This window comes from Phalacrocorax aristotelis, chromosome Z (assembly GCF_949628215.1).
Source record: "Phalacrocorax aristotelis chromosome Z, bGulAri2.1, whole genome shotgun sequence".
Classification (NCBI taxonomy): domain Eukaryota; kingdom Metazoa; phylum Chordata; class Aves; order Suliformes; family Phalacrocoracidae; genus Phalacrocorax; species Phalacrocorax aristotelis.
Genome location: NC_134311.1, coordinates 24,753,238 through 24,897,416, shown reverse-complemented (window position 1 = coordinate 24,897,416; position 144,179 = coordinate 24,753,238). Strand labels below are relative to the sequence as shown.

Here is a 144,179-nt window from a genome sequence, read left to right as displayed (position 1 = left end):
ATATTTTCCTCCTAATACTACCAACTACAGTTGTTCAGTATGTACATGTGTACTTCATATGTATGAATCATTCAAGTATGTACTTCATAAAGAACAGAAGCTTGAAGGCATATATGTGAGGTTCATCAGGATGGAATAGAGTGTCTTGTGGAAAACTTAGACAAGAGCTGAGATGTCAGACTGTAAGCGCAGGAATTGTTTCTGCTTTCAGCCATGCTGAGGAACAACAGGATGCATATCTCTGGCAAAAAACAAAAAAGGAGAATTGCACTAAGAAACCTGCTCTATTACAAATATTTGCATGCTGAAATGTTAAAGGTACAAAAAAGGTTCAAAACAGGATAAAAGAATTTACAATATTTGACAAACCTAGACAATTATAGAGGATAACCTAAATGTGTTTTTTCCTCTAAAATGGGGGAGGGTGGAGTGTACTGTCTTGTGAATGCCTCGTGTCTTAGACAGCAAATCCTCTTTCTATAATCCATCTCTTCTATTCACCACCTCATGTAAACAGGTGTCTCTTCTTTGCAGTTTTAATCGGGATGGTTAACTGGTTGCCCGTCTCAGCCCCAGCTTTGAGGTGATTTAAAAGGAATTTAGGCTGTGCAGGGCCTTACCCTTGCTTTTGTTGAATTTCATCAAGTTCCTCTCAGCCCAGCTCTCCAGTTTATCCAGGCTTCATTGGATGGCTGCACAACCTTCTGGTGTAGCAGACACTCCTCCGAGCTTCGTATCATCAGCAAACTTGCTGAGGGTACATTCTATCCTTTCGTCCAGGTCATTGATGAATATACTGAACAGGACTGGACCCAGCACTGACCCCTGCGGAACACCACTAGCGACAGGCCTCCATCCAGACTCTGCTCCATTGATCATGACCCTCAGTTCTGTTGTTGAGCCAGTTCTCTATCCATCTCACTGTCCTCTCATCCAACCCAGATTTCCATAGCTTGTCTATGAGGATGTTATGGGAGATGGTGTCAAAAGCCTTGTTGAAGTCGAGGTAAACAATATCTGCTGCTCTCCCTTCATTGACCCAACCAGTCATGCCCTCATAGAAGGCTATCAGGTTGGTCAAGCATGATTTGCCCTTGGTGAATCCATGTTGACTGTTTCTGATAACCTTCTTGTCCTCTGCATGCCTGGAGATGACCTCCAGGATGAACTGCTCCATCACCTTTCTGGGAATGGAGCTGAGGCTGACTGGCCTGTCATTTCCTGACTCCTCGCTCTTGTCCTTTCTGAAGACTGGAGTGACATTTGCTTTCCTCCAGTCCTCGGGCACATCTCCTGTCCTCCATGACCTTTCAGAAATGATGAGGAATGGCTTAACAACAGCATCCACCAGCTCCCTCAGCACTCGTGGGTGCATCCCATCAGGGCCCATGGAGTTGTGAGGATCCACTTTGCCTAAATGATCTCTAACCCAGTCCTCCTCAACTAAGGGGAAGCCTTCCTTTCTTGAGATTTTCTCTCTCACCTCTGCGGGCTGAGACGCCTGAGGGCCAGCCTTAGCAGTAGAGACCAAAGCAAAGAAGGCATTTGGTATCTCCACCTTCTCTGCTGCATCCTGCTTCACCAGGGCACCCACCTCGTTCGGCAGCAGGCCCATGGTTTCCTCAGTCTTTCTTTCACTACCTATCTCTTTGAAGAAACCCTTCTTGTTATCTTTGACATCCCTTGCCAAACAGAGTTCCAAGGGGGCCTTGGCCTTCCTTGTTGCATCTCTGCGCACCCTGACAATGTTCCTATATTCCTCCCAAGTGGCCAGTCCCTTTCTTTGCATACTGTAAACCTCTTTCTTCCATTTGAATTTTTCTAGAAGCTCTTTGCTTATCCATGCAGGTCTCCTGGCTCCTTTGCTTGACTTCTTCCTCCTAGCCATGCACTGATCTTGAGCTTGGAGCAAGTGGTACTTCACTACTGACCAACTCTCTTGGACTGCAGACCTTCAAGAGCCCTAACCCAAGGCATTCCTCTAAACAGGTCTTTGAAGAGGCCAAAGTTAACTTTCCTGAACTCCAAGGTTGTAATCCTTATTGTCATCCTGCTTCTACCACTCCGGATCCTGCACTCCACCATCTTATGATCACTGCAGCCAAGCCTACCCCCAACCCTCATATCCTCAATCAAACCTTCTTTCCTGGTTAGCAGAAGATCCAGCAGCACATCACACTTTTTTGGCTCCTCCACCACCTCTATCTAAAAGTTATCCTTGATGTTCTGCAAGAACGTCCTGGATGGTGTGCGCCTTGCCATGTTGCTCTTCCAGCAAATATCAGGGTGGTTGAAATCCCCCATGAGAAGCAGGGCCTGTGATTGTGCGGCTACTTCCAGCTGTCTGTAGATGGCCTTGTCAAATTCCTCTTCCTGATCAGGTGGCCTGTAGCAAATGCCCACAATGGTGTCACCCATGTTTGCCTCCCCGTTAATTTTTACCCATAAGCTCTTGACTCGTTCTTCCTCCACCCTTAGGCAGAGCTTGATACATTCCAGTTGCTCCCTCACATAAAGAGCAACTCCCACACCTCGCCGTGTTGGCTTGTACTTCCTAAGAAGTATGTAGCCGTCCATGACTACATTCCAGTCATGCGAGCTATCCCACCATGTCTCTGTAATTGCAATGAGGTCGTGGTCCTGCGACCGCACACAGATCTCTAGTTCCTCCTGTTATTCCCCATGCTGTGCGCATGCATGTGTGGTGCACAGGCATTTCAGAGAGGTGCACAAGGATCCTCTATAGCCATACACACTCCTGAGGTGGTTGTTCTTCTGACTGTCATGTCGTGAGGCAGCTACGGCACCTTTGTCACTGCTCTGCTTGGCCTGGCTTATTCCCCTGTTGGATGTGATAGCACTAGCGTTGCCACTTTGGACCTTGCCCTCTGAGGCCTTCAGTGTAAAGCCTGCCTCACCAAGTTGGCCAGCCTGCTGCCAAAGATTCCCTTGCCCCTTTTAGACAGGTGGATTCCGTTCCTCCCTAACAGGCTATGGTTCCTGGGGAAACTCCCATTGTCATAAAAGCCAAAACCCTCATGACAGCACCAGCCCTGTAGCCAAGAGGTTATCTGGATTATTTGTCTGTTACTGGGTGCCCATTTTTCTCCAAGTGGTAAAATGGAGAAGATGGCTTGGACACCAATATTGTTCATTTGCTTCCCCAGGGCTTTATAGTCTTCCTTGGTTCTACCCGTGGTCTGGCTTATGGCATCATTTGTGCCTACATGGAAGACTAACAGTGGATAGTAATCTGTGCTCTTGTCAAGTCTGGCACCCTCTTAGCGGTGTCTTGGATTGTAGTGCCCAGAAGGGAGCAAACCTCTCATCACTGAAAAACTCCTTGCCCGAGCAATAAGCAGGGATCAAAATCTCCCAGCCTCTACAATGAGCAAGAATCAAAGTTTTAATTTCAGATACCGCATGGCATCAATTCTAGTTAGTATCTCCAACCATAGTTTTCCTTTGGACTCTTGGCTCTGAGGTTGGTACAGTAGGAAGAACTTCTCACTTCTTACTCTCTTTTAGACTGACAGTCTTCCATTATGATATGGATGCTGAAGGAAGACACATCTTTTTGGTATCTAGGAATACCTAACTTCAAAGCTGAGTTATCAGGTTTTTCCTCCTCGGGCACTTCCACAGAATTCTTTGAATCAAAATAGTTGTTCATTTGTTTTGCTCTGATAGCATGAATAGGGTAACAGTGTCATCTTAAATCATATAAGCATAGCCCAAAGATCACTTCTTTCCAGTGTTTGTTCTGATTGTCTCTTTCAGCAAAAACTGTGTTTCAAAGATGCTACGAACAACACCTGGAAAGCACATGTTCTTAGAGGCACAGCATTAATGTCATCATCCCTCTCCTCTTCCTGATGCTTAACTTGCCTAATTTCCTTTCTTGTTCTTTGTACTTTCAGTGACCAAATGACTAATATTTTTTTTCCCTTTAAACTTCTCATATTTTCACTTACATTTCAATTGCCCAAACAAATTTAAAAGTAATCATGACCCCTGTTGATTACGTTGAGGAAGCAGAAATAATATTCTTTATTCAGTCAGATAAAAGTAGTTCTTGACAACACATCTTTCACTCATATTAATACACATTTCTTAGGTATCAGTTAAATAATAGTTAAGAAACAGTTTACATGGTTTAATTTTACACACAGAAAGCTCTGTTCATGTAAACCAGCATATAGTAACACAGCTTGTAAAGTAAGATCCAAAGCATCTTCTTTAGCCAAGGTATATTTGATTTTGCAACGCTGAGTATATGTGAAAACAACAATAGAAGCTATTTTAGGATATTTTTCTTTAACAAGTTGTTATAGTGCTTCTATACCACTTTTCATCCCAGTAACAGTTTTATTTCATAGTTTTAATCAATATTTTGCAGTATAAAATGTGTATTCTACCTCTGCCAAGACTAGATCATAAACTGTAGGAAGTTTTTTTCATTCTTATTATTCTTTAGTCAGCACAAAATATACATTTTATTTCATGAGGAAAGACAGAGTCTTCTTTGCTGGACCTACAGTTACTGATCTGATTAAGGATTTACCCTGAAAGATACACTGTTTTAAAACAACATTTCATCTTCTTTTCAAAGTAAGGCCATCAGTCCTTCATTTTTACCTTCTAAATTTAGGAAGCAACATCAAGATCTATGGGAAAAACATCAAAAACTGTGGAATTATTTTTGTAAAATATGCTGAAGAATTCTCAATTAGTCAATTTTTTGAGACCAATCTTAGAGTTTGACCTAAGATGACTCCTACTGAGAAGCCAAATTTACAGGACCTTTGGGCTTCTTTACACATGCTAATATGAGCCCTGCAGAAGTTCTACTGCTGCTACAGCACTGCACATTTTGAAAGTTTTCTGAAGAGCCACAGACTTAAATAAGAAAAATTTTTGTGAGCTCAAGACAAAAAAAAAGCCAGTGATCTCATGCTATGGTGTGTTTTCAATATCAGATGAAATTTCCAAATGCAAACTCCTGCATTGCATGAAACCACTCTTCTCTCACACTGGTGTTTCCACATCATCTGACAAGCACTGGTCCAGGAAGTGAAAGAAGGAGCAAGACTTTCATTTCTCCTATATATCAGTGTGGGAAGTCTTTTGCAGTCTGATCTGAAACTGTTGACTTCTCCATTTAATTATGTCTTTGTCTTCTGTTGGAGGAGAGACAAAGAGGACAAAAATGAAATGAGGTGAAGTGTGTTCGTTGGAGAGTACAGCATTAACCTCAGCTGGGGTAAATCGCCCTTTTTTTCAGCAAAGCTCACAGAGTTCTGGGAATATACCCAGGCGGAAGGACTGCTCTTTGTTGAGTAAAAATGCCAGAGAAGTGGCCAGTTAATTAACAAGGGACATGCTTGCTAAAATTAGCATAATTGCCCTAGTAATGATTAACAGTGCTGTAGACAATGCACAGCTAGTGAAGTATCTGCTGTCTAACAGCCAATATCATAAAAAGCTTCCTTCTTCATCTCAGTCTACACATTAGGGGCTTCTACACCCTTGAGGAAGAAAGGGTGCCAGGGGATTATAGAATAATATGCTTCCTGCCTAGACAGCTATTTGTCCTTATCACATTCAATATTTAAAGCTGTGTTATTTCTATATTTTGAGGGTCTGTAAACTTACAGAAATGGGACAGTCTCACTTTAAAAGTTAACATCTTTATTTACAAGTCCTTGTACAAGTCTCTGTTACAGTACTAAGTTCATGCGTGTACAAGCAAACACTGAGCTGACAAATTATAAATAGGAAAGCTTGTCACTGGTGAGCCACTCTCACATCTTTATCGTCTGTGTACGTCTTTGTGATGTTCAAACCAGAACATATATATGTATGCATATATATACAAAAAACAATGTAAAGGATCATTTTGACAAGATCATCAGCTTTTGAATCAACTAGATTTCTATTCTCAATATTATTCCAACTACTTCTCCCTGTTTGAGAATTTCTCAGTCATCTACCTTACTGTAGTTGAAGTGGCCTTAATTTATGTAATCAGATACAGAAAACAGGAGTATCCTTGGAGTGAAAAGTAAATGCTACTGATTTTAAGTTTTTGTTTGTACTGTCTGCTTTTGAACATAGGCATTCTCTGCCTATGCATGTGTGAATGCAATGGAACAGCTTGTGAACAAGTAAGGATTACATGCAATTTGTTAAAAGGTTTCTGAAGCTTTGTTTCATTCTTTTTAGATAAAAGGTGAGGTCAAGGTCATAAAAACCTCTTTCTGTTTTGCTGCAGATGTGTTAAAAGGCTTTGGAGGCTTCAGAGAGTGTCTGTAGCAAGATCTTTAGCACTGCGAGGGTGAACATATTTCCTTTTTCATATATGCAGTTTGGAATGTTGCTGTTCATCTGAAGAAAGGTCCTCTTTTTCTCCCTCCATCTGTTTTGGTTTATGCACACAGAAAATTCACAGTAAGTCTGAAGAAAAGGGAAGAGTTTCCATTACATACTGCTACTTCTTCATTCTGTTGTGTAATAGAGTCCCTGATATATTTTTTTACCTTCCCTTGGTGTCTTTGAAACCCTATTTCTTCTGACAATACAATCAACTTTGTTCAGTCTTAGTCCAGAAATACACATTTCCCACAGGCAAAGATTTTTAAGGTTTCTGGAACTGCATATTACCAATCTCCAGACAAGCCATGGTAGGAGACTGCGATTAGACAGTGATCATTTAAAACATTTTCTTAGATGTGTGACAAGTCTGCTTGTGATGTGACAAGTGTTCCTGATTGCACACGTAAAGTGCTCAACAGAATCCCAGTTACACACTGTTTTAGAATATAGCAATGCAATATGGATTAATATACACTAGCTACCGAGGTGTGCAGTCTGATCTGCCTAGACATGCTTGATACCTGCCTTATTCTTAACAGTGGTCAGTGAGTTGGATCATATAAATAATTTGTGCTGGGAGTGTTTCTCAAGCCAGCTCCTAAGGGCCCCTTTCCACTTCTGCTATCAATGTCCTGATAGCCACTTGCCTAATGCTTTGACTGGTGGTCACTTTCTGTTTGGACTGCCTAGTGTGAGATGCAGGATCCCTCTTCTTCCCAAACAGCTTGTTGCCTTTAATCATACTTGTTCCTTAGATCCCAATGTACATTACAGCTCCTCAGCAGAAGTTAAATGATCCCAAGTCAGATTTGTGTAATCCAGCTGAAATCAGATCATCAGGAGGAGCAAACATCAAGATTAGCTGGTATTCCCACAGAGCAATTTCAGCTGAATACACAGCTAAGAAAGCAATATACTTGGTTGCAAGGCTAAAGTAGTCATTAAAGAGTGAAGGAGATTAATGATAACTTTACATTCCAGACACAACTGAAGCTTCAATATATCATCATCTGCTAGAAATGACTGTTCAAAACTTACTTACATTTTAATGTTACTATAACTTCTCTATCATTGTAACCACTGAGTAAATTTGGGCTGCAGAATGATTTACTCATGTTTATATACTCCTTAGTAAAGAAAGAAAAAGATAGAACCTGAACACTTTAAATTTTCCCTCTAACCCACAACAAGGAAGGAAGGAAGGAAGGAAGGGAGGAAGGGAGGAAGGGAGGAAGGGAGGAAGGGAGGAAGGGAGGAAGGGAGGAAGGAAGGAAGGAAGGAAGGAAGGAAGGAAGGAAGGAAGGAAGGAAGGAAGGAAGGAAGGAAGGAAGGAAGGAAGGAAGGAAGGAAGGAAGGAAGGGAAAGACCAGTATGGCAAAGAAGCAGAAGAATTTTCATTAACAATTAGGAAATACAAAAATAAATACACAATCACCCACTGTGCTTGCACGACATCACCTACATATCTAACTAAACAAGAATCAATTATAGCATCTTTAAATGAGTCACCAGTTAAACAAGGACCTTGGAGAGTAGAAAATAATTTTCTATGTATATTGGCAGAATACAGTTTTTCATTTTATGGCATTCTCTGATTAACAATAATAGCAAGACTCAGAACTGTCATTTTTAGAAAATATGCAGTTTTTCTTTGCTTTTTAGAGCTCACACTATCACTTAAATACAGTCTTGTCTGCTGTTATCCCATTGAAAGAGATTAGTTTGTTCTAACAAAGAGGCAGGCTAAGTCCAAACTGTTTACTTGGCAAATATAATTTACCTTTAAACTAAGGGGTAAAAAAGCAGCTTTATTAGGTGAATTTTCAATTTTTCTTTTCACACTTTCATTTCCTTTGAAATGAAATTAATTTCATTCACTTTTTCATGAGCTATGTAAAATACCTTCCATTGACAATGGGTTGATCTGAAAACACAACAAATGGAAGTGTCATTTTCAAAATAAAAGATGCTTTTCCAGGTATTGTAAGTAAATACTAGGATTTTGTTCTTAAATCTCATGTACATATATTTAAAAGATTCTTATCAAATAAGATTTAGTCAATGTCATGAGCTCAGGGACACAGCAAGGAGATCCAAGAGAGGGTTTTCTACATTCCTAATTGACTAAACTTCAAGAAGCAGAAATCAAATGATCAGATGTCAAGGACTGAACAACCAAATTAGCTACTATTCATATATCCCAGCCTCAGCTGAGATATTCAGCTGCAAAGCACCATACTTGTCTGCAGATACAAACTCGTTGTAGAAAGTAAAAGAATAATGAATAGTGGAGGAGAAAAATCAGAGACCAGAGTGTCATACATTTAAAAATTTTAATGCATTCCTTTTTTAATATCCCAGGATTTTTGGTTTGCTTGTTTTACCGTGGCTAACTCTGTATGTTTACTGTGCTTATGATTTCCCTAACAAAATTCATACATCAAGTTTCTGAGGGGCTGGGAGACAGGAAGGATTTATAAAAAATAAGTTTTCGTATTGTAAGTTTGGACGGTGGAGGGAAGGGAGAGCTATTGATCCCTATGATCAGGAATTTGGAACTAGGGGGAGAAAAGCATCCACAGAAAATCTATTTCCAAGGCAGGGAGGGATAAAGAGGACAGGGTGATGGTGGTGGGGAGAGAGGCAGACAATGTGGGAGACAGGGGTCAGAGACCGTAACGCAAAGGGAGTAAGAGATAGAGTGAGAGAGACAAAGTGAAAGAGAAAAAAAGGCGGAAAGAAAGAGGGAGAAGGGAGAGAGAAAAGGAAGAATGGGTGTAGGTAGGGAGAAAGTGTGTGTGAGAGAGAAGACAAGAGATAACTCATCTTCACTGTATCTTAGTATGACTGAAAATGTTTTGTGACATCTGATGAAACATAACTTCCCAAAGAGGAATAAACTTTGTTTTCCTGCCATAACTTTTCCTATTTCACTAAATAGGATTTAATCTTCATTTTTAATAACTCTCTTAGAACCAAAATTTTTCCCTTTTTGCCATCAGTGCCAGCCAGCTGTAATCACAACCCTTATACCAACTGCAAGGGAACTGGTCTGCCCTGTCAGAAGCTAGTAGATTTGGACTAGAGTATTGTGGAGCTGTGATATCAGATTACTTCCAAAAATGGATTTCTACCAGTAAGCAGGTCAATGAGTCCAAATGCAACAGACATAGAGCTTAATCTTTCTGCCACACCTGCTGCTGTGAAACGGTGTTTGGATTCTGCTCCTTCATGCACTGTGATGTACTTAGCACAAAAGCAATATTTCTGTAAAACAAATGCATCTGAGGGTCATTCAATATTAAGATGGGATGAGAAGAATCAGCAGTTTTATTATAATTTGAACTGGAGTACAGAAGCAAGTAACAAGCAAGCAAGAAAAAAAAATCCCCGCAGACAAACTCCCGGCCCACCCCCCATTTGTCACCTCCCAAAGATTCAGTCTGAAAGACTTCATTTTATGCACTGTGTGCACTAAATAAAATAATCTCTTCTAGCCACTGATTAAAATGAAGACAGTGTTTTAACAGGGTGACATCAGCTGCAGCAATTCAGCTGGGCTATGGCTGGTGCCTTTGAAAGACTTTGATTTGGCTAATCACAGACGTTTTTCTGGGATGCTAACTACAGACTCCAAGTAGAACAAATTCATTCCTGATGGTGCCTTGCAGCACACAATGTGGAATAACATGAATGGAGACCATCAAAATGTGATCAACATGAAATTAAAAGCTTCTGCCAGAATAACTGGACAACTTACAGATGGGCAACAGAGATGTGAAGGGTTATTGAGCTGTCACTATCTCTGAGCAAGTAACCCTGAATTAAATGCCCTTTCAATAATTTTTGTTAATGTGATTTGTATCCCCTTTTCTAAAGGATTTCTATGATCTCATCTTACAATATTTACTAGGCTGTAAGAAAAAAGACATGCAAAGCACCCTGAAAATTATAAAGGGATCATAGTCTGCTTTAATCCATACCCATGTCAGAACATGGTTAGAAAAGAATGAAAATGGGACAGCTTCTCTACCAATATTCATTCATTATCATCTTTGTCAGCTGGTGCACAGGCTACTCTGGGAAGAAGTCTTCCCAAATACAACTGTGCTACTGCTCTCCATGTCCATCCATCACAGTAGCCTCTGAAGCAGCCAGGATGCAAGAGACATGTTGCTCAGGCAGTAAAGGTCAGTTTGCTGGCTGTAGCTTATCAGCTCTGCATTGCTTTAACTTCCTCCTCTCTGTGTTACTGGCAGGGGAAAGGAAAAGGGTGTGGTGGTACAATAGGGCCTATGACAGCATCCAATCATTTGGATCTTGCATCATGCTCACCAGAACAACTTAGAGCAAAAAATAAACCCTGCGTAAGATTGACCTTTCTTCTTCTTTTCTGTATATTATGTCAGCTAAATTTCCCATCAGGAGGAAAGTAGATTTTTGAAAAACATTGCTAGGAATAAAGTATTTTCACTCAAGCAATAAGAAATATCAAGTCATGATGCATTCCAATGATTCTTACTAGAAAATTTGGTTATTTTGAAAGCTACATGAATGCTGCAGTGTATAAATCGAATACACAATCATCTACCAAGCACCATGTTAGCCTAAGGGTATTTAATGCTACCAATGTTTAGTCCTGCAGTCCTCATCCAGGCACTTTCCAGGAGATATTAGCCCTCTCAGATTATCAGTGCCAAGCCCCGCCCCTGTAAGTTCGTCCGTGTCTGAAGTAATTCACACTGTGCATAGAGGGATCAAGGATTTTGCTAGGATTTCCCTAGGTGTCTGCATGCAGACCTCTACAAAAAGTTTGAGCTCAACTGAGCTCAAAGACTACCTTAATATTGCTCCGGGGCCAGTCCATGGATCATGCAACACAGAGATGGACAAATCCAACTTCGCAGTTTGTCTGTTTTATTGAGCAAACTAAAGATTGCAGAGCTGCAGCTGTTCCATTAAATTATATATATTTGAAAGCTATTGCCTTCTGAAAATTTACATAAATATTCCATACGTATTTTATAGAAAAACTAACAAAACACATTTATGGAAAAGTGGTTGATATAGCTGAATAATTTTGGGGGGGGGGAAATATATGCACGCCAATTATTATCACATTCACTAAGTGATATAAGATAATGAGTTAGAAACATGACGATAGGAATGTTATCTGCTTTTCAACAACAAAGCCTGAGGAACTACAAACACAAAATATCATTTTAGATGACAGACCAATTAAGTAGATTTTTTCTTTTTTTTAACATCTTCAGAAAAATAGGAGAAGTAATAATTTCCTCAGCAATAAATGTTAAAAAATGTAAGTAACATGTAAGGACTATATTTTTGCCTTTTGCTTTTGCATTTGCATTGGTTTTGAAAAAATCAAACATGTACTTCTTTCCTCCCCCATCTTTCCTTACTTACTCATGTATAAATTGAGGTTTTACAATCGCATTTTTAATAAGACAGACCAACACCACCCCCCACCCCGCCCTACCCCTCCTTTTTGGTACTCAGTTAATCACTAAGTACTGGTTTGTTACTTTGTTCTTTAAATACTCAGATAAATGAGAAGCATGCTGGGGAAGCTGATATTTTACAGTTCTTTAAAACCAAGTTTTATTTTAAGCAGCACTTCAGTAAGGAGCTCCCTTTCCATTGGATTTGAAACATTTAAGTATATGAGTCAATTCGGTTTTTAACATAGCTTGTGCTAAAATTAATTTCTATCCTAAAATCTGAAAGAAACCCATATATATTGAAAAGTACATAGATTTTACTTAAAATATGCATAAACGGCCATAATGTGTGCTTACAATCCAGAAGTGAGGCAGCTGTGCTGCCCCAGGAATGAACTACTACAACAGGAGGAAGAGTGTTACATTCAACTGCCTGAAGATATTTTACTCTAAATATTGCTGCCATGAGCACTTCTCTTTCAGGATGCTGATACATATCTCTATTGACAGGGTCTCTGTTACATCTCTCCCAGAAGATGGACAGGAATGCAGGACTTGAATTTTATTGTCTGAAGCTAAAAATCAAAATACTCTCCAGCCAAAACCAGCTCATTGCACCTTACTGGGTACAGACCCATACTGCTTAACAAATAGAATACATACTGCTTAGACAGCTCTGGAGCTGAGCACACACTGGGGAAAACACGTTAATGATAGCTTAAATAAATCTGCTTGGCCATTTTTGTCTGCAGGAAGTAGGACTTGGGTCAGAGAAAGATATCTAAACAATGGAAAAGCTGAGGGGTAAAGGACTAGGGCAAATGAGATCTTAAAGAGAGCCTCATTCAGTATTGTAACTTGAGCTACTACAAGTTACTTACCCAGTTACTACTTAAGTAACCAGGTGGCTTGCCCGTCAGATGAATCTTAGGCACTCTTGCTGGCATGATACAGAGGTAGGCAGTTTATTATCATACTTTGGATCATGCTCTCAGGATCAAGCATGTCATTTTTAGGCATTTCAGTACATTGCAGAGTACATAGATTCTTAAGATTTCACCTACAATTATGTCACATTCTCACTATAAAAGGTCTCCCTTCAGCTAAGTGGAATTTGACTGCCGAAGAACTAAAGGATTTGGTGCTGCATTCTGGGTCCTACACTGTGACAATATCCTTGTTTCTTTCCCCTTGTCTATCATTGTCAAGAATAATGCCACTATCCTTGCATACACGATTTCCAAATATCAACTACCTTTATACAGAAGTTTATCTATTTTTTTGCACACAAGCAGGACAGAATATACTCTTGTCTCTACGTATATCTCTGCATTTTCACAGGGTAAAATAATGCCCTGTCAGTAATGGGATCCTCCTCAGCAGATGGTAATTTAATCTGATTGAAGACATATATAGAAATAAATGAGTAAACAGACTTTTCTGAGATCTTTTTAGTCATCCATAGTCCCTTTGAATTAAAACTTTCATCACCTTTCTTCTGTGAAACATCACCAGAGGACATGATCATATGAAAGATTGTTTTGCCCATATTTTGAGCTAAACAGAAGGAGCCTGCAGAAAATTATAATATGTTTAGTTCTGTTAAGATGTCGTGAAACTAAGTTAATGAATTCTGATAAAAGGCAGAGGATACTACTGTAGCAATGGATTTAAGCTAATGCAGTAAAATAGGTTTAGGTTCAGAGCTGACTTAGATTCAGTGTGCTCAGAAAGTGGGCTGCAATCTCCAATGAAGTAATTCCTTAAGTCTCTCTCATATTTGCTACCTGTGTATTACTGCAGTTCATTCTCCTTGTGAAGCTTCTCCACCTTACAAATTTAATTCTCTTGGTGCTGAAAGCTTTTACCCACTGCAGAAGATCTTGTAAGATGTCAATGCTCAGCACATCACAGGAGTGAAACCATAATACCCCTTGTTTCTCACAGAATTCTCAAGATGCAAGAACTAGGCAAAGCTATCTGGAAAAAATATTAACTGTCATTATTCATTCTCATTTTTAAAAATGTATAAGGTCAAAGATTTGTTAGATAACAGTGATGATTTTTCTAAACAACTAAAGATTATGGTTGTGCAATTCTAGGATGTCGAACACAAGGGATTTTCAAAATTCTGTAATTTTCATCCAGAAATGCCTCACCTTTCAAATTCTGAAAAGCACGCCTTTGAAACGGTTTCATCTTGAATATTACCACTTGAATGACCACTGTGACTGGCGAGTTTGAGAAGATTTTACTTTGAATATCTGGAGTATACAACTTCCCCGTATCTGCCTGAACACAAAAAAAATTTCTTAATATTATTTCAGCACAAACTTTCACTTTATACTATATGAGTGAAGTGGAATAGACTTTGCTAAGGCCTATGGGATCCTTCTAAACCTCATTGTTATATTGTTATATTTGTTATATTTGACATATTATTCTTGTTATATTTGACATATTATTCTGGGGAAAATAAAAATTACCATTCACTCTTCTAGGGAAGTATACATGTGAAGTGATAACACTTAAAAGAAAGGAAGAAAGAAAATAAAATATAGAACCCTAGGGATTAATGTAAAAGTGACTGCAACTTTACATCTGAATAAAGATAAATAAGTTTTACATTTTGGACAGATCTCATTCTCCATAAGTGATGAACAACTTGCCTGTTTTTCTCATCTAACTGTTTAACTCTGATAACTACGAGAGAGAATTTATTTTAAAAGCATGAGGTACACAAAAAAGGGGACTGAACCATACAATTGGAATATACAAAAAAGGTTGCACTGATTGCTTACTTCAGGCAATTAAGAGAGAGATGAGCATCTCATAATTTCTTATTTCACATATATTTGTCAGCTAAATGGCTGGGTTAATAGATTGCTCTTTGACTGAACAAATCTTTTGTGTAGGCTTATGTTATTTTGAATGTGAGGAGCCTGATAACTGAAAATCACCTTTGACCACCTAATCCTTGCCTAATATTTGGGAAAGTTAGAAGGATTTATGAAGATTTTATTGACTTTTGAGCATTAAATATTACCTTTGAAAAGATGTTCTGTCATTTCTCAGGCAACATGATAAATATCACAGTGGTACTTTGCTGACTAGAGTGAATAGCTGAGACAACTTGTAGAGCTTCTGTTGTCCCAAGTCACCAGGGCTCTTCTTTCAGGGATACAGTCACCTACACCTTCTCTGGTTTACCTCTCTGGGAGAAGCATTATCAGGTATGTACACCTGGAACTGCGTCACAGACCAGGTCAGACAACCATCTAAGCAGTGCCCTGTTAGGCAATGCAAATTATACCAAAGCTCCAAAGCAGTAATCAGATGTTTTAAAATATTAGACCTTAACTTCCTGTAACTTCTACACAAAAATAATACTCAAGTAATATCCGTGCTCTTTAGTAAATCTAGCTTGCACCCATGTACACTATCAAGGACAGACTGTTGCTGCAGGTTTTTGGGAAATTGCATTAAAAGAAAGGGCAAGAACTTGGCCACTGAAATACAACAGAATTGCCTACCCATTTCTTCTTTGTATGTCAGACATGGTTCCAAAAAAAACCAACAACAAAACCACTTTGAACTCTTATGTATACATATGCAAATTAAGAACAAATTGAATAAGTATGCTTCCTACGCACTCTATAATGATGGTCAAGCTTTTTTTTGATGTGTGGGAACAGCTTTAAAAACTAGTATGTGGTCCTAGCAGTTGTGATATCCATACTTAAGAAATGCTATATCTGCTCATTTGTGGTTCTGTTTTTTCTCTTTTACCTCTTTATCATCAACCTGCCTTTTAGCTTCAACAGTCATCTTAAAGTGGTTGTTCAATCAAAAACTACATATTTCATGATTACAAGCATTCTACTAAGTTAAGAGCATTTATTCTGTGCTCTCTTAATCAAAGATTAATGCAACATGAGAAATATTGTATTACATGTGAAAAATAATCATCAACATCATAACATCTTTGGTCCAGAATTTTTTTGTAATACAGATTTTTTGGAAATTCGCCACTAAATCAAAATGCTATACCTCCTTCCACTACCCACCCCATTTTGATTTCAACAAATAGAGCTTTGAAAGGCATTCAGATTATTTGTTTTTCCAGTTCTGAGATTAAATTTATTGGAAAAAAGGAGGAAGATAAACACTCCACAAATGTTAATTCAGTGGTACTTTAGAAGTGGGATTTCACAGGCCGCTGTTAAGCTCAGAGTCATGCTCACTACCAGTCCTGTGAGTAACCATGTAGCCCTGTAAAACTCTATTGCCATGGCCAATAGCAGGCCGTATGTTTTGTGCTGGGTGTGCAAGGCCGCAGGACTGAGGCCTGTCATGGGCTTGCTCTGTCAGAGTTTTCTTGACCTGCCTGCAGCTTTGTTTTGCCTGGTTTAACTGATACCAATTCCTCTAACTGACCAACTGTCTATGTCTAATTTGTTTAATTTGTTTTAACTACTATATTTTTTTATATATATGGCACAGCAACATTTTTTATATTGATAATAACAAGCAGTCATCCTATGTAGCATGAGTTGCTATTTTGACACATTGTGTAGAGAAGCACAGGTCTGGTACAACATCAGAATCTTTGCAAAGTGGAGGCATAGGATGTGGCATGGGCCAGTAGGTTGAGAGATGAGGCACAGGCCTGGCCCTGGAGACCCCATGGCAATAAACAACTCACTGGTAGTCAGTTAAAAAATGCAGACTCGTAGCTGAAAATAAAATCTGATTTTAGGTAACAAAGAAACGGTGTCCAACATACACACTATACACTATGTATATAGTAAATTTGGGTGTAGCAAGGAGCTGCAGACTAACTAAGAAAAACCAAGATGCAAAGATATGTTACCAAACATAGAAATGACCACAAGTGAGTCCTAGAGTGAGAAAGAAATGACCAACATGAATATCACATTCCTCCTGGCAAAATATACTGGATGCTGGCAACTCCCCATAATTCACCATGAATCACGAGAATGACCACACTGACATTAGGACCCAAAGGAGCAGAGAAAGGATGAGCGTAGCACCAGAAAAAAAACCAGAAACTAAGTGTTCATATTACAATTTAAACTGTATTGTTACTAAGATATTCCCTCCTGATTCTAACTGTATTATTATTCTTTTTCTATAATAGCTAGATCTAGACTAATAAAGATTCTTGAATTAAATTGTCCAGATTTTGGTGATACTAACAATAAATTATTGGATTTATATGTAAAATGTGTTTTACCTTTGCCCACAAACAAGATTTTGAAACTAAATTATGTATTGACCTGACATTGTGCCACCAACATTTCTCAGCTGGATGAAAATTCAGGTAATTCAGGCAGCAGTAAAAATGTCCCCAGGAGACTAGAAACCTAAAATAATGAAATGGGAACTACACAGGCAAATGAAAGCAAAAACAATTTTGTGGGAAGTCCCACCATTGCCAAGACTTAAATTTTTCATAGCATTTTCTGTTTCCAAATATAGTGTGCTATTCTGGTTTTTTATACTGCTTATCAAGAAAAAATTTGAGTTAATGTTAAAAGGGACCTTCTTAGAGCTGGTAAATCAAAGTTATGTCTATCATGTGTTCTAGTTATGAGCATTGACATTTGTTTGCTTTCTCCTGACACTCATGATCTGATCATATAGTCACTTTGAGTACTGAAATAGGAGATTTTTTTGTTCTGTGGGACTAAAAGACAGACAAGCAGAATGGAGAGCTGATCAAACTGTTAGCACAATGTAATTCAGTGCTTTTTGTACAGCACCGGCAAGTGGCCTGGCTGATAAATGGGAGATTTAACATGTTGGCATCCAGAGCAGGTTAATGTGGACTGAAATAAGCTTTAATGATCATTTCTTGGAAATGCTCCTTCTCTTTGAAGTATGTTCAACTCTCTCGTCACTGATTCAGTTATTTTTCATCTTTTTTTTTTTTTCCAACACTGCCAACAGCCAAAAATGTCATTGCCATCAGGCAAAAGCGTTTTGTCACTGAACCTATCTGTCTCAGTATTTCATAATATTCAGAATCTGTTAAAAAAGTACCTAGAGAAGAAAGACTGATTTTATGTCACATTTATTTCTTGTCAGATTGCTACAGACATCCAAACTGCCCTCAAGAAAAGTTCATTTAACACTTTCCCACCTCAAAGCTTTTGGCTCCACTGCAGTAATGTAAAACAGCTTCAGCATCATCTTTTGTCCTTCAAGTCAGTGTATGAAACTTTGTGCCATAGGCAGTGAACTGCTTCACAAAGCATGCAAGACTAGAAGTGCTTCAGGTTACCAGTTTTCTGAAATATTTCTATACTGAGGTCAATAAAACTCCATTATTTAAAAATTATATTCCAGAAAAGACCATAAGAAAGGGACAAGCCACCACTGTCTTACCTAAGCCTTTTGCTAGAGCTTTACAGAAGCAAAGAAAATGGTATTTAAATTTAAGTGATTCTTCTTCCTTAAATTTTAATTTTGCTTACAAGCTTGTCTAGAACCATGGGAAAATGAACTAAAATCACTGGTGCTGAACAAGCTAATTTTCCCCTCCCAATAAACACACATCCATTGGCTTAATACAAGACAAAAACCAACTCAGGGTAGATAAAGGGGCTATCAGGCATTTCCAGATAACACACAGTTCCATGAGCGTAAAGCAAACCTGTATTTCCTTTAGAGCCCTCTTCCTTGGTGAGGTGGCTGCTAGCTGCCCCTGCTGCACACTTTTACCCTCTTGCAGGAACACCTTCTCATTCCCAGGGAGCTGTCAGGCAAAGCTGACTGAACTGCTGTTACTCTCCGGTGCAGTCTGCAGGCGCTCCCACATAGGTCCTGCCTGCACTGGGCAAGGGTGGGTGCAGGCTTACCTGGTTCTTCTGCAAACAGGAAGCTCCCAAAGTTCATTCCAACTTCATAGCTCCTTTTTCCCCAGACTAAAGCTACCTAAGCTGTCTCTTAATCAGTTCATACAGTGCTCCAACCATAAAATTTTTACCTCCTTAAAATAAGGATGTTTTGGACTTATTTCTGTAAAACAAAAAGTAGAAAAAAGTAAAAGCAAAGGCCTTGTTTCAGGCCTTTAGACCCTTAGTTCTTCTTTTCTCTCTACTAGATTCAGGAGGGTACTTCCTCCAGAGAAGTCTTGCTCTTCCCAACCACCACATTTATTCATCCCTCGTGTACATCAGACTACTTAACCACCCTCACTGTTAAAATGGTACCACTTCTTTCCTGTTAGAATTTGGCCTTTCAAAAACTTTTTTCCACCTTTAGCTCCTGGAACTTTTCCCATGTATCTGTATATGCAAGGTGTTATCTCCTCTTGATTATTTCTGCATCCTGCTGTGTTTTCATATAGGTAGAAGAAAACACAAATACTCATTTGTTTTTTTGCTCTTTAGCAAATACAGCATCAGAAAATCATTTAGCTATCAGCTGCCTCTAACTGCTAATTCCTGGCTTACTGAAAGAAAGCTTTTAAGGTGAAAGCCTGATAGCCATCAGCAGCGACACAGAGGTGCCTGCTCCAGAACTCACCCATTATTTTTAATTCCAGCTGTTGCTTAAGTCTAAAAGGTAGGCTTTGGTTAAAAAAAAAACCCAACACACACAAAAAAAACCCAACAAACAAACAAACAAAAAACAAACACAAAAAACCCACAAACAACATGTGGTAATATATGCAATATATTAATAGGATCACTGTTGTGCTTTCTAGTGCTGTTCACTAGATAGCACTGTCAATGCTATCTAGTGCACAGAATAAAGTGTTTTTCTTGCTCTTTCATTTCAATAGATCTGTGTAAACACTGAAGAGCAAACTGAAGGTAAAACCAGAAATGATTATAAAGCTTCTGCATTAATAAACCTCATTTAAACAGCTTAAGATTCAAACAGTCTATCTTAAATAATGTGAACGGCTTTATTGTGCTGTTACTGTGAAACACACTCACCCAGACTTTAAAAACACACTCCCCTGTCTCTCCCACCCCACCCCCTCCAAGCCCCGCATACCAAAACTGACCACCAGCAGCCCCAGCCCTGTCCCTGGCCTCGCAGCTGTGAGGAGGCTCATGCAGCAGGGCTGCCCCAGCCGCTGGAAGGGGACATTTACACAGCTGACAGCACTCCTACTTACACAGCATCAGCAACAGGGTCACACCATTAACATCAGCTTTCTAAACACATGCTTCCTCTCCCTCTTTTTATGTTTAAAGTCCTCATAATTTGCCCACTACCACACTATTACTGATTGCTCTCCTGGACTAAGTTTCCTTTCATGTACTTATTATTGCCAGTGGTTTCAGTCTTTATTCCAGAATGCCTTTCCTAAGGCAACAAAATCTCTGTTCTTCAATAAAAATAATTCTTGCAAATCTTACCTGGTTACAACACGCGTCAAATATCACTGCTTGGTCGCCTTGCTCTCGCTGCATCTTCTTCCCATCCACACTCTAGGCTGGCTGCCCCAAAGCAGCCACAATGATGAACACGGTCTGATTTCACTGTCTCTAGATGATAAATTCCCACTAGAAGGAAATATTTCAATTTATCCTACATTACACCAGAAAGGGCCTGTAAATATACTGTTGGCCCAGATAAAACTTGAAATCAAAGTATGTTTTTCAAATATCCACACTAAATGTTTGGGGTGAAATGATACATTGCAAAGTACTTTGATTAAGTACTGAGGAAAATCTGGTTTCATCAAACAATGCAATTTCAAACAGCTAAAATCTAAACCACTTACCTGGATATTTATATGTTTTACTGTATAAGCCAAGTCAGTGACTCAGGTGGCCCTGAGGACTTCATCTAAGTCAAGCAACAGAAGCGTAAATGTCTTCCATATTACTTGAGCATAAGAAATCGTGGGACAGCAATCCTGCCTACAGCAATATCAGAAGTAAGCTGTCCTCACATGTAGCCTGATAGTCTAAAGTAATCACACCTACTCAATGTGTTTTTTGCTCTGCTGTCTGTCTAATACACATCTGTTTACTACATGGCCTCCTTTTCACTTTAGATTGTGTCTCCATCATAAGAGAAGGAAAAAAAAAGCATTCAAGAGAGTTCTTTGCCAGCTGCATCATCAGCCACTTCAACAGTAAGATCAGCCATAAGCAAGGGAAAAATCTATACCTTATATCTTATTAAAAAAAAATCTATACCTTAACCCTTGTTAATGAGCTCAGTATGAAGTCACATGTATTATGGCTCTTTATTAATTTAGAATGCATTCTGCATTCAAAAGTAACAGGTCTTTGCCTTCTGCAAATTAGAAGTTTGCTTCAAAATTTTATTGATTAGCCTGTTGATTCAAATTCATTTAACTAGTTTGGATGGTCAGCAATATTTTTATACTTTGTAAATTAAGTAAATAATTATTTGCATGTTTTATCTATCCTACTCTGTTAAATATTTACTATTTTTTCAAGGCAACTCTAGAGAATTAGCTTAAATTAGAACCTGTATGCTGCTCTTCAACAGCTAAGCAGAACAATGCTACTGCAAAACAGATATTTTCAGAGCCACAGTATTGCCATGCTGTGTTCTGCCAGAGGGTACTGTCATCTCCTGTGAAGTCCAAAGACTAATATAGACAGAGTCATTTTCCAGAGATCATATACTATTTCTTTCACACTGCCTGTGTGACTGACCTTGCTTTCCATGATTTTTATCTGCAAGTAGGAAACTGTCAGAAGGTTTACACTGGATATTAGGAAAAATTTCTTCACTGAAAGGGTTATCAAGCAGTGGTTGAGTCACCATCCCAGGAGGTATTTAAAAGACATGTAGACGTGGCACAAAGGGACATAGTTTAGCAGTGGACTTGGCGGTGATAGGTTTACAGTTGGACTCAATGATTTTAAAGGTCTTCTCCAATGTAAATGATTCTATGATTCTAATGGTGCATTGCTCACAGTTACTGACTTCTTGCCCTCAGGTTACAGAGTTTTCACCTGCTATGCTCCCCTGCCTAGCAAGGTGGAGCTGAGGACCTGTACAGGTGACCTGGTGAGGTTGGAGTGATTGCCCTGTGACAGAAGATTGGCTGCACACAGGTGTATTCCCAGTTTACAAGGTTTCTGCTAATTTTCCTCTTAATTTTGGTGGGTATATATTGGACATACACAGTGTATGTTCTGTTACAATTATCAAAGAAGCAAACAAAAAAGAATACTCTGAGGAAGAAAACACCTTCATTAATAGATTACAGTGTTTTCTTAGCAAAAACAACCCCACAATGAAGTCAAAGCACTAAAACTTTCCATTATATATTTTATTTAACAAGGAGTATTGTTATAGCAGATGACATCCTCTGCTTAGTGACCAAGACCCCATTTAGATGTGTACTATATAAAAACAGAAAGCCCTTTGTCTTAATTCAGCTACTTCTTTTTCTGTCTTTCTGTTGACTTTCATTATGGCAGCAACTGAACTGAAACTGAAACTTATCAACACTTGGCTGTATACTAGTTTAAAAAAGTCAAGCAATGCTGAGAAATATACTTTATACAAACTATTTCTATGCCAAATAATGACAAACACATATTATAGTGCTATGTCCTACTCAATTAAACCCACAAATAAACAGGATACAGAGATGAAAAATCTTTCCTACTTTTAGAGAAATACTAGACTTCAAACCACAAAGTTCTCTTTTTCTTACAATTGGTTTCAACAGCAAACTGGAGAAAATCCAAATCATCTTCCTTCAGCGTAAGTGTTTACTTGCAAGCCAGCTTCCAGATGTATTTGTCTATCTACCTCTAAAGACAAAGATCAAAACAAAGCCATATGTTTTTAATAGATTTTCCATTAATTGATAGCCTTTCCAAAATATGAAAGTAACCAATACACAAGTGTGTCTAGAGTCACTTGCTTCAACATAGCCACTTAAAGGTCTGCTCAAGCCAGAAGTCATGTTAAGGCTGTACAACCATAATTTGGTCTAGTGAATCACAAGAGTCTAGCAAAACAGTTCTCCAGAGCTGCATGATAACTCTCATATACTTCTTGGAAAGCAAGTTACTTTCCTTAATCAGAATTCTGCACTGTCTTTCCAAACTTCATGATACACTCCAGATAAGAAGCTACTAAAAATGAAAGGGAGAGAATATGGACTGTATTTCTACTCAGCTGCATTTGTTTCACAACTGATACCCCTGGTGAAGGTGTTTCAAACACTAGCAGTAGTGGTAGAGACTGGGAACTAGGGTTTACTTTTATTGAGAAAATAAATACCTGAATTCTCTTCAGGTATTTTTCCATCCTATCTAGAGTCACATAGCTCTATCTTTACCTACAGCTCACTTCAGCCTGGTTTGCTAAGGCACTAAGGCATATCCGATGTCATTGCTTGTCTGTCAGTTGATCCTAACAACTTAACCAATGAGTCCAGCACAGGCTCACAAAGAAGATTAAGGGACTGAGGAAAGGCTGAAAGAGCTGGGACTGTTCAGTCTTGAGAAGGCTCAGGGAGGTCTCATCAATGTGTATAAACACCTGATGCCTGGGAATTAAGAGAGAGCCAGGCTCTTCTCAGTAGTGCACACTGACAGGACAATAGGCAATGAACACATATTAAAAACTGGAAATTCCACGTGAACACAAGAAAATGTTTTGGTTTTGTTTTTTACTGTGAGGGTGGTCAAATACAAGACCAGGCTACTCAGAGAGGTTGTGGAGTCTCCATCGTTGCTGGCTTTCAAAACCCAAGTGGATGTGGTCCTGGGAAAACCGTTCTAGCTGACCCAGCTTGAGCAGCAGGATTTGGACTGGATGATCTCAAGAGACCCCTTCCAAACTAAGTGATTCTGTGGTTCTGTACTAATCCCTTGATCAAATTCAGCCACATTTGCTAGAAGAGTAGCTGTCAGACATTTTAAATTCCAAAAATTTTTTGGAGATCAGTAAGTTACGGGGCAAGGGAGAGTGAACACCACTTTTGCTGCTGCAGGAAAGACAATTAGCACTCTGCACTCCCTCACCAGCAACAGCTGACTCCCTAAATGGGATACAGGTTTATTAGCATGGGCATATTAGCCCTTGCATAGCAGCAAACAAGCATCACAGGCACCTTTCTTTGCCTGACTTGTTAGCTTCTCCTGCCTTTGCAAAACAGGTCCTCCATCCCATGCTGCAATAGTGGATATTGGAGGGATGTGGGATTATTGCAAGGGGAAGCAGCTCAGTGAGAAGGCTCTGAAAGACACTGGAAGTGGAAAGGTGGAAGGTGGAAAAGCAGTGATGGAGCTGGCATGGGAGGAGCTGAGGTTACTTCAGGACACAACTTTGTGTAAAATCCAGCTTTATACATTGTACTACTCATAGGATCACTTGTCAGATGCACAGAGTTAGAGCTATTATAGTACTGAATGCTGTTTGTGTATCACACAGCACTCTTCTATGCACTGCAAAAGCAGAGCAGAGAGCATTACCATGATGCACTGCCCAGGCTACTCCATCCTTCTTCTAAAAGAAGCAATTCATCCACATGGAGTACCATACTACAATAGCTGTTCTTCCAGGCTGGTGCATTGCTACGTAATACTGCCTCAGGCTTCAAATAGACTCTCTTCACACACAGATTTAGTAGTCAGCTTGCACTTGCAAATGGCTCGGCTGGAGTAAGAGCAGAGAGCTTGGAGATCACATGGAGAACCCCAGAGAGGGAAAGGTGAATGCCACTCCACTGGGTGTTCAGGAGAGGGACATTTGAAAGCATCTGCTCTTATTTTGTTACTGGGTTTTTTTCTTGCTATCTTCATACTCTCATAATGTCATTAATCTTCACTTTGACTCTTGCCTTCCTGCAGTCAGAGGATTATACAGGAAAACAGTGTGGGAACCAACTGCTCAGATGGTGTTCTTGAACTTACCGGAATTGAAGTTGTTTTTGTTAGTGCAACATTCTGATGCTGGAACTAATTACTTTCCCAGCTTTACATTGGTCTAAGACTTAACTCCTGGATAGCATCCCAGTGTGTTAATAGGCTTTCTTTTGGCAGGGGGATTTCCAGGAATGCCTTTGAGTGTCTGTTAGAAGATGACTGTTTGAAGGCAGGAGTTATCCGCACATTGACATAATAGTAACACTCCGAGATGTTCAATCACAGTAAACAGAAGGAAAAAAATCCATTAACAATAATGACCTACAAAATTGTCTAGTTCTGAGGAGAAATACAACAGGCCCATTTAAGCTATTCTGGAAGAAGTGGATGGAAAAATTGTTTCATGAAACACAAAAATCTGAGTTCATCACATATACACAATCAAAAATGCCATCATCTAGGCAAAAGAAACTATTTTAATGTTTATTTTTCTCTGGAGCAAATAAAGAGCCAGGAGACTGACATTGTTTACATTGTATTTGGGAATGCCAATACATGTAGTTTTGGCAATTGGAGTCCTAGCACAGCAGTTTGCCATTCCTGACTGGCAATGTTTTGCTTTGTAATGTCTTCCTGAGCTTCATGGGAGTTGTATTTGGGCAGGTGTCTGCATTTTCCACTTTGGGATAGAAGTTCAGTCTTCGCATTGCCTCTCAGAATGGGGAAGAGTCATGAGCTGCCCCCTGGCTCTTCAACAGAGGATGCTCTTTGGTGCACCACAAGAGATGCCACTCCATAGAGGAGAAACAGGGCAAAACTTCCTATCTAACTCTAGACAGTAGATGTTACAGTGTCAGAGTGAAGACTGTATTTCGTCTCTGAGTCTTTGATGTACAGCTAATATCTGACGTGTGTCTATAGACCTGTTTTTCCTCACTCTTCCAAAAGACTAACCACCATTTTATTTTAAACAGACTCTGCACTAAATAGAATCATCTTCGCTATTTCCACTCAAATTACAGCAATGTAAAATGAGTGGAAAAGGTGAGAATACCCAGAGTATGTATACAACCATCTAGAGAACGTGCAATAACTTTGAGGAGACTAAAAGGCTGACTTGTAATCAACAGACCTTTTAAGGAGAGATGTTTCCTGTTTGCTCTAAACAATCAAAGAGCACTGAGACTCAACCAATGATGTCTCCTTTAGAGAGGACACTTCTTCCATTATTGTAATTTTATGTTTCTCATTGCACTTCCCTTGGAATACATTTTAGTCTCCAGAAAAGGAGTATTCTTTTTCTTTGAGATCACAGCCTCTGTACTTTGTTGACTAGCTACCTGTGCAGTTGGCTAGCTCTGTTATTACCTGAGAGTCATAAAGGAACAATTAACCTGAAAGAGGAAATTACACTTCCTTTGGCAATACTCCTTAAATAAGGGGTCTGTTAATCAGATTTCTTAAGGCTTAGCAGCAGCACTTGAATCACACCAAATATATTTAAAGTTTTGTAATAAGAAAATGACGCAAATGCCTCCTTCATTTATATATGTATTTATTTTGGAACAAGTCAAACAGAATATAAGAAGGCATAAACTGAATACAGAAAGGTGGGGCTCAGAAGGCCACTGTTAAAGGCTGCAGAAGAAAGCACAGATGAATATTGCCAATGTAAGCAGGTCTTCATTACAGTGCAAGAATTTTTCATGGACACAGTTACTGATTATGAATTACATACCTATATTTTTGCTGTAGTAAGTTATCAAAAGACAGCACTTTCCCAATAAAAATGGATAGTCATTTAAAATAATTTAATTAATATTACATAGGTATAAGCAGGATTCAGCAAAATATGGCTTTTTGTGCTGTGCCATGAAAAAGAACACAGCTCAGCAAAAATTTGACTGTGACAGCGCTTTTGAGTACAGACAGGCTCCAACAGTGAGTGAAGGCTGAATCTGCAGTTATAGAATAAAAATATCCTATGCATTATGGAAAAGGTTGGGGTTTTTTTCCAGTTTCTATAGACAGGGTGGAGCTGTGTATCTGCTTTTGCAGCATGGCTGGTAAAGGTTTAAAAATATGATATTGATTGAAACATGATTGATTTAATAGGCTTTAAAGCTTTGTGTATGGTTTTTGCAGTATTGCATATGGTTTCTACAAACTACTTTTTTCATTTTCTTTTAAACTGTGAAGTGTATATGGAGATTAATCCTGGCCCTCATTGGGCAAGTTTTGCTCTTGTGCGAACCACTTCAAATATTTTATAATAGATTGTATTAATGGGCCATTATGAGTGGCCAACTCCTCCAGCCACCTCATGCCAGGACCTCTCCTGCACAGCTGATGGAGCCCAGCCCTTTGCCTGGTGCCCCATGGCCTCTGCCCATGCTGAGGAACTTGACTGTTGCTTTCCCATTTTCAGGCTTAACCAGATGTGAAGCTGAGCATGTGTCCCACAGACACGTGGACACACACGGACACACACACAGAGGACACCGACGCATCTGGTCACATGCACTGCCTCAGAGGGGGTGCAGCCTCCCACAGCACCCTGACAGAGGGCTCACACGAACACAAGGGCTGACAGCCCAGCCCCCTGCCTCCTCCCGGGCTGGCTGAGACAGAAGGTCACTAGTGCAGCACACACAGATGCTCTCTGGGTTCACAAGCACATGCACGTTCATGGGTTCCCTGAGTACCAGCATAGCCCCTCTGCCTACCCAGCACCCTTGTCCTGATCCAGGGCCCCCTTGCCTGCCCCATGGGTCCCCAACTCACCACTGGTCCAGCTCAGTGCTTGCCACAGACCCACAGCACTCACACACTTGCCCCACACTCATGGTCCCCCTAGGTACACCATCATAGACCCTCTGCCCGCCTGAGACCCCTGCCCTGACCCAGGGTCTCCTACTCAGTGGCTGGTCCAGCTTGAAGTTTGCTGGTGGCTGCCCATGCACACCAGGTTTGGGGAGCATACAGACACTTGCCCCCGCCCCAGCAGCCGGCACCACGCACATGGGCTGTGATCTGTGGTCCTGCTCCAGCCACCAGTGCCGAGCCCCTCACTTGCCTCACTCATGCTGGTGACCCCCAGCAGCTGTTTTTGGGAACACACACCATTCCCACCCCACAGCTGGAGGTTAAAGTCCCCCATCTGCTCCAGTTGCTGGCACTGAATCATAGAATCATTTAGGTGGGAAAAGATGTTCAACATCATAGAGTCCATCTGTAAACCTAACACTGCCAACTTCACCACTAAACCACATCCCTAAGCATCACATCTACATGTCTTTTAAATACCTCTAGGCATAATGATTCAACCACTTCCCTGGGCAACCCATTTCAATGCCTGACAACCCCTTCAGTGAAGAAATCCAACCTAAACCTCCCTTGGTGCAACTTGAGGCTGTTTCCTCTCATCCTATCAGTTGTTACGTTGGAAAAGAGATTGACACTTATCTTGCTAGAACTTCCTTTCAGGTAGTTGTAGAGAGTGACTGAGACCCCTCACTTGCTCCAGTAGCCGACACCACAGGCCAGGGGCACCCACACCCTCAATCTGACTCCAGCAGCTGGCACCCAGTCCTCTCACAATGGCACCCAGCAGCTGGCACTGAGCCCTTGGAGTACTCACATGCACAGCATAGAAAGTGAGATTACGCAGCGAGGTAGTTAAGAAAGGTTTAATGGGGAGTTAGGACAGACTGCAGCAATCAGGTGCAGGGCTCAGCCAGACAAGCGTACTGACGAGCCATGGTTTACACGCGACCGGCCCATTTTCTGTGTATTCCTCTTTTGTTCCTCTGCTGCACATTGCCTCATTAATTTGCACATTCCCACTGACTCCCCTCCAACAACCTGGGCCCTCAGGTCTGTATCCTTATCAGTTCCATTCTCCTGCAGTTTCTTGACAGCTGTTCAGTTAGTGTGACTGACGAGGTTGGCTTCTTGTCTTTGTCTCCGTTATGATTTGCCTGTCAGGCTTGTGTCTCCATATACATTATTGGTTCCCCCTTTTCCTTAGTATCCCACTTGACAAGGTCCTCTATCAGATAATCTTACTGGAATAAACATTCCTAAACTCCACATATCCTTACCAGTTAGTGTGACTCATCAGTTTTGGTTCTCATCGCTGCCTCCCTTATAATTTGTCTGTCAGGCTTGTGTCTCTCTGTGTTCTTGTTTATGGCTTCCTCCTTTTCTTAATATCCCCTTTTGTGTTGAGAAAGTCCTTGACCAGACACCTTAAAGGAGCAGACACTCTCCTTCCACATATCCTTACAATTAGCACATAATCAAAAAATATTATCACAACTGTGTTACAAAGGAATATGGAACAGAATATAGCAGAAAAAAATGAAAAAAAATTTTATTTTACAGTTATACAAATAAAAAACAATCCCCATATCTGTACTTGAAATAATATTAACAGTGTCAAACATGACAATCCTGACAGAATACATATCAATACTTTAAACTGAGAAATTCTCTTATATATGCTCAGTAGCAATAGTACTGTGCAGGAATGAAGCTCTCTGTAAAGGCTTTTCCTTTATTTTATCTACATTTAGAACAATTGTGCTTTTCCCTACACAAAGTAACAGTGCTCTTAAAAATAAATAATGTGCCATTTCAGAGTTATATCCTGAAATATGCTAATCTAGATCCCCATCTAAATCCTGGACATGTCTCTCCCAGGAAAGTCACTGTAAAGAGTGCTCAGCACTTTGCTAGATCAAACACTAAAAAAAGGTACTGAACCCACACCTGTTTTTCTTCAGATTGCATCAAATAGAGGAAAGATGCTGACCTCAAGCATATGTTGGTTATATTGTTTAACAAAAGAATGGTACACTCTTTATTACACATCAGGTTGTGTAAACCAGCCAAAGTTTGGAAGGTTCAGTAGATCTTATATCTGGAGAGTGGCTCAGAGCTGTGGGAGAGAGAACTGTCCCAAAGCTGAAAACTTAACAATCAAATATATTTATCTATTATTTTTATGAAATATGAGAGACTGCCACAGAAACATTAACATGTACATTAATAAACAATATACAATAAATTTATCTGAATGAAATCACATTGTTCAATGTAAAGCTGCCATAAGAATCAGAAAAATATACACTGTCTGCTGTCTTGATGTAGCTCCCAGTTCATAACATACATTTTAGGAACCATAGGTGGCAGTTGATATGACTGATGTGAGGATAAATCTGAGGAACACTCAGCTGATGGGCAGTCCTCAGTTGTTCCTCACCAGGGCAGATACCATAACAATATTAGGGATCCTTCTTCTTTTTATTCTATCTACTTCATATTAGTTGTTGATAGTGTTGGATGAGAAAAGTGGTGATTATAATAAAGCATGTTTACCTCTTCTGTGCTGTAGGCAGCACAGGAGGTGTGAATGTATATAAACAAGAGAAATCATCCAAGGCAGCTATGAAGGCTTGAGCTGTTGACTGCTGCCCAGTGAAGGACCACAAGATGAAATTTATTCCACTGTAAATTCCTTATACAGCAGGTAAGCCTCTGGGGCTATGCCCCAGTTACCTATAGGGACAAAGAGTCACACAGTGGAAGTAATCTGGTTTTTTTGTTCACAACCTGGGGTGCCTCAGTAGAAAAGCACAAAGATCGCCAGGGCAATAGAGCCAGGGAAAGGTAAGGGAAAGGTAAGAAAGGGTGTCTGCAATAAGTCTGTTGCTACAGCTTCCCTGCAGTCAGAGGGCTAACAACCAAGGCCACGTAACCCAAGGGAAAAAGCTCTGGACAATTTGCAGCACAACAAACCACACACCAGGGAGATCCATAAGCTTTGGGCTCCACATTTGATACAAAAGCAATAGAGTAAAATGACTCCTAGTGCTTGTGAAAATCTGCATGGTCAAAGACTGCAACTGCTACCTGCCTCAGAGGATGGTTTGAAACCTACCACTCGCTACATTATACTTCAGCTCAGGTTAAAGCTAAGGCAGGTGAGAGAGGAGAAAGGTTAGTGAGGAATCCTATGCTCTTGGTAGGGAGACACAGCTGGGTGCCAGTTTGAGGGGGTGGCTGCTATGAGAAGGATGAGTGTAGATGACAGTAGAGAGACATAAGACCATTGCTCATGGTGCCAGAAGTGTGCAGTACTGAAGGTGGAAAGCTGGCAGGAGATGAGATTAAGGCCCAGTTTTGAGAAGGTATGGACAAACTCTTTTGTCCTGGAAGTACATGCTACTGTCATGTCTTGTGCCAACCAAGTTGGAGAAACACTGCCCTTTATCACCCTGTTCTATCGGATTTAATGGTAGGGCAAAAGCTTGGACTCCATGGCTTATGTACTAAAGTTACTAAAGTTAACTTCACTCACAGAGTATCAAATGTGAAGCTTGCGCAACAAGCTCAGGCCAAATTTTTCTTCATCTGCTGACTTCTAGAGACAAACTTTCTCATCTATCTTCCTATTTACATGGTTTTCACTTATTCAGTTACACAAGTAAATTTTTTTTACTGCCATAGGAATATAGAGTGTCTCCGCATACTTTTCTCTCAGAGAAATAATCAGTTGGTGTATTAAAACCTTCCCTGAGGTGAAAAAAACCCACACCTGTCAGTTAATATTTTAGTCTACTTGAATTCCCTTTTTGTTGATGACCTGACACCAGAGAGAAGAGAAGACATTCCCAGAAGAAAAGATAAATCTGAACAGATGCTTCTCTGAGCTTCTGTGAGACTGGTACCTGTGAATTCTTTATCTCAATAGAAATTCTATCAATGTGTATGAAATATGTTTTAAGAGATCAACAGCAGAAAAAGCCTAACAGAAAGAACAGAATATGCCCACCCTTCATCAAGGAAATGATGTTGTCTTAAACTGCAATTTTACAGTGCACAAATAACAGCCTCTGGCTTATCAACAACAAATTAAACACTTTCTAGTCTGTATTGCTGTTTAGTTTCTTGTGATGTCTTGGTTTCAGGGGTGATCATGCTAGGACCACATCCCACACCTTAGCATATAGCCAAAGCACACTGTCCTCAGTAGGAGAAACCGGTGAATAAGGAAAGATTCTACTGTGTCTTAGATATAGCAGAATGACTTCCTATTTCCCATCAACTTTTGGCAAAACTGCCTGCAAGGCAGGGATTTAGCTACTAAATTTGCCTAATCACAGGCCTCTAGTCATGCATTATGAAATACACGTGAACTTAAGAGGAAAAATGGGTAATAAATGGCACTTCTACCAAGTAAATGTTTGTGAGTGTTCTGCTACCTAAGAAATTGCTCAAGCTAGATGAAAATTCAATAGATACACTGAGTGTCATATTTGGAGAAGAGGACCTAATGTAGAGGTGAAAAATAAACAAGAAAATACCCACACATTGTAAAAGCATGCCTCCTCTTTAGCCTAGCCTGACATGAAAATGGTGGAACCATGGCGTTCTTCATTTACCTGCTCCATTAGCATTAAACATACCATATAAAGAGAGGTTCTGTATCTAAGTATATAGTGTACTGACACTCCACTCTGTCCTGCCTTCCTGTAATTTCTTGTTCTCTTTTTTGAAAGAAGAGAGCGAAAGAATTCTTCGTTTCGCTGATAAACAAGACTGGTGCTCAGAAAAATCACTGTGAGATAATACAACTCTGCTATTTTAGTCAATTACATATCAGAACACCAAGCTGATATAAAAGAGGTATAATAGAGAGAGAGATATCATCCAACACCATTAGAAATTTAAGTTTTAAAACAACTGTTTGATTTACAGTTCTTTCAATTTCTATTTAATTGGCTAGATCTTTTTTTTCTTTAGACATGTCCCAATGTCACCTGAGTTCCTTTCGACTTTGAATTTTACTTTAAATCAGGAATAAAGATTGTATATATATGTATTTGAATGTATGAAATGATTTCTTTACCCCTGCAGATTTTCCTGAAGAATGAAATTCTACATGCAAAGTCAGTAAAGAGGTTTTGCTTTGAGATGCTTAATACAAAAATTTAAGTAACATAAAGAATATGTTCCCTTCAGCAGCAAAGAAACATCATACTAAATCTACACCGTGTCTTCAAGGAAAGGAAAAAATGTGTATTAGAGTAATCTTTGGTACCAAAAATAAAGGCACCTTCTCATATGTCTTCAAATTTGAACACAACAGAAAAACTTCTCTTTAAAAATGGATCAAAATGACCTCTGAGTGGTTCCACATAGTGGGTATTGACAGCAGTAACTAGAAAAACAATTGGGACATTAAGGATTGTATGACAGCAGGATACAACACAATAACAACTGATAAAATATTTGATGTTTCCCTCTACCCTCCCACCCTTATGAATTTTTTCCTAAGACAATTCCATAAGATATACACTTTTAATTATTCATAACATCTTCAAAATCCTGTAAGGGCTCCAATACTTAAAAACAACAAAACCCGACCAACAGCAATAAGAAAAATAGCAACAAAAGCTGAGGTTATAATACAAGATCAGAAACAGTCCTCTGACTGAAGGCATTTACTGACTTGTTTGATCTTATGGACTTCACTTTCTCTACTTGATTCCACCATGACATTTTCTGCCACAGCCTGGTTTATTTGCTGAATAAAGTTTTCCACCCACTGGGGATTTCTTCTGTGGGCTGTCTGACCACAGTGGCAAGTCAGCAGTAAGCAGGCTATATTCTTCTTTAATTCATGACGAATGTATCACTGGATCCTGTAAACACTACTGAGTATACATTCAAGCTTTGTTCTTAGTGAAAGTGGCACTTACTTGAACCCTTGCAGTCAAGTTAGCTTAGTTACATAGCACTTTACAGGTATAACAGCTGGTTATGTACTTCTGATAAAATTCCTTTTCCCGATGGCTTAGTGGGTATTGAAACATATCTTCACTGGAGTCTCATTGTCATTCCACAACATCCTTATGATGAAGTGTGTGTTCTGGTCTTCTTATTGTACTCTACATGTGCTTTATTGCTGTATGCATTTCCCTGTTGTTAGTTTAAGTGCTCCTCTGTTATGTAATACATACAACGTTTTAAACTCTAATGGCATCCTATGAGGACTGGCATTAGAAAAGTACCGATACTTCAGATCATCATAATAATGATACTTGACTGGTTTTCCATGTAAATCCTTTGGGAATGGCCAAAATCCATACAGGTGAATTTCATCACAAAATCTGGTGGCAAGTGTATACATGAGGAGACCAGTGCTGGGTCGTTTAATGTGGACCTTGTTTGTCAGCCAGTAGCTGCAAAGAAAGAAAAAGTACATTAAGAAACTCTCATACAACTGCATTTGAATAAATCCCATATAGACTTATTTTATAGATTATGCATTCATTTTACACTATAAAAAAGTAAGAGTTTCCTTCTTCTCTCAAACTGAGATCATAAATGATGACACTGCTTTGGCACACCTCTATTCCACTCAGAAGAAGAGTAGTAAGAACTTATTTAACTCAGTGCTGAAGAAAAGCTGGCCAAGTCAAAGGTTGGTTAGTTAAAGGTTAAAAGTTAGTTCAGGCTTTCACGCTAACAAGAAGTTATGATGCCTGCAAATACTAGAAAACCGCAGTTATTCTCCTCAGCCAGATCAGGGAACAGCCTCTTGCTATAAACTTTGACCTCTTGCAGTATCCAGTTGACCTCATCAAGCCAGCCCTACATTGAATATTTGATTGGCCTAGTGATTACTTCACAGATTACTATCTAAACAGAAAGGAAATAGAAACAATAAACATAACACCTTAAGAATGTACCTTTCCAAAGTAAACAGAAGTGAAGTGATAATTACTTTGCTTGTGAGTAAGTACATAAAGCTCCCTGTTTGCTAACAGCAGTCTCCGGAAAAGCAAAATCTTACACTAATAATTTTAAAAAGGTTTCGTTTTGTACTCAACAGTAAACATCCAACTGCAGCTATAGAACACTCTTCCTGAGCCAGTAACGTGTCTGGTTGTGGGTTTAGAAGCTGCAGAGTTTTCAGAGAGGCACATGGTGGGTAGGTGCAGAAGGAACATGGGAACTGAACTGAATTCCAGCATGTAGTTCAAACTGGTACCTTCAAGATCTGTCACCAATACTGGTTTACATTCCCCAGTCTTTAAAAATAAAACTTCATTAAAACAGTGCCAGCCTATTACTGGTAAAATGCTTCTCCCAGGCCTGATTCAATGTAAAGTTTGTTCGCACTTTATATAAATAAAAAAGGATATTTTGAAACTTAAACCTGGTCAATCTGCTGGTTCAGAGAAACAGCAGCCACACACGGAGTTGTACTGGTCAAACTGTTGAAAGAGTGGCTTCAAACAAGGGAGGTAAGCAAGTCCTTACATAGCATTACCACACAAACCTGAATCATTGCATTGTATCAGTATATTCTTTGTTAGTTGTAGGCTGTGAATTGTTTCTACCATAGCCTAGTCAGGGGGTCAAGGGAGGTAAGTGTCATCAGACCAAGGTTAGCCTTGTGCTAAACAGGATAACAATAAGGTTGGAACTCTTGAGTATACAACCAGACTGCTTTAAAGGCAGTATGAGACCAGATAGCAAAAATATGTCTTTTATCAACGCTTAAAATGTCTTAAAAGCATCAAATGCTGTGCAACATTAAAAATAACCATCTGATTGAAACCAGCCTTTTCAGTTACTTTGAATCACAGATACATATGCATATGAAAGATAATTTTTTTTTGCGTTGTTCTTATTTTCTTTTTTGAAAGCTGAAGGACTCTGTGAGCAGAAAGGCTCTAGGCTGAGTGACTGCTTCTCCAAAGCTAAGAGGGAATAACTCAGAATTTTGTTTGGCTGTAAAAAAAAAGGATGGTAAAAAGCATATTTAAGAAGCAAATGCAATGGGGAATGGTTATGTGTACAACTGAAAAATGTATGGCATATCATTTTTACATTGTTTCTGTACACCTGAGTTTTCAGACAGAGGTTTCTGAATAAGATACTAAGGAGTCTGCCTCCTACTCTGAGAAACTGCAACATTTTAAAACAAGAAAAGCCAAAAGAGAGGCTCCAATCTAGAAGATTTTTATTTTTTTGCAAATGTTTACTTATTGAAAAGTTATTGAAGAAACAAATCCAACCATTATTGGTACTTCATACAACAGATACAGCAAAAAAGAAGTGAAAGCTAATTATTTCAATTTTGTAGAAACTGGTATTTGTCTCTTCAAAAGTTAGTAACCACTCTAATCACACCCAGTCAGCCATCTACATGAGTGTCTCTAGCCAAACAGCAATCAAAACTGATGCATTTGGTACTACACAGTACAACTGCCATCATCCCAGCTGAATCTCACCCTTCCAGGAATAGGATGATCATGGCAGAGAATGAAATTAATAGCAAACAGATGGATCTAAATATTTGAAAATGACACCGCATCTTCTTGCTTAAGAGTTTCTGTACAGCAATAAGTATGTAATGAAGGAATAAGATGTAACAAAGAGCCTCTCACAATTCTAGAATATGAAAGCAAATCTTTTCTTCTGCTTGCCACAGCCAGATATCATACGAAAGGGAAGTCTAACTGGTTTCTCTTAAAGATGAGAAAGATATCCGAACTCTGTACTCAAAATATGGGACTTGCTGTACTTATTATCAAAATTTTGCAACTTGGGGTCAATTCTACTTCAGATAAAAAAAAAAAAAAAAAAAAAAAACCCCCACAGTAATGCAATGAATAAAAGAGTTAGAGGCATTCAGTGCTCCAGGCTGAAGTTTCCTGCAGATCATTTGATCTGTGCAAATCTCTGGCTCCCAATCTCTGCTTGAATTGATAAAATTGGTTGTGTAGTGTAAGTAGTCTTTGTGATTTTGGCCCTGAAATATATGTCATCTTAGTCACTCAAGTAGCTACTCTAATATGAAACTTGGTTAAGGCTGATTTTAAGAGATGTTGAAAATGCTTTAACCAATGGCATTTTTGCACCTGCTTTCATTTTCTGGAGTGTTGTTATAACTTAGTTTTAAGCCTAAAGATACCCTTCTTACCCACTCATCTGTGATGCACTCATTTTCTGTATAACTAGGATTACAATGTGCAACTTAAAACAGACCCAAAGGAGAACTTCTTGTTTCTCATAACCAATTTCTAGACCTTCACCCATGACCAATTCCTGATTTTCAGGGTGGATAGAGATATAAGTTTAATTTGCAAAGGAATAGGTGCATGTCGCCATGTAAGAAAATGGAGTCTGCTATTTAAGCATCACACTATTAAGCCCATAAGTGGAAGGCTGCAGCCACACAGTGACCCACTACAGTGCTCTAATCACTTGTTCTCTTCATAGCTGTGATAGAACAACTCCTTCGTGGGGCCATGCTGTAAAGCAGACTACTGAATTTATCAATATGGATTTCTTTTCTACAATCCTTTCTTTTTACTGGGCATATGCACTTCAAAAAGATTTCCTGCATGTTTCACTGTATCTTACATATAAAAGTGAAAATAATCAAAGACACCTTTCAGTATTTCTGTTAAGAATGTAGATAAGTATTGTCAATAACGGATTTGTATCAGCACTATTTTAATACTTTCTGATGCTTTAGGCATAAAGAAAAAATTTTCCCCCTCCTTTTTAATGCTATTATCTTACCAAAACCTTGTTCATACATGTAGTTCCACACCATGAATAAAACACTTGCATGCTTTAATATTATTTTTTAATATTCTGTATATAAAAATGTAATTTTTGGCAAAGAGTCTTCTTTATCTTAACTAAGATAATAATAAAAACTAGGCTAAAGGAGAAATTCTTATTTGTTAGACAAAATAATTTGATATTAAATTGACGTGTGGGTATAAAAACTAAACATCTCAGTAATGACTTTTACCAGAATCACAGGATCATTCAGGCTGGAAGGGCCATCAGCAGATCTCTAGTCCAACCTCCTTCTCAAAGTAGGGTCCCTCAGCCACTGCTGAGAGGGCCTGCACTCCAGCCCAACCACCTCTACACCCCCAGTTCAACTTGCCAATATCTTTCCTGTATTGCAGCAGCCAAAATAGGGCACAGTGCTCCCGATATGGTCTAACAAGTGCTAAGTAGAGGGGGCAATTACTCTCGTCACTTGACCAGCTATGCTCCTGTCAATACAGCCCCAGATGTTTTTGGCCCTTTGCTGCCAGGGAGCACTGATGGCTTGTGCTCTTCTCACTGCCTGCCAAGATGCCCAGGTTCTTTCCAGCAGAGTTGATCCTCACCGTTCAGTCAGCCCCCAGCCTGCACTGCTGCAAGGGTTACCCCTTCCCAGATACGGGACTCCACATTTGTCCTTGCTAAATTTCATGAGGCTCCTGTTGGCCTATGCACCCAGCTCAATCATCCAGCTAGACTTTGATCCATCTAGTTGTCCAGTCATCCAGATGACAATATCCTAACCTGCAAGCAAGAATATTGTGGGAGACAGTGCCAAAAGCCTTGCTACCACTGATGTTTATGATATCCACTGCTCTCCTCTCACACACAAAGTATAGGATGTTTATAAAATTCTCAGTTATTTTACCAGCTAAACTTAGTAATAAGTGCACTACTACTTCTTTGTGAAGCAAGTCCCTTTTAAAAGGGGCTTATCTTTGTCAATTAAATCGTATTCTTTTCTTTTTCACAATGACAACATACAATTTCTTATTGTTTCTGTTAGAAATGAAAAGATTTTGACATTTTCTTGTGGAAGCTTATTTTCATTCTAATATAAGCAAGCTAAAAACCATGACTTTGTAGTAAAATATTACAGTTTCCTACTATCTAGAAGAAAAACTGGCTTGAAAACTATAATCAGTAGCCATCAATAGTTCTCCATCAACAGAGAGTTGCATATACCATGGGTGGAAAGTAGAGGATAAGTCTAAAAACATAAAATAAGCCTGACTAATTTGAGGAAAAAACATAAGACACAATTTAACAAACAGGAAATGTAAGTTATGCAGAGACTTGCCCACAAAGGCTGGCAAAAACACCTAAGGTGGTACTTCTTCAGAGGTGCTTGTGGACATTAGAACTGGTCATAAACTCCATATCAGTCAATAGGGCAAACTATAGATACCTTTATTGTAACATGTTTATAATTTGAGATATTTGCATGCCAAAATCTCAAGGAGATTGCCATCCCAGGAGCTGCTAGAAGGCTTTCCACCACAAGTAAAGAAGCAGAAACCAAAAAACTTCTCTCTGCCAGGAACCACCAGTCCCACACTTCCTGTATGTCCATCAGAATGAGAAGGATCTCTTACTGGAAAGTAAGAATTTAAGAATCTGTTGATCTCAACAAATTCTCAGTCTACTTGTGCTTTGGACTTCTAAATATACATTTGAGTATACTTCTATTTTTTATAACATTTTACTGTGCCTTTCAATCCTCACAAACGTTCATCTTTTCTTAACCTCACCTGACCTCAAACTATTTAACACAACCTTGTATGAAAGATATCTGAAATAAAGAGAAACCAAATGGAAAACAGAGTGTGAGCAGAATGTCATATAAAGCATTCCTTCTTTGATCAAGAGTAACCTTCTGGTAAAACGATTGCCCCCAGTCATAGGTACAACACTTAAATAGTTGTAACCAATTATTCACCACTGGGCTCTGAAACAGTTACAATGCAGTACCAGTTAAAAATCAGGTGCAATGTGGTCTTAAGACTTGTGTCAGCAGTAAATTGATAGGATTTGTAATGATCTGGAAAAATTAATGGAACCATGAAGGAAAGGAGTATGAGTGGAAAAAGCCCTTATACAGCTGAAAACTGTAAGAAAAGCAATTAAAGATGTAAAAGTCTGCCCTGATGATTATGAGATACGTCAATTTTTTTACATCCATAACCACTTACAAGATTGCTTTGGCACTTATATTTGTCCTAGCGTTTATGGAACGTCCATATTTTGGCCTTTAAAAATACAGAACCTGTTTCTGCCAGATCAAAGTACCACCTACGGTTTAACCTACAGTCAGAAACACCAGACTTTCACCTATATCTAGCAAGATACCTTTACATTTATAAAAATGGAACGTACTGCTATCAGCATGATTGCAGAAGAAATATTAATTTAATAGCATGTTGCTACCAGATAATGACTTCTTGCAGCTATTGACCACAATTAAATTCAAATAAACACATAAAACCATAAACGCCTGTTTTAAAAATAGTTAATGTTAAAATGATCTTCTGACAAGACTCTGTTACGATGACTAATATATGCAACAATTGATGCTGATCTTTGTTACATTAAATGGATACTAGGCAATTCAAATGACAATTTCTTACTCTGCCACTGTGGAATTGGTGACTTTTGACTAGATTAAAACATGAGATGTGCTTTCCCAGTTCCCAAGGTTCTCAAAATGGTATATGTTGTCTCAGACAAGGAAAACCTGATATGATGGGCTACATTCAAACAACAGACAATTCAGCATATTCAACATCTTTCTTTGCTATATCTACAAATTCCATAAGATTTCTAACTATGAGATCACAATCCGATGGTGTATGTTTCAATGTATATTTCAACTCCTTTCTCTGGACAGGACTAAATCTGAGGAAACATATACGTTATAATCCTGAATAGCTCCAAAAGATTGTATACCAAGATACTCTCTTCACTGAGTAGCAAGTTGATCTCCAAGTAAACTCACTCATACACACTTGCCTGTCGCTGAAATTCTGTTTCTTCTACAGCCATTACATGAAGAAACTATTTTTTAAAAGACCTTTATGAGGTATCCTATACGGTATCGTAAAAATTAAAACATTAGCATTAATAAGAAGTAAGGTAGGGACAAAAGATTGTGAGAAAGAAGACAAATAATTTCAGAGTTACTCTAGTGCGTCTGTCAGTGGGAGAAGCTAGAGGATGTATATTGTCTTGGCTACACTCTCAAAATACTGTAGAACAGGACAAGACAGAAAAGCAACATAGGTTATCAGAAGAATAAAGCAACTTCTGTGTGAGAAAACAGTAAACTGAGGAGCTGGAAAAAGAGACAACTAAGCAGGGATACAGCAGAAAGCTCCAAAATTATGTAGTGTGTAAAGAAGGCAAATGGGGATTTAATTACTACTTTAACACAAGCACTGTAATATAAAAACTATGGACCCAGTGAAGTTATTCAGTGGTAGGACTAAAATAAACAAATGCAAGTGCTTTTTCATACAACACACCATTGAACAGTGGACTTTACTGCAAAACTATGTTTTGGATTACAATGGCCAACTGACTAAAAAGATAAAAATTGTTAAAGTTCACAAACACAGAGGTGGAGATGAAGCTTCTTCTCAAGGGTTTGCTTAGCTGCTGGCCGTGGGAGCACATATCACAGCATAACCACTTGACATTTACTCCATTTCTAACTTCTATTCTAAGCCTCTGCGTTGGCATCTGGCATCAGTAAGACAACAGGCTAGAGAGGGATCTACTTAAACAGCCACTTCTATGTTCTCAGATCTAGCGTCAGCTTTCTCTATAAGGTGTTAGCTAAAATAACTTCCTCCAACTCAGAAAAGAATAAAGCCTTTGCTAATGCTTTCATGCCTTCAGTGGGATTAACCACATCAACAATATGAACAACCCTTCAAATTAACCCTCTCAATTTATATGAATATATTAATTAAAAATGCATTATTTGTCCCTTTCTTACTGAGATATGCCTTGGGCAGCAGGCTGCATGAGGAATCCAGGGTGTGAAAGAATTAAAGTGTGAACAATAACACTCAGAGTGTGACAGCCAGCACAGAAACACTGCTGAGTGTTTGCGTATATCTACTTTACAGTTTTCAATGTACAATATTTTGAAAGAGCATGCACAAAATCCATTTCAATAAACAGAATAATGCACTACATGAAGAGCTGAAACACTTCCCAAAACTGTCATTTGCTTTTTTTAGCAAACTTAATTCACTACATTAACTTTAAGGGGGTTTTTTTGGTTCCTTTTTTTTTTACCCCCCCTTTACCTCTCTAATTCTTGCTTATAAAGCAGATTTCAAAGATCACTCCAGAGTTTGGACTGTGCTTGGCAATATTCCTTAGAAAGAGAAAGAAAAGACCAGTGATATCAATGGTGAACGCAGTCATGTTACATACCTTGCACTGCCACAGCTAAATGAGAGCACGGCCAGCAAGCTGCCATTCAGTGTTACCACGACTGCAGAGAGTTTTAACCACTGTGAGCATAGTCTTTACTAGCTATGGTAGAATAATTAAGAATATATTGAAGCTCACTTTTATATGCCTTAAAACAATGGTTCAGCTTCCTTTGTGTATGAGACTATTCTGCTTTGCACCATTGCTGTAGCATGATCTGCCCCCAAAGCATCTTTAATCAACTTTTGGAAAATCACCTCAATAGAAAAAGGGTCTGCTAAGGATAAAGAAGTATCAAAATATAGCATAACATTGCCTTTCTGTTGCCAGTGACTTAAGAAACGCTTGCTAAAGTTAAGACCAGTTAAGCATAAGAACTCTTTTCTCATATATGAAAAGATTTCGGTGTAACAACAGGAATCCTCCACAGCCATAAGCCAAATGCCCTGTAAAATATGTGGAAGAATGGGGCAGTAAGGCCTACATATGAAGGAGAAAGCCTTCAGGATTAATTAACAGGATATGTTTAAGACTGGAAACATCTCTCAACTTCTGTCCCACTTATGTTAGATTTACAAGCTATCAGAATACTTTTATTTATATGGAGTCTGGAGGAAAAAACTTGTGATAACCTTTTTACCTAATAGTTGGAAGTTGGGCTAGGTGATCTCCTGATGTCCATTCCAGACATAATTATTGTATTTGAATCCGCACTAGCTCCTTCAGTTTTCATCTAAGAGAAATTATTTACCTAGGTTTAGAAGGAAATCACAGGATGAATAAATCTCGTTAACCATTTTATAAAAGCATTCATCCAAAGGAAAAGACCCATGGTTTAGTCCTAGCTGAACGACTGACAGCAGCTTCTTAAGTTAAGCCATCATTAGTTTCAAAATATAAAATCCCATGATGCAGAGTCCTTGATTCTTCCTTCATAAACACAGACTTTCAAAATTGCCCACGTTTTGATTTTAAAGTAGAAGTGTTCCAGCAGGACAGAGAGATGACATCCCTTTCCCTAGAAAAGCCCCCAACAGAAACAAGGCAGAGCATGACTGCAGAAAACATGGGCCTCAATCTGGTCAGACAGTGGAGGAGGCAAGTTTAAGCCTTTGCAGGTGCTATGTACCCTGTGCCTGTGCTGCAGTACAAAAGGAGAATGAGAGCCATCATCTCTCCTATCTGCTTAAGGAACTTCTGGAAGAAAATAGCAGTGCATCTGTGTTACAACTGATTTTTAACAGACACAGGGCCTCCTCAGAGCACACCTACAAGACCAAGCTCTTCTTACAAGGCTGAGAGGTGGTCACGCTACCCACACCTCTGCAAAGCTTAGCTCTAATGTACCTGGCACTCTGCTCACTGCTGTCCCGACAAAGGAGTTCCAGAACATGAACTGTATGACCAAAATTCTAAATTTTAGAAAAATCCAAGCTGTCTCCCTGAATACTTATGCTTGTACACAAAACTGCTTGTACAAAATGTATTTCAACAGTCACCAGATCAAAAAAAAAGACAAGACTGTACGTGGGAAAGAAAACAATGGTTTAACAGCTAGTTCACTTTGGATTTTGCTGATGAAAATAGTTACCATCAGTGTAAATAGTAATAGTGTACTAATCTTTTCCAGAAGGTCCATGAAGAACCAGACTGCAAAGTCATATTTTATATTAGAGTTCAATCTTTAGGCTAAGTGAAAGCAACTGGAGTGCAGAGATCCTAGCGCAGGCCTATATATCTTTTCTTTTGCAGTAGTAAGTTACACATAGCACTAAGAAGAAATGTCTCCAAGAGCTCCTGTGAAAAGAGAATTGACGCAACTTCCAAAGTGCCAAACACGTCAAAGTAAGAAAGTTACATCTTTTTTCAAAAGACAGCCAAGGTATGATTGAAAATGTTTTGCTTTCATTCCATGAGCAATATACTAATGATCAAACCAGCAACATAACTTATCTGATGATTCATAGAGGTACTATTATTATTTTGACACTAGCTGAGTACAGGTACTCTGAGAGCAAAAAATAAAATTGTTTACTGCATTTCTAAATCTATTTTGCATGTACATTAATAGCTTTTTTGAAAATACATATTGATTTCTTTTAAGGGACAGTATCAGTGAAGGTCCACACTTGTAACCCTTTGTACAAGTACTCTCAAGTGGCTAAATTGACTTATACACTGATATAACTGTGTTTAAAAATAACTTGTTCAAAGATAAGGGACATGGGATTGCCAAGGATATTAAACATGAGGAATCTGATTCACTTTCAATTTGAGTGTTATGTACGTTGTACTGGGCTGCCAAATGTTTTGAATTGCCTTCAGTGTGAAAATGCTATGGTAATTAGATTGCTAGAAGATATTTCTTGATAAAATGGTTTAAACTCTTATGTGAGTACTCCTTGATATAATTCTCAAGTCAGATACTAACAGATGTATAAATACTTTAGTGTAAAGCATCAAAAAAGTTAAGTGAGTTTAAACACTTGCAAAAGTAAAATTACAGAATATCGTTCGGTACCAAAAATCTAATTAACATTTTTAAGCAACAGTTTCTGCCAAATCACATGGTCTCAGAATGCCTTATACCAGAATCCATCCTTAAAATCGATCGTAACTATGGAAGTGTAGAGCTAGGCTTGGTTTCTTTTTTTTGGGGTGGGCAAACTGTTCTGTCTTTACCATGTATTATGTTTACTGCTATAACATAACCAATATTACAATGCAAGGTATAAAATTGTTTTTTAGAATTATATCTGCCTTGCAATGCTCCACAGTTGTACCACCACTCAAAAGCAGAGTGGGCTTCCCAAAAGGGTACTTAAAATGTTCCCAAAGAAAGGTACCTAGATTTTTGCTCCCCCTGGAGTCAGTGACTAGGGCTACATTAGCAAGCAGTGAGGACCATTAGGAGTTGCTCTGTAGGATAAGACAGGTGGTGCTGAGCACAAAATGTCCACACCATAACCATTACAGCCTTTTTTCACTACAGAGTTGGGGTGTACTTGGTGAGCCACAGGAATGCCCCAGTTTATTTTAATCTGAAAATCATGTGTTTTAAGATGTTTTCATAACATAAAGAACAGTAAAAGAGAATGATCAGGACATTTACTTAAAAAATGCCTTCTGACTCGAAACACTAATGTAGAGACACCTGATTACAACTATTGACTTAAAAGGTTATAGAAACAGTTTCCAAGATATTTCCTGAAGACTGCAATTAGCATATTTGATCAATTCTTTGAGGTCTCTCACCAAAACTGACCTACTGTACTTGAAAAAGAAACAGCACATTTTTTTAAATACTGAAGGTGATACCCCTTGATTCTCATCAGAGACTACATATCTGTCAGGAAGGGAGATCATGAGAAAAGGTGCCAACTCTTGCCCGGTAACATAGGCTGGGTTTAGCGCTCATCAGGAAAGGACGACTGCAGATCTGATGTTAGCAGGATAGCTACATCAGACTTGCCATTGTCATGATTTGATTGTCATTACAAAGAACAAAGTAAGTAAATAATGGAGACAAAGAAGAAAAAGAAGTAAGGCTGGAATGCATGCACATCCTCTAATGCCGACATATTATTTTTAAGACCTACTTAACAAGCTCTTTTATGCATCTGAGAACCTGTATTAAAAGTTCTCAGGTCCTAAGCTTTAGTCCATTCAACATTCCCTTAACAGCTTCCGGAAACCAAGGTCACTTTTGTTATTTACTTTTGGTAGAACAGCTTTTCTTCCTGCTTATCGTTGGTCTTCCAGATCATTTATACACTGTAACCTACAATTAGCCACACTTTTTTTTTTCAGCAGCGAGGTAAGATGCATCTTCTCTTACTTTATTTTCATGCTTTTCTCACAATGCAAGTCCCATTCATGACAACTTTTAAAATAAGTTTGCTGAGCAAACCTTTGGCTGACATCTATGGGACACCTTAGTCTTTAGGCTGTGCTTAACTGATCAGCATTATCACAGAAAAACCAGAACGGGGCTTTTCACAGCTCCTTTTCACCTCCTCCTTTCTCAAAATATTCAAGCTTCTGGGAAGTCACTTCAATCACTTCTCTTTTCACTGACTTTTAATCCACAGAAATGACTCACTGTCTCAGGCCCCAACATTAGAGCTCCACCTGCACTTGTTATTTCTGTAACAAGTCATGATCTCTCTCCCTGCCCACCACCAGTCAGTGTCCCCTGCTGCTCCAAGCAAGCTCAGTTTGCCCAGGCTGTTGTCTTCCTCCAACTCAGAAAACTGATCTGCTGCTTGGGTAGTTAGAAATATTCTTTGTGATACCTTACACTACAGGACAGAAAGGGAGAGTAGATGCTACTTATGTAGCTACCAAAATTTACAAAGGATATCCATAAATGTATTTTTTATAGTCATTTAAGCCCATAGGAATCCATTTACACCAAAAAAAACACTGACCCTTTGACAGTAGAAGTGTTTAGTCTTCTGTTGCACAGCAACAATTATCCTTGCTTCAGAGTCATGAAGCAAGAGTCATCAGCTGAGTTATTCTAGCACAGTACATGCCTCTGCTGAAAAGCATTGTTCCTTCAATTCATGCACAAAACCATTTTAAAGAGTGAAACATATCCTCACTTTAAAATAAGTCCGTTATGAATAATTTTTTTAGAGATTACAGGTGCACTAGATGTTCACACAGGCACACAGCAAAGGTGCACTCACATAGACCTAGAGTATATTTTACAGACTAAGAAAGCTGTCCTGGTTTCAGATGGGATGGAGTTATATTTCTTCGTAGTAGCCAGCATGGGGCCATGTTTTGGATTTTTGCTGGAAACAATGGTGATAATGTGGAGACGTTTTAGTTGTTGCTAAGTAGCGCTTACACGGGTCAAGGACTTTTTCAGCTCCCCATGCTCTGCCGGGTGCACAAGAAGCTGGGAGGGGACACAGCCAGGACAGCTGACCCCAACTGACCAACGCGATATCCCACACCATATGACATCATGCTTAATATATAAAGCTGGGAGAAGAAGGAGGAAGGGGGGATGTTTGGAGTTATGTTTTCTTGTCTTCCCAAGTAACCATTACGTGTGATGGAACCCTGCTTTGCTGGAGACGGCTGAACACCTGCCTGCCCATGGGAAGTGGTGAATGAATTCCTCGTTCTGCTTTGCCTCTGCGTGCAGCTTTTGCTTTACCTATTAAACTGTCTTTATCACAACCCATGTGTTGCCTTACTTTTACGCTTCGGATTCTCTCCCCCGTCCCACCAGGGGCGAGTGAGCAAGCAGCTGCGTGGTGCTGGGTTGCTGACTGGGGCTAAACCATGACAAAAGTCAGATAAAAGGTTCTCTATTCTGGCAAATCAGCTCCTTCCTGAGGTCTGGTGGAAAGAGATAGATCTTTCAGTGAGGTATTTCACATAAACCTTATTTCTGTGACATACTTAGACAATTACATATTCTTCTAATAGAGAAAATAGAGCAAAATACAGAATTCTATAAATTATAGAATCATGGAATTATTTGGGTTGGGAGGGATCTTTAAAGCTCACCTAGTCCAACTCCCCTGCTGTGGGTGGAGACATATTTCACTAAATCAGCTTGCTAAAAAAACCATTCAAACTGACCTGGAACACTTCTGGGGCATCCACAAATTCTCTAGGGAACCTGTTGCAGTGTCTCACCACCCTCATTGTAAAAAATTTCTTCCTTCTCTCTAATCTAAAGCTACTTTCTTTCAGTTCAAAACCATAGCCCATTGTCCTCTACTAGAGGCCTTGGTAAAAAGGCCCGTCTTTTTAATAAGCCCTCTTCGTATATTGAAAGGCTGCAATAAAGCCTCCCTGGAGTCTTCTCTTCTCCAGGCTAAACAACCCCAACCTTCTCAGCCTTTCTTCACTGGAGAGGTGTTCCAGCCCTCTGACTATTTTCCTGGCCCTTTGCTGGACCTGATCCCACAGGCTGACATCTATCTTGTACTGGGGACTCCAGAGCTGGATGGAGCACTCCAGGTGGGGGTCTCATGACAGCAGAGCAGAGGGGGAGGAACACCTCCTTTGACCTGCTGGCCACGCTTCTTGTGGTGCAGCCCAGGATATGACTGGCTTTCTGGGCTGCGAGCATATATTGCTAGCTTATATACAAAGATATGAAGATATGTTGATGTTTCCTTCAGGTTAATAAATTCTGAGCTGTTCAAAAAAACTTGTATTTTTTTTCAATTTGTGGCCATAAACTAGAATCCACCAGTGATAAATAATAAAATTGCATAAATTAGTTGTTTTGGTCCCGCTACAGACATTATAAATGAATGAACTACCTTCACACTTACAAGATAGAAGTCAATGTGTCAGTCTATAAGCTCAAAACAATCTAGTTTTTTATTAATATAGACAGAACCTGCATCAATTAAATTATTTTTAATTATACATTGGTTAAAACCTGCTGGCATTAATGGGATTTTTTTTGCCTTACACTTTCAATAGTGAATACAACAATTTCTTCATATATTTCATTTTTGCCCCATGGAACTGTTTACACATATGGAAATACTGAGGACTGAGATAAAACTTTAAAAAAATGTTGGAGAACACTTGAACAGAGTGATGCTTAGGTGAAAAAATATGTGACCATAAAGCATATATATGAATTTATGAGGATTTGAAATGGAAGATGGGACATGTGTTCAGACGATTCACAGTCAAATTTAAGCTAATGCAAAACAAATTTAAGCTAATACAAGTCTTTTACAAGGTACAGTAGAAATGATGAGAAAACAGCACAAAAGACAAAGTAGTTAATTAACTAGGAAAAAACATAGAACCAACAAGTTGATTACCAAACCCAAATAACTATTTGCCATAATCTGATAGTCCTTTTTCCTATGTTTCATTCTTTCTGCATGAATTCACAGAAGACAGTTTTCCTATGTGCATAGCTACAAAGTACAGATAAAAACTGACTAATGGATGCTCCCATTCAAAACTTAGAACCATAGAATCATTAAGGTTGGAAAAGACCTCCAGGATCATCAAGACCAACCGTCAACCCAACACTACCATGTCTCCTAAACCGGGCCCTGAAGTATCACATTTACATGCCTTTTAAATACCTCCAGGGATGGCAACTCCACCACCGCTCCGGGCAGCCTGTTCCAATGCTTGACAACCCTTTTGGTGAAGAAATTTTTCCTAATATCCAGTCTAAACCTCCCCTGATGCACCTTTAAGCAGTTTCCTCTTGTTCTATCGCTAGTGACCTGGGAGAAGAGACCAACACCCGCCTCGCTACAACCTCCTTTCAGGTAGTTGTAGAGCGCAACAAGGTCTCCCCTCAGTCTCCTCCAGGCTAAACCCCAGTTCCCTCAGCCTCTCCTCATAAGACCTGCTCTCCAGACCCTTCCCTGACTTGTCAATGTACTTGTCCCTGACTTTTCCTTGACTTGTCAATGTACTAATTTAGCAAGCTTTCTCTTTCTCCCCTTCAACTTTCTTCCTCTCCAAATGCTAACCCTATAAAGGCTAGGTTAAAGCAAAAGGTGCTATCTCAATTATATGGAAGTTCATAAGTGTATTCTGATTTGTTTCAGTAGAGTTTGGGTTTCATCTACATAATCTAACATGACACCTTTTCATTAATGCTGTACCCTCTGTTACACAAGTATATCTCAATTTCCTACAATACAATTGGAAAGAAACACCTAGTTGGAACTTCATAAACAAATAGTCTGTGTATTGGATAGAAGACGGCTCAGCTCAGTCCTTTCTATGCTCTGCAGGTTTGTGTGGAAGTGCAAGCTTTCACTACCTGGCTGTCTTTTATGATCAAGGGGGAAGGTGCAAAATACCCAGCAAAGTTTTTGAGTGAGACAGAAGGACCTTGATTGGAAGGACACTTCTGTCATACAGTCATACAGACCTACATAATAGCAAGTGATAACAGCAACAGTCCTCTGTCAGTCATGACTGGAAACAGCAATATATTCAGAGATTTTGAGTTAATGCTAATGCTCCTGACCACTGAACATGGTAAGGATAATGGGAGAAAGGCGTATTAATGTGCTTCAATAAGGGCATGTCTCTGCTATTCTAGGTGAACAGACGACTTCATCAAAGTGACTTTACGTAGTGCTGAGCTGTGCAGTTTTCCTTTGTGATTAAACATACATTAGGGGAATGTCAAGACCTCTAAACTCATTGTAACTGGATAACCAAATCAGACTTCCATGTAAATCTTTAGAGACTAAAGATTGGAGCACCACTACATATCCATTCCGCAATCAACAGTTCAACACAAGCAAATAATGCTTACACAAATTAAGCATATAGACAGTGCAAATGAAAAACTTTGGCAGGAAAAGTAGGGTTGGATTTCCATTCTGGAAAGCACGTTGGGCCCAATCCTAACAAAACAGTTACAAAAGTAATCAAAATAAAGCAATTGCATTTTAAGTAAATGGGACTAGTATGTTTTAGAGGGAGCCAATTGCTTTGTTTCCTCTCACATATCGTAAATATCACTTACTTACTTCCTTAAAAGGAGTATTGGCATTAAATTTGGATTAAACAGAAGTGATGACGCAGAGGCATGAATGGGAGGAAGAGAAAAATCATCATCAGATTGGAGATGGCACAAGAGTATTTTATTAGTTTTAGAAAAGGAACTAACCTTGCCTTCACAACTAATTTTCTATTCAGTAAAATAAGACTACCTACCAAACTCTTTCACACACAGAACCATATGTAGAGGTAGGGAAACAGGGCAAAACAGAGACTGGAAGTATGGGGAAGTGACAGACAAAAGAAGTGTAGGGTATCGAAAAAATGGTATTTTCTTATAGCAAAATGAGAAGGCAGTCATAGAAGACAGGTGTTTTACGTCATTGAGATTTTCAAGTTTTTAGGACACTTATAGCCTAAGCTTATATTTTGACTCACAATCATGCTGTGTCTTGTTTTTGAAGCAGAACTCCCTCCTCTGCTGAAGGAAAAGCTCTTCCCTGAGTGCTAACCACTGCTGTAAAACCTTCCTTTCCTCTCCACTGACAATTGAGCTAAAGGCTAGTAAGGCAAAAAGAACAATGTAGTTTTACTGCAAAGTTATAATAATAGTTACGTGCCGCAGACTGGCTGGTGGACATTGCTAAGTGCTTTGAAACACACACCTAACTTAGGTTTAAATTTCTAAAATAGTAATTTCAAAAGCTATGGAATTCTTAATATTTTATGAACGCATTACTACAACTTACAACTGATTAGCATGTTGCCTATGAAAACTGCAACAGAATGTTACTGGAGTAGTGTAATTGAAGTTAATAACTTGCACTAATTCTAGCTTTGACCATTAGATCTAGTCTTTCCTACTGATATGAATATCTGTTCTTATGCTAATGCCCAGTAAACAAATTTCTGCAACAGAAAAAAAGCTAAATAATTTTCTATTTTCAAAAACATGCAAATGCTGTCATATTCAGAAAATTAAAAAGCAAATATATGAGGAATAAGAACAAAATGCAGTATCTCCACTAGGTACATTAAGGAATTAGAAACACAATAATGGAAGGACCTACTCAAGTTGTTAAATTCTGTCTTTGCCACTTCAGAAAACCCTGGAATAATTTATTTGTTCCCCAGAACATCTATTCCACAGGTCTGTATTCTCGAGAGCCCATTTTCCAACACCTTATATCAACTGTTAAATCTACCCTAAAAAAGACAAGAAGACACAACTATGGGACATTCTGCTCTCTGCTGTGGAATATTCTGTTCTGTGTCCCTGCAATAGGGGGAAATTTATAAAGATGATCCCAGAATGAGGACTATGCCCTGTGTCATGGAGCATTTTATTAAAGGCATTGATACTGAAAAATTATTTCACAAAACCTTTAAACAGTTAAAAAGCATTCACTGAAGCATGTGCAAGCATGTCTTGAAGAATGTGATTGAACAGAAACAATTTGCTGCATCACAACTTAATGTAGAGCTCAAGAGTGACAGATTGCCTTACCAAGTCCATTAAATATGACAAGCACACTTAAACAACACACAGGAGCCTACACACTGACATGCCAGAGGACCAGTGCCTTTAAAGAATAACTTTTGCTCACTTTTCACATCCTAAGCTCTAGCTTCACTGCAAACAATGCCAACCACAGTGCCAATGGGCAGCAATGAGATATGACTGGATTCCTGCCAAGCCCACCAACTGGTTTCACATGGACATGCAACAGACCAAGAAAAAAATGTTTTCAGTCACTGCTACACTTGGTCAGAAACAAACTACTTATAACAACTGCGTGAAAGGCTGCAGAACCCACTACTGATTTTACAAGCAGTAACTTTCCAACAGAAATTCCTGTGGTTTTCAAGTGAGGCGATAAATGGATGTTTTTCCTCCAGAAAGATTTCCTGTCTTTAGCTTGCCTTCCTCCGAGATTTGCTGATATGACAGCCTTCTGCATCAATTTCTCTTTTCTGCTACATATTTCAGAAGGAGTATAGGGAAATATGACAAGAGACTTTATCATGGTTGGCTAGTAGTTGCCAAAAAATTTAGGGGTGTGTCCTCTCTGTTGTATAACTTGTTTTATTTTCTTTCTGTGGGTGTCATGCACTTCAAAATGTATCAATAGAGGCATCCAGCAGCTAGGTATCTACTATTATTACTGCTGTTATGAATCAAATAAAGAAAAAAGGAATTATGACAATCCTAAAACAAATCATCTAGCCAGTTCACCAAGCTGTAAGAGTACAATAAAAAAAAAAAAGAGAAAAAGAAAAAGAAAGAAAAAAAGGGGGGAAAAAAGCTGTGTAAATGCATTTTAAAAAACTCTTAAAAGGAAAGGAAATACTTTTCACTTTCTTGATTAAAGCCTTTAAGCAAAAACTTAACTGTCTTACTGCTACTTACTTACTATTATGAAAAAAAGTCATGGTATATTGCCAGCGGCTTTACTAAGTTACTGTCAGCCATGTAATTAACAGTAATTTGAAGTGAGGTCTTCAGTCTGAATTCAAGCTACTCAACTTCAAGTCATCAATGTTATAGAAATGAAGTGTGTCTACACTTTGGCACATTTCCCAGATATTTTATGCCCGGAACTTGCTTTGCATATTACAAACAAGTTTATAGAAATTGAAAACAAAAACAGAGAGACAGATTTCCTCTTCTCTTTCACCTCTGTTTCAGAGGACGATCATCACACCAAAATAGCAACAATGGCTTAGCAATCTCATGAGTTAAAAGCAGCAATCTCAGGGAAATTTTGCACTCTACAACAGCCCTTCTGCATTACCCTTACAGGTGAGGAGCCTACTGCTCTCTAAATGGATTCAGTAGGAAAAGGACAGATGTTCACTACTAACAACATCAGAAAGTTGAGATTTCCAAATGCATCAGCCAAATCTTCCTCTGACCATATCCTCTCAAACATGACCTTCTCCCTCCCCAGAATTCATTCAGCTCACCTTCTAATTGACTCCACAGCCAGCCAGCATTATCTCTATGGATATGCTCCCACTGTGAAACGTCCCTGGGGGCTCAGAGAGACCCACAAAACTACAGTGAATCAATTCCTTTATGAAAACCCATGCCAATACCCTTGCAGGCAGCAGAAATCCCCATTGCCATCAGTGGTCAAGCCTTGTGTTTTGTTTCCAGCACCAGCTTACAGCCATCCCCTCTAGCTGGCCATGCTGCACCATCTCCTCGGCACACAGTCTCCACAGCATGGCTCACAGCTACGCTTGTGAGGTTTCATGCAGCCATGCAGCTTCCCATCTGGTGCAGGCATGTGTACCTCACTGTTTAGAGAACACACACTGCAGCCCTGAGGGAGGGCTTCCCTCCCTGATCCTATCTTTATCACCCTCAGGGTTTTGCTTTAGTGATTTTAAAATAACTGCTAGCTCTGCAAAGGAAGATAAGAAGAAACACTGAGATTACTTTCTGAAAGCTTCTTGTTATTGAGAGCCATGTTCTGTAGCCTACCTTCTCTCTCTTGCATCTTCTTCTACACTCTGCCCCTTACAGACTGAAGGTGAGAAAGGCCTCATCTGGAAAGTTCATGCCAAACATGAACCTTTCAAACAGTCTGCAAAGCCCACAGATGGATTTTACATTGTAGGAGCAGTCTGGAACAAACAGGAGGATATTGCCCTCTTAGCCCTTCTGTATGTTACGTTTCATCTGAAGTTAAAGATTTTGATATAAGCAAAAGCTGTGCCACCTGTTGGTTTCAGTATGACTCTTGTACACCCACTACTTCCCCTCTGCCAACCGCTCTGGTGAGTGTGCCCACATTTATACTGAAATGGAAAAAATAAAAATAAAAAAACCCTCATGAGCCTCCAAAATGTCCTGAAACCAGCAGTTGCATTTGTTCTTGATAGGTTTTTATCTCAGATCTTTTTACAGGTCTTCTTTGCTTGCAAGCTGTAAGAGAAAATGATTACTCATTCTGGTTGGAAATTCCGCTGTATCCCACTGCTAGCCAATAAAGTACAAAGTTTAAAATGAAAGGCAAGTTCTAGCAAAAACTTTCTCTAAGTCAATTTTCTTTGACTATTTCATTACCTACATGCTTTAAAAAATCCAAATGATGACTCTCGTTCCCACTAAATACAGAATGGAAAAGGTAAATAAGCTGTCTCCGCAGTGCTCATGAGGCGTATCAACTATTATTTCAATATAGAAATATTGTTTTAAAAAAAGGTAGAAATGAAAGTAATTATTATTTTACATTTTAGAAGTAATGGTTATTTTCTTAATTCTTCCTATGGCCCATTAATTCACTTGTTGAAGACTGATATACAAATCTCAAAAAAGGACTTCAACCAACCTTATTCTATTAGACTCCTAAAGTGAATCCACATACAACGTCAACCTCCCAAACATGTATAGACATGTCCTTATGTCTATACATGAGCATAAGGACAGTAGGACACCTAAGAACAGGATTCACAGGAATAACCTCTGCTGAAAGAAAGGTGTAAGACAGCACACACAATGAGGCAGAGGCTTTGGTCTGTCCTGGGAAGGAAATGAGGACTGGTGAGAGATTAAATCTCATTCCACCTGAAATGCAGGCACCTTGCCTTCTAACACCAAAGAAGCAGAATCCAGACCTGTTGCCTGATGAATCAGTTATTTCCTTTCAAAACATGTTCTGTGTTTAAAACATCACTATGCATGACAGCACTGACTTAACGACCCGGCCTCTTTATCTCCCAAGTGTCTGAAATACAGCAATGCTCAACCTTTTTCTCACTTTCTAACTCAGTCTCTTAATTCTTTGATGCAAACTGGATCAGGCTAGTGGCTTCCCTTAGCCTCTGAAAAGCCTATACTTGGCAGATGTAGCAAACACAAAAATTCCTTCCCTCATGTGGTGGGTTGACCCTGGCCAGCAGCCAAGCACCCACACAGCTGCTCTCCCGCTCCCTGCTCAGTGAGATGGCAGAGAGAACAGGAAGAGCAAAAGCAAGAAAACCCATAGACCAAAATAAAAAGACAACTTACTAGGTGAATGAAAGAGAGGGGGGAAAGGGCAATCATTCATCACCACCCACAAGCAGATCGAGGCCCACCTTTTTATTGCTTGCTGAGCATGACGCTATATGGTACGGCATTTTCCTTTGGTCAGTTCAGGCCAGCTGTCCTGGCTGTGTCCCTTCCCAGTTTTTGCCCACTACCAGCTCACTCACTGGTGGGGGAAGAGTGAGACAAGACGGCTTTGAGGCTGTGCAAGCCCTGTTCAGCAACAGCCAAAACATTGCTGTGTTACCAACACAGTTTTACCCACAAATTCAAAACACAGCACCTGGATTTTGTCGCAGGACTGCCATGAAGAAAGTTAACTCCATCTCAGCCAGACCCAGTACACCTCAGAAAGAGGAATGAACAGGAGCTTTTCTCCTACACAATGCCTTGGCATTTGGTAACTTCAGACAGAAAATCCCTAGATGCTACTCAGTGCTTCTGACTCCATATACAAACAAGAACCCAGGGGCTTAAAAAAAAACCCTTAAAGAATTCTTGAAGATGCTAGTGCACTGAAAAGGGAGGGCTACAGAAGATACTAAGCCATACTGCTTCTTCCTATACTGACATCACTGAAGGTGGATTGTCCTGTGTATTATTTCACTGAAAGACTGGACCGTTTGTTCATTTTCACAAACAAGCTGATGACCTGAATTGGAGTAAAAGGTAACTGATGGCATCTGGTGGCATCATCTTTCATCTGTCAGAGTCATCTGTGCAGAAAGAAATGCCATACTCTGTTCTTGATCTAGCTCTGCTAATGCCAGTGTGGGAGCTAGTGGTGTAATACAGAAGAATTACAGAAGGAGCAAATCACAGGCATGTGTATCCATTTCTACCTTCTCTCTTTCGGTTTAGTTTGGGCTTTTTATTTTGCCCCCCTCCCCAAAAAAATCATGTAACAGATCAAAAGAGAAAAAAAAAGCTTCAGTCTTTTAAATTTTCTTTTTCTCACTGTTTTTCCACATGAAGGCATCTATTTGGAAAAAAAGGTTTAATTAATATATTTACAACTAGTAGAATTTGTCATATCATAACATGGTATCATAATAACACTCCACTTTTACTGAAAAGTTCAGATGCAAAGGCATTTTTAGCCAGATGGTAGTGGGCAAAAAGCTGAGAAGGGACACAGCCAAGACAGCTGACCTCAACTGACCAAAGTGAAGTGTCACACCATATAGCGTATAATGCTATAGCTTGGTTTGCTTATTTCCACGTTACTTGAGTAATTAACCAAGCATTTGAAGAAATCTCTTACTGGCTGGATGCTCAATACAACTGCTTCTCATCACAAAAGCTCAGTAAGACCAAAGTTAAATGTGTACATCTTTGAAAACTCTTAGTAGACGCTACCATCAAAACAAAAATTAGCAGAATCATTATTATTTTAAGTTTTACCTTAGAAACATCACTTTAAAGAAGGAAGGAAACTGACAAAACTTGCTCATGCACACATATATCATAAAGAATCAACAGATAGCTCAACTGATGTGTCAAAAAAAAGAGAGAAGCTACTCCCCATCCTACTAATATCTTCCCAACACGACTCTCTGCTGACTTCAGTCCTCTCTGTACTTTGCTCCTCAAAGATGGACTATAGAAAACTGTTTCTGGTTTGCTTCTCAGCTGCACAGCTACAATTTTTATTGCAGGAGTACAATATGGCCAAATGAGCGTTAATTTATTTTACATGTTTATAGTTTTCAGAAACACAGAAATTAACAGATTTCATGCAAGTGAATATAAAATAACACCTAAAAATGAAGAAAATAATACAGTAGAAAAATAGTTTTCAGAAGAAATATAAATCTGCAAATACACTGTGTGAATAAACGATGTGTTATTTTCTGCTTACCCGCTAACATTCATTAGCATTAGGTACAGTGCCGTTGCTCATGGTAGATAAACTATGCAGCAAAACTTGAAAATGGGCAGTTTCATTACTATTTTTCTTATGACTGATTCTGTTGCTCTCCTGTAGTTGAAACCTGAAGTTCAACCTCAGAAGAGTAAGTTTTACAAGTCTTAAGTATATATGTTGCTGATAATCAGGAACAAAGCAGCAAAAGGGACCCAGCCCCATCCCGCCAAACAAAAATGTTACAGAATTTTATTATCAAAAAGTAAATAAAAATAATAGTTCTTTCCCTACAATTATGACCAGGCTTTTCATGGCCTACTTTGCAGGAATCCAGGCAATGAAAAATATAACAAGCAGGTAGTTTAGTGCACATTCAGTTTCCCTCTTGTGACGACTTCTACTTTAGCTGTGTTTGCCCCATTGAAAAAGCTCTCCTTTCTCTCAAGAAGCGACATATCTCTTGACAGACCTTGTTAAATCTTCCTGAAACACAATAAAATAGGAGAGCTTGGGCAAAAGAAATAAAAGCTCATCCTGAGAAACTTTGAACCAGATGAGAAGGCACCCTCATGGGGTGCATGAGCCCTGCAGCCCTGGTAATTAGCTGCTGGGCTGAAAGATCAACACTGGAGTGCCTCCACTTCAGGAATGAGAGCATCACCTCCTGCTCCCCAATTAGGACAGGATCCCAGGATCCGAAGAGCAACTTCACACAATAGACTAAGCTCTGAAAATCCGGACTAACTGGCATCCCATTTCTTTGTATAATTTAATCAAACACAGCCAGCTCTACTGATGCGTTATGCAAGGGCACAGGGTACTGTAATACAGAACTCCTATTTTAACATCCACATATACGAAAAATGGGATTGTACTCCACTGAAAAGTAGGGAAACATGTAAATTCTTTTCCTAATATTTTGAATATTTGCATGACATGGTGCAAAAGACATGCCATTTTATATTAAGTATAGTATTTTATTTTTAGTTTAATGCCCATTTTTCCGTCTTTTGTTTTCTGCAGTGATCATTAATTCATCCATGTACTCCAAAATGTTCTTAAGAAATATAATTTAGCAGTAAAGAAACAAAGTAAAGTCTGTTAGTAGTAAGAAAAGGAACAGAAATGTTTACAATACAAATTGCTTCCAGCACTTATTTCTTTATTAGCACAGAGCTGCAGGAAAACTATTTGATTTCTGCATGTTTGAGTTTGTCGAAGTATTTTTTCTGTAATTCCCACAGCAAAGGTCTCTGGAGCTATGGTGAAGTTGTGTAAAAGGTGACTACATTCAAACAGCAGCTGTTTACTTTCACTAATAAAGGAAAAAAGACTCTGCACTGAAAAGTGACCATAAATAGGCAGAACATACTCTTTACACAGGCAAAACACAGAGATTTCAGTGGGAATTCTGCCTTGTTTAATGCAGGATCAACTGCTTTTTCACAGGCAGTAGCAAGAAGGAAATAAGTTAAGCACAGGCAAATCCCACAGGATGTCCATGCAATTGTTCCGCACCCAAAAGACGGGAAGGAATCTTATGTGAAACAATTTCAGAGATATTAATGCTGAGTGACTAATAGTTCATGGGATGGCTCCAATAGGAAAAAAAGCCAAGAAAACATTCTTACACATGAAGATGAGTGTGAGAACTTTGTTTTGAGGAGCAGGAAGAGGAAACATGAGAAAAAACTCCTCAGAAAACTACTGTATTGTAAAAGACTATCGCTTGGTGGGGTGTGGGGGTGGTGGTGGTCTGCCTCTTCAGCAAATGTCTGCAGATATCTGCAAGTAGAAACAGGAGAAGAAGAGCTGTGTGAGGCTCTGGGAGTTAACTCTGGCCTCCACTTAATGTACCAAGAACACGCATAGTCTCAGGAGCCCTCGCTACTTTCTCCAGGGAACTGCAAGGCGGGTTCCATAGCAGAAAGCATCTGCTGGTCCTACTTTCGGGTTTGGCTGTCTGCCACCATTGGAAGTAAACAACAAGATATGGACTCTAAACCCAGCAGGCTCAGTGTTTGCCTACTGTTTAATGCATATTCCATTAGAGCGCTGCTAATGACCAGACCCTACAGAGACACTGTCTACATCTCAGAGAGCATAATCTCTCTTGGAAAATATTATTAAAAATAACCCTATTGAAAGAGCTCAGCATTGAATCTCAGTCACATGAATATATAAAAGTTTCTGAAATTTGTTGTTTAATTCAATTTAAAAAAAATCATGTGGTTTGCTCATTATAATTACTTTATAATTAACCTTCCTGGTAATGGTATTAGAGATCAAATAAATCCATTTAATCAGTTAAGCTCTTCATTTATAGATTCTAGTTCCAACTTGAACTCTGTTATGCACTGATTAACTCAATTCTTTTGTCAATAATGTGTGCCCAATTAAAGTTCCATAAAACAGCTTTTAGAAACACTTTGTGAAAAAATCATGCAACTGCCCCAAAATCACTTTCCAAATCCAATATTCTAACTTGAAATACAAATATGCTGATCAAGGAGTACAAAAGCAAATAGAGAAAATAAATTATGTCTTGATCTAAATCTACTGAAGTAAAAAATCTGAATCCAATGGCTATTTAAGATATGCTACTGATCAAAAAAGTAGTTATCATGTTGGACTTAGTATTTACATAATCTGTTCTCAAAACTTCGAATCCCTGCAAGATTTTAGAGGACAGGCTACCACTCACAAAAGTTTAACAAGGCATGAAATCTGTAAAAAAGCAGTTTCTTTTTCAAACACCACATTACCTTTTTTATGACCCAAAAAGTGCACAAATGGGCAGGAAAAATAAAGTTTTTCAAAATGATCTCAGAATGCAGTCATTATTCTGCTATCTGATCAACTCCCAAATACTATGTGCTGCTTAGAAAGTTTCTTTCGTTATGAGAAGGAAAGTTAGGAGAGAGAATTTCAGTGCCATACGTGACTGCAGCAAAACTGCCCTGTTATTATGTAAAACAGTATGTAGGAATGCAGAATTTGGCCTCACTAGATCAGAACAGAAGTCTAAAAGTTGATGTTCTGTCTTTAGAAACTGCCTTTACCTTGTATTTTGAAGACTGATGAAGGGAAAACCTAATCTGCCTGAACAATCTGGCAGTGTGATACACACAAAAAGGAATAGAGACAATACTTCCCAAACCTTGTGGCCATGAGGCTGCACCCTTCAGCATTAAATGTCTCTATTAGTATTTAATTTGTCAGGCTGGAATGACGAACTTTACTTCATTAATGACTAGTTACTAAACGAGCCCATAAGACACAGCATTTCCATATTTCTAATAAAATTTTAGATGCATTAAATCAAAGAACTCTTGATATCAATTTAAATTTACAATGGGAAATTGTTCTTCTGAAAAAGATGATACAATATAATTGTAACTTTTTGTAATAGACATCATCTATTTTTAGGCAGTTTTCAGGCCTGTATCAGTGTTTTTTACTTTTTTAGATTATGAAGACCTGTAGTTGCAATATAATACATTAAAGTTTCAAATAAAAGCCTCATTTCAACCAGCTGAATGATGAGGATATGGTATAGCCCTGCGGTAGACCACATCCACAGGTGTATCTGTGGTACAGGAAAAACTGCATGGGTGCATAAGTCTTCCAAAACAACTTAAGGGAATCTTTTAGCTTAATTAACATAAATTCACACCTTATATTTGTCTTCATAAGAATATGCTTTCAATTTGAGGAACAGTTCTTCAGTAGACCCTCCTGGTATTATGTCTTAGGAATGGACTATCAAAAATCTCACTCTGTTTAAGTCATTATGAACTGGGGAGAGTTTCAAGATATAAGAAGCAAGATAAGACCCATACTGACTCTTGACTGATTCTCCTATCATTAAAATCTAATTTAAACCAGCTCTAACTACCCTCATATAAATTATTATTAAATGCAATATGTACGCACTTACATAAAGAGTAAACCCAGAATGCGTTTTAATTATCAAGGCAAAAGGCTGGAAACAAAAGAAGTGAATACTTACTTGTGTGAAGGTTAAGAGGAGTTTGGGGATGTTACAAATATTCATACAGGACAGTGATTGCAAATGCTACATGCCCATGTGTCTGCTCTACACTTTTGTAGCCTTCAGTGACAATCACCAAGCTACATTTGAACACAAAGATAAAGCTATTTGAGAAAGCTCACAGCCTATAAATAAAAAAGGCTGCAGATGCAAGTACTTTCCTTGAGTAAAGTAAGACAGTCTACAAAAACTGCTTCTTGAAGTTCAGCTTTCCTTATCATGCTTTAATCAATAAATCAAACTCCATCTCCCTCTTATGGCTTAAGAGGCTGAAAGACATCGCGTAAGCCTTGCATCCTCATAGTCTTGCACATATGTTCAGGTACCCTACGAAGGAGATTAGATGCTCTGCACAGGTCTTACTGTGTGTTTTAATATGCAGGTTTTGTGGGCTGATTTCCTGTTTTCACTTCTCATTCAACTAACAGAAATCTTCATATTATGTTTATTTTACCCTTTCTCTTTTGCAGCACCACAGGCCTCTACTAGATCGTCACTGCTAACACGGTCACAAAGACTTAAACTTGCAAGCAGAGAGTTTGCAAAAGCATCAAATAAACAAATATATCAAATATATCAAAAGAAATACACGAAAATAGTTCAAATTCATAAAACAATGTTTTATAAGAGTTCGTTTTAGGTAGTACCTCCTCAGAGGCTCATAAATCACTGGTTTACACTGAATTTAAAAGAAACATGAGCACAATAAGATAGAAGAGAGTATTATGAAGATCCTCCTTAAAATTAAGAATGGAAGTTGCAAACAATGTTTTAAATGGCAGCAGACTTTGCTGTTCATTAGTTTCAAACTGAAGTTAGGAGTTGTAATTTGCTTAAATTCTCCCAAGTCTTACTGCTTAGAAAGGGCTGATTGATAATCAGGTTATGCAGCTATAAATTTTACTTTATTATTCAAATAAGTTTACTTATCTATAGAAAATATTACTTTTTAGCTCAAGCACATTTTAATTTACAGAATCAGAGTCACAGAATGGTAGGGGTTGGAAGGCACCTCTGGAAATTATCTTGTGCAACCCCATGACTTGAGCAGAGACACCTACCGCAGGGTGCACAGGACCACATCCAGGCAGGTTTGGAATGTTTCCAGGGAAGGAGACTCCACAACCTCCCTGGGCAGCCTCTTCCACTGCTCTGTCACCCTCACAGGAAAGAAGTTTTTCCACATATTCAGGTGGAACTCCCTGTGTCCCAATTTGTGCCCATTGCCCTTGTCTTGTCATTGGGCACCACTGAAAAGAGTCTGGCCCCATCCTCTTCACAGCCACCCTTTAGATATTTATAAGCATTGATAAGAGACCCTCTCAGTCTCCTCCAGATTAAAAACACCCAGGTCCTCAGCCTTTTTCTCATAACAGAGATGCTCCAGTCCCCTGATCATCTTTGTAGCTCTCTGCTGAACTCTCTCCAGTAGTTCCCTGCCGTTCTTGAACTGTGGACGCCAGATCTGGATGCAGTACTCCAGATGTGGTCTCACTAGGGTGGAGTAGAGGGGGAGGATAACCTCTCTCGATCTGCTGGCCCACACTCCTTTTAATGCAGCCCAGGATACCATTGGCCTTCTTGGCCACAAGGGCACATTGCTGGCTTATGGTCAACTTGCTGTCCACCAACACTCCCAGGTCCCTCTCAGCAGAGCTGCTTTCCAGCAAGTCAACCCACAACCTGTACTGGTGCGTGGGGTTGTTCCTCCCCAGGTGCAGAGTCTTACGCTCACTTTTGTTGAATTTCATCAGGTTCCCCTCAGCCCAGCTCTCCAGCCTGTCTGCACAGCCTTGGTGTATCAGCCACTGCTCTCAGTTTTGTATCATCAGCAAACTTGCTGAGGGCACATTCTATCCTTTCGTCCAGGTCATTGATGTTGAACAGGACTGGACCCAGCACAGACCCCTGCGGAACACCACTAGCAACAGGCCTCTATCCAGACTCTGCTCCATTGATCACGACCCCCTGAGCTCTGCCACTGAGCCAGTTCTCAGCCCATCTCACTATTCACTCATCTTGCTCACACTTCCTTATCTTGTTTATGAGGATGTTATGGGAGATGGTGTCAAAAGCCTCGCTGAAGTTGACATAAACAACATCCACTGCTCTCCCATCATTGACCCAGCCAGTCACACCCTCACAGAAGGCTATCAGGTTGGTCAAGTATGATTTGCCCTTGAGGAATCCATGTTGACTGTTCCTGATAACCTCCTTGTCCTCTGCATGCCTGGAGATGACCTCCAGGATGAACTGCTCCATCACCTTTCTGGGAATGGAGCTGAGGCTGACTGGCCTGTCATTTCCTGACTCCTCGCTCTTGTCCTTTCTGAAGACTGGAGTGACATTTGCTTTCCTCCAGTCCTCGGGCACATCTCCTGTCCTCCATGACCTTTCAGAAATGATGAGGAATGGCTTAACAACAGCATCCACCAGCTCCCTCAGCACTCGTGGGTGCATCCCATCAGGGCCCATGGAGTTGTGAGGATCCACTTTGCCTAAATGATCTCTAACCCAGTCCTCCTCAACTAAGGGGAAGCCTTCCTTTCTTGAGATTTTCTCTCTCACCTCTGCGGGCTGAGACGCCTGAGGGCCAGCCTTAGCAGTAGAGACCAAAGCAAAGAAGGCATTTGGTATCTCCACCTTCTCTGCTGCATCCTGCTTCACCAGGGCACCCACCTCGTTCAGCAGCAGGCCCATGGTTTCCTCAGTCTTTCTTTCACTACCTATCTCTTTGAAGAAGCCCTTCTTGTTATCTTTGACATCCCTTGCCAAACAGAGTTCCAAGGGGGCCTTGGCCTTCCTTGTTGCATCTCTGCGCACCCTGACAATGTTCCTATATTCCTCCCAAGTGGCCAGTCCCTTTCTTTGCATACTGTAAACCTCTTTCTTCCATTTGAATTTTTCTAGAAGCTCTTTGCTTATCCATGCAGGTCTTCTGGCTCCTTTGCTTGACTTCTTCCTCCTAGCCATGCACTGATCTTGAGCTTGGAGCAAGTGGTACTTCACTACTGACCAACTCTCTTGGACCGCAGACCTTCAAGAGCCCTAACCCAAGGCATTCCTCTAAACAGGTCTTTGAAGAGGCCAAAGTTAACTTTCCTGAACTCCAAGGTTGTAATCCTTATTGTCATCCTGCTTCTACCACTCCGGATCCTGCACTCTACCATCTTATGATCACTGCAGCCAAGCCTACCCCCAACCCTCATATCCTCAATCAAACCTTCTTTCCTGGTTAGCAGAAGATCCAGCAGCACATCACACTTTTTTGGCTCCTCCACCACCTCTATCTAAAAGCTATCCTTGATGTTCTGCAAGAACGTCCTGGATGGTGTGCGCCTTGCCATGTTGCTCTTCCAGCAAATATCAGGGTGGTTGAAATCCCCCATGAGAAGCAGGGCCTGTGACTGTGAGGCTACTTCCAGCTGTCTGTAGATGGCCTTGTCAAATTCCTCTTCCTGATCAGGTGGCCTGTAGCAAATGCCCACAATGGTGTCACCCATGTTTGCCTCCCTGTTAATTTTTACCCATAAGCTCTTGACTCGTTCTTCCTCCACCCTTAGGCAGAGCTTGATACATTCCAGTTGCTCCCTCACATAAAGAGCAACTCCCACACCTCGCCGTGTTGGCTTGTACTTCCTAAGAAGTATGTAGCCGTCCATGACCACATTCCAGTCATGCGAGCTATCCCACCATGTCTCTGTAATTGCAATGAGGTCGTGGTCCTGCGACCGCACACAGATCTCTAGTTCCTCCTGTTATTCCCCATGCTGTGCGCATGCATGTGTGGTGCACAGGCATTTCAGAGAGGTGCACAAGGATCCTCTATAGCCATACACACTCCTGAGGTGGTTGTTCTTCTGACTGTCATGTCGTGAGGCAGCTACGGCACCTTTGTCACTGCTCTGCTTGGCCTGGCTTATTCCCCCGTTGGATGTGATGGCACTAGCATTGCCACTTTGGACCTTGCCCTCTGAGGCCTTCAGTATAAAGCCTGCCTCACCAAGTTGGCCAGCCTGCTGCCAAAGATTCCCTTGCCCCTTTTAGACAGGTGGATTCCGTTCCTTCCTAACAGGCTATGGTTCCTGGGGAAACTCCCATTGTCATAAAAGCCATAATTTAGGAACAGTTCTTGCTTATTTATTTCTCATACTACCATGGTATTTCATTTGACATATAAACCTAACTTATTTTAAAGAGATATAATTCAAAGCATAAAGAGACGATACTCTTTCCCTAGATTTAACTTTGTGGTAATAATAACCTCCTTATCATGGGCTGGTGTTTTAAGATTGCCTTCGAAGAAATCTAAACAGTATTTGTTCCAAATGTAGTAGTGGTACCTATATCACTTCCAAACTTGACGCTTGGAGACATATTCAAATCATGCACCTCACTTTGTAGTCAAGACTTAGACCAAAGATAAATTTGACTTCTTGTTTTGCTCTTACTCAAATTACAAAGAACAGTAAAGAATACATGATGATATTCTGTTATTTCCCACAAGAACAAAAAAGTGAAAGCACGGTGATTAAACAACAAGGCTTGAATTGGAGGACCTAAGGTTTAGAGCACAGATTCAACAAACTGACAAATTTGTGCAGTCATATCAGGGGACACTGCTAGGTATAATCTGAAGTACAGTACAGTTTAAATTTTCAACACCAATTGTGACTGCAGAGTTTTTGTTGCCTTTCTTTCAGAGAGATAATGTAGGAGCTAATTTTTTTTAAGACAAAACCTGCTAAAGGGTCTTCAAGTTGGCCAACTAAAAGACTGCACATTCTGAATTACCATTCACATTTGATAATTTTGCTCAGATTTAGCAGACGGGAATGAGAACAGCTGTTTGTAAACTGGAAGTAATTTTATTTATTGTGTTTTACACACGCACGCACAAAATCCACTACACCTATCCATGTGTTGTAGGCATTTGGAATACCTGAAAATTCAACATAACCAAGGCCCATAAATAGCTAAACTGTAACTGTGTAAAAAAACAAATAACTATGCAAACTGAGCAACTCAGTAAAAAATTAAAGGATTTCCAAATTACAAAGAGAACAGAGTCTTTCCTTCCAGTGCCAGAAGTGTACCACATGAAGAACATAGCAGTTAATCTTTTTGAGACAAGGCAGAAGGAGAAGAGCATATTCAGAAGTCCTACTGTCCTCAAGAACAACATAATTCTAAGCTTTATTCTCATATTCTCATAGTAGGTTAGGGTAACAGTTCAAATATCCCCTATGATCTTATCTATGCTGCTGTAACAGAACCTACTTTTTAGGCAGATACATAATCAGTAACTGGCGTACAAACAATACTAATACTCTAAAGCATCACCCAAAACCCCACAAACAGACCGCACAGTTCAAGGAACTCAAGCTTAACATTGTCATACTGTCATAATTCACTACACAAACAGATATTACACTGCCGTCATCTTCTGAATGTTTTTCATGCATAGCCCTATATACTTACTCGTTGTGAAAAAGACATTGGAGCCTTCATCTGACAAGTCTTGTTTAATTATGGGGTTGAAAAAAATCAGTTTTCAATCCACAAAGCATGGATGCATTTTTTTTAACAACTCATTACATTAATAATGTTTTCAGTGATTCTGATCAATGTTTTTGAATTGCCAAGCATCTGGCCAAATTCAAAAGGAGAAACATTGCTACAAAATCCTAGGCGTTTTAGGAAGGAGCTCGTTATTTTCAGATCTGCCAGACTTCATTATTTACATGGTTGTTACCCTACCCTCTATGCAGTTTAAATTATGTTTTTTATCTCCGTAGTCTTGCCCAAAAGAAAACACGTAGCACTTTCATTGTCCTCTGATTTGATGATTCACAGATATCTTTTGAATTCAGACTATTTTTTCATACATTTATCACTGTAAGGACCATAAAAAATTTTTGTACTTAAAAGTGAAAGTGAAAAGTTATTCTGATAATGCATTTCAGTTGTTTGCAGGCTAAATGCACGGACAACATATATTACCAAACAAACTTATTTTATCATAAATGCAATCCATTACAACTATAATGGAAATATCATACTGCTTTTCACATTTTACTTGAGGTTTTTTTCTGCCTGCTAGGAATTCTGGTTATGAGCTTCATTGTGCCAAGGACAGACCAATCTTTTCCAGACACTTACCCTCTGACAGCATGAATAAGTCTCAGTGATGGATAGGCGGTTCGCACTTTCAATTTATTCTTAAGGATTAATGCATTAACCCACTCCACATGCTTCTCTCCACCTTTGACCATGAAAGCAGGGATCCAAAGGACACTGTCATTCAGCATGGATAGTCTATTCACAAATTTTTCTCTGTCACTCTCATTCCGAAAGCCTCCAAATGCTCTTTGTACAACTGATGGGTTCATGGTAATAAAATCAGATTTAGTTCCCACATCGGCAGCAAACTCCACCACAGGAGCTAGATTGCACCTGAAAAGGAAGAAATTAATGGAAAAATAAAAATAAATATGAAACATTAACTCAGAAAAATGTGTGCATGAAAGGAAAGATGAAAATGAACATGCAAGCCCATTTCAGTTTAAAGTGAGAAGAAAATACCAGTGATAACACGTGTGATAACATTGCATTTTACCCAACATGGACACTCAGATAAATTTCTTAAAAACATTAAACGTACATAGTGCTGCAAGAAAAAAAAATTGTACATTTGAAAACCATGTCATCATGCTTTAAAATGCATTGGCAGCTAGAGTAGTAGCACTTAGGAAGGAATAAGAGTATGCTTTCTGACACCTGTTACCTTTTATTACTGTTCATTTGTCATCATGTTAGCAACAGCTCACACTATTTAATTTAAGCCATGCCAGCCAATTAAGGTATATTTCATACAGGTTAGTCATTGCATATTTTTTACAATACAGTACTTATATATGATTTACAAATGAACCTTACAACATTAAATGAGGTTCTGGTATTTTGGGTTTTGATATTATCACTGCAGCTGATTGGATGTTTTGAAATTTAGTATTTTCATTTAATTGAAAACGAATTTTTTAAAAAAAGTATTAATCTTTCCATTTTTCCTTGATGTGTTATTTTCAAACCTCGTTTAATTTTGCAGTAGATTTCTGCTTTTTTCCTAGGCTTGTGTAAAAGGTCTCATCAGCTTTTCTTCAGCATAGGTTTTTACCTCAGTTATAAATATACATACATATGTGATCACACAGAGGCAGCATTCTCCATGTGCAGCACTGGCTGTAGGTGACAAAATGCAGTTCAGAAATCAATTGTGATTTCAGTGACCAGTATGAGCCAGCTGAGACAAATCACCTCCACAAGATCCTCAGTGAATTAGCCTGTAGCTGTTATGCCCTAAATGAGTTATCTTGACACAACAATATTTCCACAATTTAACAAACTGCTCTGTTGATGTGACAGAGGTTAAGAAGCAATGTTGGAACTACGTCCCTCAGAACATTTGCATTTTATTATATTCCTAATATAAGTAGTATTCTATTAGTTCTACAGTTATATTTTGGAACAGTAAACTTTTTACTTAAGCTTATCCCCTAGCATCTTCTAATGCCAGATCTCCAATGTTGTATAAAAATAACAGAAGTCAGCAGGGCAATATTCACACCAACCGATGACATAGTCTTGACTGCTAATACTAATTCCTCAGAACATCATTCTCATTCTGTAACTATCAGCTAAGAAGTGGCCCTATCTTCTTCAGAAAGAAATGTTCTGAAGACCATAAAGTCTATATATTCTTAAGAGATAAATCTGTCCAAGTTTCTGATGAGGTGTGGGCTTTCTTAGGAAACAGATTTACATTCTTCAGTATCTTTATATATCTATTCCACAACCCATCTGCATGCATTACAGGCTGCTAAGAGCAATATTTTTTAGAAAAATGGTAGTTAGGGCACAAGAATAACTCCCACTGATTTCAATACTGGTTTTGAAAATTGCTTCTAAAAACCTTAATGCATGAACCTATAACCTGGAATTGTCAAAATTTTGGTGTTGCATAAAATCTAAAAAATAAAAAAATCAAACCAAAGTCTTAAAATTAACCAATCAAATTCAATGAATTACTGCTGTTTTTGAAAATACCTCTTTTAAGGGCAGACTGCACAACATAATGAAGGATTCTTGCACAGCAGGATTTTTATCAGTAGTCACACGTGTATGCACGTGACGACATCTAGTACTTAGAAATATAAGAAGAGCTTGACATTGTAAATCCTGCTCTCTCTGTGTCCAACTTTGGGAAGCACCTATGTACCAACACTACCTTGTTTAAAACCAGTATGCCATATGCGAAGTGTGCACATATAACACAGGCCTTATGGTTCTACTGTGATTCCATGTCTTTTGACAGCTCCTTTCTGATCTCCCAACAGCAACAGTGCTGAAATCTTAGAAGTGTATGCAGTTTGCAACAAGTATGTAAATGTAATTGCACCTAGATCCTGGGGGGGGGGGGGGGGAAACCACACAGACATATGAAATACAAGGTCTACCTACCTTGCATGTCATTACTGCTTCATCAGCAATATACTTAATATCAAATACCGTATTTTAAAAAGGTATACAGCATAAGCAGTATATATTCTTAACATATTCCATATTCAGATCTTTCAAGAAAGTAATGAGCGATCCAAATACACCCAGTAACAATGGAGTTGTCTGTGAACAGTTATTTAGAATAGTCATATTTTTCAAGCTTTAGTGTCTCAGAGTAGACCCCCTGATTATAGTATTAGCGGCAGGTAAAGCATTTTGCTTTCCAAATGCTGAATACCTCTTAACCTTTGATCTTTTAAAAATTCAGTTATCTAACCTGGATTAGTAGCAGTGCTGATGTTTGAAATAACACAAGTACGTTTGCACTTTAAAGTCTCCGTTTCCAAAGAAGTAACTAGCAGCTGTTAGCAGTACATTGCTAAGATTGTTATTTTAGTAGAATATGAATCTAAGACAAACTCTACACAAATTTCTAGCTCTGTTAAGGAAATAAATATTACTAAATTAGTTGTAGTTGACCGAGTTATAAAAATATTACCCTCATTAAGCCACTTCTCATTTTGTTAGAGGTTACTTCCTTCAAAGAATGATTTTAGTGCTCATTAAATTAGAAGTGCCAATATTGAATAATTACTCTACATTTATTGACACAGTTGGAAAATATAAAACATCTGCTAAAACCCACCAATTAACATCAGCAAATTCTTCTGTAGGGTGTAAATGGAGCAGTTATGTCGGAAGTATTTCCACATGAGTTCTAGAGCTTATGTGCTAGTGATGAACTGTAACACTTACCCTAAACTACTAGTACCAGATAACTGAGTTCAAGAATTTTATAGAAAGGTATGTTTCAGGGTTAATAAAACTAGCTATTGTGTATTTGCATATAGACTTGAGTATATGTAAATAGCTTTTGTTACCTGTTTCAGAGCTTTTATCTTAACCTTTAATGCATCTTTATGCCATGCCACAGTTTCATACAGTTGTTGGAATTTTTAAGTTTATTTTATTAGCAGACGTCAATGATCTCCGATCAATTCTCAGGACTCTTTCAAGAAAACTTCGTATTCAGAGACGCACGTAGACCGATACTTATTTTCTTGCAAGGCAAATTAAGAAGCCTAATATGAACAACTTTGAAACAGGCAATGCCATACCCTTCCCCTGTTGTATTATTTTATTTCTAACTTGTTTGTCGTAAGGCACAGAATGCCAAATACATCTACAACAGTAATGAGTATATGAGGGGGACTGTGCACCACAATTTACCGTTATGTGCCTAGAAATTTGTACACAATAAATGAAACCTTAATATTTTTTTTTTTAAGATGTCATTGCTGTATCAAATCCAGCAGGAAGAATAAACAGAAGACTAATTTACTGAGTTTCCTCTTTCTCACATGCTGCATTATTGATACCTTGCAACTACATGATCCCTAAAATTTGCCTCTAAAACACAACTTTCTGCAACATACCATCATCCTCCATTCATTCTAAAAGAACTTCAGTATTTGCCTTCATGTTAGCCAGCCTGCAAGGGAGTGGGCTGCAGTAAAAGCTGAGCAGGAAAAACTTGCAACAAGGTTGCTAACGCTAAGAACATGAGAACAGGTTGGAAGTAACAGTCACATAGCACTGAAGAATTACTTGAGCGATTAAGCAAGCAGCTGTACGTTTCAGCACTGAGAATATACATCGCATTATATAAAGGTTTGTAAACCTCCATTTCATGAGTCCAAGATATTGACCTTTCCAGAGAAAATGATGAAACGCAGCCTGCCCCAGCAAAACAAATTTTGCAAAATAATGGTTTTCATAAGTTCTTTCGCTATTTTTTTCCATTAAAAAAAAAAACCACTGTTTTCTTTAAAATTAACAAGCTTATGGCTATTTTTTCTATATAATTTTGTTTAATCAGAAACTCTAGCTCCTTTTTTCACTGGCACTAAACTAACAAACAGTTATATTAACTATTTGCTCCCTTACTTCTTCTAACCACTCTCTACAGTAGAAATGTTCAGAAACTGGTCTAATGAAACAAAGATTGGGAAGTTGGAAACATTCGTAACCTGTGTGATTGGTAGTATCCCAGGCAATAATATGCAAGGTACCTCAAATTAACACTGCAGTTCCGGCGCTTCCCATGACATCAGCCCAGACCATATCCAAAACCCCAGCACAGCCATTTCAACAGTTAGTCTAAACTTACTATCAGACATCAGTTATATGATTTAGGTAATCGGTTAGTTTACATGGCCACCTAATTTAAATAGTGTTCATGTATAATCGTGATACTGAAAGGCAAATACATATTAAAAAAATATAGTAAAAATGCAGAGGTTCCCACACATGAGCTTTCAGTGTGATAGCAGCAGATTTTCAACAGGAACATGCACTGAAATGTTATTACTAAAAAGAGATCTGGGGTAAAAGGGAAAAATTAGTTCATGAATGAAATATCACACAGTATTTGGGTATCTGTAGAACAACTGAGATCCTAAGATACACAGACCAAAAAGTCTCAGGTGATTGAAAACCTGCTTCTTCCACAATGGTCTGTTGCATATTAGTTACAGTGGGATATATCAAGAAAAAATGTGGGGGGAAAAAAGAACCAAATTGCTAATGGCTGGAGTTGCATGCCATGAGAAAAGACTGAAGAATGGAGTAAGTGCTGCTATACCACACATATATCAAGTAATCAACCCTGGGTTGCTGTGATGCCTTCATGGCCCAAACCAACCCATTACATACTTAGCCTTTTAAAGGGCAGAGCTTAACAAAGAAAATAGTAAAATCATATTCACAAAAATACACTTAAAGGAGAAGTCAGTTACTCCACAGAGATTCAGCTGAGCTTGCTTTGTCACTAATAAAAGTATAGCTCATGTATAGGCACGCAAATGTCCAATACATAATATTCATTGGCCATATACAGGGGTATTTTTTTCAAGCTAATTTTAAATAAAAGCCATAAAAATTTGCTTCAGTAAAAGTGATTACCATTTCAATTTTATTTGACATTGACAACTAAAAGAATATTCTTCACACAGTAATAATACAAATTGGCCATGAATCTGTACACTTGTTAATCCTTTTACAGTGTGTGCACTTGAGGTTTACAAGTTGAAATAAATATTCAGAAATCACTCTAAAGCCCAAGCGGCACAGAAGTGCTGTAAAAATACACTTTGTTTCATTAATATCTTCTCCTTGTAAAGCAAAGCCAAAAAATATCCATCACACAATATTAACAACATATACTTTGAGAAGCCAGAAAATGAAAATTAGATTGTTGGTGGAAGACAAATATTAAACCTCTCTGAAACTTAAGGCATTACCTAACCTAGTGTCAGTAACATACACTCTTCCCTGAATAGGCTGCCAGCTTTTATATTCAGGTTCATATCCAGATTCCTGCAATCTTGAACTCAAAGGTTCTTGACATTTTAAGAAACACTTGGATGTGAAAGTAAAATTCAAGGCTCAAGCACACAGGAGGAAAAAAAATTAAGTTCAAGGCAGCAGACAACCTAACAGTTGTAGTACTCTCTACCCAGTCTACCTGCAGGAAGCCCATCACCCTAAAACCTGTGTATATGTAGCACATCATTTCACAGGGTTCTTCAAAGAAACATGTCCAGCAGCACTGTGATAACTTTCACTTACACGTACACCCCAAAAAGGTAAGTTTACAGAAAAAACCCATGCACAAACTTATCTCCCCCGCTAAATCTAATCTTAGTAAAATGTATGGATTGTCACAAGTTCTGTATACTTCCTTGGCTCCTCATAAAACTAAAATTGCGTCAAAAGAACTATATGCATCTGGATTATCAGGGAATCCCCTGACATATCGCATTTCATCCCAGTCTTTATCTTCTGCATGGCATAACGGAGAATGTCTCATGAGAGCTGCAAGCTGTGTAGAGGCTCAGGTACAGCATAATTATGGATTCTATTCACACACAGGAATCACAGCTGTCTTCTAAGGTATGCCATGTAAAATATACCATTACTGACCTGATATCCCCTTTTATAACACAAATCCACAAGAATCCTGAATTTATGACAGATTTTATTTTAGTTAGAAGATGCATTGTTGTAACATCACTTGTTAATTAACGTCATTACTTCTTGTTGCCCAAACTAGGACCTATACCGATAATCATTAAATTCTTTCTTCCTAGCATCTTCCTCAACACCAGTGACTGAAATGTAAGTTATCCTCAATTGACACAGCACAGTGAGGTGACAGAAAAGGCGTAAGTGGTATTTTAGAAACAGTAGCAAAACACATTATTTACCTCTTTATTGTGAGTCCTTACTGCAACATTACCCACAAATTACAGAGTCTTACTGTTCTTTCCAATACCATTACTCTGACACCAAAAAAAGATAGGAATTTCTATCACTGAAAGTTTGTTGCATATGAAAAAAAACAAACCCTACAGCAGTGAAATACTGAGAATTATATTTTAATGTAAGAAAACCTGAGAAATGGAACTTAGTAGTTTCCTGAATACCTGTATCTTTGACTTTTTATGCGAAAATATCTTTACACATTACTGTCTATAAAGGGCATATTCTATAAGACAATTATCAAAACACTACAGAAGCATTACCATTCTGATATAGAAAAGTTTAGAACAGTTCTGCAACACTGTGAGACAGAAAGGGTTACAGAAAGTTTTATTACCCTTGAAATAAATTCAGGCAAAATTATTGTTTTCATTGTTTAGGAGAAGCACTTTGGGGTCAAGAGTTTTGAATGTAGAAAAAAGCAGTAGTTTGAACATTCAAAAATGGAGAACAGCAAAAAAGGCAACGTTTAGACTAAGACTGTTCTGAACATTATCACACTTCTTAATCAAAACACTTGGTCAATGAACAAATGGATTAGTGAAGCTTTCCTGCATTTGAAACTGTTCAGAAACCTACTAAATTGAAAACTCTGTATTATCAACAACAACCATAAGCAACTTTAAAAGAATTTTACCCTTTTATCTTGGGATAATTAAAGAAAGAAACAGGCTAACCCTATGTGCTCTACATTTGAATGCTCAGAGGACACCTATTTATTTAAGAAACTGCTTCAGAATCTTTGATCATTTGCATATGGGTTTACAGAAGTCACTTATTACTGCTGTCTCCTTAGCCTTCTAAACTTATATCCTTAAATCTCCTCCCATATCACCTAGTTAAGAATTAACCTCCTTTTTTATAAAAAAAAAAAAGTTGGAAGCTGCACCAAGGGTAGAATTATAAATGCTTATGAAGGGTACCCAGTACTGTGACCCACCAGCACAGGTAACAGTAGGTGCTACGTACTGACTGAGCAAGAGATTGTTTCGTAAAAAATCTCTGTGTCAGCTCTTGCCCCATGACAGGCTGCCTGGAGTAGCGGTCATACAAGGACCCTTCCAGCAGCTGAAGAAGTCATAAGGTGAAGCCAAAAAGGGAAAATGTGGCCATAAGAAGGCAGGCCTTCTCCAAGGTTCTCCTGAGGCTGTCCACGTCTAACTTGACTGGAAGCACCGAACAGCTGCATTAGCACTCTCCCTTTCACAGGCACCCAAATCACTGAGCAAGAATATCTGAAGATGACAGCTTTCTGGCTTCTACTTTCAATTAACATTTCAATGCAGTGTAACAATTTGCAAGAAAACACAGAGAGCAAAAACAGAGCCGCCACATTTGAGAGCTGAAAAACATCTAATGACCTCGTCGTGGTGTATTCCAATGTCATTTTTAAGGGACGAATCATGTGTTAAAATAAGTCTGTAAAATTGGCAACTTCGCTTTCAACAGATTGGTTCTGAGCATCCAGCTCTACTGGTACAAGGGTTATGCTCCAAGCAAGGTATATTAAATAAATATTTGGATATAAAAGCGGATACAAGTTACAAAAAAAAAGTTCCAGAATATAAGTGCATTAAAATCCTAAATCTTTTTATTCTGCCAACACAGAGAAATAAGCTACTACCACTCTCTGGTTACATATTAAGATTAGCAGAGAAATGCAGAGAAATTTAAATTGTTCTCCCAAAATGACAACCACACCTCCATGGCATGGTTAGGAGGTCTGTCCTTTTCTTGTTCCTGAACAGATACGCTGTCTTCTGTTCATATCACAATTGCTTACCCACGAAACCCAGACATCGGGGAGGAAGAAAACAGATTATCTTCCTCTTCACATATTACCTCTGCAAATTTATTAAAGGACTACAATTTTTTTTCCATGTCAACTTCACTAACTACACAAATTGCCGTGGTAAAAAATTAGGCAAAGGATATTGGAAAAATAAGAGCTGCCTTTGCCCAGAAAAATTTTATCACCAATGATGGTAAAAATATTCAGCTTGATTCCTAGATGCTGGCAGAGTTAGCAGGAAACGCTCCAATGGGAGAAAGAAGAGTTGTAATCGCACTTCAAAAAAAAAAATCTCACTTCAATCCAAAGAAAGAAGCAATTAATATTCTCTCATGCCTGTTCCTTGTCAGAACAGTCCTAAACTAGTCAAACAGCTTTACTCAACAGGCCTGCTCTCCATATAGTCCAACTGAAACAAAAAGGACTTCTCCACAAGTAGTGTCACCATGAGAAAAACCACAAGATTATTTCCTAGGTTTGGGGGTTTTTGTTTATTTGTTTTAAACCAAATAACTCCAAAGCTTGACTTGGCCTCTGCTTTTGAAAATTCCCATCATGAATGCTGAATTCCATTAATTAAAAGAAAAATTTCTTCTAATCTCTGGTATTGTTCAAATTCTGAACCCAAAGCTGAATTGAACTCTTCTTGGTACTTAATGGCTGCCAAAAGTGATCCCAGGAACCTGAATGTTATTACTTGGCAATGTTTAGTACTGTTATTTTACATTTACCCAAAGTATCATATTTTTCAGGAAGTCCTATGTAACTACTGTATTTCTAAATGTACCGCTTACTATAACAAGTTCATCTGATCTGTGAGACATAACAGCTAACACAGCCCTGGTATGAGAATTTCAGCATAAGAAAGTGCACTGAATGGGGGAATAAGATGAATTGCATTTAAATCTCATAGGGACCGAGCAGCATGTATCTGACCCAAAAGCTAGAGAAACAGCTGAAAACAGTACCATGCAAAAACAGCTCCTGCAACAGCACTGTGCCATTTAGATATTTTAAATGTCATCTGATTGATTATGTCATGTCTTCATTCTAATTTATTTTATGGAATTAGAGATTTGGAATGCTTCACTCCCTTTCTGGGTATAGTATCACAATGCAGCATGCCTTAGCTCACTACTACAAAAGCAGCAGACGTACAAGGATTAATAGTCACTTAACAGGGTGTAAAATCATAAAAGGTACAAAGGAAGGCAATATGGGAAATAGGAAGCAGTTTATAGTCAGGACAGGGGGGTTTTAATAGCAAAGAGTCTTCTTGCTTCCTGTTTTATCTAGATGGGTCACATTTTCTACTGTCAAAATAGGCATGACTTCACTAAACTTGTGGAACTAATCCATTTTATCCTAGCAGAAGATATGTCCCTAGACTCCTGATTTCTGATGCCACGAGAACAAAATAAGGCCTTATGTGATCAAGTAATTAAAACCAAGCCAGTTTAAAATGTTCAGTAAATACAGTAAATCTGCTTATGCTGACAAGATATTACCTTGCTTGCAAAAATGACCCTTATTTATGTACTTTCAGAGACATCTAAACAAGAAGAATTGTATTGTTTTATTTGTAAATTTGCTGACAGAATTATATGTTGGTTTGCAGGCATGCTTATTATTTGACTCTAGTCTAGGTGCATATTTTTAAACATTTTTCATAACAGAAGTTTCCTAATTATCCTGTGTCTGTTGGATCAATGTTCTCTGAGAGACATTATATAGAAGGCACTGAATATACTGAATATCTCAAAGGAAGATAGACAGCGATTCGTAACTTTGAATGACTTTCAAAGACATTGACAGATACTGTCAACCTTTAATTAAAGTGCTAGGTACAGACATTCTTCTTTACTCTTGATAAAGCATGTATTTTCTGTGTCTTTATCAGTTTCTACTAACATCTTCATACTACCCTTTATAGGAGCATTAAAATTCAGGATATTGAGTCTAGCATACTGTAATGCAAATAAATACTGCTGGATGTCTGTTGTCTCCTCTTTCACAGATCTTCAATATCAGTTTTATCATTAAATTAATGGTATTGTTAGTGTTAGATGTAACATTAGAACTGCTGCTCTACGAAACAACTCTCGCAAAAACACTTGTTTCAGATCTCAAAAAGAACATACAGTACTATCAAATTCAACTGGATAATATATTTAACCAGAATAGTATGACATACTCGTCACAGCACATAAGAATAATGTACTCAGTGTCAAGAGATTCTACAAAAATTTTGTTTATTAGCCTATACACCTAGCCGCATACAGTACATAAGTAACTGCTTTTCAGAACATCAACTATGACTGCATTTTAATTCTAGAGAAATCAGATGAAAGCAAAGAGAGTAACAGAGTTTTATGGTACATTTTAATGCCAGAATCCTAATAGCAATAGAGGTGAGTGGTTACCAAGTATACCACTACCATTAGATCACACGATTACATAGTGTGTATATACAACCTTTTTTAATAGAAGAATGGGAATGTAGGAAATAGGAATGTAGGAAACTATTACTCTGAAGAATGCTTTGCCCTTTTCTTTGACTTGAAATACAAATTAATTCATTGCTATTTACTTTAAACATGTTATGTACCTGTGCATCCATCCAGACATATATAAATAAATATCATACAGCTTAACCTGAGATAATCTGTGAACTTCTAAAATATTTGAACTTTGATTTGTAAATCCAAAAATTTCACTGTATTCAAATTCTGTATAGGCTGCAGAGTCAAGTAATCTGTTCCTAGAACCTTATAAAGAATATTATCCACAATATCATCTGACTAACTAGTTGTTACACTGATCACTTTGCTAGTCATACACCATATGAGAGATGTTCTTCCAGCCTAAATAACTGATGAGCAACAGTAACTTCCCGATGTTCCTATTAAGCTTCACCATTCTTCTTTTACCCATACACAAATCTTTAAGACTATTATCTTTACTCTACATGGCTTGAATTAGTTAAAAATCTACTATCAGATATCAGCACCTAGGTTCATGGCTAGTTAAAGCCTGGTAAAGACCATGGAGATGACTTCAAAGAAACTAGGCATATGATTTAAGTAAAAGTATGTACCTTGTATGTATGTATGTACCTTGTATGTACCTTCTTGTGAAAGAAAATTTTCATCTAGAAAATCTACTATCTACATTTTCTGTAGTCCTGTTAAATGAATCATATTTAATCTCTGAGAAAGTACAAAAGCAATCCATAGGCTAAATGTGGTTAAAAAATGTAGTATTTATTTTTGAGTTCCTTCTGCAATAAGGATGCTAATGTGGAGGACAAGAACAAGCAAAATAAATATGGAAAATGAAATAGTAGTATGTTCTTGTTTCAGTTGCCACTTGATAGTACAGTACACCTTTCAAATAAAATACAGCTTTCATGTGTATATCCTGTTTTAATTTATGTTCTGAAAAACTATGATTTTTTTTACCGTTTTGGTATTTTTTTTGCCAACATCTTTCTTCAAGTTGAGAAAATAAAAAGCAAGTAACTTGCAATGACCACTATTTCGATACTGTTTTCTGTCACTGCCCTTCTGTTTTCTGCCCTTTCACCCTATCCAAACCAATCCAATAGAAACTTTTGCTTCAAAAGCAGAAGGATCTATCTCTTGCTCAACCTTCTCTATATCCATATAATGCCAGGCTGTCAGATGTGGCCTGCTATTCCTCTTTGTTTCCTATTGATATGTGAAGTCGAAAGGTATTCTACTGTGCGTGCTTCAAGAATTAATAAAAAGTGAAGCATATCAGCATTTTTGCCCAAACTGCAGATACATCTTTAGAGCAGTGTGAAGGGATTTAGATGTGTGATGTCCAGTCACCTTAATGGCAACCATCTGGTTCAACATCACACTGAAGTTTTACCCCACACTGCACATATGTAGTAGTTTACAGTAGGTCATCTCTAATGGCCAAGTGATAAGAAAGAATATTTTTGAAAGAGAAAACATTTTGCATTTATTCTACCAAGGCCTTCATAAGAATATTTATTTTGTCTGGAATAAAAACAACAAACAGGAAAAAAACGCAGCACAAATGTCTCTCCTCCAGCCCTTGTTTTATTTTCACTGTAAAAATAATCATCTTGTCAACAATATGGGCATAAATTTAAATTTGGGGAATCACACAGTGAAGGATACTGTTTCAGATTAATTTCAAATAATGCCTGAAATCTATATCTCAGATTAAACCATTTCTCCTATCTTTTGTCCAAGAAACATAGCAGGCTATATCTTCAACAGGAGATGAAAACTTACCTTATTACAAAGTCATGGCTATCAATCTCTTTGCCACATCCACTGCCTAGAAGGATGCCAGAATTCCCAACAACTGCACACGTTTTAAATCGGCGATTCTTCATTGGGGAAACTTCAGGGAGAAGGCTGTGCAAATCCTGAGAAATGTTTAGGGTGCGGCGCCTGTCTAGTACATAATGTATTACATCTCCTGGCTTGAAGCTGCTTTTGACCACTGAGACATCTCTTTCAGCATCCAAGAAGCGAAGAATGTTCTTTCTGGATTGACAGAAAAATGCACAGATAAAACCCAACGCTTACTGCTCGCATGGAGTTTATCTAATATTAATATAGACTGTACAGAGCATACAACATAAAGCAGAGGGTAGATAGTGTCAGACAGACTAAGGTAATTTCCCATGCTCTCTAGGATGGAGTTAGAGCAAAGCTGTTAGGACAGAGTTCAGATCTTGGTTACAATGTAAGACAAATACTGTGGCGATGGAGCTTAATGGCTTCCTACAAACAAAGGCACTGAGAGACCAAGGGAAGATGACTTTGGAAATTAGAAGGCATACTATTTTTGAGTCGTTTACAAAACTTTGGAATAAACACATATTTGAAAAAGGACCAGAGCAGTTTGTTTGCATAGAAATCACAGAAACATAGTAAAATATATGAGGTATTTATGATTCAGGAAATAAATGCTTCACTACAATCTCATCTCTCACAAATCAGCTTGGTTCAGGAATGGCCATGTTTTCTTATATATTCTTATTTCACCATAAGAACAACATATTCAATTTAGCACAAACTTGCTCCTAATTAACTGAAGTTCAGCCAACATTATCCTAATTAACTTGAAACAGGTACACCCCCAGTCTTTTGTACCAATTTAAACAAAATCAGCTTAAAAACATACTGCAGATTAAACTGCTGCAGCTCAGGGTCTAGTCACGCTGTTAGCTCAACTCAGAAATACGTATGAACTCTACCATCACTTTAAATCAGGTTAGTCCAATCCTTTATCTTCCTTCCCTGCAATGAATTGTTTAAACTATTAGCAGAGTTCAGATACATAATCAAGATATGAGGCTTTAACAAGCTACCACAGTCAAGTGAAGTATGGTAATTAGCCAGTGTATACTTAGAGTCCACAGCAAGTAACAGGTGAAGAATGTCTGCTTGAATGTCCGCAGAAGAACTTGTCACGGTAATTTTATCTGCTTATGGAGGTGGGGGCAGGGGTCTCAAAACTGACACGTTTCCAATACATAAGTTCAGAAAGACACTTTTAACGACTGCAGCTATGTAATGACGGATACCTGCACTGGCAGTGTCGAGCAGTTTTCAGTACACATTTATTCTTGATATAAAAAACTGGAAAGGACTCCAGGCCACAGCTACTGGAGCCACTGGTAGCTCAGGATTGCAAATGAGCAAAGCCTTACAAGCTTGTGTCCATCCCTGCTCTGCAAAGCATGTACATTTGTGAAGAGGCATAAAGATCCCATCTGAACTTAAGCACATACTTAAGTACAATACACTTACGGAACAGAGGGTAGTGCTGACCTGGGGCAGGGTGTGTGCACTATGTGTTAATTTGAATAGAAACTTTTGCCTCTGCAACTCATAACAAGACAAGAAGAAAAACAGTAGTTTTATATTTTCCACTGCTGTCAGCAGGTGAAATTTAGAACAGAGTAGACATTTGGTTGAGTAAGAGAATGCTATTTTTATGTAATAAGTTTTTAGAGCAGAACTTCCTTAGAGCAGATCAAAACAGGAAAAGATAACTAGAGATGCCACTCTAGCAGTTGCAACACCCACTGAGAGACATAAAGGGGAAATAATCACCCACAAGTGAAAAAGGATGAACTATAGGAACACTGTGCTCACCAGCAGCCAGTTCTTGTGCCACTGCCTCAAGAAGGAAGAATATGTCTGAAACCTGCAACCAGTGACACAAAATACTCACCCCGGAACTGACCTTAAAAGCCATAGGGGAAGTGAAAACATATTTTTATCATGTTTCAAGTGTTTCCTCTAATTTCTTAAACTCAGACCAAAAAAAAAAAAGAAAAAAGAAAAAAAGAAAAAAGAACGTCTTGGGCTGTCTGTTACAGCTCTCAGGTATGAATGAAGCAGCATCAGAGCAAAAATGACTTGTGCTGAGGCATATGTGGGACTGAGAATAACAGAGCAGGATAGATAATGTTAAAATCCTGAGTGTCTAGAGCTTTTGGTAAGGCCAGGCAAGCTATTTCTGTAAAAGGAAGATGAAGGCTCCACTTCAGCCTTTAAGCTGAATGGACTTAAAATCTCCAAGGGTTTGGTAAGCTTCACTTTGTGGGTACTCTGCAACAGATATATAAATTCCTACAAAATTAAGAAGAGAAAGAAAGAAGCAATTGCCCAGTCTAGCAGTATTAAAAATTACTAAAATTCTTCATTACCTAAGAACAGAGGTACCAGAGCTGTGGCTGTAAAGGACAAGATGAATGCATCAAAAGTTATCAATAGGATCAGCTAAGCTATCTAGAGACCTACTTCATAAGCACTCTGATGTCAGAAGGGGTGACCACGAATAAGTCTATAAAAGCAAAAGAAATTACGTGAAATGTACAGAAACCTAGGGCTCTGACTAAAAAAAGTCACATGTAATCATCAGAAGATTGGCTTTAGTAATTCAAAGTGCCCATCCTTGATACCTAGAATGAACAGGCCTAATATTGTTTCTGTTAGCAAACAATAGCAACATTTGTGCATGAATAGAGTATCTTGTGTATTATTTTAATATGTAAGAGGAAGGCAATGAACTTATGCAAACACTGCCAAAAAAATAAAAGTACCTTGGCTTCCATTATTAATTTGGTTACTTATGGTCAAAGCTTATTTATCTATCTACGCACTTACATATGCTCATAAAAGTCTTCCAAAGGGTTTCAAGTGGAACTGCATTAGATTTGGATAATCAAGCACTTATTTAAAAGAGCTGAAATTTCCAAAGTGTGTAAGGAATTTCTTTTTCAATAAAAGTTTGATATAGGCAAAGTCACTGAATCTGAACATCTTTTCACACATATAAAAACATTTTCTTATCTGAAGTTGTCATTAGTATATTCAATAACATGTATGCATAGATATTACAGTACACATAAGAAACCTTGTATAAGAGATGTGTAATAATGCTAACATTAATGTGTTTTAATTGAGTCATCTGACTGCATCCGAACATATTTTAACACCGAAATAAATATTACTAAGAATGCAGATGTTCATACTATTGTTTTAAGTTCCTCTATGCTACTGCCTCATCTGTACCACGGGGATCACAGTACTTCTCATTCTGAAAGTACATACATGAGTGTCTCAGTCAGTCTTGATGCTGGTTAATAATAAGAACTTGTTTAAACCTCTCTTCTGTCCCACAAAAAGCACTGAAAATAGCACAACTAGGTTATTCTGATTAAACATACATTACAAAATGATTTAAAATAAGTGCTGATGTACGTCCGGCTGCATATAAAATTCAAAAGAAAGCTCAATTAGAGGAAGCAAAAAACCAGCACGATTTTCAGGAAACCTTGAAGCAAAGGTGTTCTGCAACCTTAAGTTAAAATGTGTAAAGAAACTGTTTTATTTGAGGTGGTCCTCCAGTTTTCTTTTGATGAGTAGAACTGTATCTGGGGTGTGCCCTGAACCCTTTGTGGGCAGGTGATGCAGATGTGGCTCGCTCCTATCTGAAGCTAGGTAGCTGTTTGCAACATGTTTACACGACTCACAGAAACATGGTGTCAAATCTGTAGTTGACCTAGGGCTTTTCTTTGATAATCAGAAACAGATGTTCATAATGTTTAAACTCCCAGTTATCTGATAAAGCACATGTAATAGAATTGTCTCTGAACATCTTTCCAAATGATATAAATATGTATTTCTTTGTGGCAACATGGTGACATTTTTCTACTTATGTGCAATTTTCTGGTTTTATTTTGTACTGTAGTCTTTGTACTACATAACTATTATATAATGGCAAACTCTCCCTCATCTGCCTCAGAATTGAGTGGATTAAGGGAAAAAACAAATACATCACTTAAACATTTGACTTTCAAGATCACAAATAAATTTATATTTTTAGACATTGTCAAGAACACTGAAATATGACCTCCCAACACTTTTCCTGGGAAAATCATTCCTTTCAAGCAAGGCAGTACCAGAAATCGTCACTGCTGGAGCATCTGGACTTTTCTGAACCTCAGCTGTGAAGGGAAGCCCTTGAAGTGCATCCTCAGTACTGAGGAAGCTGGGCTACCTCACCAGCAACCACATTATGGAAACAGAGACAAACTGAGCGACTACCTAGTCCACACTGCCCCACTGAAGATAAGCCTTTAACTATATCACCCCCAGCTCATGTTTATTTAATATATTCCTAACAACCTCCTATGGTGGGGACTCAGCAAACCCACCACACAGTCTACATCAGTTCTTCCTTAGCCTTACCAGCCACAGAATATTTTTCATGCCAGCTCGGATCTTTCCCGCAGCAACTGAAGCCTGTTCTTGTTCCTTATGCCTCGCCTGCGGAGGACAGACTATTTCATACTCTTGGCAATAGCCTTCATTTACCTGAGGCTAAGAAGCCATCCAAGTTTTTTTAAACTTGTATTTTTTCAACTGGACAGGCCATGTGTTGTAGATCTCTGACCGCTTTTGTCTCTCTCCTGCTCACTTTCTCTGACTGATTCACACAGGTCTTTAAACAACTTGATTTTCCAGCGATTCTACTCTAAGCCTAGCAAGTCCTTGCACTGCTTCGCACTCTCCAGTTGGAAGGCAGAAGGTGGCTTTCAGCCTTTGAAATCACCAAGGACTATGACCTACGTCAAGCACATTTTTTGCCAGCTAATGCTGCTTTCCTTGAAGAGGTTTTTCTGAAAATTCCCTTTCAGACAGACTAAAGCCAAAACCAACAGAGGTGCAAACGCTCACAGTCCACACTGCCTCCTCAGGAGGCCAACGGGAGCTGTAGCCTTCTACAGGGCCAGACTGTGACCTTGTATTACCACACAGTCCATTCTTGTTTTTTTATTTTGTTTTTTAATTAAACAACAGTAAAAACACTCCTGTCCCAAAGAAGTAGTGCTCTCCAACTCTCTGCTTGCCTCTAGCTCTGAAAGAAAAACAGGTACTTAAGACCAGACTGTGTTTGTATGTTTGAGTAAGGAAAAAATGGATAGTTCAGTCTGATTACTTCTCTTTCCTGTATTTGCTTTTTAGGGTCTCTCTATGCAGACTTCTAAAAAATTCAGATCAATTTAGGGCCTTTAACCACAGTTCTAACAGTTGAGCTCTATGTTTCTGAATGCCCACTTCATGCAACTTCAGGGAGGATTTTTCACATGCTACCAAAATAAAAGATTATTTTTTCATTTTTCTAAAGAGCTGTTTATTACTGAAAGGCCAATGGTTACTTATATCCAAATGTTTTTATTTGCTTTGTAAGGCATCTGACCATAAATATTTCAATTTCTAAACAATCTCGATCACTTTGACAGTAACTAATCAGTTTAAGTGCTGGCTTTAGATCTCTGTTAAATTGAACACAGACTTCAAGTTTTACATTTTTTTTGGACTCACGTGGTGCTTTCTTTCCCCCTTTTTCATAAGACAAACAAAACATACAAAATCCTTTCGATATGTAACTCTCAAATGTCTGGTGACATCCCACCCCCAAGAGACTCCCATCCCATTGAAGTTACTGCAGATTCTAATTCACTTTCTTCTATTTTATTTTGACAATTCTAAGATTTCGATTTGGTAGAACCCCACCTAACTGCAACTAACCATGGAAAGGCTCCTGCCATTCCCCAGCCCATGGAGGACCACACAAACACAAGTGCTGTGTTACAGGGAAGTTGCTGTCTGGCTTTGTCTCCATTCTAGCCCTCCTTGTGCCCTCCAGGGCACCCCACTGTCCCTTGACCAGAAAGGTCACTTCAGTAGCTGAAGCATGTATTAATCAGGCACAAATCTTCAGGGCATTTAAATGGAGTGTGTCCCAACTACCGTTTACCATATGAAGGCCAGCCATCTGTCAGCTTTTCACCAATTTAAGCAAATTAGTGTCAAAAGAAAGGAGTCAAAGGAGTTAATCACCCCAACTGGCAGTGGATGCTGACTTTTCAGATGAGGCAAGGGTCTAAGGAGGCAAAACCCCCTTAAGGTTTATTACAACTAAACCAGGCTTGAGAGCCCCAGTTTGCATGTCTTAGAGACACAAGAGATCTGAAGGAAACAGTGCAACTGGCCCCAAAATGTTGCTCCAAAGGCTCCATAGCAATTGTTCTGCTCCGTTAGAAGTTCAGTATTTACTGCTTGCACTTCAGGGACTTATCATAACTGTTTCATATTAACTTGAAAGCTAAACAATGACAATAATCTTAACCTTTCTAAGGAGGAAATTGCACTTTTTTTTTTTTTATGATGCTATTAACATCTTACAAGTTCTCACACTTTTCTGACAGGAAATTTCCACTCATTGCCTTCTCTGTTACATTGCAAAGAGATAAATACATCCTCAACCCACTTTTTTTTTTAACATCATTTTTGCCTTCCTGCAATTCAAAACCTTCAACCACTCCTTCCAAAATAAACGCCCACGTTTAATCAAAAGTAAGTGGAAGAAAGTTACACACTGAGGTGTCATACTGTAGTTAATTTCACACAGGTCACAGACGTACTGACATCATTCCTGTGTGGGAGGCTTCCCCAGATAGGTTTGTATCCTCTCAGCCACATCTCTCCTTCCTGAATGTATGGTCTTCGATACAACATAAATTTCCTATTTCCATAAGTGGAAAACCTTCACATTGCTATGGAGAGTAGAAAGGACTTAAGACACAAAACCTTGCAGAAGGTGGATTCTTCCTCTTCATGACTGAAATAATTCAGAGAGAAGGGGAGCCAAGCAAGCAGTCTTCCACCCTTAGGCACAGGAACTGCCAATTATTCTTCAAAGAAGTTGTCACCAATCAGTAGGTAATATCAGTTGGAAAAATCACTCTCCCACTAGATCAAGCATGATTGGCAAGGCAGCAAATGTGCTACAGTCTCAAGTAATTAAAAATGCCCATCATTTCTACCTCAGTCACAGAAAGTCTAGCTCTTTTGTCTAATGCCTGCTTAACATCTCCAAAGGGCTGCTGCCCTCCCAAGAGCTGCTACACTCCCTAAACTGCCTCTTCTGGCTACAAAGTCCCAGAGAGCATCTTGTGACATCAGTAACCCAGTGGAAGCTTTTCATTCTCCTGTGGGGTCCTGATAAAGGAACTTTTTCACTCATTGACCCCCTATCTGAGCCTGGACCTGCCAAGAATTCGTAGTCTTTGAGTCTGACAGACTGGTCCCTAATCTGAACAAAAACATGATGGCCAGAGATGATGCCCATGGTCAACAAAGCAGATAGCAAAGCATAACATTCCAGCTGCCAGCCAGCTAGGTCTAGACATACCATCGATTAACAGTCCTTACACAAAGGAAAACTCACTGTTACATATTTTCTACATTTAAAAATTGCTAATGTGTGTGGCAAGCTGATGTAAGACACAAAAGTAACTGCCATTTTTGGGTGATTATAAGTTTTATGAAATGTCTTTATGCTGTACACAGATGGCTTCACAAATAATTTCTCCACTGCTAAGAACTGATAACTTTTTATACATTATTCAACTGGCACTAGCTTTTTTTTGTTTGTGTGTTTCTGTCTTACCATTATTTGCTACGGTCAACCTCACAGCACAAGACCACAAAGTATGAATCATCTTCACAGTCTACACAGTGCACGTAATGTACTTTGAAGGGCTGAACAGTTAGTCTAACCATGAGAACGCTCTAGGAAATTGCTGGACACATTTGAAGTTAGTCCTGATAGGTCTGAAAGGGTAAAAATATTTATGGCTAAGATGCTTCTTACTGCTGTGACAGGAAAGAAAGGTATATAGCAAACCGCCTGTAAAAGTGAAAGAAGAATGCACATAGTTTAGTCAACATCAGAGTAGAACACATATCACAAGGGGCTGCATGTGGCTTGCTCACGGAAAAGCAGGCCAGACTTCCCTCCCTCACTGCTGTGTACCGTAACTGTATTTGCTATGCACGTTAGCAAAGAGTGTTTCTGGAAAGAATGTGACTGGCTGGTAGCACTGATTCCTTTCAATATAGTTCAATATAGTTTCAATATACTGTACAGAAAATCTTTGATGAAGTGGAACCTTTACTCTTTAATCAAGTGTAGAAGATCCATGGTTTTCTTCACTGTACTACTGAAAAAAACAAACATCCTTCACTGTACAATTTTTAAAAAACATCACATAATCACATCATGATGCTTCTTAAGAGCACATTAATAATTTATAAAATGAGAGAACTTCCCCATCCCTAGCCAACAATAAGGAAAAAAATTATTTTAAGCCTCATGATTTTAGTAGATTGAGATGATACATATGTAGCAACAGGCTGAAAAAAATCTAACACATTCTCCACTGTTTTACCTCTTTGTCTGAATGATTTATTTTGCTTTTGAAACAGGTGGAAAACAAGCATAACCCATTCATTTTCTCTTTTAAATTTAATCAAAAAGTTATTGTAATATTTTTACTTGCTTGTTGTTTGGCTTGAGCAGCAAGGTGTATTGGTTTTAAATGGTTCTGAAATATAACAATTTTTCAAAAAAAATTACTGAGAAGAATTATCTGTCACTATTTTAGTCACTCAATGGCTTCCAAATGAGTTTACTTCGCAAGTAAAACAATGTAATATTTTCTCCTAATTGTCAGAACCATAACCTATGATTTGAAATTTCAACAGTATTTTTCTGAAGTTACTCAATATTTCTCCAGCTTAAGTTGTCAGTTATATGCATACAAATTTTAAATACTGTTACTGATATAGAAAACCTGCTTATCTTTCCTAGACTACCTTGGAGCAGAACTTAGCCTTTATGGAACAACCATACACTGGTCAAACAGGCTGCATCTGAACAGACGGTCCTGGAAGAAACTCCACTCCTGAGCTGCAATTCAGCTGCATTTTAGGATGGCCACCAGGTCTTCGCCAGTGGGAATGCAAGTGCCTGGGATGCAGCTGAATGCCTGAGGGTCCCTCTGCCTAGGCAGTCAGGGAGTGGAGACTCCACAGTGCTCCACAGAGCGCTTGCCAGGCAGCTGCAACACAGCTACAGGCTCCAGAGTATTAATTGTTGTGTCTACTCAAATCCTGCCGCTCTTTCCGTCCCTGATGCTGTTGCTTGGCTTTCACAGCAGGGCTGTGCTATGTCCATCATAGCAAAAAACTTCCAGAACATCAGTCCTTTACTACAGCTTCATACCTTTCTGAGCTACCCATATCTTCGGCATGTTTTAGAATTAGGGACGTAAAATTCATTTTTTAAAAAAAGTCATTAAAAGCCATTGAACCCCGCCCCCCCAAGTTCCTCATTCAGACAAGCCATGCTTCCATACATGGAAACAATGCCTGTTTAAGGGTTTTATAAGCTGTCCATTAATTTAAAAAAAAAAAAGTAGAAAGGGAAATGACACAGAAACCACATTTTAGTTAGATCAAATTCCCATTCAACATCTAAATATGCAGAAAATCAAGTCCAATCTGCTATGTGATTGCTGCTAGAAATAGTTATTTTCTATAATTTTTCACAGAATGAGACGCTCCTAGCCTTCCATACTGCCAATCCATGCTCCATACACTTCTCTCACTGGCCACCTTCCTGATTAATACAGGGAAGACACAACAACAACACAACACACCAGCTTCTGCTTTCTCTTCTCTTCTATGAGGCCCCCAACGTGAGTAGACCCACTGTTAACTGCTAAGACACATCAGAACTATTACTGACTTTAACACTGCTACTGTGTTTCGGTTCTCAGCACAAGCCTCAGGCTCCTTCTGGCCTCTCTGACTTCAGGAAAGAAAACTGTGTACTATATGGGTATTGTCAACACCTGAACTTGTGACTCGGACCAGCCACAGCCAGGGCTGGATTCGCAGCACCTGACATCCTAGCTCTTGACTCCTACATCTAAGCCATCTGCCTAAGCAGCCTTTGTAGGTAAGGGAGAAAACCTGGCATGTTCTGGGTACTTCCATGTGTCCTATTTCAGACCATTAGGATGAGAGGACATCATGTCCTAAAAGTGGCAATTTCTCACCACTGACTGCAAGAGCGTTCTAGACAACCAGCTCAAATGTGGACATGCATAATGTAGATACTGACTGCACGTGTCTGACTGAGACAGCCAGATGACAACATTTCATTTATTCGTACGAAGGATTGACTTTGGAGTCTAATGTAATTTAGTTGCATTTAACATTGCACCCTAAATATGCACAGTTATAAAACATTCACCTGCAACCATAAATTAAATGACTGTTATCCAGACCAGAAGAATTACAGGCAATATGAAATTAACTGCTTTTTATTTAAGACACTCACCTTATTTCCAGTACCAAAGAAGAATTGATTTTCCAACCTTCTACAGCATGCTGGAAGATTGAGGAGCCACCCTTTCGAATTATCTTATCAGAGCTATTGATCATTGATCTACTCAAACTCAGTTCGCCATCTCTGCAATGCAATATAGAAAAGACACAATTACATCAAGGCTAGTTCTAGTTTTAAGTAATTTCTGTCACAGGCACCACTGATATTTCCTTTTATTCACAACAAAAAGAAGCAATTATCTCCCCTGCAGATTTATTCAGCTTGCTGAAGCAAATAAACTGTACCCGTGAGAACTCTATGGGACACCTATATCTAATACTTGAATATGCAATTTAAGAGCTTATATATGTTTGTATTTGTAATGAAATGGACATAACAAAAACTACTATAAACTCCGAACTGTGAACCTGGGACCAAACGTCAGTATGTTTGTGAGGCAAATTCTGCATTTCTATGTTCCAAACTTCCAGTAGGAAACTAAGAATTATTAACTTTCAAGCCTTCCAACAGTAACTGCTTATGTTCTACAATAATGGCCTAACAGACTCCCTTTGCATCCTGTTGATACTAAAAGACTTTCATGCATGGAATTCTGGAGTTTAATAACACACAAAACACAAAATTTTGCAACATTTCCTGAAACTTTTGTATGCACACATTCAAACAACTCCTGCTGTCTTATCGTCCTCATCAGTCTTACCATATTTGTAAATTTGGGTAAGGTAACCTTAAAAAAAAATATAATTGTAGTAAGCCGTGGGTGATGACCAGTGAACATCTAATGCAGTATCATAATGTTACCGGTTACAATGATATCAGCCAATAGGGTCACACAAATGTGACAGAAACTAAACCACTGCAACCACGACTTAAGGTATTATGTCTAAAATCTGTTTTTATCTCCATATTTCCATTGTCTTCCATTTTGGTGCCAGAGCAACATTCAGCAGAGTTCAAACATAGCTGTTAATCATACATATATCAAAGTTGTTGCAGATAAGATTCTACCATGTACAGTGTCTTGTATCTCAGGAGTATATATAACAGTAATATAGAGAAATCTCTTCATGCTCTGAAATACTGCCAATAACTTCACTTAGCTTGCAGACAGAACTTTTGACCACCAGCCATTCAGCCAACAAAATGGAAAAGACCTGAGACTGTAAGTTTTCTTAGGAATTGCTGACTCTTGTTTACCTGTGGCTGTAAGTTCTTAAAACAGTGGGATTCTAGCCCTTAGTAAAAGCTACAGTAACATTACTGCAGTATATATATCAATATTATATTTATTAGTATCTATAAAAATTATATATTTTATATAGAGATATTAATATTTGGTAAATTATATAGCAAAGTAAACTCAAACTAACCTGCAACATGACATTAATTAAGCTAAATTAACAAAACTGGTAACATGTAGTCATTTGCAAAATGTGCTCATTGCAAAAGCCCCTGTAACTAATAAACCAGTATTATATACTTCATCCAAAACATCAATTACTATCAACGCCCTCCCTCCCTGATCCCCAACATGTTGCAGCACTGACATTGTACTGACTCATAGGTAATAGTGCCACCTACTGAAAAACCTACAACTCTAAGAAATCTCCTAGGAACAAAATCTGTACGCAAATTACGCAAATCATGCTAACTTGAGGGCATAGGAGGATGCTGCAGAAGTCCTAAAATTCAATAACCAGAATGTAATTAATACTTTTTGCTATTTTAAAATGTTTTATTCCCTAAACATTTTCCACAATGGTTTTAAATATATTTATTGCATCTATTTTCCTGCATATATTCTCTACATGCATAGAGCATAAGCACCTAAAGCAAAAATGCTAAAAAACATCCAAGTAAAGTACTGAGTCTAAAAGTACCTCAGAGGTGTCTCCAGTTTATGCTGGGTTAAACATTATCTAGTAGACACTTTAACAGTGACATAGATGACAAAAGGACCTTGCCAACACCTAAAGCACTGTCACATTTGTAATGTGGTTGTGTTCCACACTCACAATTTACATCTGCAGTGAGCTATACAGATTGTACAGTAAAACAATGTTAAATTTTGTTGTCATGAGCTAAAAGAAGGTCCTAGGCACTTTGTGTTCAAGTTCTACTATGAACACAAAGTGTTCCCTTACATTCATCCCTCCCTTTTATTGGTGTTGTTCTACTGAATTTTCGCTTAAAGTAATATTAAATAAACTCACACATGAAAAGCTAAATTTATTCCAGAAAATTATTCATGGTGTAAACAACTGTGAAATTTGGGCTGCTTTGTTTCTTCCAGAATCACCGCAAATCCTCTCTGATGTAAATGAAACAGCTGCTGTAGTGTGACAGCAACATGTGACTGACAGTGTCATCCGTCATTCTGAATTGCCTTGCCTTGGTGACCAATAAGACCAATATAATAAAACTATTTCTTCTTCTGAAGACAGTTTATTAAACATAAATAAGTGTCTTCAAGGAAATTCCATATAAGTAGGAAATAACACTGTTTAAGAAAGACTGCATCCCACATAATATGCATGTTTTGTTACTTGCTTAACCTTTAAAGGGACACTGCTGTAAAAGAAGGGCATGCTTTCACAATTATTGTCCTAGCAAACTTTGCTATGAGAATACAGCTGATTTAAGCTTTACCACATACTTTGGAATTGCACATAGTCCATTTTGGAACATCTGTGATTTACCTGCAGTGTCACTAATAACCATAAAATGGCCCACCTTGCACACTCACAATTCTGCATTATGCTTACTTCTGGAAGCAAAACATCCCACGGAAAACTGACTTTGCTTTCCCCCATGGCCAGCCAGAAATAACTAAACAGCATGAGCCCTTCCTTCAGGAGAAAGGCAAGTGTAACATCAATAGTGCCAGCAGACACTAGTAATACAATTAGATGTTTTTTTCCTGCTTCATACAGTAATGGATGGGATGATGGGCTGGGAAAAGAAACTATATTCCAATATCCTTAGTCAAGGTGTGTAGCACCATACTGCACAAGAAGTCTCACTGATACCAAAGAAGTAGAGATATCACTAAATGACCTGGCAGAAGTACATTACAGCTACATTTTAAAGTGTTGTTAAGGACATACATATTTATGACTAAATAAATTTGCTTTCACTTCATATTAAATCATCAGTTCATATTAGCACTTTTTAAATCGTGTCAGAAAATGTATCATAAGCCGGAGGGGGCTTTTTTTGTATCGATTCTATCTAGTGACTGATTTCTGAAACATTTTAGCAGCTACCCCTAGCCTGACAGGAAGGAGTACATATTAAGAAACAAGAGTCTCTTTAATGCTGATTTTCCCCTCATACACTCATTTTCACATGTATTTTTGCACACCTACAGCCCCAAAATTTTTAACTTTTGTACATCTCATAAGTATGCAGATACCACAGCACTGTGGCAGAAACTGGGCTTACAACCAGGCTGAACAAGAGGCAAAGTTACCAGCAAGCTGTGAAAATCTTTAATACCAACGGAAGCAAACATCACACACACAGAGGCGAGACCACCCCCTGCTCCCAGGAAGGCCAGGGCCACTGACGGCCAGCTGCGCCCAGCTGCCTGCTCCCCACGCCCTCACCAGCCTGCCTGGGCAAGGGCCGGGGAAGGGGCATACACTTTTTGCCTTTAGCCTCGGGGGTGAAGGGGGGACTAAGTAGATTGTAATGCCCCAGCTTCCTCCAGGCCCATACAGGCACTTAAAAACCTCCTTATGCCTCCTCCTCAAATTAAGGCAAGGACTTATACCAAAGCATGAAAATTTGCCGTGAACGTATCTCCCGGGCAGTCGATTTACACAAGCAAACAGGAAGCGTGAGCCCCTTCCCTGCCTTTGCTGATTTCACTATGCCACCACGGAATTTATGCCTTCCCCCCCTGTGAAAATAAAAAGTATACCCCTCCAAGGGGAAACAGGCTTGGCTGAAAATCCAGCATCTTCACAGGTTAGCTGCAAGTTGAGAGACAAATGAGGAATATAGGCATGCACGTACGGAAACATAATGCGCCACAAAGAGAAAGCTGAGCGCAAACAGAAAAATGGGAAGGGACTTTTCGCCTTTTATTTTCAACCGAAGACAGGCAGAAGAGGGAAAATATCTCGCTGCGAGAGACCTGAGTGTCCAGCAGGAGCCTCGGGAGCTAAGGGGGATGTCCCTCACACTCTCAGAGGAAGCATCCCCGAGGAGCAGCGAAGTTAAGCACAGCTCCCAGCCAAACTTCAAGGACGGAGGCAGGCGCCGCCCGCGGCCGCGCACCCCGGCACGATCCCCCCCGCAGGGCTCCCAAAGCAGGACGCGAGGGACGGCGCGCTCCGGCGGCCGCCGCCGCCTCCGGCCGCCCCGGCCCTCGGGGAGCCGCCGCGGCCGCGGGAGCTTCCCCGGCGCACCCTAGCACCGGGGCGAGGGCGTGCACCAGCCGCAACCCCGGCACCGGGCAACCTCCCGCCGGCCCCCGGCGCGCAGCCGCGGAGCTCCGCCAGCCAAAGCCGCTCCTAAGCCGCCCGGCACCGGCACCGGGACCCCCGCCCCTGTGCCGACCCGCGAGAGCGCCAAACCGCCGCGGCACCGCAGGGGAGCAGCCCCCGGCCCGGGAGGCGCCGGGTGACCTGAAGACCCGTGTGGGGCCGCGGGGAGGACCTCGGGCAGAGGCACGGCCCCGCCGCCCCCTCGCAGAGCCCTCCCGGCGCGGCGCTCCGCAGTTACCCGCCGAGCGGTGCCTCCTGGCGCTCCTCGCTCCGCGCTATTTCTTTCGTCTTGTAAAAGATGAGGAGGAGACTTATCGTGCACACAGTCCACCTCTTCCTGACTGAACGCATGTCTTCTGCGAAGCGCGGTCCCCCTCCCCCTTTTCCTTTGTTCGTCAGGGGTGTGCGGAAAACAACTCCACACGCGGCACAAATTGCCAAAAACACACTAACAGTATTTCTCGAAATAATTAAGGAAGAAAAAAAATCAGGCGGGCGCAGACGTTGGGGTTTGTTTGGCGTTTAGTTTGTCCCTCTTTCACCCCGTCCTCCGCTGCCGAGGAGCCGGGCTCGCAGGCGGCGGCTCGCTCTGCTCCGCGGGAGGGACAAGTCAGCGGAGCCGCCGCTGCGCGCCCGCCCAGCCGCCCCGCGCCGCGCCGTCCTTCTCCCGCCGCTGCTCCGCTCCAGCTCCGGCGCCGGCTCCGCTGCGGCCCCGCTGCGATCGCGGCGGCGGCGACGGCCCCGGGGCGCCGCTGGCACCTCCCTCCCCGCGGCGGGGCGGTGGCGGGCGGAGCGCGGCCAATGGGAGCCGCGCGGGGGCGGGCACACGGCGCCCGGCCCCGGGCAGCGGCCGGGGGCAGCGGGGAGAAGCGAGGAGCGGCGGGGGGAAGAAGCCGGGGAGCGGCGGGGAGAAGCAGCCGGGGAGCGGCGGGCAGCGCCGGCCGTGGGCTGAGGGGGCCGCAGGGGCTCGTGGCAGCGGGCGGGAGCGCGCCGCGGGGCGGGAGCGCACGGGCGGCACCCCCTAGGCTGCGGCTGCAGCCCCCCCCTTTGTAGCCCCCTTGTGTTTGGGGAAGGGGCGTCATTCCCCCCTGAAGTACGTCGTACCCCCTCGCCTGTTGGGTTTCAGAAAGTTTGAGTAAAGGACCGGCAGGGCGGTGCCGCTGAAAAGAAACGACACGCTTCCTTTTCTGAGAAAGATAAGGGGTTTGGGTTTTTTTTTTTCCCCCCTCCCTCCAACCGATGGGCGGTTGGAGCTTGGAAAGGGCACTGCAGGTTTTCCCCAGCCTGCGAGCAGCGCCCCAGCAGCTCCCCCGCCCCCGGCACCAGCGGAGAACGGGCAGGGGTGAGGGGGAAAGGGCGGCGGCCGGGCCCCGCACACCCCGCCGCGGGTGGCCCCGGGGCCTGCCCCAACCCACCGCCCCGCCGCCGCTCCCCCCCCGCCGCTTTCATCTACACGGAATCAACGCGGCTGTGACTCCCCTGCTTCTGCTAGGGCGGTTCCTCTGAAATGCATAAAAATACCCGAACCCCAAAACAAAGTGTAAGATGCATAATGCAGCATGAAAAAGAAATAAGGAGCTATATCCACTTTGCTCAGTATTATTTTGCCCTCTTCGAAGTTACTGGACTGTCCTGGACTCTCCTTACGCTGTGTGGCAGGGGTTTGCCCACAGCCCTTAAGTTTGCATTTACGGAGCAGGCTTCAACACCAAGGTCACTCTTCTGCCACAGGAATCGAGGAGGCGTTTGTGACAAATCTAGTGTGACTCGTCTGAACGTAGGTTAAGAGAGGGAGCTCGTGAGATGGCAGAACCTTCCCTGGGTCTATTTGGTCTGATATGCTGTCTCCAAAACTGTTTGGTAACAGACGTTTCAGAGCAAGATGCAAGGAAATTTGGAGATGAGCATGGATTTTTCTTTCCCAAGGGAGTATTCCCTCACAGGCATAGAAAGTGAAGAAAGGTTAGATATATCGTTCAGAATGTCAGAGCTGCTAATAGTTGTTATGTCCTAAAAATCAATTTTGTTTAATAGGAAAGGTTTAATTCACCCTCAGTGGAATGGAATGGAAACTTTGTAATTTCCTTTGACACAAGCCAGATCAAGTTGTGTTTTCTGTGCTCTTCTCTGCTGTGGCTCTGATAACCTAGTGTCAGAAACTGACCTCTAAACACCATCAGCAGCAAAAGGAGAAACCCCATTCTATCTGTGAGCGTGAATTTCAAAATTCACTTAGTATAAATCATGTCAGGCAGTCTGTTCTAGAAAAAAATAAGTGGATTCAATGCAAAGCCCTATTTAATACCATTGTTAAGACCGTGACATTTGTTCAGCTTAAAAGTTAGGATTCCATCAGTCTTGGCAGCCCAGTTGACCATCTGTGATACTCTTTTTTTTATACATTATATTATTTTTGTATATGAGATTAGAGTTAGATGGGCTCATCAGCAACAGATATTGAAAATGTATAAGAGGATACAAAATTCACCCACCTTCGGTGATGATTTTACTCTATTCCACCCACAACTGCCAACAATAGCATCTTACAATATCAGTTAGCCACAGCAGCTCTTCGTTTCCTGCCAAGTCATGTGCACATTCAGAAAGTTGTGTGCCTTTGTCTTCTTCTTCCCCACCTTCTGCTGCACTTCCCCCTGAAGTTTAAAACTCAGCTCCCCTGACGCTTCATATGGACTAATCCTCACCCTACACAAGGAATCCCTGCTTGCCTCCCAGAGACTTGAGGACTGATGGTGGTGTGTGTCCTGAAGTGCCTTGCCCAGCAGTGCACTTTCCTCTTTGTGCTCAGTCTGCTGGCAATCAGTTTGACTGAAATTGACCTCCACCACCCGGAGATGCCAAAAAGCTTGACTCCAAACTGACTCTATGGACAGGTAGGCACAGCAGCTTCACCCAGGCAAGTGGAAACTTCGGCATTTTTTTTTTGTATCTGTGTGGTTTTAAATACCACCAGCAGTACCAGCATGTGCTCTGTGATGCTCCCAGCACCCTTAAGGAATCTATCTAATATTGTAACTACAAGCTCTAAACCACCAAGACTTCATAACTTTTATTCAGTTGTTAAAATGTAAAATTGTCGCTTCACATTTGAGTAAAATATGGAGAAAAACACTTCTCCAAAAGCACACACATCTGTGGCCGTTTTCCTGAGAACTCAGGCTGTTCCCATGCCGGTCATTCTACTACCACAAAAACGCACTGCTGGGTCAGAAGAGGACTATGGGATCCTGAAAGGTAACGCAGTGCATCCCCTGTCACAAGGCAGGGTTTGCAATATCACTCATGTACCTGACCCGTATCATCTAACCTGTTGAAGGCTTGTTCAAGTCTTGAAGACTGCTGTTGGCAACTCCACCACCTACCATCTCCATCGATCTGATCCTGCAGTGATTCACCATCTTCACCTTCTGCACATGCTATTCTAGGCTCTGGAGTTATCTGTGTGGCAGGGTCCCAGAGCCACAGGAATTGCTTAAAAGTTGATCCAAGGCAAGTTCCCAATTCAGTGCTCTCCCACATCAGTCCTGATCTCTATGTCAGAGATAGCCTTACAGCTGTGACTACAGTGAGGAAGACTGCTCTCATAGCTGTTCTGATGAGGTTTCCCTCCTAATATACTCTTATTCTCTAGCTTTCTGAGGTACTTAAATTACAGACAGATACATATAGTATATAGGTATATAGCATATATATATAATTCAGCCAGGTGGTACATTTCACTTGCCATGACAAGGTTTATTATAACAAAAAATGAGTGTACTCTATAGAGAATTTAAACATTCATATCTAGTACTTCACCAATTCCTTTAATTATCTGTCTTTAATGTATCATCAACAGCACTTCATAGCTCTAACAAGCAATCTAAATTATAGCTTGAAATTCTTTCCTCTTTCTCATACAATCTAATAATATTTAAATAATGAATAGAGTTCATATCAAATAGTATGGTTAGTTTATATGAATTAAAGGAACAGTTTAGCTCTATGAACCCAAAAATATGTTCAGTAAATCCTATTTAATGGCAGCTGGTGACGACAGTAAAATTACTTTCATGAAGACTACTGGAGGAGCAAAAATGTGAATAATAAAAATAATCATACATTTAAGCATTTCAAATTTCAGAGTGCTAATTAGTTCCTAAGGCAAAGATTTCTTGAAAGGCTGCATTTCATGCAGAAGAAAGTAGCTAGAAACTTGAAACATTTACATTTGTTAAAACATATTGCCATATAAAGTCCTTTTTGCATTAAGAGTATTTTATGTTGTATGTGGGTGCCCAGAAATTTCTTCTGACTTAGTTCTGTCCTTGTTACCACTTAGGACAGAGAAGCACTGGAAGAGGTTGCCTGGGGAATCTGTAGGGATACCTTCACTGGATGTCTTTAGGACCAAGTTACACAGATCTCTGGATTCTTAACCCAAGGTAGAAGGATGGATTAGGTAACTTTTTCAGGTGCTTTCTACTTATTTTTTTTATATCTATAATTTTACTGTAAATCTGCTCAATTTACAATAAGTAGAGATTTCTGGTTCTTATTTAGTAAATTTTAACAGAATACTCAATATTATGGAAATGTACATGCATCTGTTTCAGGACTAGGCATGGCTGATGCTTCACTCTTGCATGTGCTTAACACTTTGAACTCTAATTTAGTCCTGTGCAATATGTTCAATATTATTAACTATTCAAGTCCTGTTGTAAGAAAGAAACATCAGTTAAAACAATGAATGAAACTTTGAGAATTTTTTAAGTACTACCGATACTTAGATCTGTTTTCATGCAGACATCAATACCCTTCAATATTTTCATTGATGGCTCAAGCAGACACCAGGCATCCTCATTGTTTGCTTAATGTTAATGTGCACAGAACATTAATACTTTGCAGAAGTACTCTTACAGGCAAAATTTTAATATCTTCTATGCTTTTATTTGTCATCATCTGTACATACTTTCATTAAAATATCTTCGTCTTAGAAAAATAATCTACTTGCTGTTGTAGTAGAAGTATAGTCCTGTATTATATTTTTAGCATTACTGGCATGGCACTGGCAGCATTTCAGATACGTCAGCTTTAAAACACAACAGCTTTTCTATAGGCAGCAGAATAAAAGACCATGCAGGGAACTGCATTTTTATATAATTATTCCACTGTATAGAACTCAAGGTTTGGGTTGGTGGTACTTAAATTTCTCTTGATGTTCAGAGACACAAAAAGCAGGTCAGAATCCATATTCAGATTCACGTCCCCTTTCGTTTTTGTGACTAACATGCAATGATGACTTAGTGTTTGCAGTCACCTTGCAGAACAGCCACAGGCTCAATAATGTGGAGACAGTTGCAATAAGCTTACATGAATCTCTCAGCAGTTTCTTCGTGTGTGTGATGGAAGAGAATGTCATTTTCTTTAGAAGAAATGGTACAGCAATTCCTTAGAAAGCATTGGAACTAAATCCCAATGAAACCATATTCTCTGTTTTACGTTCTTTTGTGCAGTAATGTATTTATCCAGTACAGAGGTCCCCAGGTGAAGTTGCAGTGTAGCAGCAAGGAAGGATATTTAATTTAGGAGCGCACACTGTTTTGGTTATTGCATTGCAGACTTCCCTGATCCAGGCACATTTTTATATAGTAGTAAAATATAAACTATATTAACATTTCAAGTAGTGTGATCATGCAGATAGAGGCCAACCTAAAAGAAGGCGTTGTGAGTTGTCGTGATGTCCTTACTTTTGTGACATGGCATATTGCAAATGTACCATAGATAGTTATAAATATGAAAATTTCCTACTAATTCAAAATGGCTATCAGCTAGTATGCCTTTCAGGAAGGCTAAAACCTCACAGCTTTAAATCAAAATGGCTATCACGTTCCTAGAGGCTGTATGTGTGAGATTTGATAATGATGAGCTGCACTACTTCCCATATTTTTTCAGTGAGGCTCAAGACAGTCTGCCCTTAGAGAAAATAATCATCCTGTGTTTTTTATAATTGGGATGAACAGAAAAAATGGGGAAGAAGAAAGAAGGATTAAGGAACACTGGGAAAGTAAAAGAAGATAAGAGGAAGTAAATACAGAATAAGGATGGGGATGAAGGGATTAAGGGTTTGGGAACTGGCTGAGAGGGAAATAGCTCTATCTGTTCCAGTGAAAGAAATGGGAGAAAAAGTTGACAGTCCAGAGAAGATACAAGAAACAACTTGAATGGAGAAGCACCACTACCTCAGGCATATTGAAGAAGCTGAGGTAAGAAATGCATATATTTCTGTCTGCCTTTTGTCTTGATTTGTCCTTTCTGTGAGAACAAGACTCTTGTCTCCCTTGCTCAAATGTGCCTGAGCCAGTGTTCAAGCCTAAGTTCACTTCACTGTTCAGATAAAATTCTGTTTTGGAGTCTGAATGAAGAACTCATCTTCCTAAAACATAAAGCATGGTTCCTCTAAGAGACTACTGATCACTTAAAAGTTTATTTTTGGTCAAATGAAAGAACATCAAGAAAATTTCTGGCCAGTTTAAACCCTTCAAGTTTAATGATCTGTAAATTACAAACACAATTAAAACGTAACTAGATAAATGATTACAACTCCAGAAAGCACTCCTCTTTCTGCTTACACCAAACTGCCAACTCCTCTCTTCATATGGGCATGTTCTGGTTTCAAGTGGGATAGAGTTAATTTTCTTCACAGTAGCTATTATGGGGCTACATTTTGGATTTGTGCTGGAAACAGTGTTGATAATTCGGAGATATTTTAGTTATTGTTAACTAGTGCTTACACAGAGTCAAGGACTTTTTCAGCTCCCCATGCTCTGCCGGGTGCACAAGAAGCTGGGAGGGGGCACAGCCAGGACAGCTGACCCCAACTGACCAACGGGATATCCCACACCATATGGCATCATGGTCAGTATATAAAGCTGGGAGAAGAAGGAGGAAGGGGGACATTCAGAGTTGTTTTTTGATCTTCCCAAGTGACCATTACGTGTGATGGAGCCCTGCCTTCCTGGAGATGGCTGAACACCTGCCTGCCCATGGGAAGTGGTGAATGAATTCCTTGTTTTGCTTTGCTTGCACATGTGGATTTTGCTTTTCTATTAAACTGTTTTTATCTCAACTCATGAGTTTTCTCACTTTTACTCTTCCGATTCTCTCCCCCAACCCACCAGGAGGGAGTGAGTGAGCAGCTGCATGGTGCTTAGTCGGTGACAGGGGCTAAACCATGAGAAGGCATCTTTTACTTCAGACCCTGAACCTAGGCCTAGTGGTTTAAGTAATCCCAGGTAAGACTGCTGGGAGTTAAGAAAACCTTCACTACTGTCCAGCCCCACTGCCACTGAGATTTTCCTTATGAGCCATAGGAAATTACTCTGAGTTTAAAAGGACTATGAACACCCTCCTATGACATTAATTGGGCTGTCCACATTGCAGAAAAGGAGGTGAAGAAAGATCATGTCTATATGTTAGCATTGGGTTAGTCCTAATTTTTTGTGCTTGCTCATGCCTGCAGTGAAACTTGGGTCCGAAGTGGCTCCTCTTGGGGGCTACGGTTAAGCATTCGGTTTGGGGTGAGGGGCTAGGGTTTGGGGTTAGAGTTAGGGGTTAGGGTCATTAGGATTAGGGTTAGGGTCATTAGAGTTTAGGGGGTTAGGTGTTAGGGGCTAGGGATTGCACATTAGTGTTAGGGTTATGTTTGGGGTTAAGGGTTATGTTTGGGGTTAACTCGGCTGCATTGAGTATGTTCTGTTTTTTGGTGGTCTCAGATCAGTGAACCTAGTAGAGTCCCTTGCTACATGGGACATCAGGAAGACCTCAAACTCTCTGTCCTATATTGGTCCTATGGTGTTTCCAATAGGCCTCCAAAGATAGGAAATTAGGTCAGATTCAGGCAGATCAACTCTGTCCTTGCAAACTCACTCAACATTGCATAAAAAGTCCAGGTTGGTTTAAAACAAGCTCAATCTTTCTCTTCTGTTCTTTTGTTCTTTAGGCAAGCTTCTAGACCTGAGACACCTGGAATCACAGCAAGGCAGACTTAGGCTTCTGCACAGTCCAGACCCATGTACAAAATACAGCACTAAGGTACTTATTCAGAAGCAATGGATTAGGTCTGCCTGAAATTTTACGTCCTGCTTTCTGCTAAGAGGCAGTAGGCAAACACAAGACAGAGACCAGCGTGATTAATTGTGGTTAAGACACGTTGTCAGCACACCTGCTACCAGACTACTCCAGTTGTTACTGAAGAAATGAAGTTTAAGGAAGTACCTCAAAGGCATAATAATATTTGCTTTACATCATTTAATGCAGAGCTTGCTTGTTGATTTTTTTTTCCAAGTGAGTAATCATGGTTATAAAAGCAAAGGAGATATAACATTAAATGACTTTTTCCTTTATTTGAAAGGCTATGCTTAAGTTTTGTATATTTATAACACTTTATAACTTATTACTGCGTGCAGAGTAATATATTTCCTGAACACATTGTAGTGAAAATATGAGAGATTACTGCATGAATTTTCAATGTCTGAGAACTGGGAGGAGATTTTCTGAGAAGCTATATGGTGGATTTTTGAGGTTCTACTGTATTTCAATAACCGTGAATGGCCTCCCAGTGAGAACCATCATTTTATTAATAGTTCCCAGCAAGACACCCACCTAGGCTATATAGATTTGGAGGTGGGGAAGGAAGCTTTTTGTCTGAATTCAAACCACAGCAGGAGCCATTCACTCTTTGGGAACTAATTCCCATTTTTATCATTGTTATTTTTAATTTTGCTTAATTTAATGGTGGTTAAACTGCATATAGATAGATACTACAACATTGCCTGACTTTTACTGCTTTGCGTTAAAGTCACACAAGAGCTTGCCATGTGCCTTCAGCTATATTTTCTTATCTCTTTGACAGTAACACATTGAGGCATTTGCTGAGATCAAGACTACAGCTTGTCAGGAATTTTTTTCCCTTTTTTTTTTTTTGTTCTAATTCAGCATCGCTTCTGTTTATGAGTTTCAACACAAGGAAATGTTCTGCATGTCCAAAACTGAATTTCTGGTCAGTGGGAGAGGTCAGACCTACCAGTAATTTAGTCTGTTCTGCATTCACCTGGCATCCTAAGGATTTGGACTCAAAACCCTGTCAGAGAAGGTTTTTGGCTATCTTCATCAGCAGCTTATAGAGCTTGTATGGGCAGTTGAACAAGCAAGCCCTTTTTGTTGACAGCTAAGCTACATCGACATGATATCATATCTGTTGCAGACAAAAGCATGCATGTAAACTGTTACTGTTTAACAATCAACAGACTCTCTAAGTTCACAGTATACCCTTTGCTGCGGTAACTTGTTTGTGAAGTTGAACTCTCAGCCTGCGTTGCTATGATCAAGTTCATTTTTAATGACACCTTTCAATGACAGTTTTACAGTACGACTGAGAGAAAGAGGCTTACACCATTGCCTAGTGCTTAAGACAGGACAAACCACCTATCTACCACATTCCAAGTAAGATCTTTAAGCACTAACCTCTTCAAGGCAAGTAATTAACATGCAATAATATCTTTTTTCTTTTTTTCCTGTTTTATTTCTTTGCAAACTAGGATTTGGTATTCCAGTCACAGATAATCAGGGTCCTAGGTATTTAAATTCCCATGGGAAAACTCACCTCAGAAATTACAGTCCACACAGAAGACGCTGGCACCACCAGGGTAAGAAAAACTCACAAGGAAATGGGATTTCCAGTATGTCACCCAGGTCAGTGGGCAGACATGTGAAACAGATTTAAGGTTGAGTATCTGACTCTGCTGAAGTAGATGTTAAAATTTGTATTGGCTTCAGCAGGATTAGGATATCACTTCAGCTTTCCTACCTTCCAGTCCTATACTCAAAATAAGAAGCCAATAAATATAACAAGAACATATCAGGAAATATATTCCCTATTTTTACTTAGTGTGCTTCATTAAATATTATTTCTTAGGCTAAAAAGTTTGAAAAATTACAAAAAGTACAAATGTATTGCATAGTGGTTGCATTAATAATCTAATCCTGTTGCTTGAAGTCTGCTCAAAGACAGTATAGGCGGAAAGAAATTTTTTTTCCATATTTTGATGACTCACGAAAAGCATACAAAATCTTAAGCAGTCACAGTTATAGAAGTCTTTTAGAAGCTTTTCGATGTTAAGACTTTTTCATCTGAGGAAACCTAAGCACTGCATCAACTTCAGACACTTTTTCTTTTGACTTAAAAGTATGCTTTGCATTAAATAAAAGGCAGAGAACTTTTCATTTTTGCTTAGAATACTTTACGTTTTAGTGCTTTTTAAGGGAAGTTACATCATAAAATCAAAAATACCTTTTTAATAGAAACTAATAGCACAATAACTATTTTATAGTTCAGAGAAATGCTGTGGAAAATAAATTTTATTTACCAAATTTATCACAGACTGGGAACTTTAACATTAAAGCAAAAGGAATGTTTGGGTTTGAAATCCCTGTTTCAGCCTTCACTGAAGTAAAATAATGTGTAAAGGAAAGGACTATATATATACATACACACATGTAAAGTGCTACAGATCACAAGATGTAAATATTCTCTAATTACAGAGGAAAGGACAAATCTGAGTCTGGAGTGTTTGAACAGGAAATCACCACCTGTCTGGGCAGAATTTTGAGAACTTATTTTTACATATCTATTTTGGCTGACTGGAAAGTGGGAAAATCTGTCCTAGGCTAGAAAATAGTGTATTATTAATATAGATTTGTGCCCAGAAACAGGTCATTTGAAATTATTTTGCTCACCTGCTCCAAAGTGCTGTAATCTGGGTGTGTGGTCTCAATGGAAAATTTCCACAGTGTAAGGCACAGATGTGCCATATCTAGGCCTGTGCTGCCTCCCTTGCCTCAAAACAAAAAACTGCCAAACAGAGGGAAGAGGATACAGAAGAGAGCAGTAGTGTACTATGTCAGTCCTCCCCTAGCAATGACTGGAAATTGCTTTGGAGCCACATCCTATCAGCACAAGTTCTGGTACAGAGCACAGAAATATTCTGTGTTCCCAGGATGAGGAAGAGCTTAGGAAGCCCTTTTGGCAAAACAATATAATATTTATGATGAGCTCCAGGTGGCACTTGATTCCCAAAAATAAATGGCTTGCAGATTTTATAGTACAATACAGGAGTATCTCTCAGAATCAGTATATTGACACTCATAAGCACCTGTGATGCATTAGCCTGTTTTGACCACACCATTGCAAATCAGCTTTAGCACACCTTTCTCAGAATCTTTGTCTGGGCAAGTTAACGCTGGGTGTGTCTCACATCTAGGACTCCTCTTAGCATTTCTGTCAGCATCTCAGATTATCAAAATTTTAGCTGTACTTCTTGCACAGCAGTGTTCTTAGGGAAATTATTTTAGAATTTGGGCTGATGATTTTCAAGAAAAGCGTGCTTATTTGCAGGGAACTTTGTACTTTTACAGTCTGGGGAAGTGAGCAAGTTCGTGATGAATAAGCTCAGGCTTGCTGCAAAAAATCGTTGTTTTTTTGCTAGGTTAACTTTTGTCCCAGCTGTGCTATTCTGTCGTATTCCCCTGTGAAATTCTTTCTATAGGGCAACCCAAAAAGCAATCTGAGTTAATGGACTCTCTCCAGATGAAACATTGTTGTGTGTTCACAGACTTCTTTCTCCACTGACAGATCTTACAGCACACAAATGCTCCTTTTTTGCCCTCAATAGATACATATTTTCTTGCAGGTTACCAATTCTTTCGATTTGTGTACAGAATATTTTTTCCTTTGTCCTGACTCCCCAAATCTAGTCAATTACCCACTGCATTGCTTATTTGTTTTCTTTGTCTGCTGTACAGCATAGGAAGTTTTTTCTAATGAATTGTCTGTCATTTGCTCAGTTTCATCTTCAGTTTTTGCCTTACCAATGTCTTTCTAAATGCTGGGAAATGTCTTCAAGCTCCTTTGAATTTGATCCTTTTCCATCCAAGTGAAAGTAGCATTTTCATAAGGTGAAGCTTTTATAAACATGCTGAATAATACTACTTAACAGTGAAGTCCTGTATTTGAGCATAGCTCACTCTTACATTCCATCAGGGAGACGAAAGTAGAAGTGAAAATACTGCATTTCAGCTTGCTCTGCAGCTGTCCTCTTTACCCACATTGTGCGTGCTCTATAGGTACTGACCAGCCCATGCAAACTCTGCTGCATTTCTTGAACCTTTTTTCCATGTCCCAGGTAATGCCCTGGCTTGCTGGCTGTCACAGTCTGCATAACTTCATGTCCTTGATTATGAAATTTACATTTCTGGGTCAGAATGTTACTGCTTAAGCCAATCTGAACTTGCAATCATTGTATCATTGTTCATTCTTATCTCCAAGTTCCTTCTTGGTCTAGTAAGTTTTAACAGGTTTCATCTGTTTGTTTGTTTTAATGGGTTTCTCTGATTCCAACCATCTGTCTCAGGAAGGACTCATTTTAATAAATTAAGACTGCAAAAATTACTCCTTTGTCTTTTCAGTCACATTTTACTTTTCAGTTAAAAGCTATTACTCTGGTATGTTCCCTTTCCATATTAAGTAAAGCATGCCTCCAATTTCTGTCTCAGGTCTCAAATGAACATTAACTGAAGCCACCACTTCAGTCAGTCACTTAGAATTACCGTGGTTTTGGCTCTGTGGGAACACTTACCTGCCCTCTCCCTCCAGCCTCTGCCTTTCTGCGTGTCCTGTGGGAATGCTATTCTGTGGGGAGTCAGACCGAGGCTGCTCTGCCCTTTCTCATGCAGTGAAAGAAGTCTGCCAGTCTCTTTGTAACAAGTCTTTTGTGTCCATGATGTCCTTCCTTAGAGCTTCTGTGTCTGAGAAGTGAAGCAATTTAAAACCAGAGCTCCTGAGGAAAGCTGTACCTACCTCTATGCAGTTGGTCTTCTCAGCTGTTTAAATGAGGTTGAAATGGGAGGGGAGGTCTCACAGCAGCAGCCAAAGTGAATATCTGGCCTTTTTCTGCCTTCTTCTAAAATAAATGGAAAGGAAAATTCAACTCCCTTGATCTTTTACATTTGCTTCAATTCCCAGTGATGTTCTTCAATACCCAAAACCAGCAACCTTTTGGATGCCTTTCTCACCAAGTCTCCGGACCATAAGACTAGGGAGATCTGTAGGAGTAGATGTTTAATTCAGCAGTTTTCAGTAGCAGCAGTAACAACTTATGCTGCAAGATGTTTGACAAAGCCCAGCGAATTAGAATTTTCCCTCTTGCAATCACTTGTGTATGTCACATTTCCATTACATGGTTTAAAAAAGAAAACAAACACTTAGCAAAAGTGAAGTAAAGCCTCCACCGTTCCTCCCACCTCTGTCAGTCTGAGCCTCTGCAAAGCTTTTGTTTTCTTCTTGAAGCAAATCACAATGTAAAGAAATTGGATGTGTGAAATCCTACATACGTAAAGATTCAGGAACCTGTGATACATTGCACAAGGAGTAGGAAAAATGCTAGACCAAGTTATTAAAAATTTAAAGAATTCTTTGATCCATGTGTAAAGGGTTGCTTTTGGGGGGAAACTGCAAAATGCCCCGTGAAACTGCGGACCCATCTTTCTACAAGTCTGCAATATAGCTGAGTCATACGTATTCGAATATCCCAGTCAGAAGTTAGCCAGTGACCACATTCTGCATTACATAAAAGGCAACATACAAAGTTAGTGTGAAGAAAGATGCGCTGCAGATCCCAACAAATACCTCCAGGGCCGGTGAAAACTGTGCTCTGGGTTGCAAGCAAAGGAAGAAAGAAACTCCATCTAATTAAATATAGATATCACAGAAAAAACATAGAAGGGTCAATTGCTGACTGAAAGAACTGCCTGTGTAATAAATGGGACAGTTCTCAAAGCAAAATGCCGAGGCATGCAGGAGACGAAGCAATAGATCACACAATCAGTAACAGCAATATTAACAACATGTGCCATTTAAAAAAAGCTGCTGATGAAAACAGGGAACAATTTGAGGGTGGTGATGCAGAATCACTTGTTTACCACAACCCATTGTAGTTATACAAGGATACACCCTACAATTAAGTCATTTATTATGGCAGTCTAAATAACAAGATATGGGTTTCAAATAAAGACTGTGAAAAACTATTTGAAGAAAGGCTATCCGCCATGGACTGCCTGGTCAAAAGGAGAAAATGGAGATCTAAATTTTGCAAAATATTAAGAAAAAATTGTCCCATTCTCCTTAATGTAAAGCATGTGTATTGTCCTAAGGTGGTACTATGCATGCAGATGAGCCCATTTTAAGAAGTTTTGGGCTCAGGGTGCTCAGGGTTTTACAGAGCCAAGACTTAAAGTTCTCTTTTTCCTGGATGCATTTTGCTTTTCGGTAGTAGGTAGAGTTATTTTTTCACTCAGCACTTCAAAATGTTTTTAACACTTAAGCAAAACAATAGTTTGCTAGAACAGAGTCCATTACAATAATTTTTGCCATTAGTAGACCTAAATCAGTTTGCCACACAAAAGATAGAGGACAATGCACCATTTGAAAAGAATTTCTGTTTTAGGAAATACCCTACACTAAATTATCTTTAATGTACCTAAGTTATCTTTGGCCAATCTAAAAAATTAAATCCATTATCCTGTTAAGTAAGATTTTTATATGTACTAAAGCACAGGTTGACTTTTGTAACATTTTTATCTGAGCAGTAACTGAATCTCTAAAAGTTGACGTGGTTGAAATATTACCCTGGTCACCTCCATTTTCTCACCTTATGTTTTAGGATTCTCAGGGAAGCTTTTCAACCCTCCAAACTTATTTATTTATAATTGTATTTGGTTAAATGAACCAAATATTCATTTAAATAGAACAATAAGGGAGAAAAAATGTACAGCCACTTCCCTGCATACATGCAATGCCTATTAAAGAGATCTTTTAGAAATAATTTCCTGATGGCTGGCTTTGTGAATGCACTTATTTCTCTCTAAGCATTAGATTAACAGTGTATTTATGAACATGTAAACATTTATCAGACACTATAGTTAGATTTTATATATTGACCGGGGCTTGCAAGCATGTTATATGGAGTGATTCATGTGCCAATATCAAGAATGTCTTTACTGCTGTACTGTTTACTGCCTATGAAGCGTAAGACAGGGGCTGTCTTCTCTTGCAACTCAAAATGTTGCGTGAGGTAATTCTTCAGAGAGGACTCTCCCACACTTTACAGGCAGCAGAGAAAATCAGACATATTTCATCTTCTGCAGGGGATGTTCTCAGGACCTTTGGCTATGCTACAAAATAGCAAATGCATAAAGGAAGTGTCATGGTTTTAGCTGGGATAGAGTTAATTTTCTTCACTGCAGCTGGCATAGTGCTGTGCTTTGAACTTAGCATGGAAAAAAAAATGTTGAGATAACACACTGATGTTTTGGGCTGTTGCTGGGTAGCGCTTGTACTAGTCAAGGACATTTCCATCTTCCCATGCTCTGCCAGGTGCACAAGAAGCTGGGAGGGGAGGGGGCACAGCCAAGAAAGCAGGTTCAAACTGGCCAAAGGGATATTCATATCATGTAACATCATGCCCAGTATGTTAACTGGGGGGAGCTGGCCAGGGGAGGGAGGCAGCAATTGCGGCTCGGGGACGGGCAGCGTCAGTCGACGGGTGGTGAACGGTTGTATCATTCGTGTTTCTGGTTTTTTTCCTTTTTTTCTTTCCCTTCCTTTTCCATTTTATTATATTAACATTATTGTCATTATCATTATTATTATTATTATTATTATTATTATTTTATAATTATTAAACTGTGCTTATCTCAACCCACAAGTTTTTTTGCTCTTCCGATTCTCTTCCCCATCCCACAGGGTTGGGGGGGGAATGAGCAAGCAGCTGCATGGTGTTTAGTTGGCAACTGAGGCTGAACCACGACAGGAAGACAGACCCAAGCATGGCACTGCAGTATCTAGTGGACTGCATTTCACCCATTATTACTTTACAAATTACATTCATAATAATTTATTTGTATTTTGGATGGAGTTCTTTTTAATCACAAAAAGTCTGGAAGACTAAAGTACCCTATTTAGGATAGTGTTTAGCTCTTACAGATATTATTTGTATGCTTCTGTGTTTTCTTCAGATTCATTTTAATTTTTTGGTACATTTAAGAACAGATGGAGATGCTTTTAAAATGGCATAGTTCTATTCATGAGCTAAAATTACTAACAGGGTGTATAAGTAGTCTAATATTTATAGAAATAAATACAGATTAAGGAGAAGTGCCAAATATAGGAGGTTTTTTTGAGCATTAAAATCCATAATCAAGGTCTGTGTTTGAAAAAAACCCAAACCAACATCTAATGCATACACTGAAATAAACAGGAGACTACTGTTATCACATTATTTTCAAAGGCTACACTTTGGAAGGTTTTAAAGAAGGACAAGATTCACTTTCATGGTAAGTGTAGTGCAAATAACTTTCTGTATTACTTACCTGGAAAGTTTTAAGAAGCTGTTAAATTAATCCACCAAGAAGTCAAAGCACTAAAGCAGAGCGCTAAAGCACAGCCAACATTACACAACCTCACTCAGTGTGTGCCCACTCCCACCAACGATCTGCAAAGGGCAAAACCAATTCAGATCCTCCTTGGATTTTATCTCAGTGCTACCCTAAGCACCTACTCATCAGCCCTGGTCAATCAGCCATGCTTTGGACTTTGGGGCCTGGCTTAAAGACTGAAAAGTGCATAATGTTCTAAGGCTATGTTGTTGGACTTTAATTTCAGCAAAAATTCTGCTAATGAGGAATTGCAATCCAAATATTATGTTTATTTTAATCCCCTCATCTAACTATAGGATCAAAACACAAAAAATACAAAAGTAGACTGGGTATGTCGATAGTACTGCATAGGGTGCTTTTCAAATGCAATACTGCATTTCATTTGAACAGTTTTCAGGAAAGGATACTCTGAGAATATCTTTTGAGGCGGACCCTAGAACTACAACCCTGGCCATTAAATATACCTAAGCTCTGAGCAGTAACTCAGGAGACGTACAGCTGGGTGAATTTTACAGTGTCCAGGTGTCTAGTAACTCCATATTTAGATAGAGTCTAAACATAATGTTTGAACATTTGTTTGAACTTTTCTGCCAAAAATAACTACTAAGTCATTTTGGATATCTACCACACACATTTTTTTTTCAATCTATTTCTAAAGCAACTTGGTCTTGTTAAATTGTGTATTGTGTTTTATTTTTAATGTTTTAGAATTGATAACCTGCCCAATTTTTTGCTTCTTTCCTAGGTAGACCTAATTGAGAGAATTATTCTGAGTGCTGAGGGAGCTGGAGAATGTTCTTGCTGAGCCACTCACCATCATCTTTGCAAGGTCGTGGAGGACAGGAGAGCTGCCCGAGGACTGGAGGAAAGCAAATGTCACTCCAGTCTTCAAAAGGGCAGGAAGGAGGACCTGGGGAACAATAGGGCAGTCAGCCTCACCTCCATCCCTGGAAAGGTGATGGAGCAGTCCATCCTGGAGGTCATCTCCAGGAATACAGAGGAAAAGAAGGTTATCAGAAACAGTCAACATGGATTCACCAAGGGAAGATCATGCTTGACCAACCTGAAAGCCTTCTATGGTGGCGTGACTAGCTGGGTGGATGAAGGGAGAACAGTGGATGTTGTCTATCTTGACTTCACTAAAGCATTCGACACTGTCTCCCATAACATCCTCACAGGCAAGATAAGGAAGTGTGGTTTGGGTGAATGGACAGCGAGGTGGACAGAGAACTGGCTCAGCAACAGAACTCAGAGGGTCATGTCAATGGAGCAGAGTCTGGATGGAGGCCTGTCGCTAGTGGTGTTCCCCAGGGGTCTGCTGGGTCCAGTCCTGTTCAACATATTCATCAATGACCTGGATGTTGGGATAGAGTGTAACCTCAGCAAGTTTGCTGATGATACCAAGGTGGGAGGAGTGGCTGATACACCAGAAGGCTGTGCTGCCATTCAGTGAGACCTGGACAGGCTGGAGAGCTGGGCCGAGGGGAACCTGATGAAACTCAATGAGAGCAAGGGCAAGGTCCTGCACCTGGGGAGGAACAACCCCATGCACCAGTACAGGCTGGGGGCTGAACTACTGAAAAGCAGCTCTGTTGAGAAGGACCTGGGAGTGTTGGTGGACAACAAGCTGACCATGAGCCAGCAATGTGCCCTAGTGGTGAAGGCCAAGGATATCTTGGGATGCATAAAAAGGAGTGTGGCCAGCAGGGTGAGGGAGATTATCCTCCCCCTCTACTCTGCCCTTGTGAGACCACATCTGGAGTACTATGCCCAGTTTTGGGCAGTTTAAGAAGGACACGGACCATTTGAGCAAGTCCAGTGAAGAGATACAAAGATGATCAGGGGACTGGAGCATCTCCCTTATGAGGAAAGGCTGAGAGACCTGGGTTTGTTCAGCTTGGAGAAGAGAAGACTGAGGGGGGATTTCATCAATACCTACAAATATCTAAAGGGTGGGTGTCTAGGATGATGGGATGGACTCTTTTCAGTGCTGCCCACTGACAGGTCAATGAGCACAAGCTGGAACACAGAAAGTTGCACTTAAATACGAGAAAAAAATTCTTTCCTGTGAGGGTGCCAGAGCAGTGGCACAGGCTGCCCAGGGAGGTTGTGGAGTCTCCTTCCCTGGAGACATTCAAAACCCAGCTGGACGCATTCCTGTGCCCCCTGCTCTGGGTGTCCCTGCTCAAGCAGGGGGTTGGACAAAATGATCCCCAGAGGTCCCTTCCAACCCCTACCATTCTGTGATTCTGTGATTCACATCATAACAATTTTCTGAACAGGGATGCTTTTTTCAGTAAAGACCAGAAAAAAAATGTAAACCAAAAATGTAAACCAAAAATGTACCTATTGAACTGATGAATTGTTTAATAGCATCCCTCCCTGTTTTCAATATATCTTCTATACATATATTACTAATTTTTAGACTCATAATGAGGAATTGCCATATCAAGAAATTGCAACCTCATATTAATACACAAAAATATTATGTATGTCTGCAGATGATGTTCTTACTCTTTGAAGCAGTAAAACAGACAAGGGAGGAAGGTCTCTCTATTTGTCAGCTTCAGCTGTCTAATAACTGCAGAAAAGAAATTCTGTTCTATTTTTCATTCACAGTCTCACTGGACTGATGAGGTTCCTGGTAGGTTATATCATCCAGACAATATTTAATCTTTAATGCTCAAACAGAAAACAGAAGGGAAAAAAAAAGTATATATCCTTGAGTTAACTAATAAACTTCAACTTACTCATAAATACCAAATTATATGCAATTTCTATTTTTTGAATAAAAGTTATCTCTAATGCTATATGACCTGTAAGGGTCTCCTTTTTTTCTGTGCTAAAAATGCTGTAAATCATTTCTTCTCTTCATGTGAATCAGGAAACTTCTCAATGTGTATACACATTGACAAATGGAATGAAAGGGTTGTTTTAAACCTTAGCTGAGGATCAGAAATTAAGTTAGCATTTCACAAAGTCTATTTTCAATAAAGGAAAAAAGAAAGTAAGTTTCTTCTTGCAGTAAAGTTAAAATACTATCACTTTGTCTGGAACATGAATAAAACAGGCTGATCATTTTAGAATGTGTCAGGGCCTCAATTATTCCCAGCCATTATAATAATAAGCTCTCAAAGGGCGCACTTGCTAAAGATGAAATAAGATTGCTGGGACCTATTTTGCCTTTCATTTATGTGAAGATATTTCCAACTTTTCTGAATTTATTTCTGGAATTACAATATTATGAAGTATTAGGGGAGCAATACACACAGTCTTGGGACCAGAAGAAAACATATAATGTAAATGGGACAAACTTACAGTTAGACTGATTCAGCCTCTGGAGCCTGTCTTTTCTGGTAAATTACCATTTCTACCATTACAAAGTTTTTCTCTAAATGGCCTACACTGAATATGAGATGGAGTCAGATCTTTAAATACCAAGTCCAGTCAGTCTGAAAACATCCAAAATAGTATCCTGTATTTCCTTTTCCTATTCCAGGCAGGGATCTCACTCCTTTGCCTCCAGTGCTATTTGGCCTATCCAACTGCACACAGAAAATGGAAAGTACATAGTTATCACAGAAAACCTTTAGAACTGGATTGTACAAAAAACAATTTAAACCAAAAAGAATACCTTTGCTGTTCTGCTGCTTGTACCTCCCTTTGAAATGAAGCACATACTTTACAGAGTTTGGGGTTTTTTTTCCAGCTATAAGTAGATCTGAGGCTGGGTTAGAGTGTTGCCACTAGAAACACTGAGATTCGTCATTATTGCTTACCAAGCTAACTGTCTATATAGTGATATTTTAAACTTCATAATAATCCTTTTTATGTATGTTATACAATTCTCATTTTAAAAACTGCATTTACTTCCATGACAATGAAGTGTAAAGAGATTGAGTGCAGTAAAGCATCTGTTCAAGAGTTGCAATTTGAGAGGATGCAGTTACGACACAGTTTAATTGCTTTACTTTCATATAACAACACGTCATAAAGATAATGTGTTCCAGTTAATATTCTCCTTACACTTTCATTGAAAGTTACTACTATAGGAGCATGACATGCATACTGAACTTTAAAGATATTAATGTCTGGAGCTCAGGGCCAGATAAGAGATAACTGCCAGAGCTAATCTAAATATTTTGTGTGGAAAGTTATAGTCTATACAATTTCCACAATTTTAAAATTTTTTTTTCTTCTATAGAAAAACCCAAAACTTTTGGTCAAATTTAGAAAATGTCAATTTGGAAATGTTACTACAGTGTCTGATGGAAACCTTTATTTGTCACTGGTCATTGCGTTATTGCCCAACATGGTCAAAATTTGCTGACTTGGACAGTGCCTTCTACGTAATACCATAGTCTATCTTCCTTAGTCAATATGATACAGACTGAAAGTTTGTTTCTGTTATTCCATGAAAGGTGTAGTATGCCTTAAAAAAATACATGTTTGTGTATAAATATCTATATACACACAAATATACATGTGAAAAGATATTTCACAGCTACTTGCAATGACCAAGTAATTTTCAAATAGAATTTTCTTCAGTGTTAGACCAAAAAGGAGGGTGTTAATTTCTTTACCAGAGACCTAATATTTTTCCATTAGCAAATAGTTTTCTTAAGGGAATACAAATAGCTGAAAATCCTTTCAGGGTCAATTTTTTTTTTTATTGGAAACATAATGTAGTTTGTTAATTAGAAAGAAATGCTGTTTAGAAATCATAAAAATGAAATTTCCAAATAATCAAAATGCAGTTTCATAAAATAAGGGTAGGGAAATGCACACAAATGACAAGCTGGCAGGGGCAGGAGAGAGAAAAAGGTATAAATTCACTGATTCCCCTGATAAGAGAATGAGTGAAAGGTCAAAAGCCTGTCTTAAGAAAAATTAAACTACAGAGAAATAAAAAAATGTTTGGCATTGAATTTGCTGGACTGATGAGCCTTAATAACAAAAGACCCTTGAGGAGCCTGTTACTAAAGGAGAACCAAAGTATACAGATAGATGTCTGGAACACAAAATCAATGTCTGCAGAAACAGAAAGCACCCAGGCAGAGAAAACATGAAGGACTATAATGTCAAACCTCCTGGAGTAAATTAATGTAGAAAGATAGGAGATGAAAAATGAAGTAAAAAGAATACATTCACAATGAAGTTACAAAGGTAAGACAGTTTCCTTTCAAAGAAAACAGCATTAATTATAATTGCCAAAGCAGAAAATTACTCATAGCCTAGGAGCTTAATGGTTTTAAGTTGGGTCTAAGCCATAAAATCAATGATGGTATGAACTGAACAGCTACAATTATGAGATCAATTATCAACTTAAAAAACCCTTTCAAGCTCAGACCAACAATTTTATCTTATATAAAAATGGCAGGCACCAATTCCAAGACTGGGGACCACAACCATGGCACATAGAATGGGAAAATGCGATGTAAATTGCCACATCCAGGATGCCAGAGGTGTAACAGCAGTGCATCTGGTCTCAGGACTTGCCTCAGAAAACCACTGCCCCCACAAGAATGGGTGTATGTTCCCAGTTAGTTCTAGGACAAAACAAGATTAGTAATTTTAGGAGAAAGGATATATTGCCTTTTCATCCTCCATTATTGTAGAAAATTATCATCCAAAGACCAGTGTCAAGCAACAATTTCCATTTTGCTGTAGAACCAGCTGGAATGGTATTGTAATACATAGAGAAAAATCTATGTGCACACGGCTGTACATTTACAGCTTAGCTATACAGTTTGCATAGTTAAACTGTGTACAGAGGTAAGGAAGCAGTTTAACAAGAATGAGGTGGTAACCATAGTATGACACTTTCATTCTTAATATTTGTGCCTGCTATTAACTAACGGAAAGTCTGACAGTTAAAAGTCAACATCAGATGACTAGAAGGAACATATATGCTTTATGTACTTTAGAAGGCCTACAGCTTTTGTTCTGTTATATCCACATTATACCTGCCTACCCTTTCTTTCATGATGAAGTTAATGTCTCTGCCAATTGTTAGAGGTAAGAGAATCAGAGAATCACAGAATCAGAGAATCATAGAATCATTAAGGTTGGAAAAGACATCTAGGATCATGTGATACAACAGTCAGCCCAACACTATATCTCAGAAACCATGCCTTGAAATGCCATGTCTACATGTTTTTTGAATACCTCCACCACCTCTCTGGGCAGCCTGTTGCGATGCCTGACCACTCTTGCAGTAAACAAATTTTTCCTAATATCCAATCTAAACCTCCCCTGATGTAGGTTGAAGCCATTTCCTCTCGTTCTATCACTAGTAACTTGAGAAAAGAGACCAACACCCACTTCACTACAACCTCCTTTCAGGAAGTTGTAGAGAGCGAGAAGGTCTCCCCTCAGCCTCCTCTTCTCCAGGCTAAAGAGCCCCAGTTCCCTCACCTGCTCCTCATAAGACTTGCTCTCCAGACCCTTCACCAGATTCATTGCCTTTCTCTGGACACGCTCCAGCAACTCAATGTCCTTCTTGTATAGAAGGGCCCAAATCTGAATACAATATTCAAGGTGCGGCCTCACCAGTGCCGAGTAAAAAGGCACAATCACCTCCCTGCTCCTGCTGGCCACACTATTCCTGCTACAAGCCAGGATGCTGTTGGCCTTCTTGGCCACCTGGGCACGCTGCTGGCTCATGTTCAGCCGGCCGTCAACCAGCACCCCCAGGTCCTTCTCTGCCAGGCAGCTCTCCAGCCACTCCTCCCCAAGCCTGTAGCGTTGCATGGGGTTGTTGTGACCCAAGTGCAGGACCCAGCACTTGGCCTTGTTAAACCTCATACAACTTGCCTCAGCCCATCAACCCAGCCTGTCCAGGTCCCTCTGCAGAGCCTTCCTACCTTCCAACAGATCAACAGTCCCGCCCAACTTGGTGTCATCTGCAAACTCACTGAGGGTGCACTCGATGCCCTCATCCAGATCGTTGAGAAAGATATTAAACAAGACTTGCCCCAACACTGAGCCCTGGGGAACCCCGCTCGTGACTGGCCGCCAACTGGCTTTAGCTCCATCCACCACAACTGTCTGGGCTTGGCCGTCCAGATAGTTTTTTACCCAGTGAAGAGTACACCCATCTAAGCCATGAGCAGCCATCTCCCCTAGGAGGATGCTGTGGAAGACAGTGTTAAAGGTTTTGCTAAAGTCCAGGCATCCAACATCCACAGCCTTTCCCTCATCCACTAGTTGGGTCACCGGGTCATAGAAGGAGATCAGGTTGGTCAGGCAGGACCTTGCTTTCATGAACCCATGCTGGCTGTCTGGTATGTCCTGTTTTCAGCTGGGATGGAATTAATTTATCTCCTAGTTGCTGGCATAGTGCTGTGTTTTGGATGTAGTATGAGAATAATGTTGTTAACACACTGATGTTTTAGTTGTTGCTAACTAGTGCTTACAGTAGTTAAGGACTTTTCCAGCTTCACATGCTCTGCCAGGTGTACAAGAAGCTGCGATCAGTCACAGCCAAGACAGTTGATCCAAACTGGCCAAAGGGACATTCTGTACCATATGACATCATGCTCAGTATCTAAGGTGCGGGGAAGTTGGCTGAGGGGGGAACCAATTGGTGCTTGGGGACTGGCTGGGTATTGGTTAGCTGGTGGTGAGCAATTGTATTGTGCATTATTTGCTTTGTATATTATTGTTATTATTACTACTACCACTACCACTACTACTAACGCTACTATGCTTTATTTTATTTCCATTAATAAACTTTTCATATCTCAACCCACGAGTGTTCTCATTTTGACTCTTCTGATTCTCTCCCCCATCCCACTGCAGGGGGAGTGAGTGAGTTGCTGTGTGATGCTTAGTTGCTGGCTGGGGATAAAGCACAACAATATGTAAAAATGCATCTACAAACCCAGTGAACAAACTTCAATCATCTAAAGAAAACCTAAATTCCAGTCTAAAATTTCCAGGCAAAAGGTTTAGCATACATTTTCAAGCAGGCATTGTCAGGAATAACAAACACAGCACTGGTTGTGGATGTTCAAGTAACAGGGTAGTAACAGAACCCACCTGCAATTTAGATGACTACTCTGTGGCTATTGCAGTGTCTCTGGGAACTGTAACAATTCATCCATCCTGCACCAGTTTCCCCATGTGATAGTCAAAACATGCTATAAAGATTGCCAGGCTCTCAAATCAAATGCTACAAGGAAATACCTGACTTTCCTATGAGGAGAACACAAAAAACTTTTCTTATGGTGCTAACTCCTTTAACAAATTATAATATTTGTAATTAAAAATAAATATTTATTCTCTCTAGGCTCTGCCTTCAATGGGTTTTCTACTTTCAATGGGTTCCTTCTTATGGGTCTTCCCTCAGCTGAAACAGCATCGTCCAAGCTGTCCAAGTTTCTTTTATAAATAAATTAAGACAATCTTTAACCAAATCTGGCTAGGCTCATTGCCTCATACTAAAGTGTCTAAATTTCCAGCACTAGCCAGTAGCAGTCTCCTACTCTGCTTAGGAAAGACAGAGTGACATATTTTGGTTCTTCTTGTGTTGCCTCCATTGGCTCAGGATCTTTCATAGCTCACCTCTTCTCTCTTAAAGGACTCGGGCATATTTGAACTGTCAGTGCACCCAAACAGATCACCTCTCATTCTTTGCCCTGTCTACAGCCCTGTTTCCCGAGCTAGTAGGCAATCCCAATGTAAAAAGTTGAGTCTAATTTAGTCTTGCATCCACCACACCATTTTCAAGAACTAAATGTTTATTTCGATTCATTGGGATAAAGTGGTGTAGTTTCCCTTTTGTGATTAGAGATGTTTCCATAACTTCAGGGACAAGTCTCCCCTTGGGAGAAAATGTTGCTCATTTGCACCCTCTTGAGAAGGTATGACAGATTGCAGTAAGATTCCCATTCGTGCTCTGCTGCTAGATATTCAAGAATATGCTGGAGACTTGCTAGCTATATTAGTAAACTAACACAGAACCATCACCTAGCAGTGAGGACAACTAGCACCGAGGCCAACTGTGTCTGCTTTATTAAACCATCTTTAAAAAGGTGTCACAGCTGCCACTTAGAAATGGCCTCCTACCCCACAGTAACTTTTAGTGCATACACAGAAAGACAAGGGAAATCTATAGGTGACACAGGACCAAAATAAATGAAGAAATAAATAATGTCAGGGATTTTCCTAACAGTTCAATAGTAGACAGGATTGAATTCCTTTGACTGGGAGCTTTCCCTGCTACTATTTAATACCACTAGTATAGACATTGCTGTCATGTCTTGGATATCATCATCCCTGTTCATCTTCCCAAGCAGGTCTGCCTGTTTTATAGAGGATACAGTGACTAATTTTATGCTTTAAAAATTGTAATGATTACTATTTCTTCATATCAGTCAGACCTTAAATGCCCATCTGGCAGCACCTAAGCCAGATTTATTCTCTGAACAGAAGTAATATCTTAAATTTCTTCACTATTTCCTTCAGGGTCTGAAAGACTGATTAATTCTTTTATGCTCTACAAAAGTAGAGGAGATTACAGACCCTTTAAGAAGTGCTTTTGCAGCAATCTTCTAGGATAAAGAAGGGTAGCTGTCACTAATGTTTTTTGTCTTAGTAAGTATTTCAAAATAATTTTCTGAACAAATTATGAAATAGAGGTCATTTTTGTGCTCCAGAACTTCTCTCTCCGGAGATGGAACTTTAACAGAAGCAGCTGGAGCTATAGAACTACAGGAAATGAAAACACTGCCAGTGTCAGCATAAAACCTGCTGGCACTGTAAAAGTTTTCTAGAAATACCTGTCAGAAGAGAAGACTCCAGAGGATGCAAAAAGATGGTGGAAGGGAAAGAGAAGAGAGTTTATTGCTGCTATCATTAGCCTTAGGAGTGAAAGCAGCACTTGAGTATACTTAAAAGTAGGATATCTACGTTACATGTTGGCTGGTTGTATAGGATGTCTGAACTGGCTTCAAATTCCTTAAGTACCAGAAGCAATCATATACTGTAACAGCTGGAGAAAGTAGCCAATATCGAGCAGCTGGAAGGCTGCTGGAAAATGTGCTAACATGTTTAAATCTACTTGGGGCATCTCTACACTAGACTGCAGCACAGATTTCAAGTCTGCGCTGCATTTCACAGCATAGTTTTTCACTTTATCTTTGACATTGCTTAGCTATAAGATGACAAATCTTGGTCTTTTGTCACGCAGGAACCAGGAATTTGTGTGCTGCAAGCTCAGCCTTAATAAGTTTTATTTTGGCTCTGGTTATACTGTGAATCAAGTTAAGATCATCTTCCTGGTTGCTAGCACCACTGTGCAGATATCCAAATTCTGAATTTCACATGACCAACACCTGCTTGAGATTAATTGCATCATTGGTACTCTAAATGGTAACTCTAGTCCTAGTGACAGTAGGAAACACACAAAGTAAATGCCCAAGCCATCACAGCATTTCTCCACAGCTACCCAGCATTTGGAAGCTTCCAGGAATCTGATTACATTATAAAGGATGTAAAACAAAGAAAGAAAACAGATAAAATATTAGCAAAGGTCTCTAAATCAAGTATGATTAAGAGATAAAGCATAAAAGAATATAGATTCTTTTGAGAACAAAAATCTTGATGTATTGATACATCTACAGCTCTGTTCTCTCCTGACATGCCATATAGAAGGACTGTAGTACAGCTGTGTGAAGTAAAACTCACCTGCTCGCCAGCCCTCTGGGACTTATGCAGTAACTCTCATTTCACCCTGTCACTTTCAGATTTCTGCAGAAACAGTCCTATTTGAGCTGCCAAAAATGGACAAGTGAAAGGATGGAGCAGTTTCCAACCTCCTTTAGCTGTGCTACCCTCAATCTGGCAACTAAAACCCTTGGTCCAGGTAGCCTTATGAGTGGTAACATTCCTTGTGATAGACCATTTTTCTTGGATACGTAGCTGTCTTTATTGGGTATGACTATTTAATCAGCAGAGGGCAGAAAAGCTCAGCCAAATCATAGTAGGAGATGGTGAAGTAGATGCCAGTTTAATTTAGATAAGATTTGTGACAGAAAAATAATTTTATATAATAATATAAATCATTGACTAACAAGAACTTCTTTTGCTGCATAGTAGTGGGTGGACGTACTCACTTTACATTTTCTTCAACTTAAAGCATTAGAAAGCTCATCTGTTTCTGGGAGCAGGACACTCAATTTCCAGCTCTACAGTGTAGCATTTTAATCACCACAGATACATTGGGCAGTGTTTGATTTATGACCGTCATAGCTTTAACTGCTCGAAGTCCTCAATTACACCAAAGATACCATGGTCTGGTTGGCATTTTGCTTTTGAATAAGATTCCAGGATAACTTATTGAAGAAAAAGTACAAGTTGCTGCTGAAAACTACATTGAACTTGGAAACAATTTAGCAATGATGTTGGACATTAATGCAGCTGTGCTGGCAAAGAAGATCTGGAATGCTCACCGAGACCTGAGCTTTCCACCACCTCTCCGGAAAAATGTGGTGGTCTGAAAAGTACTTTCATCCCACACACTTTGACTTAGAACACTTAAGCATTGTTAAAAAAACCAGGGATGAGATTAACAGCAAGTGGTGTTAAACTAACCCATCAGTGCTACAGTTTCATTATATAACAATTAACTTGCAACATCGTTCCAGAGGTCTTGAAAATGCAGGAGAATTTTGTTTGGTTTGCGCTGTTTTGTTCCTTTCTGGGGGAAGGAGGGAGAAGAAGAGAAGAAGAAATTATATCGAAAACCTATATTAGATAATGGAAGTTAAGGTGATTAGCTCCGACGTGCATAAGAGTGTCATAGTTAGTGATATATTTCTGAAATACTGGCATTCTTACAGTTCTGCAGACAGGAACTCTTTCTGGAGAAAAAAAAATCTTCAGTTGAGCTAAATCCATGCTTTTGCAATTTCTGCATCTCCTGGGTCTGAACAAAATTGAAGTGTCATATTTCATCAAAAGAAAAATGCCAGACAATCTGAAAATCACTCGACCTTTTTTATTGCCTTTCTATTCTTTTTTATTAAAAAAAATTAAATACTGGGCAAAGATGTCAGTCAGCCTCAGAGAACTAAGTCTACTTTCTCACAGAGAAAGGAAAATTGCAACACAGGGTTTCTACTAATAAACTGCATGTTCCCCACTGCCAACATTTAATTCTGTAGCAAAAAGTGCTTCTATGAGCACCATACTAATCTGGAGGGTGGGCAGTCCAGGGGGTGGTAACAAAGCTAATCACTGGAAAATTCAGCAGTTTGGTTATGACAAGATGAATCTGCTAAACAAGCAAACAAAACCCCCAACACTGAGTCACAGAATATGAGAAATGAGTCCAGTTATCTGTTTGAATAAGTTTCTGGCAGTGGGCAGTCTTGCAGAGCAAAGTACAAGACACTTGTGGAGCAATCTTTGAAATTACAGTGTAAGCTGTATTTTCATGGCAATTGTCTCCCGTCACCTAATGGTTTCGTTACTTTCTGTATCAAAATGCCTGTTATTTTTCCTACCCAACATGATTTTTGATGTTCTAATTACTTTATAAATATCTACCTGTTTGACTCTAGCAATCTTGTGGGAAATTAATTAATGAAATTAAATAATTACGCATTAGAAAATGAAATATTTATTTGCATAATTCTTAAGCTTTTCCTTTCTGTTTCACTAGATGTCCTTTATACCTGCATTCTGTGGAAAGGAAAGTGGAAATGGCTAAATTTGCTACTCTGTATTGCTTGTTGTGTCAGATGACTTTCGCACATGTATACATTTATACGGCTGCCCACATGTATATATGTGTCCCATTGAAGCTGACGATAAAGATGGGGAAAAAAGGGAAAAGGATACATTACCTCATATTTTCATCAGTGTATGACTATGCAAATAGGCAGTTATGACCGAGAAAAGAAATGCCATAAGTTCATAACGCACCTTCTTTTCCATTATGTTTTCTTCTGCTTCATCTCTAAAGCACAGCATTTTTAGTGCCACCATATTTAAGAAGTATAAGTATGTCTAAGAAGTAAACTTTGAAAAAAAAAATTTAAAAATCCCTTTTTAAAGGCCAGAAACACCATGGAAATTTATCACTAAAATGGTTTTTTAAAGTCCATGAGACCCTTGGACTTATTTTTGTGATTTTACTATGAAATCATTTGAAGCATCATATGACTTTACAGAGCCGCTGCTCCTTCACAATGACAGCAAGGACTGTGGTGTGCACTACCGTGGCAGTAGTGAGCTACTTGCCATCTGCCACAATGCCAACGTTTATGCCTGCAGGACCTAATGAGTTCTAGTGCCCTCACTGTTTGTATCACAGCAACCTAATCACATAGTCAGCTCACCAAGCATCTAAAGACTTTTGCAGACTTGTCCATAAGAGGCTTTGAAGCCTCAACCCTATTTTCAAAACTGACTTAGTTATTTGAAGTCTAAGTTCCTTTGACATGCAATGAGACAAGGCACAAAGACTGACATAAAATATTAAGGGGAAAATAAGAACAAATATCTGAACGTTTGGTAACATCTCATCACACTATTTTAAAAATAGGCAGGCCACAAAAGGAGGATTTTGATGTTTAGGGCAGGAATAAATCCTCAAAATCCATGATACCGTTTGTTTCTAGTAGTATTGATCTCCTGGGTTCCCTTCAAATTATGTGTTTTTCTTTCCCAAACAGGGAATATGCATGTATTATACCATTTTCAAAACTACAGTTAGATTCACCACTGGTCCTCTCAGTCTGAAATGTTAATATGTATATTTCTGAGGTTTGACATTCATTCACTCTGTTTGTTTTCTTGTATATTGATTTGTGCTCACTCATACAAGGCTGAAAACATTAAAATTGGAATAAATAAGTCCACCTACAATCAACACCTAACTGCAGTTCTTTACATAGTGTCCTCTGCTCCTCCCTCTCACTCCCTACTACAGAATGTGAGTAAATACAAGGATAACGGTCTGTCACAGCAGAAAATTATGACTGTAGAAGAATTACTCTGAGACATACGCTGATGGAATAAACCATCCATAAGGAGCAATTAGTTGGTGGCAAGTGATTTTTGGTGTGCCAAGAAAAAGTCATTCTCTCAGCTAACATGGGAAGTCCAAAACAATGCTGGAGGATGCCATATAAAAGTATAAAATTTGAGGCTTCCTCTGCCTAATAAATATGAGATATTAGGTATACATTTTTCAGTATATTTCTATGTCTAAGGAGATTTTTAAATTCTCTGTAGGGGCTTATCAACGTATGTATTTTTTTTCAAATTCGCTTACCTTCAGAAGATGTTTGATTACATCCTAAAACAAGAATCTATGATAAACTGTAAAACTGTCTTCTGGAGATGCCTGTCTGCTGCCTACAGAAGAAATCCCAATAACTAGATAAGCTAGACCCCTGACTTCTACACAATTGTTAAGTAGAGTGGTTATACTTTAAAGGAGTTATATACTTTTTTTCTCCCCTTACACTTGGGAACTATCATAATCAATACAAGACACTTGGGAATAGTGAGCTAAATTTTATTCCTTTCTGTGAAACACAAGGATCAGTTGCACAACTGCAGTGTCAACCAGTGACATCTCTGAAGAATCACTGAAATTGTTCAAAGTAATTGGCCTCCACAAGTGCAAGAGAAGGCATGACTCTCAACCATTTATTTTTGGCCATGTTGTCGAGTAGAAGGTAAGTATGGACTTCTTTTCACAGCCAAGATGTGACTGAATAGTATTAAACATTGAAATAATACTTTTGAAAAATGAGAAATATTTCAGCTATATCAGTGGGACTGCTCATCTGAGCAGTTGTTTGCAGGTTAGCAATTGTGTTATAATTCTTATCAACTTCTATACTATTCCATGCCTTAAATCTTACCCAGACTGTTTAAATGTATACACACACACAAATATTGGACAAAATGAAGTAGAAGCCTGAATGTATAGTCGTTGGCACACATTAATTTTAAAATCTGCCATTTTTCATTCTTCAGTTATTCTAATCATATTTCTTAGGATGGGAAAGTAAGTAAAGAACTAGGAATAAACTGTGCCAAATTTGATGTTGCTCATTGTGACAGGTTGACTTGGCTGCTGCCAGACTCCCACCCAGGTACTTTCTCATTAAACCTTCTCAACAGGGAGAAAGTAGGATGGAAAAAGCTTACGGACCAATGAAAAGACAGGGAGATAACTTACCAGTTGCCATCATGGGCAAAACAGACTCAACTTAGGTAATATTAATTTAATTTATTGCCAATTAAATCAGATTTGGATGGTGAGAAACAAGACAAAAACTAAAACAACTTCCCCTCACTCTCCCACTTTTTCCCAAACTCAGTGACCTTCATTCCAGTCTCGTCTACTGAGCAGCACAGCAGGATGCAGAATGGCGGTTATGGTCAGTCCATAACAGTTCTTCCTTGCTGCTCATTCCTCGTCACAATTTTCCCCTGTTCCAGAGTGGGTCCTCTCCATGAGCTGCAGCTTCTTTCAAGGAATATCCACCTGCTGCTCCAATGGGGTCCTCCACAGGCTGCAGGGGGACAATGTGCTTCACTATGATCTTCTCCACGGACTACAGAAGAATCTCATCTCCAGCGCCTGGAGCACCTCCTCCCTCTCCTTCTTCACTGACCTTGGTGACTGCAGGGCTGTTTCTCATACTGTTTTTTCTCACTCCTTTCTCTGCTGTGCAGTGTTTTGCCCTTTCTTTAATGTCTTCCCATCTTGGCTGGGGGGCTCAGCTGTGCCCTGTAGTAAGTCTGTTGGAGAAAGATGGAACCAGCTCTGTCTGGCACTGGACAGCCCCAGTCTCCCACGGCAGAGGCCATCCCTACAGCCCCTGCTGCAAGTACCTGTAGCACCTACACCCAATACAAGCACCTAATTCTACTAGGCAGTAGGAATGCAAATTGTTGAAAATCTGTAGCAGCAGAGATAATACTGATAGCTCCTCTTGGTGTCGCTGCTGACAACTCATATGAGACAGACTAGATGCACAAATTTTCTGCCTCTAGAAAAGGTTTTAGTTATAGTACCTCTTTTACTCTCTAAGTCTGTCAAAAATGGTGACTCCTAACCACAGAAATGTGAAGAACTACCATGTCTCTCCCCCTGTGGGATCATACATATTCTTTTTCTCTAAATTCCTTAACTCTGTTTATGGTTAATATATCAGTAGAAATATATAAGTATCAATCTCTCCTCCTTTTGCCACAATGGAGCTTCCCAAACTTCATGTGGCTTCCAAAGATTATTATTAGATGTGCTAGAAACAAATAGATCACCTATTTAAAAAAGTTCCTAGCTCAGCTTCCAAATATTAGGCTATGCTTCTAAACTGCCCCTGATGTCGTGTTACACTGCTGAAGACCTGAGAAGTTTTTTTTAAAAGTTCTGCTGCAGAAAGGAAGAAAAATGAAGAAAGTAACGGGAAAATATGATAGAAATAAGTTGCCCCTAGGATTCATAAACATACATCATTCTGTATCTAACACACTTCAGTTTCCTTGTCCCAAAAGTGAAAATTCTGTTTTGCTATTGAGAATTTCTGTTCACTTATTGACATACAACTAAGTATCATTATAAATGATATAAGAAAAAGAATATTTGTACATTTATAAAGAAGAAATAACGAATTCAAACCCATTTGAATTATTATAATTTATTTTGGGGACCAGCCACCATCTCAAGGGTACCCTAACAACTGCAATTGATGTGTTTTGGCCAGTTTGTGTGTCCAAAGTGCAAAGTCCTTTGATTTCATCTTAAAACAGTGTTGTCATTGTCTTTCACTTTTCACTGAGTGAAAGCGTTTAATCCACTGACAAAAGTATAATCCACTCTCTTTCCACTGCTGATACAAAGCAAATTATTATACATCTTTTGTTTGAATTTGTCAAATAAAAGATATTAATTAGAGTCACTTGTCACTGTACTGCACTGGATGCTATTGAGAGGGGGGAGAAAACATAAAGAAACATAGATAATAGCAAAGCACCATCACAAACATATGACAGCAGTCAAGAGAGGAAGACAAGCATGCAGCAAAGAGTCTGCTACATTGCCCTACAACCTTACAGTGACTTGCCCAAGCCTAACTCTCTCTTTTGGGCATATGAAAAGTGCCAGTATAAGTCATCTTGCAAAGTTTAGTTTGAGTAGTGCACAGCTGCTACTCTGCAAAACAGAAGCCTAGGCATGGAAAAGAAAGGCTGGGAAAGGGAGGAAAAAATGAAAGTTCAGACTACAGAATTAATTCGGCAACATTTATTCTTATGATTTAATAGATTAGCATCATAAAGAAGCTCCCTCTGAATTATACCCTATCAGCATCTAATTAATGAGAATGCTGAAAATTATTATTTATTCAGATAAGGAAAAGTTACTTTATATCTTCAGGTAGTAAGATGTCTCTTATCCATACCTAGAATCACTTAAAGCACCCAGGATAATCTGAATGCTAACTTGCTAGTAGCAGTTCAAATAACTGAGCTGTCTTAAAGAGTTTTGTCTAAATCCTTAGCTTTTCTTTCCAGCAAGGCATGGGATGTTTATTCAGATATTCGTTTAAACAGAAAGATACATTTAAGTGACAAAATATGTTTTCAGCTGACCAGTTAATTACTCAGGTCATGCAAAAGGAACCAAGAAATGCAAACAAATGTTAAAACAGAGTATTAGTTCAGTGTATCTCCTTATAATGATAACACTCAAAGCTCAGAGTGTATCTGTCATTACCAAATAATAGAGGCTAGGCAATATTTGAGGTAAGGGATATTTCCAGAAATTAGATTTGTTATTCCCACAGCATAGAAATGATCATCTATTTAGGGTCAGTACCTGTTTTTGGTTAGAGTACCCTATTACCCCACTAGCAGGGCATTTTTGTTTGGAGTGAGGTACCCACTGTCTCAGTATCTTTGCATTTGCCTGGCAACATCCACTGAGAAAAGCCAAGGAATCAATGGGAGCTATTGAAAGCCACTGAGCTGTATACGGAGCTCACACCGGGAAATGACAATGTCACAGCTCCAGATGACATCTTTATAACTGAGTGTGCCTCTTCTGCATTCAGTTCCATTGGAGTGGTGCACAGAGCTCAAAGGACTGCAAAGAGAACTTGCTGAGACTGTGTTATGTGTCTGCCATAAAACAGCATATATTGTCTGTAGGTATGCAAGGGATATCTAAGCTTCAGGAGGCTTGCAGACCATGCAAAAAGAAAATTAAAATGAAGACAAATTTTTGGCATTATAGATATAATTTGCTAAGCAGAATAACGGCATGAATACTTTCCTTGTGACCTAGTATTAGCCCCTCCTTGGCTTTCCTTAGTTACTACAATGAAAAGTGTTTGGGGTTTGGGCAGTGGAGTAGCTAGTATGACCTTACCCTAAGCTGCTGCATATTGCTAATGTTACAAATATCCCCATGTAAATACCAAAATAATTAAGACTGCTCCTAGCAAAATACTACAAAGCTGGTGAGAGTTTCCAACAGCACCAAGCTGTCTGTAGCAGCAGATGGACTGTCAGGGGAAAATGCAAAGTACTTGCACCTCAGTGTATTGCAGCACCCAAAGATGGATTTTGACATCCTGACCAAAAGAACAGGCAGGCAATTAACTCTTCAACAATTTCCATACATCTGCTGAAAATGCACTATTCTTTCACTCCTTTTCATCAAGATTCAAAATCTCCAAGAATAGAATTGACAGCCGTTTCAAGTCCTCGTTTGCTAAAAATTACTTCTGAGACTTTCCAACAAGAGAATGTAGGAATGTTTCTTGCTGAATTCTAAGTACTCTTAGAGTACTGAGGGAGCTGGTCGAGGAGCTCGCCAAGATGGTCTCCATCATTTATCAGCAGTCCTGGTTGACAGGGGAGGTCAAGACAACTGGTGGCTTGACAATGTGATGCCCATCTACAAGAAGGGCCTGAAGGAGGATGTGGGAAACTACAGGGTAGTCTGACTGACCTCAGTACTGGGGAAGATTACAGAGCAATTTGTCTTGAGTGAGCTCACCAGGCATGTGTAGGACAACCAGGGGATGAGGCCCAGCCAGCACGGCTACATGACCTGATCTCTTTCTATGACAGAGAGATATGAGCTTGATGAACTTAGGGTCTTTTCCAACCTTTATGATTCTATGAATTATTTGTACAATCATTCTTTTCAGGCTAACTCAGTAGCTATCATCACCCATGAACAAAATCCTGCTATTTCATCCTAAAAGACTGTGTGCTTTAAACAGTGATTGTATGATGTCTTTTTTTATTCCAACAGACCATGTGATAGGCTAAGCTCAATATGAGGAATATGCATTGCTTTTCCTGTTGGTATTTAGTCACAGAGTTTTTAAATGTATCTATCTCTCATCTATGCTTCGAGGGCATGAATAAATAAAAACAGGAATATATGACAGTGGTTGAAGCAAGGGTTGACTAATAAAAGCTATTATTTTTACTGCTTTCTTGGATGCTTTAAGCAAAAGATCAGTGAAACTAGTTCAGGAGTCCACTGAGAAATCACAACAAAATCTGTGTGCAATGGACAAAGCAAAATATGCAGAGGCATTTCCTTCTGTGAACATTTTAAAATACTTTGTTTGAAATAGCAACACAGCATAAAGCACGCTTATAAAAATAAATATATGGTGATGCACCTAAAAGGGGACCACAGAAAACCCCTGTAATCTCAATTTTAAAAAGAGTTGAATGTAAACTTAATAATTGAGAAGATTCACAGATGAAATCCAGCTGTTTTCTGGTGTTCTATTTATGCAAAATAGACATAAATATATATGAACAGAACGTGATGGTTACTTTGAATTATAATGGGAAGGCAAAAAAGCTAGAACACACTGTTAAGATTAAACTTGTGATTGTAAATGGAGTCAGTTTAATGAAGTATATGTTACATTACTAAACTCATGCGTAGCAAAAGACGAAATTTTATAATCAGGGTTTACTACTAACCATGTATTTTCATAGCTTTCCATGAAACATTATAATTAAAAATAAAAAAACATTGTCTCTAATTGGGAAAAATAGATAGAATGTAGAAAAGAAGAATGTAGCTAGGTTAAGGAAGCTCCCAAAGGGACTCATTTTACCCTTAGTAAATACACTACAGTACTGACTCCTCAACAAATAACTTCTAATGTGTTTTTTGAATATTCCCAGGAAGTCCAGTGGTCAAAAATCTGGAGGACTCACAGATGCTGATGGAATGTTTACATCTAGCCTAGACTACCAAGAAAACAATGGACTATCCCTCTGATTTTATCGGGAGTTAAGAGTAGAAAGAAAGTGAAGAATATACTGCTTAAAGATCACAGAATCACAGGTTGGAAGGGACCTCAGGGATCATCTAGTCCAACCTTTCTACGATAAGCACAGTCTAGACAAGATGGCCCAGCACCCTGTCCAGACGACTCTTGAAGGTGTCCAACATGGCCGAGTCAACCACTTCCCTGGGGAGATTATTCCAATGGTCGACTCTCCTCACTGTGAAAAATTTTCCTTTTGTGTCCAATTGGAATCTCCCCAAGAGCAACCTCTGTCCATTCCCCCTTGTCCTCTCCATGGGACTCCATGTAAAAAGGGAGTCTCCATCATCTTTGTAGCTACCCCTTAAGTACTGGTACATGGGGATGACATCCCCTCTAAGCCTCCTTTTCTCAAGGCTGAACAAACCCAGTTCTCCCACCCTATCCTCATATGGCAGGCTTCCCAATCCTTTGATCATCTTGGTGGCCCTTCTCTGGACCCCTTCCAGCCTGTCCACATCCTTTCTGTACAGCGGGGACCAGAACTGTACACAGGACTCCAGGTGTGGCCTGACAAGCGCTGAGTAGAGTGGGATAATGACTTCTTTATCACTGCTGGCGATGCCCTTTTTGATGTAACCCAGCATCCTGTTGGCCCTTTTGGCTGCAGCAGCAGCACACTGTTCGCTCATGTTGAGCTTCCTGTCCACCAGGACCCCCAGGTCCCTTTCCACAGAGCTGCTCTCCAGCCAGGTGGATCCCAGCCTGTGCTGCACTCCCGGATTATGTTTTCCCAGGTGCATGACCTTACACTGCTCCTTGCTGAACTTCATAAGGTTCCTGTTGGCCCACTCTTCCAGCCTATCCAGATCTCCTTGCGGAGCAGCTCTCCCTTCTGGAGTGTCTACTTCCCCACTCAATTTGGTGTCATCAGCAAACTTCATCAGGCTACACCTGATCCTGTTATTCAGATCACTTAAAAAGACGTTGAATAACATTGGGCCCAATATCGATCCCTGGGGGACCCCACCTGTGACAGGTTGCCACTTGCAAAAGGAGCCATTTATCACCACCCTTTGGGTGCGGCCTGTCAGCCAGTTCCCCACCCACTGCACAGATCACTTCTCTAGGCCAAAACACATCAATTTCTCCAGCAGGAGACTGTGGCAGACCATATCAAAGGCCTTGGAGAAGTCCAGGTAGACAACGTCCACCGCCTACACCATGTCAACCAGGCTAGTCACTTTGTCATAGAAGGCCACCAAGTTTGTCAAGCACGATCTGCCTTTAGTGAAGCCACCTTGGCCTTTCCCAATCACATGTTTCATTTGACTTGTGGTGGCCCCCAGGGGGATTTGTTCCATAACTTTCCGAGGGATTGAAGTAAGGCTGATGAGCCTATAGTTACCCAGATCCTCCCTCAAGCCCTTCTTGTAGATGTGGGTAACATTTGCCTTCGTCCAGTCCTCTGCGACATCCCCCATTCTCCATGACTTCTCGAAGATTATGGAGAGTGGCCTGCCAATGATATCAGCCAGGTCCCTCAAAACCCTTGGGTGGATGGTGCCAGGGCCCATTGATTTGTGGGGGTCAAGCTCCTGTAATAATTCATGTACTAACTCTTCCTTCACTGATGGTGGGTTGGTGTTTGGATTAACTGGGAATTTCATTCCCAAAGCCTGGGACCCAACAGTGTTGGTAAAGAAAGATGGTGAGGTGTTGAGAACCTCTGCCTTTTCAGGATCATTGGTGACTGACTCTCCTATTCTGTTTAACAGTGGGCCTAGGTTTTCCTTCTGTTTGTACTTGCGGTTGAAATACCTGAAGAAACCTTTCTTCTTATTTTTGACATCTACGGCCGGTTTCAATTCAAGCTGGGCTTTTGCTTTTCTAACTGCATCTCTGAGCACTCTGGCAATGCGCTTGTAGCTCTCAATGGATAATCCTCCACTTCTCCATCTCTGGTGTGCTTCCCTTTTGGGTTTGAGCAGACCCAGGAGGTCATGGTTGAGCCATGGGGGCCTCTTGCTCTGCTTACTTCCCTTTCCTTTGTAGGGGATAAATTGGCTTTGTGCTTCCAATAGAGCATTCTTAAAGAACTCCCAGCACTCGCTAGCTCCTTTGTCTTCCATAGAAGCATCCCATCAAATCCCTCCCAAGTGGTCTCTAAGCGAGCTGAAGTTTGCTTTTCTAAAATCCAGAACCCTTGTCTTAGAAGTGACTTTCAGCACACTCAGCAGGATCCTGAACTCCACAATATTGTGATCACTGCAGCCAAGGCTATCACTAACTGAGGTATTACAAAGCAGATTTTCTCAGTTCGTGAACAGCAAGCCCATCAGCGCCTCATTCCTGGTTGACACATCTAACATTTGTATGAGGAAACAGTCCTCTACGCATTCCAGGAACCTGGCGGATGACATGTGAGCTGCCATGTTGTTCTTCCAGCAGATGTCTGGGTAGTTGAAGTCACCCATCAGGACCGGGTTCTGTTGGCCAGCAGCTTGCTTTAGTGCCCCCATTATTGCTTCATCGGCATTGTCATTGTGGTTAGCAGGTTGGTAGCAGATGCCCACTGTGATGCTTGGAGACAAGCCCTCTGACTTTAACCCAGAGGCATTCGACAGAGCAGTCGCAATCACCATAGTTGACTTTGATACATTCAAGGTTTTCCTTAATGTAGAGTGCGACTCTTCCACCTCTTCTACCCTCCCTGTCTTTACAAAAGATCCTATAACCGTCCATTGTGATCCCCCAGTCATTTGCATTGTCCTTTCATGCTTCAGTGGGTGAAAGGAAAATGTGCGAAAAGAAGTCTATGATGAAATTTCCCCACTGATTTATCAGCCCTGAGCATGATATGAGCATTTTACTGCTAAAAAGATTAATCTGAAATGTAAGTACAGTGTGGGTGTATGTGTCTATACATGTGTGTGTACAGACACATTTAGTGAAGTATGATGTATCATATTGTTTTCCAAGTTCTGATATGACCCAGAAGCTATTTCAACATTCACTTATTCCTGGAATAACATGATTTAGATCAATGCGGTGGTATGTGACAGTACCCTCAGCTGTCATTAGAATAAAGTGCACATTAGAATCGTAAGTATCGCAAAATAAAAGAACTTAGATCAGTACAACTGAGCATAAATTCCAGTGGGAACATCGGCTGCATTAGAAGCACAGGCTTCCAGGTCACTGATTGCTTAGAGGGTCACAATAACACAGAGAAGAAACTTCAAGTCACTTATAAAAGACCTGAGTATATTTCCAGTGTTCTCTGTTTTCTACTGAAAGCAGATGTACTTCTCAAGCAAAGGTAGTGTAAACAAGTAATTATCCTACGGAATTTGACATCTGTCCTTCTACAAGCTGATCTAGGAAAATCAAACTTAGTGTTGAGTGAACATTCTCCTGTCCCCAGATCAACTACCATTAGGTGCTTCACCTGACATTGTAAAATAACTCAGGTCCATTTTCTGGTTGAAATATATGATATTGGTGATTAGCCTATTGTTTCTAATTTCAGTGTGCATCAGTCCGTGTCATTCTGTCATGCACTAGCTTCAGCGTACAGAGAAATGAAGAGGTTTGTGTATCTCTTCAATAACACAAAGTAATAAACATAACATAAATGGAGAGAGAGAGATCTAGTGCACAATGAAGCCATATAATCTATTTTATAGTGAACTGGAGCCCATACAAGTACTGAAATGAAACATTCTGTTCTCTGCTTATTTTAGTGACTACTTGACTTTTTGAAATACATTTTCAGACCTTTTTCTCTGACTGTTCTATGAAAAAATTCTTGTGATTGTATTTGATAGCTAAAGCTATATGCTCATGAAATCCCACTTCCTCTGTGAAAGAAAAAGGCAGGAGGTCTACTACAGTCATTCTTACTGCACAGTAATTTAGGAACTGCAGGTTCTGGAGATTTTGAAGATAATTTTTTCCTCATGCTGTGTGTCACAACATTAAAAAAACAGAATGTGCAAAGAGTCCAGAGACTCTATATGTGAAAGAAAATCTCTTTGGAGGAAAAAAGACAATTTCAGAGTCCCATGAACTAGTATTTTAATTACTTGCTGCTCTCAGAACAGGAAGTAACGCAAGCTTTTTAGCAATGCTGTGTGAATTTTCTTCTTTAACAAGAAGAAATCATAGAAAAGAGAAAGTATTTCAACATGCAGTCTGAATTTGATGCCTCCAGAGATCTGCCATCTTTGTGAAATGTAGTTTATGTTAGTGAAAATGGGCCATTGTTTTGTCTCATTGACCAGCAAGAAGCAGGCAAAATTTACAGCTATTACTGATACAAACATCAAACAAGAAAGTAATTTTGTCAGTATTTTGTAAAGCCTGGAAACTGATAGTAAAGGCTATTATAAAGTGATGAAGAATATTCCCTACATAGAATACACTGAAACTCCAGTATTGTTTTCCAGTTCTCAACACTGGGATCCCTGTGTGCTTCTTCCCTGGCCAGCTTAATTGTCCTTGTTATTGATGTAGGGACTAAACTGTAGAAGAGGATTTGTCAGAATGCAGCCAGGTGGCAATGTCTCTCCTCTGTCCTCAAACTAAGCTGGGAGTGACTCACATTTCATGAAATTATGCTAATCAGAGGAGAAAGGATGACATTTCTTCTCTTTCATTTGTTTGCTAAGTTTTAGTAACACAACCCTATGAGTAGCCATACATGCTAGATGTAGTGTTACTGAGGAAGTAAAGGACAAAAAAAATAGTGGCCCAAAAAAAAATGGCCCAAAGAAAGCTGTGGGCCAAGACTATGGGACTAACCTCATGTTTTTCCTTTTTTAAAAAATAAAAATTTTCAGGGCTACTAGGAAAGGAGCAGCAAACTAGCAGGACACTTTTACAGATGTCAGTGCATTTACTATGCTGGCTGGCATCCAGCTCTGTGAAGGGGGTTTTATCACCCTGTCACCTTCATATATGTTATGCTCATGCAGAAAATCTCTGATGCCAGTGAAAATATGAACACATTTCCTCCATAACACCTTGAATATGATGGCATGGTATAGAGGTAGAATTTATTGTTAAGAAGGATACATATTTGAAAATAATTACGTCTCCTATGTATTCCCATTATATCACCTCAATGCATGCTTTTTTTCAGGGTATTCACGTGTCTTTAACATGCAAATGCTAATGCTCAATACAAATTTTCAGGCTATTTGCTATGCAGCCTCTCTGTTCATCATGCAATCCCTTAGTACGTAAGACAGGTCAGCGTTTATGAAGAGCATTAGGGAAGCTGATGATTAACAGTGAGCTATACTATGCCATGATTTTTCTTTCCAAGAAATTAAATGGAGTCCTTAAAATTGCACTTAATCTGATCCTTCTTTGCTCTTTATTCCATTTCACAAGCATCTTCCAAAAATAGATGGCAATTATTAGATTTAAAAAAAAATCTATGAGCAATTTTTATTCATAATTAATAGAAGGATTATTTTCATTATTCACAAATACTGCTGCCTGGATGTAAACAAAATTAATCAGAAATACAGCTATATCTTTAAATATATTAAAAATATAGGTTATACATAGCCTGTGGTTCCATCAGTTATTTCCATAGAGGTCATTTCAGTAAATTCTGATTTCATTTCTTCTGTAACAGAGTAAAGCAAAGAAATGCAGTAAAGCAAAGAAATTTCACATTTCAGCTGTACAGGTTTCCACCTGGATAGCATGACAGGAGTCTTTATACAGAGCTATGGAAAAGATCAGTCAGATCAGAGAGAAGAGTGGTCACCATGTAGAAGTTTTCTGGAAGGAGCTACCACGGGTGTTAAACTTCTCACAGCAAACTGATGCTTAATGCCCCTCCTTCTAGCATTGGTTTTTGACAGCAATAAGTTCATTTTACATTAAAACCAAGCACATAGCACCTAAAGACGGAAGTAATTATTTTTAGTTGGATTTTCAGAACAAGCCCATTAGGTTGATGTTGCAAGACAAGACTGTGTCTTAAAATCATAGCATAATCGAATCAGAGAGCTATTTAGATTGGAAAAATCCTTTAAGATCAAGTCCAACAGTAAACCTAACACTGCCAAGTCTACCACTAAACCATGTCCCTAAGTGCTACATCTACACATCTTGTAAATACCTCCACTTCCCCGGGCAGCCTGTTCCAATCCTTGACAACCCTTTCAGTGAAGAAATTTTTCCTAATATGCAACTTAAACCCCCTCTGGCACAACTTGAGGCTGTTTCCTCCCATCCTATCTCTTGTTACTTGGGAAAAAACACTGTCACCCACCTCACTACAACCTCCTTTCAGGCAACTGTAATTCTTCATCTATAAATTATATTTTTATACTATACTAATAGTACACTATATTCAAATAATTATGATCAAGTAATTCCAACTTGTAAATAAGTTACTGCTAATTTTTGTTCTTTCCATCAGTTTCTTTTGCATAAGTTTAATATTCGATTTTCCCATACTGTATACAGTATTTCTTAAACGACAAAATGCTATCTCTTTTACAGAGTATATGTATGTATGCCTATTTTTAAAAACTTGATATATTAACATTATTAGCAAGAGCCCTCTAGCTTACATCAGTCAGACTGAGTACATACTCTGACCTCACAACTTTTCTTAGAACTTTAAACAGATTCTGAAACAACTAGTCATTCTGTCTTTAGTATGATGTAGTGGTGGCTGGCAGAGAAGTGAATAGCTTATTCTTCACATTATCTATTGAAGTATTAACTCATTCAAGAAATTTTATATCCAAGCTACCAGTCCTGCTGAAAGAAAAAATAAAAACAAGACTTTTTTTACATTGAATGTCATTCCCTCTCCTCTTTTGAGGAGAGAGATGGAGTTTTTTTAAAGAAAAATAAAAAAATAAAGTGAAAAGTGAAAAATAATATGAAATGAGCTCTAACAGTATCTGTACATACTGGATGCTGAAGAAATCAAAGAAATAGATTAAATTACAAAGTAGAATTCTGTTCTACTTTTCCTTCCTAAACTCAAAATATTTGTAAGTGTATATAAATTTCCACAGCACCTGTGTCTGCGTTATTCTCAACAACAGAAGTAGGAGAAAAAGTACTTGTTAGCTACCATTACTTTTTCCATAGAAATATACCTTTCCCAATAACCAAACATCTATAACTTGTTTTTAATCATATGTATGAAATACAACATTTTAATAGTTAATTCAATCAATAGAGTTGAAACCAAACAAAATACTTAGTCATAGATAAAGAATTTCAAGAAAAGCAATCACTGACAGTCATAACTGTTTACTCTAGTCCATTAGTGTTGGCTAAAGTGAGACTGACCACTTTGTGTTTGAGAAACGAATACTTCTTCTCTCCAAAAGATAACGTGAAATGCAGCCTGATTATTTCTGTCAGCAACCAGTTGCTGCCTGAGATGGTAAATCTGGGACTATAGACTTCACTGGAACCCATATAAGGAAATATTATAATTTATAAATATGTATTGGATTGTGGACAACAGCCAGGCAAAGTGTGAAGAAACATACATTAATAATCATGCACGTGTAAGAATCAAATTTTATTAATCCATATTCATGCAAGGTAAATAATAAAGCTTTTAAAAAATATAAATTACTGAAAAGATTACCTCATTACTTTTGACAAAACATACACAGCTACCCGCACCAGTGATGAAGTCCTCTAAAATAAGGAAACAATCGTTATCTCAGGTGTGTGGTTCCTCTTCCTTGGCTGCAAAAAAAATGGGCAAACAAAAAACTCAAAAGAGGTTGGGCAAGCACTTTCCTGAGAACCACCAAACTTGTGGTTATCTCAGAGGAGTACGATATGAGATAGCTAAGAGCATGTTAAGGCTTGCTCAAACTTACAAAAGATCAGTCACACAGCTATCCTAAACTAGCACAAACACAAACTCTGCATTTATTTTTCTTTTTAGTCAAAGATAAGGATGTGTTTTTAAACATATCTTGTCTGCAAGAAAAAGTATATATTTTGAAATATTAAGTATAGTGATAGTGATTCCTCAAAATAGGAAATTATTTAGAACTCAGAACTGCACTGTTTTATGTCTGTTTACTCTTAGAGGGGGAAATATAGTGCAAAAGGAGAAAGATGGCCAATCTGAAGATAGGAAGATAGTTCTGTGAAAGAAATAAATGATGCATTAAATTCAGCTATCATTGCACAAACAACAAGAACAAACCATAAGACAAGAGATATTACAAATGCTTCCAATAATGCTTTGACTAACAACCGTGAAATCACTAAGAAATATATATAGGCTTACAGCAATGGTGGTGTTCTTACATGATGGATTGACTAGAAGAAAAGAGAGATAGACAGACACTTCCATTTGGAGGGCTCTCTTTCATTTTCCGAAAATCTTTGCTCAGTGAAAAGGGGAATGTAATCAGAAAGGGGTGCTCCATGAGCTGCATCCTGCTCAGCATATTCTTATGAGGAGTTATAGCACCGTTATAACCACAGTCTTGATCTGGAGTCCATAAGAGTGAACAAGTGGGATTTACCTAACAAAATAAAAATCACAAAGCAATGTAACAACATTCACTAAAATTACAGTGCAGTGTTAACTTGTTGTTATTCTTTGACAGTATCCCGATTAAGCAGCTTTCCAGCACAAATTATCACTGACCAGAAAAGCCTTTCAGATAAGATGCAAAACAGAGATACTGATTATCTGTAGCTATTACCATTTCAGTGGCAGTTTTTGTGTATGGGGTTATTATCACTACAGTCCTTAACATATCTTACTTTGGGTACTCACCTACTGACTAAATCCCATCCCTTTATTTTTAGTTACACATAGAGCTTTCACACTTCTGGCTCTGTACCATCATGAAAAACTTGATTAATGTTTTTATACAGCTGTTCCTTTTCTTCTCCGAAGTTGCTGTAGTGTAGTGGTGGTCAAAGTGATTTACTGCAAGATATTTTTGGGGTAAAAGGCCATACATAGTGGGTGGTTAGAAATCTGCAACCTCTTACCTGCACCACCTGGGATGCCAAAATATCTGCTGTCAGATAAACATCAAATTAATTGCTCCTGAGACTCTCCAACTATGTTATTCTAGACAGCTCTGGAAGGTACTAAAGTAGGTATATATACGTGTGTGTGTGTGTATCTGTGGTTGTTGAAACGAGATTTTTGAAGCAAAAGATATGTATATTACTGTTTAGAGCTGTCTTTTTTTTTTAGAAAGTGTTCACTACTTTCTCTGACTACCACTGATTTTAGTTCATCTCTGTTCTATATAGCATATATTCTACAAGACCATGGATGGAAATAAAAATTTATCAACTATATTGAAACATGTCAATAGGTCTCATTTAGTGTTTTGCAGAATTATTGTGCTATAGGAGATGTTTTCTGGTTTCAGATTTTTTTTTTGGCAGAATATTGTAATTTCCCATTAAAAAAATACCTCCAAACATTACTCTCCAAATCTATTTGTGACCATCTTGTAAGATAGTGATGCATGCAGGCAGCAAAATAGCTCTTAAAACATGGGGAACCCAGCAGCTGAAACCCAACATCAGAACTGCCCTTAGAAACCTGCAGGAATTACATACACATTCCAAAGCACTAGTGCTGAGTAACTACAGTGGAACATCTCCACTAACAAGCAACCTGTTGCCTCTCTAAGTCTCTACATTACCCAAGACCACAAAGAGTCTTTCAAAATCTGCATGACAGCAAAAGGATAGGAACTTATACATGAGATATGAGTAGCAAAAAGTCATTCCAGATGCTAAGGCTATTTGATTGTCTGAAAAGAGGGAATCTGACATACCAGGAATACAAAAGACATATAGCAAGCACATGTCATCAGTTAGAGAAGCAAAAATAATAATTACTACATCTTCAGTTCCTTTATTCATTTTAGTCTTGCCTTCTTGCCCTAAAGAGCTCTCCTGGACTGTCTAGTCACTGTTTTATCCTGGAAGGTACCCAAATGGATATTCAATACTTCCACATCACCTCAAGAACTTCTAACCTGTACTTCCAGTCAGGGTTAACCAAAACTTGTCCCCGACTATAGGAAGAAAAGGATTATGGACATTCTTCCTTAGAAGTTATTCTCAAGCCAAAACATTCATAGGGGCAATTAAATTTCCTTTAAATAAGCCAAAACTTGGCCTGAAGATATCCAAACATTTTTTTTACACAGAGCAGAAAATCCTTAATGAATAGAATACACCTGAAAAGCCAAGGAAAAGATTTTTTTCTTCTGCGTTGAATGACATGTCTGTCGTGCGGGGAATATCTGTCATTGTTGCCATTCTGACACTACCTTATCCCACTGGGTCTACAACTGTCACATCTATTACATGTCACATTACATCTACCGAATATAAGATACAAGCAACTTACACAAGCAGTTCATCTTACCTGCCAGATGCAAGGATCATTGTTCTTTTTGTTGTTTTGTGGTTGGTTGGTTGGTTGATTTTTAAAAATATAATAAAATTTCAGTATCTTCTGTTTATTTTGCCTACAGGTGTTTACAATCTTTGTTTTTGTTCTTTTTTCTTACATGTATTTTAGACTTCACAACTGATCACCGTTTCACTTGGAAAGGGATATTACTTCAACCATTGCTTGCATCTTTTATAAATGAATTTTGAAGTAAAACAGCTAAAACAGGTACCAGCTAATAAGAATGAATATTGCAAGGTTTATTTCTCCCAGTCATATGGCTTTCATTATCATGAATGCTTATACTTGCAGCACAAAGAAGTCCACTAAGATGTGTGGCTCTTTGTTATTAAAATTATGTTAGAAAGCCAGAAACGAAAAGTAATATAATTTGGCTGAACAAATTGCCTTAAATGCCAAACACATCCTACTGACAATTTTACTGGCCTGTGGCATGAAAGATGTTAATTGATTTATCACCACAACAGACTGGAAGAAAACCCATCCCATTAATTGTCTTCTTGGATGAGAATCAATTACTCATTAGGCTTAACCATATCAGTCTGCTGACACTATTTTATGTCCAATGAAATAACAGCAAGTAACATTACAGGGAATACAACACGCCACACAAAGAATACTTTCACCCCTCATTAACTCCACTCAGTACACACTGCTACTTGCACTGTTATGCCTAGGGACTAAGCCTAACATTGTGAGTGAGAAGGAAAGGCACACCATACAGTGCATTTATTGCTTCTGTTCCCATCTGTAACTGACCTTTACTCACGTGACCCTAAATATAATCAGAATTTTGTCTAAGTACCAGCTATGATGGCAATTATACTCTGCTGATGTTACTGAGCCAGGGATTTCACAGATTTTACAAGGTAAGGTTTAAGGAAGAGAAAACAAAAATATTGGGAAATATAATTCCTTTCTTTATTCTCGTCAGATATTTCTAATGGGCTCTTCAGTAGCTTAAGGCTACCTTGACTACACAGTCAGTTCATTTTCACTTCTGCAAAATACTAGAGATTATATTATATTAATTTTTTTTGGAATAGTGTCCAGTTCATCTAATCTAGATACTGATTTAGGGCATTTACCACTGAAATTTTAGACTCTTAGTATGGAGAAGGAGGATTAAAGAGAATTGCAAACATATCCATGTTGTCTTATTCAGTCAATGAACTGAGATGAAAGTACTGGAAGATTCACAAAAGGTAATCCAACCACTCAGCCCATACAGCTTTTCTCTGCTGATTGTACAAGACAGTCCAGGGTACCAGAATTAACCCTTCCCACTAAGACTGCAGGGAGCTGCTGGGAAATGCCCAGTGCTGGTTAACGGGGGATAGAGTCCACTGTGCTCAGTGGCCTTCTGCACCTCTTCTATCTGGCTAAGAGGATGGACAAATTAAAATAGTGTTAACAGTTATCTCTTGCATTACAACTGAAAAATCAGAAGGCTCTGTCAGGAAGTGGGATATCTCTGTAGTGAGCCCTGTCCGAGGCGACTGAACCCATAGCTCTCACATTACAGAGGATTGCCCGAGTTTGTGCTCATACCTGCCCATACTTGGCTGTAGGTATTCTGACTGAACACTTCCCCATCATATTTAGCCAGCTGTGCGGTCAAAAAGATTTGGGATTCTTAAAAGGGAGACAGAAGGCTTTTCTCAGCCATGGTGTCGAGACTACTCAGCTAAGAGAATGC

The 144,179-nt window shown here is 39.3% G+C and overlaps 1 protein-coding gene across 1 annotated transcript; it reads right to left on the bottom strand.

The window, feature by feature from the left end:
- Positions 1 to 33,029: 33,029 nt before the first annotated feature.
- Positions 33,030 to 95,890, bottom strand: ST8SIA4 (ST8 alpha-N-acetyl-neuraminide alpha-2,8-sialyltransferase 4). Its single transcript, XM_075078378.1, has 5 exons — positions 95,412 to 95,890; positions 90,672 to 90,803; positions 80,183 to 80,440; positions 67,382 to 67,675; positions 33,030 to 33,942 (listed from the first exon to the last, which is right to left on the bottom strand). Exons 1-5 carry the CDS (start codon positions 95,522 to 95,524, stop codon positions 33,660 to 33,662), a joined length of 1,080 nt encoding a protein of 359 aa, XP_074934479.1. The 5' UTR covers positions 95,525 to 95,890; the 3' UTR covers positions 33,030 to 33,659.
- Between the last annotated feature and the right edge of the window lie 48,289 nt (positions 95,891 to 144,179).

Coding starts and splice junctions, on each gene's coding strand:
- ST8SIA4 (XM_075078378.1), bottom strand. CDS start 95,524: ATGCGTTCAGTCAGGAAGAGGTGGACTGTGTGCACGATAAGTCTCCTC. Junction 90,804..95,411: donor CAGGAGGCACCGCTCGGCGG/GTAACTGCGGAG, acceptor ATTGCATTGCAG/AGATGGCGAACTGAGTTTGA. Junction 33,943..67,381: donor CTTATTCATGCTGTCAGAGG/GTAAGTGTCTGG, acceptor CTTTCTTTGCAG/CTACTGGCTGACAAACAAGG.